Here is a 144,179-nt window from a genome sequence, read left to right on the forward strand (position 1 = left end):
GACAACCTTTTACGGGCCGTCCTTACTCGCATCTCTGATCCACCTCCTAAGCGCCCGAATCCATGCTAGAGTGACAGAAACACTTTGGTTGGGTAAAGTGGGTAATGTAGATGACACTTGCGCTTGCACAGGCTGTCCATCTTTACCCGTGACTCAGAGTATTTCGATCACTCTAATCCTAGGGTTGTTGATAAATCATAAACCGATAATCTTGCCCTTGAAACGAAAAATTATTTTTGCAAAAATGAGACTTAGTAATGTGGGCCACCTCGGTCGGTAACCGATGTCGACTTATCCCCTAAATCCTCTAGGGTCATCTATAAACCCCAAGGGAGCCGGAAGACTGGTCGATCTGCCCGAAAGTAGTCTAAGAAGAATTCCCGCATTCCGATCTGAGTCGCCTCAAATCGAGCTTGGACTCGAGTTAGGACACGTGAATCCTTCCTAGATATCCATGCTGCATGGACCACATGCCTCGGTATTTATAAAAAATGTGGGTTTAGAAAAGGACATGATTATCAGTTTGTGATTTATCGACTTGCTTACAAATTATTAGTTGGTACTTAAGAGTCGAGTGAATTAATTAACCGAGTGAGTCGTCCTAATTTATTACATGTGTGAGATAATTAAATTAAGGGATTTACCGAATACTTTGGTTTCAGGTTTCAAGCCATCGAGCCGGCCATTGATGGATCATTCGATGAGAGCTCTAATTCCCGAAAGTCCCGGAATTAAATCCGATTTTAAACAAACTTTACATTATTAATTCGGTTCGTGTAAGGTTTTAATTAAAATTATAATTAAACATCCCAAGCACATGAACAAGACATATAAAATCACAACAAGATTTAATTCGTTGGTTTGACGCCCGAATAATCAATTAAGCCAGTTTTTGGTGTATTTAATCGACTTTATTCCTTGAAACCGAGTGATCATGAGATTAATTCATGTTGATTTATTTCCATTTCATACAACCTATTTTAAGTCTGATCTTTTAAGCATTCAAGTTCGTGCTCATATCGGTTTTCCTTTTATAATACATCTCGATTTTATAACACAAAGTCATGTTAACATTGGTTCGTGCTTTGTTCTTCTTTTCAATCAAGATTCATCTTACGATATCATCATATGTATCTAATCGACCATACAATGAAGTCTTAATCATGCCGCTAAGTTTGAGGATATACCTTTCAAAGAAGACATGATAAAACAAAGATAGAACAAAAGAGAAGTTGAAAAAACGCGGCCAATTTCGAGCTCGAGTCATCTTCGATCTTCACGTTCATCCCCCGTCGCTCTTCCACGTACTCATTCTTTCCCAAGTGTTGACTCACCTCTTACATTCAACCCAGTTCTAAATAAATAGAAGAGAACTACCCAATATCCTCTTGAAGTCTAAAATTCTATTACCTAAAAATAAGAGTTCAATTTCCTAGTTTGAATCAAAAGAAATCGCAACAAAATATCTTCTTCAAATGTTGATTCTCAATCTCTTCCCATCCAAGAAAGTCTCCAGCTTGTTAAATTGCTCGAAATAAGCCAAAGAAGCTTGAAATTTGCTGAAAAGCTCATTTGCAAAGTGTGTTGTAGCACAGTTGGAGTGTGCATAGGCACATATCTATTGAGTCGAATTTATCCAATCAGGTCCTCCGTGCTGAGGGCACATTTGAAAGCTTGTTCAGGCACCATTCAGCCGAGGCTCCATTATGACTTCCTTGATGATTTCGAAGCCTCCATCACGATCATTGGACTTCTCCATGCTTCCAAGTTTGTCCCTAAAATATTATACTCGAGATCAATAGCAAGAAGTCCATGGGAAACTCAAAAAACAAAATAAAAATAAAAATAAAAAGTGAATAAACCTAGAAATCCGAACTCAAACTAAAACTAAACAAAAGCTAACTTAAAACAAGAGAAACTCTAAGTAATAGCAACCAATTCTTACCCAAATGTGATCTTCTAACTTGAGTTTCACGGAATTATCACGAACTGCTGAGGATGGGCTAGAACGATGTTGTCGCTGTTACGGGCCTGGGCGTCTGGTCCTCCATGCCAGTTATCTTCGACCCAGTTAGTAACCTCGGGCAGGGACGACACATATCTCCACGGGATAGCCCCCGTAACTAGTTGACTATGGAGCTCAAGGTCGCTTTAATGTCTCCCAACCCGACTTGACCCAATCCCTTGCAGGTCCTCTCTATGCGACTGTCCCTTCCTCTCTTCCTTGTTCGGATGTTGGCTTCAGTTGTCAGAACCTCTTACAGTAATAAAAATGGGACGGCTTTTTCATCTTCGACTTACTACTCCACCATCAGTGCCTCCCCCTCATTTGGGTTAAGGCTTTATCTCCCTTAATTTTGTTTGGACCACTGCTACATTATTCTGCTCTAGTGATCGGACTGTTTTTGTTTTCTAGTGTGTTAGCTCAACGATCCTCGAGCCTACATCGATTATTTTTGTCTATCATGTTGCAGAGTGGAGTGGCAGAGTCTGGTTTGTTTGGTAACCGGGCGTCTTCCTCGGACGATCACTGGTCTGTATCGACCGAGACTGTTAAGTTATTCTTGACTTGACTATTGACGTGATCACTGGTTTGAACCGAGTTTCTTAGTGGTTTTTGGTTTGACCCTGCCAGCTTAGTCGGCTGCCTTCCCCGACCCGCCGGATTAGTCAGTAGCCTGGTGTCTTCCTCGGTTTGCCGGATTGGTCGATAGCCCTTCCCAGCCTTGGCTCTGATTCTACACGTCGGTACCGTCCTATGAAGGGTTCCTAGCGCATGAGTACAGCTCAAAACTCCCTCCGCTTTGCTTTGATATCGAGGTCTCTAAGGAACCTCTGGAATAGATGGATGAGTTCTACATGGATATATCCCCTTCCCTAGTTTACCAGGGTCCATGTGTGATGGTAAGGGTTTTAATCGGAATCTCAGATAGCTACTACCCTTATTTTCTATCTCATTTTCTTCTATGTAGTATCTCTGGATGATCTGATTATTTCTTATCTTGTAATTTTTGTTTCTTGTGCATTTTTATGTTGTACTCTTGTCATGTAATTTTTACATGTTATGAATGAATTCTCAAAGTTGACGAGGAAAAAAAAAGTTATAGCGATTACAAATCCCATCTTTCGCTAAGTAATATAGATATAGATAATAATATTCCTAATTACCCTCTTTTGTCAAATTCTTTACTATCCTGTCTCTCAATTCCTTTCCCTGCGTTCTCATCTCTAGGCACCTTACATCACCTTTTTCCTTTTTCTTTTTCTTTTTAATCGAGATTCACCTCTTTCATGTAAAGCCTGGAGATTATTATGAAACAATTGAAAATGTAAGTGGCATATGATGAATTAATTATGTTCTTTCCCATAACCACCCTAATAATTTAACAGGATGTGTACAAGTATGAAAATGAAAAACTTTTGAATTCAAATTGGGGAAATTATCCAAAGTTGGGGAAATTTGATTTGGATCCAATATGTAATACTTGCAAAATCCTCCAAAACTCTAATTTGTTGGAGCCACATAATTCACCAAAATTTTGATTTGTTTTAGTGTCAAGATTCCATTTTCCGTTAGTTTTGATTGCTTATTTTTACACAATAATTGTTTCTATAATTTCTGATTTTTTACTTTGGTAGATCACGTGGTTTCGGTTTGGAGACCCCACTTAGGATATTAAAACTCATTTAATTTTTAAATCAAACAATCTTAATCCACATTATATTTTCTTGAATAAGAATTTATAATGTACTTAATTCTAAATATTACTTATTGTTAAAAAAAATTTCTTTCCCGCAGTACGTCGAGTTATCACCAAGTTTTAATAAGAGTATGCTACATAATGTAAGTAAAAAAATTATCTTTGAATCATCATCCCATAGTCATAACGAGGTGTTACACGTAAGTTCACCTGCTATTGAGGAATTTCAATCCAGTGTAAGACATATACCAATCGGAAAGTGTATCAACATAATTCCAAGTTTACCAACGTCTACTCCACCCTCAATGCTTTCCCAATGGAGGCTGTCAGATGGTTAGTATAATACATTGAAACATATGTATTAATGTTTCCGAGAAAAATATTAGATGAGACTAACATGCTAATGTGATCGGTGCGAATTCTGATAAGAAGTCGAGAAAAATGCAAAAGAAATAGATATGGTGGTTTCTATGGAAAAATATATATTTATGGGACACGGATGATACGATAGTGGATGTGTTCACACTACTGTAATATATATCGCAGCTGATGAGCATACGTAGCATAGGTTTACTTTTACACCACTGTGCCAGAGCTAAGTCGTGTCGCCATGGAGCTTCCCTCCACGCTGCCGCCATTAAAGTGGGCGTGCAGTCCGACATCATCATCTCCAACCATGTTCTTAACATGTATGCTAAATGCGGCAGAATCTCACACGCGCGCCAACTGTTCGACGAAATGCCAGACCGGAATCTCGTATCGTGGTCGGCACTTATGTCCGGCTGCAGCCAGTCTGGGCATCATGTAAGAGCGCTGGAGCTGTTTTCCCAGATGCCCGTTGTGCCCAATGAGTATATCTATGCTAGCGTAATTAGTTCTTGTGCTGCCCTTAGATATTTGCCTTATGGGCAGCAAGTTCATGCTCATTCGGTGAAGTCTGGTTATGCTTATGTCGTCTTTGTTGCCAACTCTCTCATCTCGATGTACATGAAGTTGGGTCTGTCGGGTGATGCGGTCCTAGTTCATGCTTGTACCTCAGAACCAAGTCTCGTGTCTTATAATGCTTTGGTGTCTGGTTTTGTAGAAAATAATTTGCCTGAGAGAGCTTTTCAGACCTTTAAGGCAGTACTCCGGCAGGGGCTCATGCCCGATAGATTCACGTTTGTTGTGTTGTCAGGAGTTTGTCCCCAATCAGATAATTTAACTAGCGGAATGGTGTTGCACTGCCTGGCAGTCAAGCTTAGCCTCGACTCCATTCCCTTTGTTGGGAATTTGGTGATGACTATGTATTCGAAGTTCAACTTGATAGCTCCAGTGGACAGAGCTTTCAGCTCAATAGAGGACAGAGACGTCATTTCCTGGAACACACTGATCGCTGCACATTCTCAGTGCGATGATCATCAAAACGGCTTGGGAGTTTTCAGGGAGATGCTCAGTGGAAGTAATGTCCGCCCAGATGACTTTACTTTTGCTAGTGTCATTGCTGCCTGTGCTGGGCTTGCCTCTATACGTCATGGTAGACAGATTCATGCCCATCTGATTCGCGGTAACTTCTCATGGGATATTGGGGTCTGCAACGCCCTTGTCAACATGTATGCCAAATGTGGTTGCCTCGAGTATGCTTGCAATTTATTCAACACGATGCAGTCTCGGAATCTTGTATCATGGAATACAGTCATTGCCGGATATGGAAATCACGGACTTGGACAAAGAGCCTTGGAGACTTTTGAACAGATGCTACTATTGGGATTAAACCCTGATCCTGTCACCTTTGCTGGGCTCCTGATAGCTTGCAATCATGCGGGGCTAGTGGATAAGGGTGTAAGTTATTTTAATAGTATGAAGGAGGTTTATGGGATTTCTCCGGGCATAGAACATTTCTCTTGCCTCATTGACATGTTGGGTCGAGCTGGGAGGTTGCAGGAAGCAAAATACTACATTAGCAAGTCTGACTTTGGAAACGATCCCATCATTTTGGGAAGTTTGCTTTCTGCTTGTCGACTTCATGGGGACGTTTCTGTCGGAGAACATCTGGCAGGAAAGCTTCTGGAACTAAAGCCTCCCACTACATCGCCTTATGTACTATTGTCCAACTTGTATGCTTCAGACGAGGCATGGGATAGTGTTGTCGAGGCGAGAAAGTTGTTAAAGAACAGCGGATTGAAGAAGGAACCTGGGCATAGCCTTATAGAGGTGAAAGGAACATACGAAAAATTTACCATGGGAGACCTGTCTCATTCCAAGATTGAGGAGATGAAGAATCTGCTCGGAATCTTGAATTGGGCTGTGGGTGAACTTTCTTCAGGTCGCGTGCCTCGCCATTCTTACTGGGGATTAGGGAGGGTTTGATTTCTTTTTTGCTGGATATAAGGGAGGGCTTGATTTTACTAATTTCAGGATTGTTTCTAACATGCTGAATATTTTTAGCTGAACTTCGTAAATAACACATCAATCATCAATTTCTTGACTAATTGTCAGCTGGAGTTGTACTTCTTGTTGAGTCTTGATTTAATTTCAATTTGGGAGAAGAAACTAATATGCTTTTCAGTTCAAGAAACAGCAAATCACAGCGCAATGCGTGGGGCTACAAGACTAGCACAATGTAAAATGCGCCAGTTTTATATAAAGAGTTTTTGTTTCACTTGCTTTCCATTTCTCGATCGTAACCAGATGATATTTTGTCTCATTCGGAGCCTCCGAGTCGGAAGAAATAGCAGTGCTCTTGATTATATTTTGTAATCGTAGAGTGCAGCAGTACGACATTATAATACAAGTCTCTATTCCAGCTAATTCCTCATATTTTAGAGTGCTCTTATTTCTCGAGTTATCTTCAACGTGTGGTAGTGCGATATTGGATTAGTGCGACATCAGTCTTACTATGGTTTATTCACAAATGGCGTGTTAGATTTGATACTAAAGTAAAGCAAATTCACATGCCTTTACAGGTAAATTTGAAACAGATACTAGATTACTGTTATTCCTTATACTCTCAATGATTTCAAGCAGATGTGCTTCAATATACACACTCAAATTACTCACTTTCTGCAGATTTGCAGAAAAAGACGGAACGGATTGAGAGAAAAGAGAAGAGAGTGAGAGAATGAAGAGGAAACTTTCATTAACTGAACTTACTCATTGATACAAAGCCTTCCTTAAATATAAATAGACACAAACAAGCAGAAAGTAACGATTACCTACGGCTAATAGTTAAAATTCAAACCAGACAGACAAATAACTTAACTGTCAAGAGACAGTTACTTGACAGACAACCAACTAAATGGACACTGGTCAAACACTCGACCTTTCCATGTCCTTGAGACACATCTAACAATTACTAACAAATGCAAAACATATACTTTTTGGTGCAATAAACCGAATTTATTTATCTTTTAGATAAGTACAAAAAATCGAACTTGCTATCCACAAAGTAGAAATTTCTTGTTGGGCTGAATGAATGAAGATATGTAGCTCTGTCGGGCCCAAAATAGGTGGAAAGAAAAACCAAAGTTGTCTTTCAGATAGAGCTCGGTCAGTTTGCAACGTTAAACGGCGTTCGCCCTCCATGTCGACATAATCGATCCGAGCCACCTACATTGTAGTTTGTGTCGCGTATAATATCAGAGTTAATTGTCTACTCTTCGGGAGATCGAATCTGAAGTGGGAAGTCGATTCGAAACAAGTTGCATCTAGGATCAATTTTGAGTTCAACAATTGGCAGCATCTCAAAACACACTCACAATTGACTCTCGAACTTAATTTTCTAAGGCTGTTGACAACAAAATAACAAATAGAAAGAAATCAAAATATCATTATATTTATATCATTACAGTATATAATATTATGTTGTAATAATAATCTAATAGCTCTCGTCGGCCGGCCTTTGATGTTTTCCAAGTCTGAACAAGATAAAAGAAAGTTTTATTCTTTCATAACAATTTACTTCAATTCCTTACCAAACTCCCACATTTGATGTTTCTTACTAGTTTTTGATCAGCACTTTCTCTCATAATACCATGACTTATCTATTGCTTCTCTTGTGGGCAGTGCTTGTTACGAGCATCGAGCAGCAGTCTTACGACCCTTCCGGTTGCTCCTCGAGCACGGTCAATCCTTGGTCGAGGTACACCTGCAACAATGGCTCCCAGATTCCTTGCCAAGCATTCTTGGTGTACCGAGCAAACTACCGCTTCCGGACGATCTTGAACATTTCAGGTTTGTTCGGGGCAGAAACTGATCGAGTACTTAAATTGAACAATCTAAGATCTGATTCAGAGACTCTTGAATTGGACATGGAGGTAATCGTCCCAATCCACTGCTCGTGCTCGGGTGAGTTCTATCACGCAACTGTGATGTATGTTGTCCATGAGCCCGTGCCATTCTCGGAGATTGCATGCGGAGTTTTTGAAGGTCTAGTGAAATCATCGGTGATAGTCGAGGAGAACGTGTCCCAGAAAAACTCCTCACATGTCGGATCTGAGCTTCGTGTGCCAGTAAAATGTGCTTGTCCTGGAAATGATTCTTTGATCAGCAGCGGAATAAACTACTTCCTCACATACCCTTTTAAATCAGGGGATGAGATGGATAAATTGGCAATGAAATTCGGGGTGCCGCTTACCGATGTTTGGAGAGCAAACCATTTAAATTATCAATCGACTGTTTTCCCTAACACGACTGCTTTAGTCCCTCTGAAGGAAGAACCTGTCATAGCTACTAGCTCATTCGATCCTTCACCTCCAGTTCCAGGTTTTGTTCCAACAGCTGCCGTGGAGAAGTCCACAGACAGAGCAAACATAACGAAATTGTATATTGCAGGATCAGTGGCTGGAATTCTGCTCATAATTTTTGGGGTGATATCATGCGGATTGTACGTCAAGGCGTTGAATCAGCTGAAAGCCAGGAAATATCAGTCTTCTAGTTACGGAATAAACTCGGGGGTCTCATACTTATCTCCCCAAACCAGCACTCCTAATTCATGCCTATCACCCGATCTTCTTGTCGGGATCAAATATTCCCCATACAAATACAGCATACAGGACCTGAAAAGAGCGACCTGCGACTTCAGCGAAGACTCCAAGATTGGCTGCTGTAGATGGCTCTACAGGGGCTGCATCGACAACACTGAGGTGATGATCCGGCAACTGACATTGGAGGAGGCCCGCTGGGTCATCGATGCATACGCAAGAATCAACCACATCAATATCTTGAACCTACTTGGGATTTGCTATGGCGAAAGGGGCAAAACCAGTGACTCCCAGTCATTCCTTGTTTTCGAGTCTCCTGGAAATGGTTGCTTGAGAGACTGCCTGACTCGTCCCCAGACTTCTCTCCACTGGGACATGCGGAAGCATATTGCCTTCGATATTGCGACGGGGCTTCATTATCTACATCACTGCATAACCCCTCCATATGCTAATGTTACCATAAGCAGTGACAATGTTTTTATCACTGCAGATTGGAGGGCGAAACTTGGGATTATTGGAGGCAATGATACTGATTGTTCGCTAAGTTGGACCAGTAAACGAAGCGAAAAGGCCGGGATTTATGCATTTGGGCTTGTACTGCTCGAGCTGATTTTAGGGAAGGCCATGAACGACGATTATACAATCAATGGGAAGAAACTTAGGGATTCACTTGAGTTTCTAGGAGGTGGAGCGAGCAGTAACGATGTCTACGAGGGAGGCTGTTTTGAGCAACTGAGGGGGTTTATCGACCCGAGCCTGAAGGACGGTTGCCCAATTACGGAGGCCCTGTGCTTCGTGGTCTTGGCCAAGGCTTGCGTGGAGGATGACCCTCCCCACAGGCCTTCCATGAATGATATCATTAAAGTCCTTGCAAGAATGGTCTAAATAATTACCGTACAATATACATATATATGTAAACTAATTATTAAGATTATTGCTGTCATGGATGAATTGCTGTCAAAATACATGCTCCAATAGTTGATAAGATTAATTTTGCCTTATGATTAGAAATATTCCGATTATGAAGTATGCGCAGCTTATATTGCGTTCAGGCAAAAGGTATACGCGTAACCTCTAAGTTAGAGCTCCCAACATAATTCATAACATTAGGAGAGTTTATTAGATCATATGTTACTTAATGCCTGTTCATGAGACCTCTATCGGGTCATTAGTTTATTCTTCAGGCTAAAATGCGGAGAAGAAACATGCAAGTGAGAACACATATATGATGTACTAGAATGAAGGTAATCCAGTGAAGTTCGGGTTTGCAGGCTACGTGCATGCAGTAAACGAATCATTAACACTCTTCAATTTTCACATGATCAGCGCTGAACTGGTAATGCGGATCCTCAATCGTCCTCCTCCGAGTCCTTTCTTCACGAGTGTAGAGTTGAATGTTGCGCCCATTTACGGGCTGCAGTGGTCGTGCATTGAGCTCTGCATCCTGCATGATATGTATGCAGTGACCCGATTCAGTATGTGTGATTTATATGGATGAAAAGGCTAAAATACACAGAAAATTGAAAATACGGGATTCGAAGCACATGAGAATTGTTGAAATTGCCCTCACATCATTAACAGAGTCTCGGAGGAGTTCCACATGTTTTCTTGCGACAGTCATCACCTGATGTCAACCAATACGAGGAACCCGCATAGCATTATGCGTAAATAATATCGTACAACAGGTTGCGCGTCGCAGGTATATATGTATCAACAGTCCAGAACGATTCTTTTCAGTCTGAAAAGTGAAGAAGATCGTAGAATTTTTACCTTTTGAAAAATGATCCATTTGACGTTTTCAGTGCAGGGAGGAGTGGTAAGCGAACCTATGTATCTGTAGTACTTCCTGCCCAAGATTTTTATGCCCTTCGGATGGACCACACCAATCGCCTTCTCGGCTTCACCGGTCTCAGCAATAGCACCCAAGTGATCCATAATCTGAAAAATTGGGGGGGGGGGGGGGGGGGGGGGGGGGGGGGGGGGGGGGGGGAATCAAAGGGGCTTTAACAGACTGTATGCCGTAAATTTTTGAGTAATCTTGAAATAACTCGAAATCATAGCATGACAGGGAGATGTACGTACGGACGACAAGAAGGTGTCACGCGGCCCGTACTTGTACATGATTCCCACCACAGCAGCCTCTCCATTTGGGGTCTCATGGACTAAGTGCAGCTCTACATCAAACCTGTAGTCGAAATTTATCGTATAGGAGACAATAGGAAACTCAATCAATTATATAATATAATATATAAAAGCTAGAGAGTGATACCAGCGCCCCGACACCATTTTTTGAAAACTTAGCTCGTGGTTGATTTTCTTTTTTTCTTTTCTTTTTATGGCTACTAAAATAATTTAATATCATTAATGAAATTATAGAAAAATAAATAAGTTTGTCAATTTGCAAATAAATACTAGATATTTTCTTGAAAAGTTAAAAAAATTCACCAATTCATGAATTATAAAAGAATCTTTTTAAAAAGTTCTCTTAAAAAATTAAGAGGTTATTTCTTCATAGATTTCAAATAAATTAAATGTTGCCAAACAGATGCAAAATTGGAGAAATAAATGCCCCATTTGGATGAACAGTCGTACAACTTGAAAATCAATTTGGTATCCCGATAGAAAGGAGACTATGTAGTAAGCTAGTAAATTATCTTCATACTTAATACATCACAAAAGTTTTTTCTAAAAAATACACATCGCAAATTTACGATAGACGAAAGTATCTTTTTTTTTCTTTTTTTTTTTAAAGAAATGTGTAACAGTCTCAAAGTCTTATGAATTAAGAAGAAATACGAGAGCTGTTTACCTCTTGCCATCGATTGAATGCTCGGATGGAGAATGCCAATGGCACTGCTGGAGCACGTACTCGGTTCCATTTATATGCATAGATCCGGCTCCACCTTCCCACCTTAACTGCACCAACAGTCGATCGAAGATCGTAAAAACGAGATAATCAGATATCTACGATTATATCATCCTATATCACCTGCTTGCATTCTTGTCTTCTTTTTAAACAAATTTTCTTGATAAAAACTTAATTCTTAATATGGCACCCGGATAAACACTTGGATAAATACTCGTTATTAATTAACACGATTGTTTGAAGGTTTATTTGCACCGACCATTATATCGTGGCCCCGGTTCTTGAGGGTGGCATTGGAGGGCCGGTAGCTCATCCTCAGGTCCCCAAGATGGCTAATAATCTCGACACTTTTGCTCATCAGATCGATTGGTGACTGCATTGACCCATTCTTGCACGTCCTCCATTCTGGTCGGATCTCTCCCCATCGGCTCGGGCCGATTTTGCTTCCCTCAACATAGTTAAACTCGCTCTCATCCTCTGCAATACAACACTAGATTATAATTAGTATATACTGCATGCGGGGTGGATCATCAACATAGTACTCTCTCAAATATTCCTGCAGAGTGACGTGCGTTCGACTAGAGGATGTGTTTAGTATAGACATGGAACGGTCAATATGGTGCACCTGATATAACGTTGTGATGATCAACTAAACATAGGGAATTACAGGCAGCTTTTGGGAGGCTGTTAACAGCTGTTTAAGATTAGTGCAGTTCAATTACCAACTTCCTCGGATGCGGTTCGTAGAGAGAAAAGCGGTAGGGTGAAGAGGAAGATGCAAAACAACAGTCGGGAACTACCGATCATTCTTCCCATCCTGTCAGCCTCGCCTTAATAGAAGATCTCTCGAATATCGAAGACTATGGAATGAGAAACGTGCTATGGCATTCCTATTATATAGAAGAGAAGGTCACATTTTTTTTCGGTGTGTATCCTGGTATCCAAAGTCCAATGGGATTTGACTAATCTAGTCGAGAGATCGAGCATTAAAGGTTATTCTCCATCCCAACAAATGCGCTTCCCGAGATTCGAACTTGTGTTCTCCTCCTTACGGGGTGAGTTGTTTACCACTCAACCAATACTTTTGTTGGTAGAGAAGGTCACATTTGTTCTTCCAAGATAATAATGAGAATGCAAAGATTAATCATGATTTAATGACGTTGAAATGACTTGAAATTTGTTTCCCCCTCGTGGTGTTTGATTCCAAGTTTGAACTTATAGATGACACGTACCTTTGAGGTTTTCTTTCAAGTCAAAATGCTTCTGTCGTCGTTTTCGAATGAAAGGATTTCTTCGGAGAAGACTTCAGGGTTTTGATGTTTACCTTTTTCCCTTTCCCTTTTCTTCTATTACCCGTCAGACTTACAGCTTATGCGGTTTTGGAGGAAAGGATGGGAAGGGAAGGGACTATTTATTCCCTCGTTTGGTTTTGAAAATTGTTGTTGTTGTTGTTTTTTTTTTTCCTTTACTTTTTCGGTTATAAAGGAGGCTTATAAGTGGTTTTGACATTTTAAAGTAAGGTAAAGAGAATGGATCGGAGATGAAACTTTTACCTCCTATCCCCTTTAGGGACTAGATTTAATTAAAAAAAAAAAGCTGATTTGGGGATGAATGGAGGTGGAAGAGTTTTAAAAAGTTCGGATTAATATAAAAGGACCAAAATTATCCGTCATTTTTTTTCCCTAGAAGCCCATATAGAATGATAAATTAGTTATTCGATATAAAATTTTCGTAAGTTCCCCTTCATGATCTCCTTTACTAACATATATACCCAAACAAGTTTAAAACTTTCCCTTCCTTTCCCCTTACTAAGCATATCCGAACGAAATTAAAATTTTCCTTTCTTTCCCCTATTGGTGTGATATCAGAAGATTACTATTGCTGAGGAGTAAGAAGTGGTCAAAGGTCATTCAACATGTATCTCGAAAAAGACACTTTTGTGCAGATTGGCTTACTCGACAAGCTGTCTTCCTCTCCATTGGTGTGCATGTTCTTTTTTCGGTTCCTAACGGTTTATATGGTTTGTTGTTTAGCGATTTTGTTGAGGCTGCCATGCCCCATTATAGTGTTCTTAGTTTTCTAGGGCTATAGCCCAATCATTTTACCCAAAAATATTTCAGTCCTTCCCCTCACTTTTCTTTTCTTTCCCTCCCTTCCCCTAAATGAGACGTACCTAAACAAAGTGTTAAGGACTTAATAGGCGTTAGATCTCTAGTTGGGCCAGCATCTAGTTGACATTCCGCCTAACGGCATGAGACTGCTTATCTTAGGCAATTCCGTTGGAGTCGCTTTATCCCGTTTCTACATTTCTTAAATCTTGTTTTTGAGCCTAGGTCCAGTTTCTCTACCAAAGAAAGTAGTAAATGAAATAAAATGGGGTACCGGAAGTATCATCAGTGAAAATCAAATCTCATTATCTCGTAAGTTCAAATACAGAATGAGTGTTATAGCACTATAACTATTTTTTATATTCTTTTCTCTATTAATATTGTAATATTTTCATTGATCCGAAAGTGATTGGGCCAATCTCTATCGAAAAATTTGAGCCAATAAGATGATGGACTCAGAATATTTTGTTATAATTTTCTGTTGGATAGCAACACCTCTCAACAGTTTTCTGCTAGCTATTCGATCTGATGTTTGTTTTAGTTTTATTATCATTCCGTATTGGCTGATCTTGTAGTGTTGTGGGATGACCTCCATCTGATGATAACGTCCCTGGTGACGATTTACGTACACATTTAAAAAATATTAATGATGCAGCTGAATTGAACAATTGGAGATTAGTTCCTTATTAAACAATTTATTAGTTTACGCTTTCACGTGATTAAGATGGAGGATTCATAAATATTGGTGCATGTTACGAAAAAAAGAAAGAAACTTACATGATCTTACGTCATATGACAGTGTATATGAAGAAGCCACTAATATCCATATAGTTAAGTAAAAATCTAACCACATTATTGCGAGTTACTAACATTAATTCCCATTTGCTGCTGTTATAGGTCTAATTTTCTCATAAGATCGATGTGGTTAGTTAAGAATTTATTTCGACTTTACGGATTAGATAGGATTGGAGTACGAATAGTAAAATAGTTATAAACTAAGAAGGAAAGTGTGGTGATACATCTCGAGCTGAACCTGCAAGGTTCAACTCATTTGCAGCTCTTTTGATTACTACAACAGGCAGCCAGTAGGTTTCATGCGCACATATGATCAATCAACGGGCTTTAGGGAACATAGACATGTCGTATAAATTGCAGATTTGATGGTTTATCGAAAGCATCACGAACATTATATTATCAATAAGTTTAATGACCGGAGATAATTAAGAATTCTAATTTTTTTTTCCAGTTTGTGCCTTGGTATCTAGAAGTCCATCGGGCCTCCACTAATTCAATTCGAGCCGGGTCAATCCACTAACGGAGTGAAGCTCCTAGCATGGATTTTCTCCATTCACAATACTCGAACCCGAGACCTTACTTAAAAGGAATAAGCGCCGAACCGCTTGAACAAATTTATGCTAATAGAATTCTAATTTCTTTAATTAAGTTTCTCATTATCATTATTAACTAGGGTGCAACACCCGCGCGATGCCGTGGGTTAAAAGTTTTTCTTTAATTTTGATTTATCATAATAATTTGTATAACAACCAATACACCGTGTAATTGAAGTAATGAAAAAAATTACTTATGAAGTTTCTATTGATAATAAATTATTCAAATTCATGAAAAAATGTACTAATTAATTTCATATTTTGTAAAAGCCAATATTCCTCCAAGATATATATAATCTTAAATTGAATTTTTAATATTGTCACAACCAAGCCAATATCCAAGCGAGAATTATTCTTAGTCAATAAGCTACCGTAACCTTGTGTGAAAAAATAAGGACATTTATAACATCACAAATAAAAAGCAATATACTTAAATTGGTGATATATTGAAGTAGACGTTTTACCAACGTTGGTTAGTATTTGGTGATTCGATATTTGTTCCCGTTAAGTAAGGTCTGGTTGTGAGTCTTATGCTATAGCTTGATCTCTTAATGGGCTAATCTTACTCGAACCGAGATTCATTGAACTGGTTTCCAAAATATTAAGCAATGCATACTGAAAAAAGTTCATATTATTCAATTAAGTAAAAATTAAAAATATTAGAAAATATTTTTTTTGGTTTCCCATGGGTAGGACCCTTATAGTGTTACTATCTTAATTCACTTTTGCAGGGATGAAATCGAAAAATCATCAAAGTTTAGAGAAACATATTGAAAAAAAGGAAAAGAAAGGGTAGAAATGAAGAAAAGGAAAGAAGGGAGACCTGTCAATTTCTCCTTCAATGAACCCATAAACAACGGTTAAATTGGTTTTAGAGTTGAGTTGAGTTTTGGTTTTAATTGGTTTGTGATGATTGTGTTGTTGAATTATGAAAAAAAAGGTGAAAAAGTAATGAATAGTTGAGAGAAAGTAATGATTGTATTGTTGAATTGTGAAAAAAAAAGTAATGAATAGTTGTGAGAATTTAATATTAAAAATTAAATTGAATGGTTAAAAAAATTAAAAAAAAAGGGAAAAGTAATAATTATGTTGAAAATTGAAGATAAACGAAATTAAATTAAGTAGAGTTGAAAATTTTTTTAACACCAAACACACTGAATCTTATTTAATTAAAGAAAGACGGAAATCTCTAGGTTGGACCGGCATAGCTAAATTTCAAAGTTTGATGCAAATTCATCGACTATGGAGGAAAAGAGCAAAGTTGTTTGTTTTCAAAGGCACAGAATAGAAATTCCTTCAAATGAGTCAAAGCACATTACATCACAATTGTACTTCTAGTTGTCCATTATTGAGAATAGAACAGATGATAAAAAGATGGCTCAACCTTCCAAATGGAAGGTTACGTGGTTCTTTTTTCTTTTATTATTATTATTATTATTATGATAAATTATATTGATAGTGCAAAAAATTTTACAAATGTATCAGATTAGTTAAATAAATTTTTTTTTGTTACTTGATAATATAAAATGTTTCAAAACTATATTAATGTAGTGCATTCCGTCAATTCATGATTGACGTCGTAGCAAATGCTGATGTGGTAAGAATATTATAATAAAAAATATTTTTTAATTTTAATTAAAATTCCAAAATTTGTAAAATTTCAAAACGACCTAAATTTTTTGAACTTTTTTCAATTTTGCCCCAACCTGCCACTGTTCATCGTCCCCCTCCTCCCCCTCCACTGTTCATCCCAGACTCGCCCTCTCCTTTGACCTGACGAGTTCCCGTGCAACGACCCCCACTTGGCGGACCAGACGTGGTCGAGGATGCCGTTGAAGGAAGCTCGTCTCCTGCTTGCAAGCTTTGGCATCGATTGGGTCTCTCTCTCTCTCTCTCTCTCTCTCTATCTGGTACGAAGTGAGGGGCCGAATTTACTACCACTCAGATCAAGAAACTCCAGCGAAAGTACTGAAATTCACTTGCAAGGCTGCTGGGTCAGAGATTGGAAGAGAACAGAATGCTAATCCCAAGAATTGAAGAGAAGAAAGCATGGACATTGACTACAACCAACCTTGGGCATTCCTAACGGTGATGCCAAACAAATCGAGGTGTTTCAAGGAAGGAAGACCTGATAACCATTCAAGCTTCCTTCAACGGCATCCTCGACCACGTCTTGTTTGCCAAGTGGGGGCCTTTGCACGAGAACTAGCCGGGTCGAAGGAGAGGGCGGGTCTGGGATGAACAGTTGAGGGGGAGGAGGAAGACGATGAATGGGCAAAATTGAAAAAGTAAAAAAAAATTAGTCGTTTTGAAATTTTACAAAGTTTAGGGTTTTAATTAAAATTAAAAAATATTTTTTATTATAATATTCTTGTCACATCGGTATTTTCTAACGGCGTCAGTCATGAATTGACGGAATGCACTATATTGATATAGTTTTGAAAAATTTTATACCATCAAGTAGCATAAAATACTTTTGAACCAACCTGATACATTTGTAAAACTTTTTGGACCATCAGTGTAATTTATGGAAAATGGTTGCAGCAACAACAAGAAATCAGTATCCCAAGTTTAGGCAAAAGTACATTCGTGATAAATGTTTTGACATAAATGCATAAAAGAAATTCAAATTTAGGACTTTGAAATTACCAAATCACATGGAAACATGTTTGGAATCATAAGACTACCACCGTCGGTGGTGGTTATGTCCCATCAGTTAAACGTTGTATTGTGTCGACATATTTGACGTCTGAAATTTAGTATGTTAATTATCGAATGTGACATCGAATGAGGGAAAATTCGAGGAGATTTGCGCAAGCAATGGGAGCGTGTCCTTTTTAATGTCTCCAATAATTTCAAATATTCATACTGCATCAAATTATGGCGAGTAAAGAAATTAGTTTAAGTTTCCAGTCATAGAGGCACATTATTGTATTAAGAGCCAAAAGTGTACCATACGCTTTCAAAGACACTGATATCATCACAATCGTAATTGTGTATGCTTCTGATTAGTCCTCACCTACCCAAAAAATGGAGTTGGTCGGCTTTGGTTCCTTGCTTCTCTCCCATCGAATGTTGACGCAACATCGCGCAGATCGTCGTCAAATTATAAGGCTCGCGTTTACGTGCATGAATGAAACAATGTGTGTGCAACTTTTCCGTCTTGAGTCGGTCAGTGCATTTATATTTTCCTTAGAAGAAAATTAACTTTAGCGTGAAAGTAAGAACTAAATTACACCGTTCACACTTATCTTATGAATATGCAGCTTAAATAGCTACTACAGGTGGCCTATTGACAAAAGGATGACTTATCAGATCTTCCTCGGTGGCGTATAAAACTCAACGCACGTGGATTTTCTCTTCGAAACTGGGTTAAAGATAGGACTAGATTGCCACTGGAACTGATTAATCAAAAGTTACGAATATATGCTTGAAATCTCATAAATTACACTACCATTGTTCCCGACTTATCGATTTTTGGAGCGCTGGCGTGTCTTTCTCTCTTGCTCTTGACTTAATCATGGTTGAAATGGATGTAGGAGTGGTTTATGATTTGAGGTAGGGAATATTTTTAATTAAATCCACATATGGCGTGGGTTACTATAAATTTTGACAGACAATTTAGGGGTGTAATCAAGCTGAGTCGACCTCGAGTATCAAAAAGCACGAGTCGGCTAGGGGAAGAAAATGTTAAGCTCCAATTCGAGCTCGAGCTCAATCGAGCTTTATTATGATAGACATGTGCTCGGTGGCGGAAAACTAGATGGACTAGGTTTTGGCCCCACTTCAGATTTGGGACCATGTACGGATATTTAAAAACGGGGAAAAAGAAGGTATATATGGGCCGACTCACTGGGAAAATGGGCCTAAGAGCCCAGTTGTCAAGTGTAGTGGCCCAATTGTGCCTCGCACAACAGATGATTCAAATCATCACGTGAGAGTATAACTATTAATAGTAAGTTGACAATTTGGAACGGACCAAAACCAACAAATATCTATAATTTGACATTGTTACAGATGTGACAGTGCATCACGTCACTAAAGATGATATAAAATAAAATAAAAAGTCCAATAAAAATACAAAAAATAATAAAAAAGGTAAAAATTTAGAAAAATAATAAAAAAATTATTTTTACAATTTTAAAAACTTTTAAAAATAAATTTAAACATTTAATTTTAGTTATTTTTAATTTTAAATTAAAAATTATTTTTAAAATAATTTAAAAATTATTTTTAAAAACTTTTAAAAATAATAAAAAAATTATTTTTAAAATTTTAAAAATTATTGTGCAACTCATTGAATGACCATGTACATATTTGGTTTATTTAAAGTTCATATGCCAATAAAAGTCAAGTCCTTGGTGAATTGTATGCTTAAACGTACAAGTACATTAGTTAAGGAGTGCGGCGGGGTACCAAACGTGTTGTTCTTACTTTTTTTTTTCTTGAAAAATGCGGTACTATTTCTTTACACATAATCACTCCTTGGTAGAAAATTTAAAAGATATGGTTTGAATTAGTTTTGACAATTGGAAACGTGAATTTTATTCAACATATATGAATAATTTATTTTAATTTGATGGCAAAATTTTAAATTAATGTCTCATGAATGTTAAACTTATTATGAAGTTAATAATTATTAATTTCATGCAATTTTGAAATTTATCATGCTATCAAGACTTGCACAGAGCAGTTTCCATCACAACTATATGAAGTCGATGACATAAAGGCACAAGGCATAGTATAATTCGACGAAAAAAGAATTGTGCAGCTCATTGAATGACCAAGTACATGTTCGGTTTATTTAAAGTTCATACGCCAGAAAAAGTTAAGTCATTGGTGAATTGTATGCTTAAATGTACAAGTACATTAGTTAAGGAGTGTGGCATGAGGTACCAAATGTGTTGTTCTTACTGTTTCTTTTTTTTTTCCCCTGAAAAATATGGTGCTATTTCTTTACTCATAATCACTCCTTGGTAGAAAATTTTAAAAAATATGTATTGAATTACTTTTAACAATTGGAAACGTGAATTTTATCCGACATATATGAATAATTTATTTTAATTTGATGGCCAATTTTTAAATTAGTGTCTCCTGAATGTTTAATTTATTATGAAATTAATAATTATTAGTTTCATGCAATTTTGAAATTTATCATGTTATCAAGACGTGCACAGAGCAATTTCCATCACAACTATATGAAGTCGATGACATAAAGGCACAAGGCATAGTATAATTCGACGAAAAAAGAATTGTGCAGCTCATTGAATGACCAAGTACATGTTCGATTTATTTAAAGTTCATATGCCAGAAAAGTCAAGTCCTTGGTGAATTGTATGCTTAAATGTACAAGTACATTAGTTAAGAAGTGCGGCATGAGGTACCAAACTTGTTGTTCTTACTTTTTTTTTCCTGAAAAAATACGGTACTATTTCTTTACACATGATCACTCCTTGGTAGAAAATTTAAAAGATATGATTTGAATTAGTTTTGACAATTGGAAACGTGAATTTTATTGAACATATATGAATAATTTATTTTAATTTGATGGTGAATTTTTAAATTAATGTCTCCTAAATGTTTAACTTATTATGAAATTTATAATTACTAGTTTCATGCAATTTTGAAATTTATCATGCTATCAAGATGTGCACAAAGCAGTTTCCATCACAACTATATGAAGTCGATGATATAAAGGCACAAGGCATGGTATAATTCGACGAAAAAAGAATTGTGCAGCTCATTGAATGATCAAGTACATGTTCAGTTTATCTAAAGTTCATATGCTAGAAAAAATCAAGTCCTTGGTGAATTGTATGCTTAAATGTACAAGTACATTAGTTAAAGAGTTTGGCGGGGGTACCAAACGTATTGTTCCTACTGTTTCTTTTTTTTTTTCCCATGAAAAATGTGGTACTATTTCTTTACACATAATCACTTCTTGGTAGAAAATTTTAAAAATATGGTTTGAATTAGTTTTGACAATTCGTGAATTTTATCCGACATATATGAATAATTTATTTTAATTTCATGGCCAATTTTTAAATTAGTGTCTCTTGAATGTTTAACTTATTATGAAATTAATAATTATTAGTTTCATGCAATTTTGAAATTTATCATGATATCAAGACGTGCACAAAGCGATTTCCATCACAACTATATGAAGTTGATGACATAAAGGCACAAGGCATAATATAATTTGACGAAAAAAGAATTGTGCAACTCATTGAATGACCAAGCACATGCTCGGTTTACTTAAAGTTCATATGCCCAAAAGACTCAAGTCCTTGGTTAGTTGTATGTTTAAATGTACAAGTACATTAGTTAAGGAGTGCGGCGGGGTACCAAACGTGTTGTTCTTACTGTTTTTTTTTCCTTGAAAAATGCGGTACTATTTCTTTATACATAATCACTCCTTCGTAGAAAATTTAAAAAGTATGGTTTGAATTAGTTTTGACAATTGGAAACGTGAATTTTATCTGACATATATGAATAATTTATTTTAATTTGATGGCCAATTTTTAAATTAATGTCTCCTGAATGTTTAACTTATTATGAAATTAATAATTATTAGTTTCATGCAATTTTGCTTTGGCATTTTCTTAAACAAAGCATAAGTTGGAAATTTATTAGCCAAAGCTATACACACCTTCCATAACTTAATACCGAATGAAGGCAAAAGTTGTACAATTTCAGCGCACAAATATATATGCTGAATTTTGAAGTTATATTTGTAAGATAATAGAGCAAAATCATATGTATATGTATGTATATATTTATATGATGATCGATTGAACAAACAATTACACACTATGCTCTTAGGTGTCTGACTTCATTACATTACATATATATTAAAGTAAAATACGCTTCACTCCCTGAGGTTTTGCCTAATAACACTCCAACCTAATTTTCATCAAAATAGACACTCCACCCTGTTCTTAATAGTAAAATTGAAAATTCACTCCATTGTCCATGTTGACCTAATTTTTTTAAAAAAAATTGTTCCTTAATCTTTAGCTTATTTTTCAAGTTTTTCCTAATTCATATTATTTTTTAATATTATTTCAAGGTGATACAGTTAGTCCACGTTCGAGTAATATTATTTAAGATATTAATAAATCTGTTGATATGCAATTTTTTTGTGGATGAAAAAAGATTGAAAATAAGAAAATACATTAAAAAGAAAAATAATGCTTGTAACTACTTTGTTCGAGATCATCAATGATCATTAAGGTCTTCGAATACCTGTGGTGGAGTACTTGCCATTAGTGAGGCTCTACTTGTAACATTGACATCTTAAATTAGGACCAGTAAAATCTCAATATTGGGCCAATATTAATCTTGAAAATAGTCGTTCGTAACTTCATGGGAGTATTGGTGGTATTTACTGCGAAACATGAGTATTCGATATGTGCATGATCTCTTAGAGTCAAATGTAATGATTCTAAATATCGATCTCGAGGAGTGAATATTTGGTCATCGGATACCCTTGCTTTATTTTTATGATGAATGAACACGTTTGCTTTAGACCATTGAGAGTTCTAATGGTTGTTAACAAGTTATTCTCTTCTCTTTTTTATTTCAAAATATATTTTTTTATTTTTATAAATATTACACATCAATAAGTTTATTGAAAATTCAAATAGTATAACCAAATTGAATAAACCGTATGGTGTTGACGATCAAAATTATTCAAAAGAACTAAGATAGGACAAAAGTGAAAAGAAAATAAAGGTCAAGGGTCAAAAGAAGCTTATCTTATTAGTCAACAAGGTCAATGGGGGTGAAGTGTCTATTTTGGTTAGTAATGGAGTGGAATGTTATCGTGCAAAACCTCAAGGGAGATGAGTGTAGTTTACCTTATATATTAAATGCATGCACATCAGAGACATGTGTACTACATTTTATTCTATTATATTATTAACTTGGGTCGAGTATTACATTTTTTTTTGTTGGTGGTAGGAGGTTAGAGTATTAGGTTGTGTATGGTTTTAGAGTTGAGTTGAGTTGAGTAGAGTTTTGTTTTTTTTTACTTGTCAAGCCACACTATATATTTCCTGTACGTAGTAATTTTACCAGCCAACCCACAAAATAAAAAAAATGTAATACTCGACCCAAATTAATAGTATAATAGAATAAAAATGTAGTACATATGTATTTGTTGTGTATGCATTTAATATATAAGGTAAAATACACTCCCTTTCCTTGAAGTTTTGCGCAATTACACTCCACCCTATTATTAACCAAGATAGACATTTCACCCCATTGACCTTGTTGACTTAATAAGATAAACCTTTTTTGACCCTTGACCTTTATTTTCTTTTCACTTTCATCCTATCTTTGTTCTTTTGAATTATTTTGATCTTCAACACCACACGGTTTATTCAATTTGGTTATATTGTTTGAATTTTCGATAAACTTATTGATGTGTAATATTTATAAAAATAAAAAATATATTTTGAAATAAAAAAGAGAAGAGAACAACTTGTTAACAACCATTAGAACTCTCAATTGTCTAAAGCAAACGTGTTCATTCATCATAAAAATAAAGCAAGGGTGTCCGATGACCAAACATCCACTCCTCGAGATCGATATTTAGAATCATTCATTTGACACTGAGAGATCATGCACATATCGAATGCTCATGTTTCGCAGTAAATATCACCAATACTCCCATGAAGTTACGAACGACTATTTTCGCGGTTAACATTGGCCTAATATTCAGATTTTAGAGTCCTAATTTAAGATGTCGATGTTACAAGTAGAGCCTCACTGGTGGAAAATACTCTAACACAGGTAATCGAAGACCTTAGTGATCATTGATGATCTCGAACAGAGTAGCTACAATCATTATTTTTCTTCTTTTTAATGTATTTTCTTATTTTCAGACTTTTTTCATCCATAAAAAAATTGCATATCAACATATTTATTGATGATTTAAATAATATGACCCGAAAGTGGACTAACTGTATCACCTTGAAACAATATTAAAAAATAATATGAATCAGAACAAACTTGAAAAATAAGCTAAAGATTAAGGAACAAAGGATTTTTTTTCAATTAGATTAACATGGACAACAGGGTGAATTATCAATTTTACTATTAAGAACTGGGTAGAGTGTCTATTTTGATTAAAATTGGGTTGGAGTGTCATTAGGCAAAATCTCGCGGGAGTGTAACGTAATGAAGTCAAACACCTAAGAGCTGGATGTGTAATTGTTTGTTCAATGGATCATAATATAAATATATACATACATATACATATGATTTTGTTCTATTATCGTACGAATATAACTTCAAAATTCAGCATATATATTTGTGTGCTGAAATTCAGCATATATATAACTTCATTCGGTATTAAGTTATGGAAGGTATGTATAGGTTTAGCTAATAAATTTCCAACTTATGCTTTGTTCAAGAAAATGCCAAAGAAAAATTGCATGAAAATCATAATTATTAAATTCAAAATAAGTTAAATATTCAGGAGACATTACTTTAAAAAGTGGCCATCCAATTAAAATGAATTATTCATATATGTCAGATAAAATTCACGTTTCCAATTGTCAAAACTAATTCAAACCATATTTTTTAAATTTTCTACCAAAGAGTGATTATGTGTAAAGAAATAGTATAGTATTATTCAGAAAAAAAAAGAAACAGTAATAACAGCACATATGGCACCTCTCGTCGCACTCCTTAACTAATGTACTTGTACATTTAAGCAAACAATTCACCAAGGACTTGACTTTTTCTGGCATATGAACTTTAAATAAACCGAACATGTGCTTGGTCATTCAATGAGCTGCACAATTCTTTTTTCGTCGAATTATACCATGCCCTGTGTCTTTATGTAATCGACTTCATATAGTTGTGATGGAAACTATTGTGTGCACGTCTTGATAGCATGATAAGGAAAAATAAATCTTGATTATGGTAAAATGTTGTTAGGTAGCCAGCGTGAGAATCTATATATCTATAATTTATTATCATAACTAATATAAATTTACTGAACTCAACATATTATTTCTTAAATTTTCATAATTTTATTGTTATCATTTTTATAAATCTCAATAAATTGATTTTGATGCTAAAGGTTCGTCTCGAACCACTATCATAATAATGGTTATTCCAAGTGGAATACTGGAGTTTGCTATGATAATAATTCTAAATAATTGATGCTATAAGTTCATCTCATACCACTGTTAACATTTGAAATTATCCCAAATTTAATTACCGAAACTTGCTCGATAATCATTCCTAATGAATTAGTTCATATTTTATATAAATAATATGTATAAATACTGCTAAATGAGAAACTAAAAATATTTATATATGTTACACAAATAAAAACATGTTGCTCAATTTCTCCTGTCCTTTTCATCTATTGTTTATTTTAACATCCTAATTTTACTAAATAAGGGAAACAATTCTCACATATATCTAATAGTTGACTTTGTTCACTGATTTTATATAGAAAATCCTTCCGTAATACTTATTAAAAGTCTACTTTCAAGAAAATTTTCTATCTATTTATTTATACACATAAATATTTTTTCATTTATAATAGTAAGTTAAAATTGAACATAAAAATTTATAGATGAAATACTTTGAATACTAAATAAAATAAACGGTACTTAGAAATATACTATTATTTGAATAATAAATTACATAATTTTTATATTTTTATAAGAAGTAATATTTATTTAAGAAGATGCAAAATTGTATATCAAATTAGATTACTTTCACGTGCAAAACACATAATTATTTGATTAGTAATACTTAAATATACTCCACAATTTCTATTATCCGCCTGATTACATATCGATTAGGCATATTTTAATTGGTCCATTGCGCCGCTATGCGATAAAACACACTATATAAACCCCAGGAGAGCCTCATTTCTCCTTACAGTTATTAAGCAACGGTCAGCCACTAACGATGGAGCGAGTTGTAGCCCGAACAATGGCCTCACTTTCGTTCTTGCTAGCCCTCGCCTCCCTTCCCCTGCCCTCAGTTGCCATCTCGTCGTGCAACGGCCCATGCACAACGCTGAATGATTGTGACGGACAGCTCATATGCATCAGCGGCAAGTGCACTGACGACTCCGATGTCGGGACCCACATTTGCAAGAAATCTTCCCCGTCCCCAACCCAGTCTAGCGGGTCCTGCAGCCCCTCCGGCACCCTGTACTGCAAGGGCAAGTCCTACCCTAAGTACCGCTGCTCACCACCGGTCACGCCCTCGACCCGAGCCACCCTGACCGAGAACGATTTTAGCCAGGGAGGGGATGGTGGGGGCCCCTCGGAGTGCGATAATAAGTACCACTCTAACTCCGAGCATGTTGTTGCTCTGTCAACCGGCTGGTATGCAGGGGGGTCACGCTGAGGGCGGATGGTCAAGATAACTTCCACGAAGACCGGGCGCAGCGTGGCCGCTAAGGTGGTCGATGAGTGTGACTCCATGAACGGGTGTGACTCGGAGCACGCAGGTCAGCCTCCATGTCGGAACAACATAGTTGATGCCTCAAGCTCCGTGTGGCACGCGCTGGGGCTCGATATCAATGTGGGAGAAGAGAATATAACCTGGTCCATGGCTTAGGCCTGTGCCATCTGCCATGCATCATTTCTTCCATGAGAGCCCGCCGCGATTCTCGGAGCTACTATCACTACATGCAGGGATAACCCCCCCTGTTGAATAAATGTGTATACATGCATAGGACATATTTGTTGTGTTGTGTATGTGTATGTGATCTACCAATCCACGATATGCAAGGCGTTTAAAAGTAATAAAATCGTATGAAAGTCTAATATATAAGTTGAACGTTCTATGGTACGAATAATTTTTTGGTACAATCACTAATCTAAACTTTGGATTGCAATCATTAATAAATAGATGGATAATTATATAAATGGTCGTCCGATGGTCCAAAAAGTTACTATAGTATACAATGATTGCATCACAGAATTGAACTATATCCATAAATAATAGCTTGATTATATAGGTCTAGCTATAAAAGGCTTGTCCACATTGCCATTGATGTTGAATTTGTCATAGCAGATAGATATCTCACATATATGATCGCATATTGGTAAAACATGTGATATTTGTTAGGCGTGCGAGTACAGACAACAGAGTGTCGTTGACATATAGATAATTTAACTGCCCATTCGGTTAATTAAATCTCATGAGGGCCTATGGGGCCATCGATAAGGCCCAACCGACTTCCACATTCATCCTCTTCATTATTTGCCTCTATAATGAAGCTTTCAAGGTAAACTCAAGACAGTCTCTCTCTTTATTACTTCCCCACACCCGCCTCTAGCTTGAGCGTTGGAGAGGGCTCTTGGGCACCAACCCAAAAGCCTTTATTGCAGGTCTTGGAGTGGCAGCCGGATTCCAAGGAGGACCCGAGAGTTCTTCATGATGGGGAGAAGACTCTCAAAGGACTTTTTTCCTGCATCAGTCGTTTTGTAGTACAGATGATAAGATTAAAGATTATCTCAAATGTAAGATTTGGACAGATCGGAGGAGGCATTCTCATTTGTATACCCTGTCAAGGCGGCCAAAAGATCCGGCCACCAAAATGGTTTGTTGAGCTTAATATGTGCCTTCTTCTTGTTGAGAATTGGTGTATGCGCTAAAGGCAATTTGTCATCAATTCTGTAGTGTAACATGTATTTCATTATAATACGAGACATTTTGTTATTGTGTGGGTTGCACTAAATATTAATTTTACACAATAAAGTCCTTAGAATAGTAGGTTCAATAGACATCAAGTGTGACTTGATTATGAGACCCTATAATTACTGAACACTATTTCTAAATGTCCCTAGTCAAAGTATTATCATTAATTAGGACGACGATAATGCGGTTAGACTAGTGTGAGCGTTAATTGATGACCAAGTCTCACAAGTCATGGATGTGGAGACATCGAGTTACACTGCATGTATACATTAGGAGCAATGTATACTGGACTGAACTGCCATGAGACTGTTACATGGATCGTTACGTGACTGTCATTAGCAGATCTCATGGTGACTATGGTGTAGTGGTCCTTTGACTTAAGGTCACCATGGATTCCTACATGTAATGTCGTATACTTTGATATCGTCAAACGCCACCGTACCAGGATGGTTATAAAGACAGTTATTGGGTATATGTCACTGAGCATAAAAAGGAATGTGAGTGACTAAGATAGAATTTGTCCTTCCTACATAACATGTGTTATATCTCACAACCGCTTGGTGGGTAGAGTCTAAAAGTGTATGCATACCCAAATGAGTCGATATAGGGATATCGAACTCATTTGTTCTAATGACTTACCCAGTAAACCAAGAAAGAGAGATTGAGCTATACGAGGATGTCATCGACCATGCGTTGAGATATAGAGAACAAATGGATTATACTACACAGTAACATAGGTCATAAGGTTTGTTAAGAAATTGACTTTCCGATTACTTGAGTAACAGTGATACATTGCTAGATGTCGCTCACTGTTTGTAATATTGAAATAGAGATTTCAATATTACTGTCAACGTAATCGAAAACCTACGGGGTCACACACGACGACTAAATCGACGAGATATTTTGAAATAATAAAGTCATTTAATAGAGATTATATGATTTATGGTGCGACCGATTAATCGGATATTTAATGAGATTAAATTTGTCGATTAATTAAACCCGATTTATTAGATTTAATGGTGTGCTAAGTGATTATTTTTTATGGAGCCACTTGGAGCCAATTTTGTGAACACACATGGGCCAATGGTTTAATGAGACTTAGCCATACACATGGCTCATGGAGACCTTATTTTCCTCATTCCCACATCGGCCAAGTAACGATATTACGCCCCCTCAAATACTTATATAAAAAATGGCTTCACGTGTATAAGTGTATGTGATATACATATGCATATACATATACATACATATATGTGTACGCGCATGAAGTGTATATTGGAAATTCAAGTTGAATTGTTCAACTTGAATTAATCCTACTAGTCTAATAATTCTGGATGTCGCACCGGTGTTTCTTTCGAGCGTTGGCCGCTAGCACCGCCGATCTCAAGAATTCGTCGACCGCTAGTATCATCGATCTCGAAGACTCATCGATGAAGTCGGTGTAGATACTTGTAGATGTGTCACACTTGGGACACTCAGTCGATGATTTGAAAAATTTCAGTTACGCATGAAGTGTATATTGGAAATTCAAGTTGAATTGTTCAACTTGAATTAATCCTACTAGTCTAATAATTCTGGATGTCGCACCGGTGTTTCTTTCGAGCGTTGGCCGCTAGCACCGCCGATCTCAAGAATTCGTCGACCGCTAGCATCGTCGATCTCGAAGACTCATCGATGAAGTCGGTGTGGATACTTGTAGATGTGTCACGCTTGGGACACTCAGTCGATGATTTGAAAAATTTCAGTTACGCATTATCTACTCCTATTCTTCTAATAGGTCTTGAGATTAGCTTCACTAGTTCCTTTTACACTTCCGCAGGCATGGTGAAACTAGCACTTCTAGTGGGCACTTCCAATCAATATTTAATCCATACGATTAATTAGTCTTAATCTTAACTGTATATTAATTTATTCTCTCAAAACTATAAGAAAAAATAATTAGAATGACAACGTGATCATATATATATATATATATATATATATAGGAGTTATTACCCATATATCATATGATTTCACCGAATTCTCAAATTTATAATATATTTTAAAAATTACAGAAAATATCTCATGGTTTACATTTGGTTCCAAATCTATTCCGCTGTTCTATCTTCCATCAACATTTAACGGTGTTGTTGATGTGGAACGTAAGTTGGCCCATTCTTGTCACTGTGGCCCTTTACCCGGAATAGATTTGAGAAAAAAAATTAAAACCATAGAATAGATTTGAGAAAAAATTAAAATCATGGGATAGGTTTGGAGCCTACTTACGTTTCGTTAACGGATAAATTGACGGATAGATTTGGAACCAAATGTAAACCATGAGATATTTTGGGTAATTTTTAAAGTATATAATAGATTTGAAAATTCAGTAAAACTATAGAATATATGAGATGATAAACTCATATATATATATATATATATATGTATGAAGACTTCAAATTTTGACTCAACGGAGCACTTTAATTTTCTCGCGAAACAAAAGAGAAAGGGAACCTTTTTCATGTCTGCACCATATGGTAATCGGAATACCAACTGATTTGATTAATTCAGGTATGCTTATTAAAGAGTAAAATTCTCCCAATCATAAAACTTTTCCATCGGTCATACTCTAACTTGAGATTTTAATGGATTTATTGTGCGAAGAGTGCATTATGACATGTGGCCGCTTGCCTAGTGGGGGCGGCCTCTCTGTTGTGGGTATATGGGAAACCCAACTCTACGAACTCGAGGAAAGGCTACGCAACAGTAGTAAGGCGCGTGTTGGTCGAAGTTGTTTGTGGTGCTAGCAGGGAATGCAAGTGAATGAATCCCATCGCCTAACGAGTGATATGTGCTTACGCCCCTTTAGAGAGAGGCGCTATAACACGCTTGTTTAATAGTTAAAAAGGTTATGGGCCTAAGAAGCTATTGCTTGCTGTCTTGCTAGCTACTTCGCGAGCCTTCACTGCCCCGATCTATAATTTCCCTTCTTTCGTCCATCCATGAGGAAAAGAGGTGCTACACCACCTGAACCAACCCAAATTAGTAAAATAGGAGCTTTCCTTCTCTTTAAAATTCTATAGAAATGTAGGAAAAGGGATTTGGTATAATATCTATTATTATCCAATTGAAATCAACAAATTTTATATTTGAAACTTCTAATGCTTTTCTTTTTCCCCCAAAGTTTAATTATGATTACTATGGACCTTCCATTAAAAACAACGGTATACTAAGAATTTTTAACTTTTAGTTGGATTGTCAAATAAAATATGGGGGCAAAATCAAATCGATACATATTTCAGGAGGGGCAACTCTATTTGTTATGAGGTAAAATTTCAAAATCCTTAGCTTTCATTTGGTTTTCGAATTCCACAATGATCCAACTCAACTTCATTTTGTGCAATGATTGTAAGTGTTGACAAATATATTGATGTGTGATAATATACATATTGTAATTAGGCAATTTCACATGTGTACATATACAAATATATTCATATTAACTCCATTCTAATTTTCATCAGATAAACTTATTATTATTCATCAAATTAATTTAGCAATTAAATTAATCGAGAAAAGAACTTGCTGATATGAATGAGCGTATTAAAAAGAATTGCTAGAAGTCTCGATAGAATTAAGAGTTTTGGAACCCGTACATAATCTATATATCTATATTAAGAGATCTGTAGGGGGCGCTGGGGAGCTAGATGCGCTACTCGATCTGGAGGCGCTGAGGGAGATAGAGGCCTGCTGAGGTTGACCGCATGCACAGGGGAGCGTTGCTGGCACGATCAACGGAGGCGGAGCTGCGCTGTGATCGCTGCAGGAAGCTGCGCAGGGGCACGAGCGCGGAGTTAGCTGCAATGTGGGGCACAAGCGGCTGCAGTGTGGGGCACGGGTGGGTGAGTGGGAGAAAGAGATCAGAGGATATATCGGTGTAGAGAGAGAGAGAAGCAGATTGAGGAGAAGAAAAGAAAAAGAAGAAGGAAGGTAGTTGGTCAAACGGTCAAAAGGTCAACTCAGTCATTTTCTTTAATTTACAGATGGAATTCCGTTGAAATATCCCGTCGGAAGATTTCCAACAGAATACCCGTTGAAAATCCGTCGAAAAAGATTTCGATGGAATTTTTCCGACGGGGCTATTCTATCGTCATTTTCCATCGGAAAATGTGGACTTTCTAGTAGTGTAATATCAGTTCTATATATGGCAATAAGAGGCTTCATGAATTAATATTTGAGTCATTTGCATTTGGTTTTCGAGTTAGATAAGTGATCCAACTCAACTTGATTTTATGCAATAATTGTAAGTGTTGATAAATATATTAATGTGTGAGAATATATATATATGTATATAGATGTGAAAGTAAATGAGAAATTTATTATTAAAAAGTTGATTTTAAAAGTAATTAGGAAAAGTATGAGTTAAAAAATATTATTAAATGGAAGTGTTAATATGGTTAAGAAAAAATATGAGTGAGAAAGTATTATTAAATGAAAGAAAAAGACAAAATAGTAATGATTATATTGTTAAATTTGAAGAAGAATATAGTTGCGTTGAATAGAGTTGAATTATTATTCAAAAACCAAACAAAGTGAGTTGTTTCAAAACTCTTAATTCTATCGAGACTTGTAGAAATTCTTTTTAATACACTCATTCATATCAATAAGTTCCTTTCTCGATTTTTTTGTCTTTTGTCTGAGCCGCACATATTTGATTATGCTAAAATTTCGAAAAAATGACACTAGTGGTCCTAAAAGTTTGTATTTTTTGACATTGAGTCCTAAAAATTTCACTTTGGAAGATCAAGTCATAAAATGTTTGGAAAAGTGTCAGTGGTGGTCCTATCCATCACTGACCTTCATGGACCTGCTAGCATGGAGTTAACAGCGCTAAGTGTGTACAAGTGGCCGTTAAGTTGGTGACGTGGCACAGCGAGAGTGGTCACGAGTGGATTCAAGACCCGATTTGAAATTTCAACCCGACCGACTTGAAATTTCAGCTCGCCTAACTTGAACCTTCAATACTGAATTATGTACAAGACTGAACTGTGTACATGAGAAAGACTGAACTCTGTACGGGAGGGAAAAATAGGAGAAAGCAACGAAGAAGGCAGGGAAGCAAGCGTAGGTTATGATTCAGGTATCGGGAGAACAAGCAGAAGAGAAGAGGAGAGAAGGTAGCATTGAAGAAGCTACTGTCCTTTTACAGAGTATAGGAGAGGAGGAGAGGAAGTGAGGTTACGAGTGAGTAAAGGAGAGGAGGAGAGGGGATGAGGTTGCAGGCGTGTATTAATAGACCCGACCCGAAGAAGAAAAAGAGGGAAGCTCAGGTAGCAGGATCCACATTGCTCCCGACCTGAAGAAGAAGAAGAGGAAAGCTCAGTATTGATCATTTACTGGGTTTCATGTTGAAGGTTGTAGTAGGTACTGTTAATTTACTGCTGAATTGTTTGGGCAAATCATATTTTAATGAAAGATTGTTAATATTATGATGCTTATTCTGTTACATTGGTCTTGTAGAATGGATGACTTTCACAACTTGAACTATCATGGCGGGTCCTTTAAGGAATAAGGAAGGGAACTATTGTACAGTGAGGGTGAGATATTGCGTTGGGATATTGACGCAAACAAAGTGTTTGTTACTCATATGGTGAAAGAATTGAAAAAGATGGGGTATAAATGCAATGTAGAGGTGGTCTTGTGTAGGGTCCATGGCAAGGGGTTAAAAGAAGGATTATTTGAACTGTACAAGGACAATTATGTTATTCAACTCATAGGGCAGTTGTTGGAGTATAAATATTGCCAACTGTATGTCAAGCACATAATCGACCCTTAAGTGTTTCAGCAACCTAAGGCGACTATTGAGGGAGGTGCTGAGGAGACTGCTGTTGTAAATCCAGCTACAGAAGAAAGTGAAGAAAACAGTAGTGGGAGTGAGAGTGATTTTGCTTATGGGGATGTACTTGTAGATCTAAGTGAAGAAGATGATCCTGAGCTCCAAGACATTAAATCCCAAGTTCAAATTGCAAAAAAGAAAAGAGCTAAAATGTTAAAGAGTTTGAGACTACGGAAGGATGTACAAACTATTATAAGGGAAGTAAGAGAAGATAAGCAGGAAAACAAGGGCAAAAAGAAAGAGGGTGCTATTGGTACTGGTGATGCAGCTTATGAAGGATACATAATTGATTATCTATCTTCTAATGAGGCATGCAGCATTAGCTCTGGTGAATTAAGTTTAGAGTTTGGGGATGATAAAGAGACATTGAGAGAAAAGCAACTCAGAAGTTACTTCAAAAAGTCAAGTACATTCCCTCAATATGAACCGACTTGTGAGTGGCCTAGTTTTACTGTAGGTCAACTATTTGAAGATGGAAACTAGTTTAAGGATGCAATTTGTTTGGCTTCTGTGAAGATCTAAGGAAACCTATACTTCAAAAAAAATTGTAAAAAGTATATAAGAGAGAGGTGTACAGAGAGGAACCGTTCTTCAAAGATAGTTGCTAAATTCATGAAGAATCTTGGTGCTTACCAGGTAAGGAAAATCTTTGACAATCACACATGCAATATAACTTACAACAATAGTAGCGTGAATAGCCAATGGTTGGCTAGACATTACATGGGCACAATCAGGTCACTTCCATCCATTAAATTAAATGAATTCAAAAAGCTAGTGAAGGAGCAGTTAGGTGTTGAGGTATCTAGATCCCAGTGTATTAGGGCAAAGGAAAAGGTCTATACTTTGTTGGTTGGTGATAGTAAAGCAGAGTATGCATTGATGTGGTTTCATTCTGATGAGTTGAAGAGAGCAAATAGGGATTTCTCTGTCTGTATGATGGTTCAAAGGCCAATACCAACTGAGCCACCTATTTTTGATAGATTTTATGTGTGCTTTGATGCTTTGAAGACAGGATTTGTAAAGGGGTGTAGGCAAATAATTGGTGTTGATGTTTGTTTCTTGAAGACAGTGGTTAAGGGTCAACTGCTAACTGACATTGGTAGGGATGGGAACAATCAAATATTTCTCATTGCTTGGGTCGTAGTTCAAGTTGAGAGTAGAGATACATGGTTATGGTTTTTGAGTCTGCGTAAGGAGGACTTAAACATAACTGATGGCTTAGATTGGTCAATCATATCTGATCAACAAAAAGTGATGTAAATAATATACATACAGATTAATTATTCCCTTCATGTTATTTTCAAAAAGTGTTAATTTTTGTTTTTTTTACATAGGGATTGGTACAAACAGTAGCTGAGTTATGCCCTCATATAGAGCATAAAATGTGTGCAAGGCACATCTATGCTAATTAGGGTGGAAGTCACAAGGGGCCAAAGATATAGAGGCAATTCTAGAACATTGCCAAATCAACCACTGAAGCCGATTTTAAGGAAAATATGGAATTACTCCGTAAAATGTCACCCCAAGCATATGAGGACTTGCTAGAAAGATCAAGATCCAAGTACTGGTGTAAGACTTTTTTTAATCCCATGGTTAAATGTTACATTATTGATAATAATCCGTGTGAAGCCTTTAATGGGAGAATACTTGAAGTAAGATGTAAATCCATTTATTTGATGTTAGAGGACATTAGGAAGTTGGTGATAGAAAGGATCCCCACTTAGAGAGCAAACCGTGAGAAGTGGACGAATGATTTTGGTCCTATGATTGAAAAAAAAATTGCAAGAATATATGAAATTGAGTAGGTATTGTCATGTTACTTGGAATAGTGAAAATGGTTATGAGATCGAGACTTGGGACACCAAGTATGTGGTTGACATCAAGAATAAATCATGTGACTGTAGAGCATGGCAGCTTTCTGGAATTCCTTGTTATCATGTTGTCTGTGCCTTGTTAGATAAGGGTTTAGACTCAAGTGATTGTGTTAATAGCTTTTACAAGAAGGAGATGTTTTTACAAGCTTATGGGAAGGTGATGGAGCCTGTGAGGGACCCCAAGTTTTGGGAGAGAACTAACATGCATGAACCACTTATATCTCCAAAGTTAAAGAAGAAGAAAGGTAGACCAAAGAAATTGAGAAGAAAGACAGTGTTGGAGACTACCGTTGGAAAAGATGGGGTTGAATAAATGTCATGTAAAGGTACAACAAATACGTGCAGTCTATGTAGGCAACCTGGTCATAATAAGAGGAGGTGTAATCTAAAAGGCGAAGATAACACTGAACCGGTAAGTTCACTTGAACTTTAACGGATGATGGATTTCATTATTTGTCTGTGTGAACTAAATTTGCATTTTGGTTAGCAGGCTGTATGTGGATCTGCAGGCCCTCTTCCTATAGTGCAACAAATGCCAACCCAACAAAATACAAAGGTATGTTCAACAATGATATGTATGGTATTACATACTAGATATCCAATATACGATTCATTATATCATTTTATTTGTCACTTTAAACATCCATGATAATTAGGGGCAAAAAAGGCCTGAGGATCTTGGAGATGGAGGAAGTAGGAAAAAATCTAGCTCATAGAAGGGAAGATCTGACCTTCAATCAAGAGCTACAGAGATCAGTGCAGCTACATATGAAGGCCACGCATCCTCAACTCAGTCGTCAGAACAAAACAGAAGCATTGTAGCAACAACTCCAACTGTTAATAGAGAATACATTGTAATGAATGTGAGTAAATTACTGTAATGCAAGTCATCCTCTAATTAATTTTACCATATTATTTGTGGACACATATATGTGTAATACATCTTTGTGTATGTGCAACTTGGAAGTATAGTAGAATTGTTCGTGGCTAGGGAGGCTGATCACTCAAGGCAGATAGTGACAGTCAACCAACTTCAAGCCCAAGCACAAGGGAGATCAAACCAGAAAAAGTCAAAGGCAATCACAAAAATGGGACTGCACTCATCTCAAGGGAGTTTAAGTGGAAAAAGAGTCTGATGGAATCGGTGTCATGGTTATGGTTTTGGTTGTGCTGAAGCATTATTGTCCGAGTTGAAGAAGATCTGTATAGTTTTTGTTGTATTTTCAACCTTTAAGATGTCAACAAGACCTGCAATATTAGTATGGTTATGTATGACATAAGTTATGGTTGTGTATTTTGTTGAATTCTCGCAATTTGCTCTTTGCCAATGCAGAACAGTGGTTATGGTTGTGTATTTTGTTGAATTCTCTCAATTTGTTCTTTGCTAATGCAGAACAGTGGTTATGATTATGTATTTTGTTGAATTCCAGCAATTTGTTCTTTGCCAATGCAGAACAGTGATTATGGTTATGTATTTTGTTGAATTCTTGCAATTTGGCCAATATTACAGAGACATATTTTGTTGAATTCCTACAATTTGTTTTGTAATGTTGGGCAAATATATGTTATACATGATTGTTAACTGTCTCTGTAATATTAGCCAAATATGTCTCTGTAATGTTGGGCAAATATCTGTTATACACTATTGTTAACTGTCTCTGTAATGTTGGTCAAATATGTCTCTATAATGTTGGGCAAATATCTATTACACACTATTGTTAATTGTCTCTGTAATATTAGCCAAATATGTCTCTATAATGTTGGGCAAATATTTGTTATACATGATTGTTAACTATCTCTGTAATATTCGCCAAATATGTTTATATAATGTTGGGCACATATCTGTTATGCACGATTGTTAACTGTCTCTGTAATATTCGCCAAACATGTCTCTCTAATGTTGGGCAAATATATGTTATGCACGATTGTTAACTATCTCTATAATATTCGCCAAATAGTTCTGCAGATTGCTCTCTCTTCTCTGTAGTGTTGGCCAAATAACATTGAACTATCATAACATATACAATTATACAAAATAGATACATAAAAAATACAGAACATAATGTTCTTTCTTCTCTTTAATATTGATTGCTCTGTCTTCTCCATATTATTGGCTAGAACGGTTAAAAGAGTTAACAGATACAGAGCAGATACAGTTAATACAAATAGTTCTGCAAATTGCTCTCTCTTCTCTATACTGTTGGCCAAATAACTTAACAAAGTAATGTTGGCCAAATAGACAACAACTTTGGCATCATTGGGCAACAATCTCCACACATTACATTGAACTATCAGAACAGATACAGAACAAAATGGCCACGCTGAATAGACAACAACAGAAGGCCATGCAGAACAGATAACAACAGAAGGCCACACATAGCTAAATAGATAACAAACTATAGAAATCAATAGAACTATGACCATATCAACAGATACAATTAACATATACTGAATGGCCACGCAAAACAGACAAGAACAGACGACAACGCAGAACTAAACACCAAACAAACTGCAAAACTCAACATAGTATGATCATATCAGAGAAGGAGCAGCTCATTTCCAACAGAACTACGCACTTGCAATATTAGCATATCAAAGAAGATATCCAAACACCAAACATTGTATTCCATTAGCAATAACAGAGTCGTCTCAGTACAAATTAGAAGCTTACGAGTCTACAGTATTACATTAGCAATAACAAAGTCGTCTCAATACAAATTACAAGCCTACAAGCCTACAGTGAATTAACGGATTTGCAGGGTCGGAAGCCTACTAGCCAATACATAATTTACATCTGAAGCAGATCCCAAATAAAATTCCAATCATAATTGCAATGCAAACTGCAGAAACAACTACCATAACATCAAAAGCATAACTCTGTCAGTGCTTTAACTCCTCCTCCAATTCGTTAATCTTTAATTTCATACACGTCATTTCCCATTCAGACAAGGAAACTTCTTCCACACCAATTTCTAAAATCGATTTCGACTGAGAAGCATCAAATTGATTGTCAATCCACCTAAAATAGCTACACCCCCCATTTTCCCGGTACCTTGGGCATCCAACGAATCTCCTACCTAGGTTGTTTGGCCTACGTGATGTCTTCTGTTGAACTCGCAATCCGTAGCTACAAGGGGCCGCATTGCTCCCAGAAAAGCTTGAACATTCCCTTGAACTAGAAGTCTCCACTCGTCGGTGCCTTCCTCTAGAAGCTTGTTGTCCACGTCTTATGACGGCTTCCATGCCAGTATTCGAAGAGCTTGCACGGGATTAGGGTTTCAATCGAAGGATGGGATTAGGGTTTCAATCGCCGAGCTCGCAGGGGGATTTCGAAGATCGATTTTGGGAATTTTAGGAGGGGATTAGGGTTTTAGGATGGGATTTCGAAGTTCGATTTTGGGGATTTCAAGAGGGATTAGGGTTTTAGGACAGGATTTCGAAGCTCGATTTTGGGATTTCAGGACAAGATTTCGGAGCTCGATTTTGGGGAGATTAGGCAGGGAATTAGAGTTTCAATCGATTTTGGGGATTTCGAGAAGGGATTACGGTTTCAAGAGGATTTCTGGATGGGATTTCAAGGGATTTCAGGGGGGGGGATTAGGGCTTCCAATTTCAAGGGGATTTCTGGATGGGATTTCAAGGGATATCAGGAATGGGGAGAGGATTATTAGGCTTTCTGATTTTGGGGAATTTGGGAAATTAGGGTTGATCGTCTGAATTGGGGAAAGCAAGGGAATCCGGAGGGGATTAGGGTTTCCGATTTGGGGGAATTTGGGAAATTAGGGTTCATTGTTTGAATTGGGGAAAGGAAGGAAATTGGGAATTCGATTTTATTGGTATGATGTTAGGTCGAGTATAAGCCCCCTGTTTCGGAGCTTCATGTTTCAAGCCGGGTCTTTCAAATCGGGTCTTGAATCCACTCATGACTATTCCCGCCATACCACGTCACCAACTTAACGGCCACCTGTATGCACTTAACGCTGCTAAGTCCATGCTGGTAGGTCCGTGAAGGTCAGTGATGGATATGACCACCATTGACATTTTTCCAAATATTTTAGAACTTGATTTCCCTAAATGAAATTTTTAGGACTCAATGTCAAAAAATAACAAACTTTTAGGACCACTAGTGTATTTTTCCCCTAAAATTTCATTCATCGACCTTTGGATCACAAAATTTCAATAAAAGAAAAAAATAAAAAGAATGAGTTTTGATTAGAATGCATCCAATGAGTGTATTTGAAATGAAATATATTTTCTAAAATAACCCATTCGTTAACTGGCATATAACAATTCCCATTAAAAATATTGAAAATAAAATAAAAAATCATATTCGATAAATAATTGACCCATTTTTATGTATTTCAACTATAAAAATTCAAATTATAAATTAAATAAAAATTTATATTTCTTAATATAATAATGAATTAGTATATCAAAGTAATCTTGAATTTGATATATGAATTGATTCTTTCAATTTTTAGGAAATAAAAAATTTACTTGATTATACATTGACTGAATGTAAAAATAAAATCGTACTTGCGATATTCTATATGTGACTAGATAGTGGTGGGATCGATCTCATTCAGTAATCCACTCTGTTGATTTGCTGCGTGCTTATACTGATAATAAAATCTAGTAGGTTCGGCATCTACACATTGTACTGTTTTATCCTATCACCTCAAATGATTAATGGATCACATCTTCTCGGTAAAACTCACGGTTGGCTCCGCAGTTTCCTCATAGTTTGACATTGTTTTGCATTTGCAACACAAATCCCTTTTTTGGCTACCATGTGGCAAATCTCTCGAAAGTACAGTGCAGTGCTTGCCAAGGCACGATCCCAAGGGTGTTGCAGCGAAACCACCAACCGACTTCATATGGCGCTAGAGCATAGCTTCATGGCACGAGAGATTCATAGGTCTAGATGGTGGGCTGGATTTAAAGGTGTAATAGGTTGAATGGGAGTTGAAGTGATGATGCGATCAGAGGATTACACTGCTCCAGAATGTAGCCGCTAAGATCCTTGCAAAGGAGAGCGTTTGACCTATTGCCCCGAGATGTTGAAACTTGAAAGCTGATTCCACGGGTAGTGAGTCCATGGCTGTAGTGGGTCCATGAATGGACTGGGTCTCAGTTGCAGATAACTGAAATAATACGCTTTGGTCTGGGACCTTTGGCTCGAGGAATGCCACCTTGATTTAGAGGTTGAAACAAGTAGAGACTTACGGATCGAATTGAATAACTCTGGAAGATAGAATGGATTCATGCATAAGATAGTAAAAGTGCGACAAATGTAATAATAAAGATAAGGTGCTATTCGATTTATGTGTCCAAGGGGTAAGTTCAGCTCGATGTATATAGGCCTTCAACGTATCGCGTAAGATAACAAGATTGGAAAATATCTAGAAAAATGGCCAACTAACTAATCATGAAAGGAATCCTGAGATTATGGATAAAATCAATTATTTGGCATCCTAACCAACCAAATCAAGAGCATTAAAAGATAACAAATCCAAACTACAAATGGTAGGCCGCCTCAGGGTCAATTAATGACAAACCTCCCCACATTTCTTCCCCGTGTTTGTTTCCTTGGCTGATCTTAAGGCCTTTGCTGTGATGCCAGGGCCTCGACAATTCCTTCATTGGCCTATGGAGAAGAGCCCGGGGCGGGGGCAATTGCGGCCCCGTGACATTTCCAAATATTAAGGCCTTCGCTTGATACCAAGGCTCCTCTTGTTTTTCGAATTATAATCTTACTCAACTCAATTTTATTTTTCTCTCAATTTATGATTACTTTTTTTTATCTTTTTTTTCTCAAATTTAATAATAAATTCTCTTACATATTTTTCTAATCATTTTTATAATCAATTTTTAATAATAAATTCCTATTTACTTTCATATATATATATATATTTATATCATTTTTTAATAATAAATTTCACATCTATATATACATACATATGTATATTATCACACATAAATATATTTGTTAACACTTGCAAAACCAAGTTAAGTTGGATCATTATGCAACTTGAAAGCCAAATGCAAGCTACGGATTTTGAAATTTTACCTCATAACAAATAGAATTGGCCCTCTTGAAATATGTATCTATTTGATTTTGCCCCCCATATTTTATTTCACAATCCAACTCGAAAATCAAACGCATGTTAAGGATTTTGAAATTTTACCTCATAACAGATAGAATTGGCCCTCCTGAAATATGTATCTATTTGATTTTGCCCCCATATTTTATTTGACATTCCAACTAAAAGTTAAAAATTCTTAATATACCGTTTCTTTTAGGGGAAAAAAAATGGAAGGTCCATAGTCATCATAATTAAAGTTTGGGGGAAAAAGAAAAGGCATTAAAAGTTTCAAATATAAAATTTCTTGATTTCAATTCAATAATAATAGGTATTATACCAGATCCCTTTATCCCTCCATTTCTATAGAATTTTAAACAGAATGAAAGAATCCTACTTTACTAACTTGGGTTGGTTTAGGTGGGGTAGTACCTCTTTTCCTCGTGGATGGACGAAAGAAGGGAAGTTATAGATAACAATGAAGGCTCGTGAAGTAAATAGCAAGACAACAAGCAACAGTTTCTCTGGCCCCTAACCTTTTTAACTATTAAACAAGCGTGTTAGCGCCCCTCTCTCTAAAGGGGCGTAAGCACGTATCACTCGTTAGGCGATGAGATTCATTCACTTGCATTCCCTGCTAGCACCACAAACAGCTCCAGCCGACACGCCCCTACTACAGTTGCACAGCCTTTCCTTGGGTTCGTAGAGTTGTACGCTGCGTCAGTTGGGTTTCCCATTTACCCACAACGTAAGAGCCGTCCCCACTAGGCAGACAGCCATAGATCATAACGCACTATTCGCACAATAAATCCACTAAAATCTCAAGTTAGAGTATGACCAATGGAAATTTTTAGGATCGAGAGAATTTTACTTTTTAATAAGCATATCTGAATTAATCGAATCTATTGGTATTCCGATTACCATATGGTGCAAACTTGAAAAAGGCTCCCTTTCTCTTTTGCTTAAAGCGTTTCCTTGAGTCAAAATTTGAAGTCTTCATAGAAGTTGTGTCTGTTAACCGTTGTTTCCAGTGGATTTGTGACTTGTTTCTTTCAGCAATTCAACTTTATGTCTATCACGATAAACCCAAACACAAACACACACATCTGATAACGTTGTCATTCTAATTATTTTTTTGTGATAGTTTTGAGAGAATAGATTAATATACAGTTAAGATTAAGACTAATTAATCGCATGGATTAAATATTGATTGGAAGTGCCCGCCAGAAGAAGGCACAGATTAAGCTCAACAAACCATTTTGGTGGCCGGATCTTTTTGCCGCCTTGACGGGGTATACAAATGAACATGCCTCCTCCGATCTGCCCAGACCTTACATTTAAGATAATCTTTTATCTTATCATTTGTATTATAGAACGACTGATGCGGAAAAAAGTCTGCTGAAAATCTTCTCCCCATCACGAAGAACTCTCGGGTCCTCCTTGGAGTCTGACCGCCGGTCTGTGACTTGCAAGAAGGGCTTTCGGGTTGGTGACCAAGAGCCCTCTCCAACACTCCAGTTAGAGAGTGGTATGGGAAAGTAATAACGAGAGTGTATGTCTTGAATTTACCTTGGAAGCTTCACTATAGAGGCAAAGAATGAAGATGATGAATGTGAAAGTCGGTTGGGCCTTATCAATGGGTCCTAGAGGCTCTCATGAGATTTAATTAACCGAATGAGCTGTAAATTATCTATATATCAACGAAACTTTGTAGTCTGTACTCGCAGTCCAAACAAATATCTCATGTTATACCAATATGCGATCATATATGTGATATATCTATCTGCTATGACAAATTCAACATAAATGGCAATGCGGACAAGCCCTTTATTGCTAGCCCTATGCAATCAAGCTATTAATTATGGATATAGTTAAATTCTGTGATGCAATCATCGTATACTACCGTCATCTTTTGGACAATCGGATGACCATTTATATAATTATCCATCTATTTATCACTGGCTGCAATCCAAAGTTTAGATTAGTGATTGTACCAAAAAATGATTCGCAGGTTCAACATATATATTAGACTTTTGTACGATTTTATTACTTTTAAACTCCTTGCATATCGTGGATCGATAGATCACATATACATACACAACAAATATGCCCTATATGTGTAGACACATTTATTCAACGGGGGGTATATGTAGTAATAGTGGCTCCGAGAATTGCGGCAGGCTCTCATGGAAGAAATGATGATGCATGGCAGATGGCACAGGCCTAAGCCATGGACCAGGTTATATTCTCTTCACCATCATCGATATTGAGCCCCAGCGCGTCCCACACGGAGCTTGAGGCATCAACTATATTGTTCCGACATGGAGGCTGATTCGCGTGCTCCGAGTCACACCCGTTCATGGAGTCACACTCGTCGACCACCTTAGCAGTCATGCTGCGCCCGGTCTTCGTGGAAGTTATCTTGACCATCTATCCGCAGTGGGAACCCCCTGCACACCAGCCGGTTGACAGTGCGACAACATGCTCGGAGTTAGAGTGATACGTATCATCGCACTTCGACGGGTCCCCACCATCCCGACCCTCGCGAAAATCGTTGTTGGTCAGGGTGGCGCTGGTTGAGGACGTGACAGGCGGCGAGCACTGGTACTTGAGGTATGAGTTGCCGTCAACCTCACAGTACATGGTGCCAGAGGGTTGACATGACCGGGCGGACAGGGATGGGAGAGAGTTCGTGCATATGTGGGTGCCGACCTCCGGGTCATCTGTGCACCTTCCGTTAATGCATATCAACTGGCCACCGCAGTCGTCCAGTGTGGTGCATGGGCCATTGCACGACGAGACGGCAATGGATGGGAGAGGAAAGGAGGTGAGGGCTAGCATGAGCATGAGAGAGGCCATCATTAGGATTACAACCCTCTCCATATTGGAATTAGCTAAAGACTGGATATAATTACTCACACAATTAAGCTCTTAATAGCTAAGTGTATTGCTTAATTGGTGAGGAGAAGTGAGGCATTGATGGGCTTTATATAGCGGGTGATCCACTTGAACCCTTCCCAATTGGCTTTTGGGTTCAAACACAATGTAGTGAATGAAATCTTGGTCGTTTATAATAATGTCGTATTGTGTTGACTTCAGAGTCTTCGTCATTTTCTCTGTGTCGTATTGTCGCCGGTATGTAAATGCTGTGCAGTTGTGCAGTCATCTACTCCAATCACGGGGGTTTTATACGGGACAATTTATATCACCTTAGTAAGTGCACTGATTCTATTGAAAAATATTGTACTTTTATTCAAATGCGTTATACTGACGATTCCATAGTTTATCCTATCAAAAATTATGTTGTCATATAAAGAGGATATATACATTTATTGTCAATGATATATATCTTGTCTTATATTTTATACCATTATCAAAGAGAAAATTTCATTTTATACCGTAATCATTCTCTGGTTTGGAATAAAAACTTAAAATCTCGCTATCAATTTTTCTAATTATATTATACATAAACTACTAAATTCTCTCCTATTTTTATGGGTGATATTAAAAAGAAAAATATTTAAAAAACCAGCTACTCTATTTTCTCAAAAATCTCCTCTACTATACTATGCCTTTTCTATGAAATTAATTAAAAGAATCTAAAAGTAATTACCCAAAAAAATCTAAAAGTGAGTAAATATTTACCGAGTGTTACTTATTTACTTTGAATAAGTAACAACCAATTAAAATATATATAATTAGGAATATGTGAGACTACTATGAGCCTAATATATCCCATGCCGCTCATGTATTCAGGTCGTCCTTTCATAAAAGATCCAATGAGGTCATCCTATCAGAATACAACGGCATGCGAATGTAACACCTCGCTTTGTTCCAATTCAGAAAGAACTGCGAAAATCGTCAAAGACAAATGAATGGCCTGGGAAAAAAATCATATTTATTGGTATATGCGATCATATATGTGATATATCTATCTGCTATGACAAATTCAACATAAATGGCAATGTGGACAAGCCCTTTATTGCTAGCCCTATACAATCAAGTTATTAATTATGGGTATAGTTAAATTCGGTGATGCAATCATCGTATACTACAGTCACTTTTTGGACCATCGGATGACCATTTATATAATTATCCATCTATTTATCAGTGGTTGCAATCCAAAGTTTAGATTAGTGATTGTACCAAAAAAATGATTTGCGGCATAGAACGTTCAACTTATATATTAGACTTTCATAGGATTTTATTACTTTTAAACCCCTTGCGTATCGTGGATCGATAGATCACATATACATACACAACAAATATCTCCTATATATGTATACACATTTATTCAACAGGGAGGTATATACCTGCATGTAGTAATAGTAGCTCCGAGAATCGCGGCAGCTTCTCATGGAAGAAATGATGATGCATGGCAGATGGCACAGGCCTAAGCCATGGACCAGGTTATACTCTCTTCACCCACATCGATATCGAGCCCCAGCGTGTCCCACACGGAGCTTGAGGCATCAACTATGTTGTTCCTACATGGAGGCTGATCCGCGTGCTCCGAGTCACACCCGTTCATGGAGTCACACTCGTCGACCACCTTAGCAGTCACGCTGCGCCCGGTCTTCGTGGAAGTTATCTTGACCATCTGCCCGCAGCGGGACCCCCCCGCGTACCAGCCGGTTGACAACGCGACAACATGCTCGGAGTTAGAGTGGTACTTATCATCGCACTCCGACGGGCCCCCACCATCCCCACCCTCGCTAAAATCGTTCTCGGTCAGGGTGGCGCTTGTCGAGGACGTGACCGGCGGCGAGCAGTGGTACTTGGGGTACGACTTGCCCTTACAGTTCAGGGTGCCGGAGGGTTGACATGACCCGCCGGACGGGGAGAGGGGAGAGTTTGTGCATATGTGGGTGCCGACCTCTGGGTCATCGGTGCACCTTCCGTTAATGCATATCAACTGGCCACCGCAGTCGTCCAGTGTGGTGCATGGGCCATTGCACGACGAGACGGCAATGGATGGGAGAGGAAAGGAGGTGAGGGCTAGCAAGAGCATGAGAGAGGCCATCATTAGGATTACAACCCTCTCCATATCGGAATTAGCTAAAGATTGAATATAATTACTCACACACAATTAAGTTCTTAATAGCTAAGCGTATTGCCTAATTGGTGAGGAGAAGTTAGGCATCGATGGGCTTTATATAGGGTGTGATACGCTTGAGTCCTTCCCAATTGGCTTTTTGTGTTCAAACACAATGTAGTGAATGAAATCTTGGTCGTTTGTAATAATGTTGTGTTGTGTTGACTTCAGAGTCTTCTTCAATTTCTCTGTACCGTAATGTCGCCGGTATTTAAATGCCGTGCAGTTGCATTCATCTACTCCAATCACGGGGGTTTTATACTTGACAATTTATATCACCTTAGTAAGCGCACTGATTCTATTGAAAAATATTGTACTTTTATTCAAATGCGTTATATTGTGATTCTAAGGGTCATTACAATAATAAATTTTTAAAACAATATGAATTTAAATAGAATTACCTCACCTTTCAATCGAGTTACCCCACCTATCACGGTGGCAAATTGTCACCACACGACTTTTGATTTGAAAAACTGAATCCATAGTTTCACCGATAAAAAATTCTGTTGTTATACAAAGAGGATATATACATTTATTGTCAATGATATATATCTTGTCTTATATTTTATACCATTATCAAAGAGAAATTTTCATTTTATACCGTCATCATTCCCTTATTTGGAATAAAAACTTAAAATCTCGCCATCAATTTTTCTAATTATGTTATACATAAACTACTAAATTCTCTCCTATTCTTATGGGTAATATTTAAAAAACCAGCTACTCTATTTTCTCAAAAATCTCCTCTACTATGCCTTTTTTTATGAAAATAATTAAAAGAATTTAAAAGGGTCTAAAAGTAATTACCCAAAAAAAGTCTAAAAGTGAGTAAATATTTAGTGAGTATTACTTATTTACTTTGAATAGGTAACAATTAATCGAAATATCTATAATTAGAATATCAACCTTACATGTATTCTGATAGGATGACCTCAATCGTAATACTCATTCAATATTTGGTGTTGAAAAGTGTCATTCAAGACAGCAATCTTGCATGCGGAAAGTGCATGCCAAAAGGCTAGCATGTATGTAGGTAGGTAGGTATGTATACATGTATGCATGCATGTATGTAAGTGTACATATATATATATATATATATATATATACATGTGTCTTTTCCGAAAGTTTTCACCAGAAAAATGGCAATGGAACAGAGAAAATATAAAAATTAGGTAATAGACCGAGAATATTTCTAAACTTAACGGGGGCCGGCCAATCAGTCAAATAATATATTCCTCGGCCTCTAAAGCATGCGAAATTTTTTACGGTACTTAAGAAAGGACGCTCCATCTTATCGGCACTGATCAATTTTAGCAGATTCCTACCATTCATTACATAAACAGTTCATCAGGTCTCGATAGTCATTGGATCAATGTGGACGGAATAGTCATACCCTCTCATAAATATTTCGATACAATTAACCACCGTAACTTCCCTCGGTTTTATGGTAATCGGGATATAGTCGAATTTAGTAGTCAATACTCAACCGAGTCGACGGGCAATCAGTGCTTTAGACTGTTGCTCTTTCATAAAGGATCCAATGAGATATCTAGACAGCGGCATGCGAAAGTAACACATTGCTTTGTTCCAATTCAGAAAGAATTGTGAAAATCGTTAAAGACAAATGAATTCGTCTAGGAAAAAAAATCATATTTATTAGTCATGCCGTGGGGGAACAAGCTTGTTACTAGTCGCTTTTCTTAAGGATTTACATTAATGTAGTGTTGCATATAACTTGTAGCATCTTTTGCCGAATTGCAAATTTTAACATTACCTAACTGATGAACAGAATCAGAAATCATGTAGTAAGTAGCACATAATCCCCAGCTAAAGAGAAACCACACTGGGCCCAATCAGCCCAACAGTGCAGGTCCATTAGACTTGGGCCCACAGTTGTCAATGGTCCAATAATCTAAGAGTCAAACCACATAATATCATCTATGGGCTTCTGGGCCTCCAGCTTTATTAGGCGATATATAGAACACAAACTCGGCCGGTCTATGGCGATGAAAGGACCCGGGAGCCTCTCGAGTCGCGAGGCTAGTAGTGCGGACCGTAGGGCTCGAACTTGATTTGCTCAACTGAAGAGCCTACTCGGTGGAATGGAAAAGAAAATTGCATCTCATTTTATATTGCCCCGTTCGCTCGAGCCGAAGTATTGGGAGTAGCTCAGCTAGTTGATCGCCCCAAGATTGCTCCTTCTACATGATATGTTCATATTATAGCCAATTACTAGTTTTCAATCTCCTATGTTGCACGAGTTTATATACATATAATAATTACTCACAATTTACAAAGATAAATTTACTTGTTATGAACAATAGTTACTATGATTTTAATGTTTTGATAATTTTTTTTATTAAAAATGACTCTTAGTAACTTATATTTTAATTTTTGTGATGCAAAGATGTGACTCATTGGTTTGTGATAAAAAAGTTTATTATGTCTTACTATGAACAGAAGTCCATATATATCTTCTCGTGATATTAAAAGTGATACATATCTTTTAAAATAATAATTGAGCGTCATAAATTTTTTAATATTTTAAATAAAAAAATGAGAAAATTTAGTGAGTTGAGTGCTAGTCTAGAAATCGAGAAAATAGAAAGGTGAGAGTTTTCAAATAGAGTTTCCAACGATTATGTGCTTTCATTGAGCGGAAGTCCATATATATCTTCTCGTGATAATAATTGAACGTTATAAAATTTTTAATATTTAAAATAAAAAAAAATTACGAAAATTTAGGGTGCTGAGGGTTAATCTAAAAAAATAGAGTTGATCTGGATTCTTAAATAGAGTAGATATTTAAAGACCAAAGACCAATTATTATGAGTTATTATGAGTAGATATTTAAGGAGTATTACTTATTAGCTTTTATATATTGATTGTGACCAATTATTATCACCAATTATTCATTATATTATATTAATTAACAAATCATGATATTTAAGGAGTATTAGTCATTAGTTTTTATTATACTGATTATGACCAATTACTCATTATATTGATTGTGACCAATTATTATGTCGAGAAAATGGGGCATTAGCTTTAATATATTGACTGTGACCAATTATTATGTCGAGAAAATGGGGCATTAGCTTTTATATATTGATTGTGACCATTTTTTTATGAGTAGTCTCGTCGGTTGACTGACCTGAGTGTCTCACTCATATCTCCATCGATTAGATAAGGGTCTGTTTGGTTTCATGATCAGATTTTAGAATCATGATCTTGATTTTAACTCTACCCACTACACAACAAAAATACACGTTTCCCAAGTCAAATTTATAATACCATCTCATTTGTCTTTTTCCACAATCAAAATCAAAATCAAAATCAAAGTTACTTTAACTCTGAAATCAAATGCTCCCAAAATCACTCACATTGAATGAGTAATAATTAATTAAAATGCATGTAAGTGAATCCATAAGATCACCGTAAATTATATTTACTACTTACATATATTTTTATTGAATATTAAACAATCACTTAACTGACCGTGCTTACTAAATATTTATGTATCCCCGTCCAATAGAGAAATTGTCCCAAATTTCCAAATTTGATCCAAGTGGGTGTGTTTGGTTTCAAAAAATTTGTCAACTCTACTCAACTCAATTCAATTTATCTTCAATTCAACAACAAAACTATTACTTTTCTTTTTTAAAATTTTTTTAATTATTCAATTCAATTTTTAATATTAAATTCTCTCAACTATTCATTATTATTTTTACAATTCAATAATACAATCATGACTTTTTCTCAACTATTCATTACTTTTTTACATTTTTTTTCATAATTCAATAATACAATCATTACAAACAAATTAAAATTAAAATTCAAATCAACTCTAAAATTAAATTAACAAAGTAAAAAAAGACCGTGGCGTGCAGCGACCCCACCCACCGATCAGCAAAGTGATCTTTATTCTCCCATGTCAGAATTGTTTCAAACTTTCACCATTTTGTTATTGTATAGTTGAGAATTGATAATGGTGGATATTATCAGAAGGACCTATACTAGAGTGACATGAGATTATTTTAATTTATTGAACCCGGAATAATTGTCTGTGGACAATTTTCGTATTACTTTTTAACGAGTCACTTCATTGATGCATCCTGTTGAATTATTATTCATGATAAAAATTAATATATTTTATTGCTTAACTTAAGAGGTTATTCCTCCATATATTTTTATGGTTTCACTGGATTACATCGCTTCAGAATTTAATTGCTAAGAGCGTGTGACCTACTGCCTTGAGAAGTTGAAACTCAAAAGCTGATTCCACAGGTAGTGAGTCCATGACCGTAGTGGGTCCATGAATGGACTCGATCTCAGTTGCAGATAACTGAAATAATGTGCTTTGATCTAGAACCTTTGGCTCGAGGAATGCCACATTGATTCAGAGATTGAAACAAGTAGAGACTTACGGATTGAACCGAATAACTTCGGAAGATAAAATGGGTTCATGCATAAGATAGTAAAAGTGCGACAAATGTAATAATAAAGATAAGGTGCTATTCGATAGATGTGTCCACGGGGTAAGCTTAGCTCGATATATATAGGCCTTCAACGTGTCGCCTAAGATATCAAGATTGGAAAATATCTAGTAAAATGACCAACTAACTAATCATGAAAGGAATCCTGAGATTATGGATAAAATCAATTATTTGGCATCCTAACCAACCAAATCAAGAGCATCCAAAGATAACAAATCCAAACTATAACTGGTTGGCCGCCTCATGGCCAATTAATGATAAACCTCCTCACATTTCTTCCCCATGTTTGTTTCCTTGGCTGATCTTAAGGCCTTTGCTGTGATACCAGGGCCTCCACTATTCCTTGATTGGCCTATGGAGAGGCGCCGGGGGAGGGGGCAATTGCCCCCCGTGACATTTCCAAATCTCAAGGACTTTTCTATCATACCATGGCTCCGGTTGTTTTCTGAATCATAATCTTATTCAACTTAACTTTATTTTTCACTCAATTCAATAATAAATTTATTACATTTTTATCTTTTTTCTCAAATTCAATAATAAATTCTCTTTCATACTTATTCCAAGCATTTTTATAATTAATTTTTTAATAATAAATTCCTATTTACTTTCATATCTATATATACATATCATTTTTTATAATAAATTTCACATTTATTTTCATATATATATATACATATATATATATATTATCACATATCAATATATTTGTCAACACTTGCAATTATTGCACAAAATCAAGTTAAGTTGGATCATTATGCAACTCGAAAACCACATGCAAGCTAAGGATTTTTGAAATTTTACCTCAAAACAAATAGAATTGGGCCTCCTGAAATATGTATCCATTTGATTTTGCCCTCATATTTTATTTGATAGTCCAACTAAAAGTTAAAAATTCTTAATACACCGTTGCTTCTTCTTTTTTTAATGGAAGGTCCATAGTAATCATAATTAAAGTTGGGGGGAAAACAAAAAGCATTAGAAGTTTCCAATATAAAATTCTTGATTTCAATTCGATAATAATAGGTATTATACTAGATCTCTTTTCCCTCCATTTCTATAGTATTTTAAAGAGAATGAAAGAATCCTACTTTACTAACTTGAGTTGGTTCAGGTGGGGAAGTACCTCTTTTCCTCGTGGATGGACGAAAGAAGGGAAATTATAGATCGGGGCAGTGAAGGGTCGCGAAGTAGATAGCAAGACAACAAGCAACAGCTTCTCAGGCCCCTAACCATTTTAACTATTAAACAAGTGTGTTAGCGCCCCTCTCTCTAAAGGGGCGTAAGCACGTATCACTCGTTAGGCGATGGGAGTCATTCACTTGCATTCCCTGCTAGCCCCACAAATAGCTCCAACCGACACACCCCTACTACTGTTGCATAGCCTTTCCTTGGGTTCGTAGAGTTGGGTTTCCCATTTACCCACAACGTAGGAGCCATCCCCACTAGGCAGACGGCCACAGATCATAACACACTCTTCGTACAATAATTCCACTAAAATCTCAAGTTAGAGTATGGCCAATGGAAAAATTTTAGGATTGGGAGAATTTTACTTTTTAATAAGCATATATGAATTAATTGAATCAATTGGTATTCCGATTACCATATGGTGCAGACTTGAAAAATGCTCCCTTTCTCTTTTGTTTAAAGTGCTTCGTTGAGTCAAAATTTGAAGTCTTCATAAAAGTTGCGTCTGTTAACCGCTGTCTCCAGTGGATTTGTGACTTGTTTCTTTCAGCAATTCAATTTTATGTCTATCACGGCAAACCCAGAGACACACACATATACATGATAACGTTGTCATTCTAATTATTTTTTGTGATAGTTTTGAGAGAATAGATTAATATACAGATAAGATTAAGACTAATTAATCGCATGGATTAAATATTGATTAGAAGTCCCCGCTAGAAGAAGGCCCAGATTAAGCTCAACAAACCATTTTGGTGGCCGGATCTTTTCGCCGCCTTGACGGGGTATACAAATGAGCATGCCTCCTCCGATCTGCCAAGACCGTACATTTAAGATAATCTTTTATCTTATCATTTGAATTATAGAACGATTGATGCGGGAAAAAAGTCTGCTGAAAGTCTTCTCCCCATCACGAAGAACTCTCGGGTCCTCCTTGGAGTCCGACCGCAGCCCCGTGACTTGCAAAAAGGGTTTTCGAGTTGGTGACCAAGAGCCTTCTCCAACGCTCAAGTTAGAGAGTGGTATGGAAAAGTAATAACGAGAGAGCATGTCTTGAATTTACCTTGGAAGCTTCATTATAGAGGCAAAGAATGAAGATGATGAATGTGAAAGTCGGTTGGGCCTTATCAATGGATCCTAGAGGCTCTCATGAGATTCAATTAACCGAATGAGCTGTAAATTATCTATATATCAATGAAACTTTGTATTCTGTACTCGCAGTCCAAACAAATATCTCATGTTTTACCAATATGCGATCATATATGTGATATATCTATCTGCTATGACAAATTCAACATAAATGGCAATGTGGACAAGCCCTTTATTGCTAGCCCTGTACAATCAAGCTATTAATTATGGATATAGTTAAATTCTGTGATGCAATCATCGTATACTACAGTCACTTTTTGGACCATCGGATGACCATTTATATAATTATTCATCTATTTATCAGTGGTTGCAATCCAAAGTTTAGATTAGTGATTGTACCAAAAAATGATTTGCGCCATAGAACGTTCAACTTATATATTAGACTTTCATAGGATTTTATTACTTTTAAACCCCTTGCGTATCGTGGATCGATAGATCACATATACATACACAACAAGTATCTCCTATATATGTATACACATTTATTCAACAGGGGGGTGTATCCCTGCATGTAGTAATAGTAGCTCCGAGAATCGCGGCAGGTTCTCATGGAAGAAATGATGATGCATGGCCGATGGCACAGGCCTAAGCCATGGACCAGGTTAGACTCTCTTCACCCACATCGATATCGAGCCCCAGCGCGTCCCACACGGAGCTTGAGGCATCAACTATGTTGTTCCGACATGGAGGCTGATACGCGTGCTCCCAGTCACACCCGTTCATGGAGTCACACTCGTCAACCACCTTAGCAGTCATGCTGCGCCTGGTCTTCGTGGAAGTTATCTTGACCATCTGTCCGCAGCGGGAACCCCCTGCGTACTAGCCGGTTGACAGCGCGACAATATGCTCGGAGTTAGAGTGGTAATTATCATCGCACTCTGACGGGCCCCCACCCTCGCTAAAATCGTTCTTGGTCAGGGTGGCGCGGGTCCAGGATGTGACCGGCGGCGAGCACTGGTACTTGGGGTATGACTTGCCCTCACAGTACATGGTGCCAGAGGGTTGACATGACCTGCCGGACAGGGATGGGGGAGAGTTCGTGCATATGTGGGTGCCGACCTCCGGGTCATCTGTGCACCTTCCATTAATGCATATCATCTGACCACCGCAGTCGTCCATTGTGGTGCACGGGCCATTGCACGACGAGACGGCAATGGATGGGAGAGGAAAGGAGGTGAGGACTAGCATAAGCATGAGAGAGGCCATCATTAGGATTACAACCCTCTCCATATTGGAATTAGCTATAGATTGAATATAATTACTCACACACAATTAAGTTCTTAATAGCTAAGTGTATTGCTTAATTGGTGAGGAGAAGTGAGGCATCGATGGGCTTTATATAGGGTGTGATGCATTTGAACCCTTCCCAATTGACTTTTGGGTTCAAACACAATGTAGTGAATGAAACCTTGGTCGTTTATAATAATGGTGTATTGTGTTGACTTCATAGTCTTCGCCAATGCCTCAATGTCGCCGGTATGTAAATGCTGTGCAGTCATCTACTCCAATCACGGGGGTTTTATACGGGACAATTTGTATCACCTTAGCAAGTGCACTGATTCTATTGAAAAATATTGTACTTTTATTCAAATGAATTATATTGTACTTTCATTACAATAATAATTTTTTAAAACTAATAGAGAAGGTTATCCAAAATCTTAACATATCTTATGTCTTTATGGCTCATTATAACTTACCTTGTATATGTTACGTATTTTAGTCGTGTATATATAGTTTCCTTACATAAAACATTGTACACTACTATATATTACAATGAAAGCCACCTCACCTAATAAAGTGAGGATTCAGTCATTACTCTCCTCTTTACATCTCTTTATTGTATCAGAGCAGTAAATCAGGCTAACACTCGTATTGCTCCCTATCTCTCTTGATCCTCACCTGTGGCTTTTCTTGGCCCTTCTCACAGTCTTCTCAATCTCTCCCGTTCTCACCTCAACATTCATGGCTGATATTAATAATACCTCACTCAGTCCTTCTTCTTCATCAACTGTTATTCAAACTCCTTCAAGTATGCTGACGATTCCTGTCAAATTTAATGGCAGAAATTATTTCTATTGGAATGGTGTTATGACACCTCTACTTGCTACCTATAGGTTGCTGGACCATGTTGAAGGTTGAGCCGTTGCACCAAACAAAACCATCACAGGAGCAGATGGAGTTACAACACCTAATCCCGACTATCTGAGGTGGGAATCCATAGATAATTTCACACTAACCTGTGTGATGCTTGCAGTAACAGAGGAAATTAGTGTCACCAATTCACCATCCTTGCTGCTAAAACTTCTCAGGAGGCGTGGACATCCCTTGCGACATCGTTTCTCACTCAGACCACTGCATAGGAGGATCTTCTTGATCAGCAATGGAGTGACTTGAAGAAAGGGAATCAGTCAATGGCGAAATTTATCAAAACGGTGAAAGAACTGGCTTTACGATATGCCCAAATCGGAAAATCCAAAACACCAACAGACATTAATCGCCGAATTTACACAGGGCTTGGTCCCAATTGGGAATCGATTGTCCTAGCCCAGTTAAAGAGGATGCTTACCATGAGTACCGATGAGCTTCAATCTCTGCTTGTCAGTTATGAAGAGCTTGTTATTAGTCGCTTTTCTTAAGGATTTACATTAATGTAGTGTTGCATATAACTTGTAGCATCTTTTGCCGAATTGCAAATTTTAACATTAACTAACTGATGAACAGAATCAGAAACCATGTAGTAAGTAGCACATAATCCCCAGCTAAAGAGAAACCACACTGGGCCCAATCAGCCCAACAGTGCAGGTCCATGAGACTTGGGCCCACAGTTGTCAATGGTCCAATAATCTGAGAGTCAAACCACATAATATCATCTATGGGCTTCTGGGCCTCCAGCTTTATTAGACGATATATAGAACACAAACTCGGCCAGTCTATGGCGATGAAAGGACCCGGGAGCCTCTCGATTCGCGAGGCTAGTAGTGTGGACCATAGGGCTCGAACTCGGCTCGCTCAACTGAAGAGCCTGCTCGGTGGAATGCAAAAGAAAATTGCATCTCATTTATTGCCGGTTCGCTAGAGCCGAAGTATTGGGAGTAGCACAGCTATTGTTTGCCCCAAGATTGCTCCGTCTACATGATGTGTTCATATTATAGCCATCTACTAGTTTTCAATCTCCTGTGTTGCACAAGTTTATATACATATAATAATTACTCACAATTTACAAAGATAAATTTACTTGTTATGAACAATAGTTACTGATGATTTTAATGTTTTGATAATTTTTTTTATTAAAATTGACTTTTAGTAACTTATATTTTAATTTTTGTGATGCAAAGATGTGACTCATTGATTTGTGATAAAAAGTTTATTATGTCTTACTATGAACAGAAGTACATATATATCTTCTCGTGATATTAAAAGTGATACACATTTTTTAAGATAACAATTGAGTGTCATAAATTTTTTAAGATTTAAAATAAAAAAATGAGAAAATTTAATGAGTTGAGTACTAGTTTAGAAATCGAGAAAATTTAGAAAGTTGGGAATTTTCAAATAGAACTCCCAATGATTCTGTGTTTTCATTGAACGAAAGTTCATTTATATCTTCTCGTGATAATAAAAGTTACATACATTTTTCAAGATAATAACTGAATGTCGTAAATATTTTAAGATTTAAAATAAGCAAAAAAAATCGAGAAAATTTAGAAAACTCAGTCTAGAAATCAAGAAAATAGAGCTGATCAGGGCTCTTAAATAGACTTCTTATGAGCGTGTGCATTAGCTTTTATGTATGATTGTTACCGATTATTATGAGAAGTCCTATCCGTTGACCGACATTAGTGCGTCACTCGCATCTCCATCGACTACATATATAATGAGTATTATTCATTGAGTAACAATAAATTAAAATATATATAAGTGAATTTGTAAAATCACTGTGAATCATATTTACCATTTACATATATTTTTATTGAATATTACACAGTCACTTAGCTGAGCATGCTCACTAAATATTTACTTATCCCCATCCAACAGAGAAGCTGTCCCAAATTCTCAAATTTGATCTAAGAGTTTTTGGTGTATTTGATTTTAGAGTTAAGTAGAGTTAAGTTTTGATTTTAATTGGGTTGTAATGATTGTGTTGTTAAATTATGAAAAAAAAAGTATGAAAAAGTAATGAATAGTTAAGAGAAAGTGGTGATTGTGTTTTGTTGAAAAAGTAATAAATAATTGAGAGAATTTAGTATTAAAAATTAAATTGAGTATAATGAAGTTGTATGTTAGTTTATCTATGAAGCCCACCTTTTTGAATTGGAAGAGTTGATTTTTGATGTGTAGTGAGTACAGTTAAAGCTAGAGTTAAAATCTTAAAATCATATTACAAAATCAAACGAGGTTTGTTTCTTTTAATCATTAACAAATTTGAGCATTGACAATAACTGAGTCAAAAAACGACCATTATTCTCCCATGTCATATTTGTTTCAAACTTATCCCGATCATCATTTTGTTATTGGATAGTTGAGAATAAATAATGGTGGATATTATCAGAAGAAAAGATATCAAGGAACTATACTAGAGTGACATGAGATGATTTTAATTTATTAAACCAGGAATAATTGTCTGTCGACAATCATCCTATTACTTTTTAACTAGTCACTTCACCAGTTGGATTATTATTCATGATAAAAATTAATATATTTTATTGCTTAATTTAATTTTAACTTAAATATATGTAATTCGTTTATCATTATTAAATTCATGAATTTTCCACTTGATCACATATAAAGAAAAACTTAGATTACGCATATACATTATTGCTAATATAATTTATTTTTACATATTGTTTATGTGCCATCATGGAATAGCTTTATCTTTTCATGAGAGTTGAATGAATCAGTACGTAAATCAAATTTAAGATCATTTGTATATATTTAGTCATTATTATATTAACACATAACTTTTATTTAATATATATATATATATATTCAATTTTAACTATTGAAGTACATTCAAATTGGTTAATTATTTATCAAAATCGAATTTTCTTTTTCTTTTAATATTGTTAACAGTATGTGTTAAACAATGAATTATTGCATTAGTAATATTTTCATTTTGAATATACATATGTTTCCTCATATAAATCAAAATTCATTCTTTTTTAACTATTCATTCTTGTTTTAAGTTTACATTGTTATTCTATCTAAATTATTTTTAAGCAAGTAATTGAAATTTTGCTATGTTTCATAGCACTTATCTTAATTTTAACTAAAATTAATTATTTCAAATTTTATAACAGAAAGGTTGATGAATGAAAAGCCAATGTTTAATATTTAAGTAAATTGGTAGATTTTAGTGAATACTTTGACTATTTTATACTAACTCATATATAAATTTGTAGATATAGATGTACTGGATTACTCGTGGGTTAAATTAATATCATAGGTTAAATAGTATTAATTATTTTTTTGGGATTTTCATCAATTAATTAATATTAATCATGTAATAAATAAAAATGCTTCAGTTTAAAATATGTGAAAGGTCTGGCAACATTTTTTAAAAGACGGTGTTAATCCTTCATTTGCAATTTATCATTATATATTTTAGGGTAAAATACACTCCCTTTTCCTTCCGAGAGGTTTTGCATAATGACACTTTACCTCATTCTTAACTAAAATAAACACTCCGCCTGTTAGCCTTATTGATATAATAAGATAAATTTCATATAACCATCGACATTTATTTTCTTTTCACTTTCATCCTAATTCTTGGTTTTTTTGAACTATTCTCATCTTCAACGTTACACGACTTATTCACTTTGGTCTTACCCTTTGAAGTTTCCATAAACTTACTAATGTGCAATATTTTAAGAATAAAAAACAATTTGAAATATATAGGAGAAAGGGACAACTCATCAACAATCATTGAACACTCGTCACCATTGAACAATGGTCTACAACGAGGATGTTCGATGGTGACACATCCACTCCTCAAGATCGATATTTGGAACCACTACATTTGACACAAAGAGATCATGCCCACTACCGAGCATTTGTGTTTCAAACTAAATACCGCCAACACTCCTGCGAAGTATGAAATACCATTTTGATGGTTTATAATCTCGCGTTGTGGTTTGATTACTAATAAAGCCTTCATTCCTAATACTGAGATTTTAGAGGTCATAATTTAAGATATCAAAGTTTCAAGAGCCTCACTGATTGCAAATACCCCATCATACTTAACCGAAAACCTTAATAGTCACCGATGATCTCAGAAGGGATAGCTACAAGTATTATTTTTCTTTTCTTTTTTTATTATATATTTTCAAATTTTTTTCGTACACAAAAAATTTATATGTCAACAAATTTAATGATGATTTAAACAGTAAGATCAAACGTGGACAAATTATTTACCTTCGAACAATACTAAAAAAATATGAACTAGGACAAGATTGAAAAATAAGCTCAAAATTAAGGATCAAAAGAATTTTTTTTTTTAATTTGGACATTATGGTTAATGGGATGGAATATCAATTTTACTATTAAAAATGGAGTGGAGTGTCTATTTTAATGAAGATTGGGGTGGAGTGTCATTAAACAAAACTACAAGGGATTGGAGTGTATTTTACCCTATATTATAAATAGACTGGTTCAATTGCTTAGCCAAAAGTGAAGGGAGACGTGATTCTTGTTAAGGAACATCAACAAATGTTTGATCTTACACAGTTACATGCGATAGAGAGTCATTATTATTTTTTTTTTCCTTTGCCACCCAATAAAGAAACGTTTAGATAATACACACGGTTACATGCCATGGAAAATTCGATGGTTACTTCAAGTGATCAAATGCGAGAATTCTCGAGTGGTTGATTAGTTAATGATTAGAACAAGATCATGGTAATATTCAATTCAATTAGCGACTAGGGACCCGTTTGGTTATATAATCACATTTTAATTTCATAATATTATGCTAAAGCACACGGTACCTATTGCATGTTACCACCTATTGGTTATACAATCACATTTTTAAAAATGATTAAAAAAATCATAGGTTCTTCATCAACATTAATTGGATGAGAAGAATTACTGTACGGTGCAATTATTTTTCAAAATAGTAAACTTTTTGCATAACAACGTCTTTAATACAAATGCAATTTAATAAACTAAAATTTCACGAGTCGCATGAGTCATACTCTGGTATATATTAAAAATAAGATAACAATAATATAATCATATAAATTGTGGTAATAATGTTGATCCCTTAATTTTTTTTCTCAGTTTTAGTACTATGAAATTTTTTCCTTACTTCTCATAATCACAATGGACATTTTATCAAATTTCAAACAATTGTTGAAAAATGTATCCCGCACACTTTGGGAATATCAAATCATTAAACTTTGTGACAAAAACCACCAAGGCGTAGCAGCTTGATGTTAAGGCTTATCTTGAAAGACTCCGAGTCTTCTCTCGAGCAAGTGCAAGTGCAATCAGAGATGGATTTAAAAAAAACTCGAGGTGGCAATCGTTCACTTAAAATTTTGGCATTATATAAAAATCATAAAATTTCATTCTATTTTTAATGAAATTACAAATATTCATCATTCTAACTCGGCAAAGTTACTTTTTCTTTTACTCTCTCGACCAAAATCCTAAATTTGTCCATGCGTGTAACTACGGTTCTCCTAATGCAAGAGTTCTGTGCGTAATTAGGAATGTATAAATAGGTGTATACAAACTGAAGGAGCTCATGTAAGTTGTTCCATGGTGATATACGAACCAAAGGAGCTCACTAAGCCTTTCGGTAGGCCGCGCCCTGTGAGGATTGTTATGTTGCATAAAACTCTAGAGTATGGGAAGCAGTGTTATCAGAACCGGACCGGATGATGAACCGGAAGGGGTACGGGGTCATGGGTTTATGGGTCCAACCGGGGGTTCGATGGGTCGGACCGCTCGTTTATTTAAAATAAAATAAATATTCATATTATTAAAAAAATTATGATAATTAAGATAAAAGTATGATGATTTTAAAGAAATATAACAATAGTATAAGAAAGTATCTATATTTAATATTTCTTACTTCAAAATAAATATTTTATTTTAATAAGTACTTAAAAGTAGAGTTAAAAGAACAAAAAAGTGGTGGTGGCTTGGTTGGTAGTATGCTAATATGAAAAGCAAGAGGTCATGAGTTCAAATCCTTACACAACCAACCAATTTTTACATTAAATAGGAAACCCATAAAAACCCATAGAACCGGCCGGTTTAATGAAATTTTGCTTAAAACCGGCCGGTTCAATGGGTCTGGCGGTTCAAAGCTGCTATTTCGGTTTTTAGGCGAACCGGACCGGACTTGGTGCCGGTTCCCGGTCCGACCGGTCGAACCGGCCGGTCCGGTCCGGTTCTGATAACAATGATGGGAAGTGTCATTGCTCACTACTTTGAAAAAAAAAAAAACCTATTTTTTCAAATAAAAACTTTGTGACAAAATGTACGGTTTTTTCTTTCGTTTTCAACTTATTTAAAAGGTGATTTTGGAAATAAAAGGAAGGAAAAAGAGCGAACATTAAAAAAGGCGACATAATAATTTCCCGACAATATAAGATTTTCTTTTTCCTTCCCTAACAGGGGATTGCTGGCACCACTTGACTTCCTCCCCTGCACCGGGAAAGACACTTCCAGAGCCGCCGCGAGGCCTCTCCACCGCCGGCGCAACTCGGCCTCGCCGCCGCTTTTCACTTCACTCCTCGTCTCTCCTCATATGACTACTCCCTTATCCCCAATTTCCCCCCAATCAAATCAGAACGCCCCCATATAATCAGAGCACCCGATTCAATCAATTCCGCTCCGCCGCTTATGTGCAAATCGAAAATGTCGGTCGGCGCCACCCAACCCGTCAGATCCCCGAGGCCTCCCAGAACCCCCAATCAGTACCCCTCCGATCGCTCTTCCTTCGACCCCGCGTCGAGCTCCGGCGAAGCAGGCGGCGCCTATTACACCTCCACCTCCACCTCCACCTCCACCTCCGGCGGCGGCTACAAGCTCTCCCTCTCTGGGTCGTCCTCCTCCGCCGCTGCCTCGTCCAGCCGCGCCTCGCTCTCCAGCCTCCGCCAAACCCTCCCCGAGAATGTCGCCATCTACGACCTCTCCGAGCTCCGATCCGCCACCAACAACTTCCTCTCCGCCCGCCGCTCCTCCTCCTCATCCTCTTCCTGGCGGTGCTCCCTCCGCGGCAAGGACGTGATCGTCTTCCAGCGCAAATTCAGGCGGCGCCGCCTCGCCCCAGACCAGCTGCGGGACCTGCTGGGCGCCCTCTCCAAGAGCCACCTCGCCAATATCGCGAAGCTCCTCGGCGCGTGCGCCTCGGGGGAGGACATCTATCTCGTCTACGAATTCGTCGCCGGCGCGTCCCTCTCGGAATGCCTGAGGAACCCGAAGAACCCGAGCTTCACCGTGCTGAAGACGTGGATCTCACGTATGCAGGTCGCCACTGACGTTGCCCACGCGCTCGACTACATCCACAACAACACGGGACTCAGCATCAATCTCGTCCACAACCACGTCAAGAGCAGCAGCATTGTGGTCACTGAGCCCAACTTCCAAGCCAAGCTCTGCCAATTCGGGGCCGCCCAGCTGTGCGGCGAGATCGATGAAAACGGCGTCGTCCGCCCGGGCGAGATCAGCGAGGAGGGGGAGCCATCCCCTTCAACTTCCAGTGAGCTGGCCCGGTCCAATAGTCGGGTCATGCAGTTCCAGGGCGTCCGCGGTTACATGTCTCCCGAGTTCCGAGCCAACGGGATCGCGACCCAGAAGGCCGATGTGTATGCCTTGGGGGTTGTGATGCTGGAATTACTGTCCGGGGAAGAGCCGTTCAAGTACAGGTATTTCTCAGTCAGTCAGCAATTGTCTGAAAGTTGTGGTAAAAACTCATGGGGTTATATGTGTGGACTAATCGAGATATCGTAGGTACGACAAGGCGAAGGGGGATTTCATCAGGACGTCGATAATCGAGACCGCAATGACGGCGGTCGAGAATGGGAAGGCAGAGGGGAGGCTGAGGCAGTGGATAGACCGGAGGCTCGGGGACTCGTTCCCGGTGGAAGCAGCGGAGAAGCTGATCCGCCTGGCGTTAGATTGCGTCCAAGTGGACCCGAACAGGAGGCCCGACATGAGCCGGGTCGCAGGCAAGGTTTCCAAGCTGTATGTACAGTCGAAGACTTGGTCGGACAACCTTAAAGTTCCGACTGGCATTTCAGTGTCATTGGGCCCAAGGTGAGTTTGCTTTCTTACAATTATTCGGCCGCTAATTAATTCTTATATTACTTCATTAATTTTTCACACTCCCGAAAATTCTGCGGTGCCAAACGGTACCTTAAGCAACCGAACATGTAGATTGGGTGGCTGCGACCCGTGGAACAAGTTTTTTTTGTATCCGAATTGATCGATGTGACGTAACTGGGGAAGGAATCTAATTTATTTTACTATAAGATAAGATGTTTGTTATTAGGGAAGGAATCAAGAAATGTGGAATATTTTGACGGTTTGGACAGGGTTTTATTTCTTTTTCCAATTGAGGAAAGAATTGACGGGACTCCATTTGTTTAACGTAATCCATACAGTCTCATTGTTGAACTTTGATCGACCATAGCAAAGGAAAATTTAGTAATAGACACGGTCGTTGAATAAGTTATTCGTCATTTTCATTTTTATTTAATTACCTTATATTATTATCGATCAGTTTTGGCACGCCGGGCCCGGATCTCATTCATGTTACCAATGAGATCTGGTCGATGGCCTATAGCTAAGGAGAAATCTTAAGGAGGCCGGCGAGCCACCTTAGGGTGGGTCGAAGCGATGGAGACTGAGGGCAAGTTGAGTGAACAAGAAATTTGCATTCTACGTCCATCGGAAATGAGAAAATCTGATCGGGGAACCTGTTGAGCCAAAATCAAGTCGGGTCTGCAATCACTAATTCGATCTCGAGAAGAAAAGCACCGGAGTGACCAAACCGAAGAATTGCTAATCCTCGAGTATGAGACCAACCTCACGTGCTGTAACTCAAATAAGATAATGAGAAATAGTAATTATTATTATTATATATAAAGAAAGAATTTGGGAAGATATATGATAGGATAAATCACACAAATGTATCACAACCTTTATATATTATCTTAGTTATATCCCGACGTCGATTTTTTTTTCTTGTGGTATCATAATGTTAATGGTTTGGTGTCAAATCTATCCTGCTGTAAACATTCCGTCCATTTTTAACAGAAATGCTGACGTGGTGTCAAATCTATCTCAACCTTTTAATATTTTCTCAATTTTATCTCAATCTTTTTTATTTTTTCTCAATATTAAGAAAACAGTAAAAGATTTGGATAAAATTGAGAAAATATCAAAAAATTATGATAAAATTGAAAATAACAAAATGATTGTGATATATGGTGTAATTTTTTACTTATATCGGGAATTCCGTCACCAATTCCTTCAAAAAATGGATGGAACTTTTACAGTGAGATGGATTTGAAATCAAATCGTTAACGTTAAGATACCTCAGAAAAAATCAACGATGTAATAAAATTAAGATAATACCTAAAAGTCAGAATACTAGACTATTTTTTTCCATATCATAAGATGCCAGCGGAGAAAATATCCTGGAGGCTGGCGGGAGAAAAAGTCAAAGTCAAAAGAAAATTGTAGACTCGGGTTGGGGCTATTGCTGAGTTGGTAAGGTCAACTCTTGGATCCAACCCGTGACTCCCTCTAAATCTAATCCTGACGATTGCAGTGACGATGAAATTTCAAATTTGACCAAAAGCCTAACCACATGCCCCAACTCCATGACTGAATATTGAGTGTTACTACTTACTCTTCTACCTGGTACGAGTAACAATTGAATGAATTACTTGGGATGCTCGTGCCCATAAGAAATCGCGAGCCAACCATTAATAGTGATTGAAGTTGAAACTCGGCGCAAAGTTTTTGTGACGAGCGTGGTGAATATATATAAGCCTAAGTAATATCTAAATAGAAAATTTCTTCAGTCTTTCCGAGATAACAACATTTCCTTTCCTATCCACGAGAGAATACGGGGCAAACTACGTGTTGTATGACTTATGAGCTGCATTTGATGCACAGAGCCAATAACAGTTTATACAAAACTAACAAATCTGAAGTACGTCTGAGATTCTTTACATTGCCAGGAGATACTGAAATTCATAATCATATGGGATCTTCTCCACGCTGACCAGCTGGGCCTGTCCACTGTTGCTGTTGTGCCCTCTGAAGCATTCCACCAGCGATTTCCTCAGTGTCCCTGAGGTAGGCAGCTGCTGGCACACCCACTCGACCAGTGATCCCGACCCAGCTTCCGCCAGGAAGTCGGACCCGTTCCTGAGCAGAGGCTCGGGAAATGCAATCTTCTTTGAGCTGGTGACGACGATTGAGGCCTGCAGGTATTCGAGCTTCGACCTTTCTAGCTCATTTGTGACTCCTTCAGCTGTGTATATCTTCACCTGCCAGTTCGGTTTCATCTTTTCAGTCATATAATGAAGTAAGAAATGAAGACTCCAGGAAATCTTTTACAGAAATGGTCTCAGTTTTCCGTTTTCTCTCGAGGAAAAGGGGCACTCTTGCAGGTCTATTTGCGCCAGAATTTAAGATATCATATTGTCGGAAGTAAGTATGGGCAAAAGTGATCGGTTGGTGGCCTATACACGACAGCTGTGAAGAGTTCTGGTCGGTTAACTTACAGCAGGGGAGGAACGAGTCCCGCAACACAGAGCGAACGTGATATTAGGATCCACAGATTCGAGCCCGTACAGTTCACGAACCATGGCTTCTTTACTACCACTGTCCTTCTCGCCTTTCCAGTGAATCTGCCAAGGAAATGAAAATAAAGTCGATTTCAATTTTATACACAAAACAGAGAACTCTGCCGCATCTACTAACAGATGAGTAGGAAAATGATGTTATTTTTATGTCATGTTACCTCCTTATTGTTGGAAGATGATGGCTTCCTCAGAATGAAGTGCTCGATCGCTTGAGCATTTATCGTGTTGCCTCCAACATTCAGTGTTGCCTGAATCCAACGACCAATCGAATTATATTCACACTTCATTTTTATATAACATATCAAAAATTTGATTCTAGAAATTTGGGTGATAGAAATGGGGAGATAATGGATTCATCGGAAGGTACCTTATTCAGCAAGGCAAGCAGCTTTTCCGCTGTAGAAGGCACGCCATACTGAAGATAACCCTGTGAGTTAGAGCCAACAACAGTAAAAAAGAAAGAATAAGGAATGAACCATTAATTGAACGGTCCAGATTGATCCGATAATTTTTAGCATTTTGTTGAGATTATACATGCATAATACAAGCATTGTACATGTTGACCCAAAAAGCCAGCTTCTGTTGGTTCGACAAGAATCTCAAATCGATTCGCTGCAGCTGGGTCATTAATTCCCTGAAATCCACGATACAGGATGTAAAGAAAAGGTTGGGTCTCCGAAAAATTTGAACACTCATAGAAAGTTGTGTACCTTAGTTTCTTAAGCAGGGGAACAGAACTGGAAGAAGAGATGCACTTAGGGTCCAGAGAGCTCGTGGTGAATCTGACCAAGTTCTTGTAGGGCCCGATGTCCCTTGGGATCGAATCCTCTGACTCGAACACGCCATATGGATCGGCCTGCCTCGATTCCCGCTGAGACATTCCGTTAGATTTTGAGGTTAAACTGGTCTCAGCTCTGAAGCTTCTTGAGTTCAGGGTCGAGTTAAGCTGCAAAGATCTGGAGATCGTTGCGCCTGACTTCTCAATCTCCATTGCTCTAGATGTTCTGAGCAGCCTAATGTATATGAAGTTCAAGCACTTCATAATGCTTTCGGACAACTTGTTGGGTTCCCATTTTTGGGGCTTCTCCTCTTCTGCTTTCGAAGAGGTCTTCAATGGAGTCTCATATCTCCGTTCCTTCGGCTAAAAATTCAACTAGTTCAGGTTCAGCATGTCATTGACAAATAAAATTTGGAGTTGTGCAATGCAGTGAATTTTTTTCCATTCAAGCTCGAGGTCAAAGGAAAAGCTACTGCTTAGCGTGTTTTCAATTGTGAACCACTGTGTCACTACCCCTTTGCAATGGCGATACTGACGCGTGAACGGGCTCAGCTGAACTCATGAACAGGAGAATTTTACTGGTGTGTAATCCGAGTTGTTCCTATATCAGGAATAAAGCTGTTGAAACCTTACTGACTGTTCCTTTTTATTTTTCGTTCGGTGTATCCTCTGCTTAAGATGTTAGGAAATTCAGTTTAACTTTATAACTTTAGCCTGCAGAGTGAATACTAAGAATTTGTGTTCCAATCTATCAAGAATAATGAATAATATTTGTTATGCAGTTTGGGTAGAAGTTTTGTTAGACTACCTTTGGTGTAGGATGTCTCAGGTCTCTTAATGGCGAGGAATACGAGGCCCTCAGAGTGGAGCCACTGCGTGTCGAGAATTTTTCCGGCGTGATCTTAGCCTCCTCGATGAGTTGGTTCTCTTTCTGATCGGAAAATAACCATCTTGGATTACCTGACTTGTCCATCAATCTGAAGTCCTTGAGGTTGTAGTCTCCCTTTATCGCCTTGCTGATAAAATGAAGCGCTTTGGTCTCAAAGCCCATCCTCTCCGGGACATGTCTGTTCAATGGGCTCGGCCTTGCTGAGTAGACTACGTCTTCGGGAATTCTCTTCAGAATGCGTGGTTTCTGGACCAGTCTTGAGTTGTCCTTCCTAGATTCCTGTTCGTGTTCGAGGGTCGTCTGGAGTTGGCTGATTTGAGATTCTAGTCGGGCAATCTCCTCTTCGACCATCGCCAACTCGGCTAGAAGTTCCTTCATCTGATCAACCGAACAAAATTTGATCATTATCATTCCACTAGATCTGAGAAAATGTTAAATGATCCTACCTCATATTGACGTGGCAATGAAGAACCAATAATAATTCTTTAATTAAGAATAGTTATGGCAATTATTCGAGTGATTAGCACCAATTCTCTTGTTTTATGTAATTTAATTGGTGCTTCTTCGCGTCACATGAGGTCCAAGAACTTCTCACCGGATCTTATCAAAACAAAAATGACCCTTCTAAGCAATCAATGTTTCTTACCTTAGGAGGGAGGAAATTGGGGATAGATATGGAAGAGCCAACGTCCCGATCATGGACGCTTTGCAGGATCTCATGCACCTTCTCTTCTTGGCTAAGCAACTTCTGCAGCATCTTCACCTGTTCGAGATTAATCATCACAGCTATCAAACAGAGGGAAAAAGGAAAAGAAAAGAGTAAATTGTGGGTTTCATTTAGATCATGATTGGTCAATTAAATACGAATTTTTCGATAGGCTACGGCAGCCATAAAGTGGTGGGAACAGAGAGGTATGGATCATCATTGATTCCATTTAACTGGGGCTGCTTTCAGTGGAAAGAATTGGAATTGGTGAACCCCGAAATCTTTTGCCATAACAAGATGAATTATGGGTTGGTGTTAACTTCCTCTGATGTGGAGCGTTAAAGAGTCTGTACTCTCTCTGTTCTTGATTTGTCATGGTTTTTTGGAGAAAACTATGTTCTCTTTTCCAGCCTATGAGGTTACATGATCAATAGCATAGACAGACATGTAAGATCTTTGGTCCCATACCTCTCTCTCTAGCTCTTCCTTCTTCTGCTGCCCACTGAGTTGCTTCTTTTTCTGCAACAACCGGTTGGATTATTACGTGAGTCGACCTTCCCGTACTAAGAAAATTATACCGTGCAGATATGGTCTAGCACAAATGCGGTACAAGGTCTTATATTTCATAATCAAATACAAATTAGCATGAAGATCTGCAAATAAGATTTTCTGCACACTTGCAGCGGAGTCCAGTGTCAATCATATGACTCATCCCGTACCCTCCCACTTTATGCGTGTTTGCCTACCGCTCACCCCAATGATTCTCTACCAACAAGACGTGACCGGCTTGGAGGGACGGCAAGAATCAAATCAGATTTTATCGGGTGACCCGTGTTCCGGGTAATAGTAAGCCGAGCTGGGCACGTGGTATGCATGCAACAAAATGCAGTTCTGCAACACTATGATCCATGCGAGGTTCCATTCCAATCGGACTGGACGACCCACAACTCTCACTCTAAGCACCCCGTTAAGTATCCGAAAATAGAAAAGATTGTAACAATACAGGAACAGGAACAGAAACAGAGCAGGTTGTTTGCCGGAGACAACATCAACTCATTATTCATAGGCAGGAAACAACAAAAGAACCATTAACTTCCATCCAAAACGCCAATTCCTACTTTGTACAAGTAGACGATACTTACATTCCCCAGCAGAACATTGACGGTCAAGTCCTCTGATGCCGCCTCCGCCGCCGCCATGAAAGAGACTGAGTGGGAGTCTGTTTCGGGATTGCCTTGACGCTGCTGCTGCTTCTTCTTCGTGATCCAGCGCCACGAGGGGGCATTAAAGCAGAGAAGGGTGGCAGCAGAAGCAGAGGCAGCAGGGGATGTGTCGTTGTAAGTGTTGGTGTTCTGGTGGGAGCTGAGAAAAGAGAACGTGGAGTTGAAGGAAGAGCAGCGGCCGGTGGCGGCTGCTGCTGCTGATGGAGGGTCATGACTGTAATTTCGCCATGAGGTATTAGACAAGGCTTTGCTTTTGCCACCACCATCATCATCATCAACAGCAACGACGTTAACATCAGGTGGAGATGGGATATGGCTTTCAAGTTCATACGGTGGGTGCCTCATCATCATCATCATCATGCAAAAAAGTGATTCAGTGAAAGAGATAAAGAAAAAAAAAATATTTTGGTTGGGGGGGTGGTTTGGCGTGGCTTGCAATTCTGGGGTTTGCTTTTATGGGGTTAAGTGGTTACTTACGTACATATGTAGCTTTCATGAAGATTTAAGGTTTAAGGTTGCATTGTCTTGTGGGTACACGTCAACGAGTTGGAGAGAGTACTATGATTTCATCTACTGTTACAGTTAATTGGTGGTTCTTTCTTTTCCTGCTAGCCATGCCATAGGCTCATTAATGGCCCGGCGATTGATCGATAATCTATAGTCGGTTTAAAAGGGTCGGCAACCCGACCTAGCTAAGTCAGGGACAGGGGATTCTGCGTTGTGCTTCACGCATTCACAGAAGGCAATTGCAAAAGAATCGTCCCATAGCGAGAGCTCCTGTGTGATCTAACAAGTGACATCAATAGACCTCGTGGTAGAAATGTTCTTCGAGTTTGTATTATTTGATTTTGTTCATTTGTCATGGAATCCCAAATGTTTCAGAGAACACTATCTTTATGCACCATGTATCCTCAACTAAATTTAATGACCTAGAAATAACGTTGCCCCACACGGGTTCATGGAGAGCACGGGCGAGTCGATAAACCGACTAGATTTTCCAGATCAACCAGATCTTACATGAATGAGAGCTGCATCAATTCATTCAATCAAAAGCGAACTTTCAACCCGGAAAAAACTAGCAAAATCAGTGGTTGTAAATCAGTTATTGAATTCTTGAAGGCCTGCAAATATGTATTGCATTCTCTGTCAAACTATGTGCATATAACTTATATCGTAATTCTCGGGAGCACTCTAACCCATAGAGACCGGCCTTTCTCGCAGTCCAATAGATTGCCATTATCCGTGAAATGGCAAGCTTTCCAAGTTGAATTCCCTCATCTTCATGGAAATTGATGCAGTCGATTTAGTATTTTTTTTTCGATTACAAGAAAGGTCCGTGAACTTAGTACAATATAATAGCAATCATAATAGCTAATAAATGGGTACGAGTACTTCCAATAAATATCGAACTTGAAACCTCTTACTTATCAGGTGAGGGCGTGTGCCAATGCACTACACCTTGATTGAGTATATTACTTCTTCTAGGTGATGGCCACACTGATGGAAGCAATTGTGCGGGGCGCTATATCCTTAAGGTTAAGGAAGATTAAACCCAGTTTTCGAGATCATAACCATTAGTCACGAAGGACCTGCATCAAGTTATGGACCACATTTCCACATATCTGGAAATCGAATAATCAATGCCGTGATTATTTCCTCGACTCTATCAAACAGTCTAAGCTATAATCAGATCATTTCGTTTCATTAACTGTTGCATTCTTAGGATCTTCAACTTTTCCTGGCCATAACTGGATAAACTGTTCGCCCACATTAGATCCTGTGAAAATGACATTTTGCATATTAGGATAGTCTTGAGTATCAATTGTTCTCCGTAAGACAAAATAGCAGGTGAACTTTCTTTCTTGAACTGCCATAACTTCATACAATATCACGGGCAACGACTCGAGCCTGCTTTTGGTTTCATCCTCAAAATGGTTTCAACATTGCCTAGGCTTTGCAGTAAGAACTTCAGTAAATTCTTTACGGACTAGAACCGGATCCTTGGCACCAGAGGATAATAATCAAATCCTTGACTAATGGCATAGTTACAACCTGGAAAATTAGTCAAATCAATGCATTCATCAAAATTTCAAATTCTCGAAGGCTCTTTGCCTGCAAAAAAAGAGGTGTGCTAAAATCTTCTCTGTAGATTTCCTATTTTTGTACAGAATCCTGCCGATGCATATCACATTAGCCGACAGATGATACGTGTATAACTAAGATCATTCGGACAAAGCTTAGAAGAAAAGAAGCTCCATAGGGCCTTAACGTTTGCTTATCAAGAAATGGCCCGATGTATTGGGATTCTTGGGAGCCCTTTTATCATCTCAGTGACCGGCATCAGCTGCTTTCAGAGTTCTTTGAAGTGCCACGAGGGCTCGAGTTTGATCCCCAAGTCTTTTACCGGAATCTGACATCATCAACAGAATCTATTTCTTCTGGGAGAGGATCATGCAGATGAAGGCAATGCAGCGGCTCACCATTCCGGTGAGGACAAGGAAGATTAAACAGAGAGCCCAGTTGTTGAGATCGTAACCACTAGCCATCAGGGACCCGCATCGAGTAATCAACCACACTCCAGAGTATCTGAAAATCAAAATTAGAATATATTCATTGATGACTAAACCTGTCTAATAAATTTTAAGCATGTAATTGGAGATGAATAATCCACCTCTTAGCATTTGCGATTACGAACGCTTCGAGTGCCCACTTTGGGTAGCATATGTTGCCGATCACCTCCACGAAATCATTATGGCTATTGCGCGTTGCTATGAGAGTCAAAACGACTGGTAGAAGGACCGACCACTGCAATGTATAAAAGTGAATGGTTAGAGGTGTTGACATGGCTATCCATCAATCTATTTAGCCCATTCGAGTACTCACCAGTTGTGCAGGACCGGGCTCAAAAAATATTGCGAACGCATAGGCAATCCCGGTCACGCAGTACACGAGACAGAGCAAAACTACGTAGTTGTCCCCAAAGGATGATCGGGGATTATTGAAGAAGTAAAACATGGAGAGATAGACCAGAGGTTTTATGATTGTGTTGAAATGGTCGATTGTGTCCTTGGCCAGGAAGTAAGCGAGGCTGCTCATCCCTGAAGCGCTCTCTCTCCAGTGCTGTAACTTGTCAAGTGAAAACGATCTCAAAGCTGCAATCTTGCAAAGCAAGGCTGAAATGTAGAACAAGCATTAGGTGCGCATACAAACTAATCACAAGGAAGAACTCATGTCTCAGTGCAAGAACTTACAAACTGCGATAACTGTGTAAGTGTAACCGAGGGCCCCAAAGGTCTCGTCGCTCACTTTAGCGAGCGTTCCTAAACAGACTCCTGCCAACAACAGAATCAAGTAATCTACTGCTTGGATCCTTGCCTCTCGTAACCTCTGCTTACCGACTCTGCAAATTAGAAAATCGTTTTCCCGTGTAAACAAACCACAAAAATTAGTAGAATCGTGTAACCTGTTTGGTTAGGAGAATAAGCCCAGTTTTCTGTTTTCTTGCACAAAATCATGTTTGAGAAGCGGAAAATGAGTTCCCATGCTTTCATCCGAAAGCTAGTCTCCTGAAACCGTCTCTTTTGACCCCTTCTTCAACAATTTTCGAGCTGCTGATGCAGTTCCTAAAACTACCTTAGCATTAAGGCTTTTGAAATGTTACCTTCCGAGGAAGTACTTGTATTGTTGAAGCACACTGGGAGTTAACCGATCGGATAAGTCTTTTGACCTCAAGAAGTTATGATGTAAATTATCCTTCTTCAACTCGACTTTACACTTCACATCTCGCCACAGGTCTCCTGCAAAGGAGGGTTCTTCAGCAGCCCCTTCAGCGTTATTGCCTCCATGAGCAGAACCTTCTCCTGCTTGAGATGAAGCCCCATCTATGAGCTTGAGCATGTCGGGTGGGACGGGATAACCATTATGGAGCATCCACCGGACGGGAAGTTGTCTGTAGTTCAACCCCGTGCTCGTGTTTAGCTTGAGTATGCCCTCTAGTATATCAATGTAGTGGTCTGGAGGGTTGATTCTCTCAGGTACAACAATTCCAAGGCCTGAGAAGTACTCCTCAACTTTCTTCACGGGACCATGGTAAACCGTGAGGCCTCCTTTCGCTAAAAGTATTAGATCATCAAACATTTTGTATAGGGTGTAACTGTAACAGAGAAACGAGATCCATTAGTTAGTGTATGTAACAAATATTCACATGATGGATCTAGGACTTGGAATGGAGGCTGGATTCCTTGTTGGGGTTGAAATCGGTAAGCCAGGGGGGAAATTTGAAGTCGTGTTAAAAAGTTAAAAGCATATGCAAAAAAATGAATACCACTGGTTCAAGACTGCCATATCATTTCATTCAGCTCAAAATGTAAATCAGGAACTCGCCTCGGTTGATGCACGACCATACAGATGTTAACCCCTTCGAGGGCTTCACGTCGGAGTGCTCTGAGCAACAACTGGGAAGACGAACTGTCCAAACCCGAAGTCGGTTCATCTAATATCAGAAGCGAAGGCTCCATGACCATTTCCAAACCAACATTCACACGTTTCCTTTGCCCTCCTGAAATCCCTCGCCTCTCGACTGTCCCGACTAGAGAATCACGAACCGCCTGGAGGCCTAGGGATTCGATAACCCTCTCAACAACTAGAACCTTCTCGGGCTTAGGTAGATCAGCAGACAATCTACAATTATAACCAGAAATAAAAGCACACTTATACAATGTAAACATAAACTGTTAAAAAGCTGAATTAAAGTGTTTGTAAGCGAATTAAGGAGAGTGACATACCTGCATCTGGCACTGAACCAAAGATTTTCCTCCACAGTTAAGTTTCCGTGCACGATATCATCTTGTGGCACGAAACCTATAATTTTCTTGTATGAATGGATTGATTCCACCTTTCCATTTATAAGGATTGTACCCTCCATCGTGCATCCCGTTGCTTTCCCAGCCAAGGCAGAGAGGAACGTTGTCTTCCCTGCCCCGGATGGGCCCATAACAGCTGAAACTCGACCAGGCGATATCTTCCCAGTCACACATCGTAAAAGACGCTTATGCTTCCCCCTCAGGGTAAGGGTCAAGTCCTTGAATGCAACCTCTATAGTAGGCCTCTTCTGAATTTCGACATCAGTTGCCATTGAGATCACACCTGAGAAGGTTAGGTTCTTATTTTGCTCCTGCATAGCCTTCTCCCTCTCGATCTGGTTATAGGCATACTTGAATATCTGACTTTGTGTGTGAAGTTGCTTTCCCTTCGGCGCATTCTTCTTTAAATTCTTATCTCCAATCTCCAAGTTAAACCCCTGGTGGCTCTCTGGATCGTCCTCGATCTCTTGCAGCATCTTGGTGAGGTTGCTCTTCTCCTTATCCTTCTTCTTCCCCTTGGAAGTTTCGGCCCCACCTGGCATTGGTGGTAAGGCAGCGTCACTACCAGGCTTTGCCTGACTGAGGCCTCTCAAAAACTCAGGGCCCCTTGTGGATTTCCTCTTGGAGAATGTCCGGGACAACTGTGTCTGGAGCCCAATTGCATGCTTCTTCGCTATATCTCTAGCAGACTTCCATTTCTCCCGAGCCTGGGCAGTCTCTCTCACACTTCTCACGGCCTTTTCTCGGGATTTCGCCTGCCTTCTTTCTCTGGTGGCAAGAACTTGATCGGAACAGTTATATATCACAACAAGAAGAACGCCTAATCCCAGCTGCAATATGAACAAGTGAAGTTACAAAAGTCAACTCTTCGTACTTGTCGGGAATCTTGAAAGGAACTTTGCTGGCTGATCTGAGAGTTTAGATATGTATATGAAGGCATATGCCAGCATTTGATATTCACTTACGAAAAGCATGAGGCCATAAGCTGTAATATTTTGATTCGCCGATATTGGTTCGCACTTTGCAAACTGGAAACAAGCTGCAAATTGACATAAGGGTTACGAAGGTCATGCCAAGTTGCTGAATCTTCAGATATGCGATAAAGGGTACACGGAAAAAAATATATATACATACATACATATATAATATATATATATATGTACTCACTCTGTTCATTAGTGGAACCAGTCCTGCAATAGTGCCTGAAGAAAGTACCAGGAAACGCAAACTTTAGAATTAAGGAGGCAAAGCGAGACATTTGGACTTCGATAGGAAGAGAAAATTGATCGATGGCATAATAGAGCAATTACGGAGGAGGGTTATGGGATAAATTCATTAATACCCCTTACTGCAAGAAATTTTTTGGACAGTAGAGGGACAGTATGATCCTGCCGAGCAGAATACCTCACTGCTACTACCCACATCCGCCCACACGTCTGCTCCCCCGCACGTGTGGTTCGGCTGCCCAGGCGGTAATTGGTACTTGTACCTATGATTTAAACCCGAATGTTATTTGTGCGGAAGTTACAGTTCTGCACTGTAGTAAATAAGATGACCGACATAACCTACTTTTCCTGATGTTTTCTTTGAGTGCATAGGAACTTACGGTTCGCAAATACCAGTAGCCTTGTTGAGTTTCGCCATGGGGCAGTAAGAACCTAAGGGGCAAGCTGCAATTAACAATGTCAAACGTTTTATGTTTCCGTCACTTATCTCGGTACATCATCCATACTAGCTGAAAAGTGGAAAACCCGAGAAACTCTACAAGAAGACTGATTTCTATCTTCCAAACTCGGAACATACTTACGGATCATGCAAGTGATCCCGTGGGGGCAGAAGAAGCCTTCACAACAGGTGGTACAGTCCTCGGTCCGGGTGGGGACGTCCTTGGAGTTCCTGATGTCGGCCTTCTGCCCATCGCCCACGCTGCAGGCCCAACCCGGCTCGCATCCCTGGACCCATGAGGTGAGGTTGCAGTTCTTGTTGGGCTTTAGATAATTACTGGACCTCTTGGCTGAACCAAAGAAGCTGTTGAAGTAGAATTTTATTTCTGCCGCTGTGCATACTCGACGCATCACGTCCCCTGCACTCAACATGCACCCCCAAGTAAACACACAGCAAGGACATTTTCTTTAGGAATTATAAGACATAACAATCCCCGCATGACAATGTAACTTGGCATCCGCATAGTTCAACCGGTCTTGGAGATTAATCGGTTTCTCCATGCCCCAGAAAGATATACCAACATGTTTAAGGTAGACCGAAATTCAGAAATTTAATGTTTAATCCAACATTGGCGGGAAGAACTCCTATAACTAATAACGGTCACATGAAATTCCTTCTCAATCCTTTTCTTCCCTTTCATATCTAGTTCTCTGAATTATGAATATTTCTCGTGATGATTTGCGCATGTTCGCCAATCTAGACCATCATGCTCCTAAGCCAACATAAATTTCCATGTTACCTTTCATTCTCTGAGCGCAAGCAGTCAAGAAACCTGTGTTCGAAGAGAAATTGAACGCTCCATTCCAATCTGCATCGCTGAAAAAATTGGACCGCTCCTCAAATCAGTACGATCGAATTGTACATAATTAAACAGAAAAAGAACAATTTGAATACAGGCGCCGTGGCCTCAGTCTCGGAAAATACTTTCCAAATTTTTACGGGCCTTTTTTCTTTGCAAACTTTTAGCTATAAAACGGGAAAATTACGGCTCTTGTGTTGTTACCGTCTTGTTCGTAACCTTTACATTTTGCAGGAACAATCAGAATTCCTTCCTTTATCTCTGATATTTTAAAAGAATATAAAGATCGAAAGAGAGAGAGATATGGAAAAAGCCCTTGACGACGAGCTTACATGTCTTGGATGCAGAATCCAAAGTTTTTCTGGATATCGGCTCGGAAAATGGAGGTGAAGTTGTAGAGGCTGTCGTAGACAAGCTGCGTGAAGAGCTGGTTCGTGGCGGGGTTGGAGGAGGTGCCGCCACCTTCCTCGTCGGCGCAGGTTGCGCATCGGGATAGACAAAGGACAAGGATGGCAGGGAGCAGGATGGAAATGGAGCGAGAGCAGAACGAGTTATCAACAACCTTGAGCTTCTCTCGGCTCATGTCGATAAGGGAGAAGCCGGGAGACGAGCGACGAGATACTAATGCAGCTGCTTCTTCTCCCTGCAGCTCATGTGGAGATTATTTGCAGGACATGAAGGATCAAAGAACACCGGATATGGAAGATGTTAGGGTTTCCAGAGAGAGAGAGAGGGGAGGGGGGGGGGGGGGGGGGGGGGGGGGGGAAGGGGAAGGAGAGAGAAGGAGGAGTGGGGGGCTTCCGTTGCCTTGTTTGCGAGGAAGAAATGGCGAGGAGGAAGATGAGGCGTTTGTTTTGGGAAAAAACAGAGAGAGAGAGAGAGAGAGAGAGACAGGGGACCGTTTGTGCTATGTTTAGGATGTCTCATTTTGTAGTTAGTTCTTTGCATGGAAACATGTCGACAACAACGTCATTGATTGGTTAGTTATGCACAAGTTAACCATTATAATCAACTGTTTCTAAACTGAAAATTACAATCTTTCCCCTTCACCAAGGTCCTGAGAAAATCTACATTTGAGATAAAATCTACCCCTTCATGAGTTAATTCCGTTCGAACTTGATTAGTTTGGCTCATTGAACTTCTGAATATACCAGGTGATATACATAGGAAAATTACAATCGATGCTGGGAGTGGAATAGAAGATGATGTTCATCGTGTGACTATAGTATCACACATGTCGAAAGCCTCAAATCAAGTATGACAAGATAAACCTGATGGATGATATTAATATTAGTTGTAAGGTGTCACATGTACTCAAAACGCGCTTCAAGTGCCAATGTGGAGAGTGCCACTTGACATGCGTTGATTCAGTCGTGGTCCAATGTGGAGGCATGAACAATTACTTCATTAATTGTGTTTTACCACAGCTTCATCTTTAAAATTCTATTTTTAAATGAAGTTCATAACGTTCATGCGCAATGCAGCTTCGGACTTTAGATTATTTTGTTCCGCAACTCTGATATACGTGTTGCAAAATAATTTATATATTTGTTAATCATACATTGAACCGAGTAGTAGAAAATAAGCCTAAAACCGTAAGAAATGAGCTATTTGACTGGAAAAGGAGAATAGTAAGTATCATGACAATGAAAACCAAAGAAAAACAATGAGGCTATTTTGAGTTTCCGTTGTTAATCCTTTGAAGATTGCTTGCTTCTACCTAAACCTCATTGGTAGCCCGAACGTCTCTCATTGTGTAGAAATATATCGCAAACACGACGCTAGTGAAGCTCCTGCCGAGCAAAATCTTCAGCTTGGGAGCAAGAGTGGCGAACCTAGTCATCTCTTATGCTATACACTGCATATCAATGAAAATAATATGATTATCTCGTAAATAAGTGGCGCCTTTACATGAATGAAAAGTTTGGTTCAATCTTAAGAAATTTGGTATCCTTTCGTGCCTGTTACGTCTCTCGTCCTCTCTCTCACTCTCTAGAAGAGATGGCTTCCAGTATTAGGAAGAAAAATCTTTAGGAATACTTGCCACTTTCACTAACCCTATTGAAATCCAAAAATACCTTGCATCTAAAATTTCCCAATATTAACGACCCTTACCACTAGCAACTTTTCATACATTACACCAAAATTATCCAAACAAGAATTAGATTTAACTTCTCTTCTAAATATAAATGAAAAGCTTTCCATAACCAAGCCAACATAATCAAATCAACAATACCATCTCCTCTACCTTAATAGACCTGAGCAATTCAACCACTTTTATGAGAAAACTATAATCTCAAACAGATCAATTTAGGAGTGGGCGTACTACGGCGGATTTCTTGGTAAGATGCTTCTCATGAGATTGCCTCAACTTGACACAACAACTCTACGACATCATTCCCCAGTGTCTTTTCACTCAAAAAATAAACTCCTAAAATAATTATTCATTTTAGTTCTAAATTTGTTAGCAAATTATCAAGGCATGTGGTTGTTTCAACATAATCAAATAAGTGCTTAAAAGTTAGTTGGAAAGTTAGTTACGGGGGAAAATGAATGGGATAAAGAGGAAAATATGAGATATAAAGGTCTAAATTACTTAATCATTAAGATAAAAATTACTTGATGAGAGGATGTGTTTGTTTCAACTTAATCAAAATAAGTGCTTAAAAGTTAGTTATAAAGAAAAATGAATATGAGAAAGATAGAAAGATGAGAAATGAGATTATATACTACTTAATCATTAATGCTGCGTTTGGTTTCAAAGTAGGATTTTAAAATCAGATTTTGATTTTGAAAAGAAGTGGTATAAATGAGGCCCACCCTTTGACTTTGTATGAGTTATTTTATTTTATTGTGGGTAGAATTAGGTTAAAGTTGTGATTTTAAAATCACATTTGCAAACCAAATAAGTTAAGTAAAAAACTACTCAATGAGGGAAGTGAAAATATTTGACTTAAAGAAATAAGTCATTTTTCAATTATTAGTGTCATTTCTCCTTCCGAAACATATCCCCATAATTATCATTTATCAACTCTTTCTATACATTTCTTTTCCTTAACTAATTAAGTGCTTAATTTTAACCACTTAATTTATCAAAACTTAACTTAATGAAATAAGTCATTTTTTACTTATCGGTACTCTTTACCCCTGACAAAATATCTTATGATCCTTGTCATTCCTCTTCTCTTCCTATACATTTCTTTTCTTAACTAATTTAATGTTTAATTTTTAACCATTTAATTTATCAAATACCACTAAAGTTAAAAATGATAAAAACAGTAAGTAAAATCTAGAAGAACCTAGTCAATAATTTGAGCAATCGCTCATTGGTTCTCGCTTCAAATCTCTATATTTGTATAACATAATTTGATACTGGGGGAAAAATTATGAACGGATTCCATTTTCCAATTAAATGTAAAAATGTAAAAATCGGTAGCTTAATTTTACAAATAAAATAAAGGCAATCAGAGGTTGCACTGTTCGGCATAGTATAACTCAAAACCATGTGAATCAGTAGTACACACAAATCGAATAGACAATGAATAGAAAACCGTAGAGAGCATGAAATCGATCTTATATTGGTTGGAATGGCATGAAACCCTAATTCCTGCAATACATTCATATTTGTCTTGTGTTTTCTTCTTTCAATGACATAGCTGCTCAATAAAAGAATAAAAATCACGAAGTCATATTCAATAAAACTTGTAGAATCTTTTAGAATGTTTTTGAAGTTAATGATAAATAAATCGAATGGATGCAATAGAACTTGTACCTGGTGGCCAACAGAAGGTTGTCTCGAATAAGGAGGGAAGCAAAGAAAGATCGTGAAACAAACCTTGAAAGAGGTAAAGTGAGAGGACGACCACCCGGTAAAAGTTGAATCGGGCAATGCAGAGGGAGTCAGAGAGATGGATAGGGAAGGAAGGCACGAGATGATAAAATGAAGATGGAGGAATAACTCTGGAAAGAGAAGATAGAGAGACTATCGTGTATGAGAGAATAGAGAAAGTAACAAAAATAAAATGCAAACATTATAAACTCATTTCTATAATTAATTTTTTTCTTTTAAAATTTTTAGATGGGATTTTCATAGAGTTTGATGTATCTATATCTATCTCTACTATTATAAAACTTGATATCACTTTTCGTCTCACTTTCACTATCCTAAATTTTCTATGCTCGATATGCTTCAATGAATGTGGTTCATTGATTTAGGGTTAAACTAGTGACATATCACTCTGAAAAACTACTCATTAACATTGTTTCTGAAATAATTTCACCATGCTTTATATTTTTAAAAAAATTTCACGACACATCACGAAATTTTTTTAAATTTTTACCACACATCATATCGTTACTTTTCCGTCCAAAATTAGATTGAATGATAACATTACGACATCTTCAAGGACAATTTTGCACCAAAAAAAACTTGAGGAATTTAAAAAAGAATAAAATGAAATATATATATATATATATAAAAGAGGAAGGGGCTCGGGAGGGGAGGTTAGGGGGAGGCTCGCGACTTCCCTTCCCAAGCCCCTTCCTCTCTCTTTTCTTCTTCTTTTTTTTTTATACAGTTTTCATTTTATTCTGTTTTTTTTTACAGTTTTCATTTTATTCTATTTTTTGTATGGGATACAACTTTATATATATATTTAGACATTTACATCTGTGACCAAATATGATCTTAACATTTGTTTTTCTAACCCTATTTATTTCACGAAATTCAACTTTATATATATTAGATAAGGACAATATGGGAGAAGAAAAGTTACCCCATCTAACTTCTTTCTCCCATTTGTAATATTGATTGATATATAGATAGATAGATAGATAAAAATAAAAATAAAAAACCATTAATTAAAGACCTTTACTTTGAGCCTGGTGGAGCGGTTGTCGTGACCTCACCGGAGCTGTGATGGACGTCGATATGTCCCCACCACCTCCTCCCCCCACTCAATTTGTTTTCTTTTAAATCTTTTGCAAATCGAAATGATGGGGCTTGTCAGCTGCCACCACCGTCCCACCGAGGTTTTTGGTGACCATCCCCACCGACCCCTTTCCTCTCTCGTTCCTGCCTTTTAATTCTTGTAAAACAAATTAATTATTTTTTTTATTTTTGAAAATAGTTTCTTATTAAGAACCATTACTTTTGGAGGACAAAATAGCGATAGTTCCAAGCAAAACAAAAAGTCTAACGTTTATAAGGAAGTTGAAAAAAGAAAAGGACCAAAGTAAAAAAAATAACTAAAAATTGAGGACTAAAAGTGACGAATTTCCCATTATATTTCTTACATTCCCATATCACAATGTTATGAATTTGGATAAATTCTGACGACGTCCCTACAATTTCATAAATGGACAATCACATCACCATTTTAAAATAAGTTACTCACCACGCTGACTAGACTTCTAGCTTACACTATGCTTTTATGCGCTTCCTTTTTGGCAAAAGATTATTTTTTTTAGTTTTAAAAATTAAAAAAAATCTAAAACTAAAGAAAAAACAAAAAATACAAAAAACAAAATGAGGGAACATAGGAGGAGAATGATGAGGGGGCTCCCTCAATGGCACCCCAACCCCTCTATCTCCCTGCTAGAGGGGGTGGTTCATCGGGGGAGCCCTCACTGTCGGATCCAGGCTATACCTCTATTGTCTCTTTTTTGGTGTCACGTCAGTTTGCATGATAGATGCTAGTCAGTCACCATGTCATCAAAAATAAAAGTGGTAAGTGACATATTTTGAAAGGAGGGAGTGTTACTACATTTATGAACTGCATGAAACATCATTGCAATTTACTCTATAAATTTTGTACAATAGTTGTAGGATCTTTCTTGCCAAATCTAACTACGACGATGTTGACATCATTAGTATGTTTGGTTGCGGTGATGGCCTGAGACCCATGGGTCCATTCCTAGACAATGTGCAAAGTCACAAAGTGATGATGTGGCTTCATTTGAAAATGCGACGGTGATTCGATAAATACCTTTTTTATTGATATTAAATAACATCTATGTTTACTAAATTATTTTTAAATTATGTTTGATTTTTTTAGAGATTAGACACGTGATTTTCTTTAGGTAATAGGTGTTTATAAAAACTGTTTAGGTTAATTTACTGTTTCAACCAAAAATATTAATTTCAGCAGTTTTTTTTTTTTTATAAATAAGTATTGAGACTTCTCATTAATAAAAAAGCACGTATAAAGTACACTTATCCAAAAACAACCATTATTACTTACATCAAATTCGAAACCCAAATGCACTAGCAGAATAGGAAACTGAGCTTTCCTCTCGATATTGGGAATAGAAAGTATCCTCATCTTCAACATTTGCTTAATCTGTTGACTCAACTCTGGCATCGAGCAGGTCTTCTTTTTCGAAAATCCTTCCTCTCCTCTCATGCCAAACTTGGTAAATATAACAAGACCACAACAATCTAAGGACAACAGAATCAAATTTCCTTCCTTCGAACAATCATACCCAGTTGAGTTCCGATTGCCAGTCCCGAACGCGCTTATTCACACCCACTTTGCTCAGCAAACTGAGCCAAACTGCACGAGTAACTTGGCATGTGAAGAACAGATGATCCCGCTGTCTCTATTTTGAGGCCGCAAAACTCACATTCTAGAGTATTAACAGGAACACCCCAGCTAATCAGTAATTTCAAATTGTTGACTCCCAAATGTTTTAATTTATTTTGAAATTAATATTTATTTATCAACAATTATTTACGACTACTTATATTTATCTCATTTTGGGTTTTAAAACATAAATTCAATAATTGGAACTCGGTTCTCAAACTAGATCCGTCAGAAGGATATATGCTTGAGCATTGAAGATGGAGCAATCATAACCTGATGCCAAATATCTAGTAAAAAACAAAGGTTATCAAATTAATGGAGGGTGCTACATGTAGCAAATTCCATGACTCTCCCATGGAGTGTGATAACACTAAGATCCATCGCATATTCTGATGAGTGTAGCATTGAAAAGGTTCGAGACATGACCACTTACACTCAACCAAATCGAGTCATGTGTAGGTCTCGAGAGGCAACTAAATTGTGCCTCATCTTAGTCCGGCCCAAATATAGACTCATTATCAATTATTATTCCCCTCCTCTCGCCTGAGATACAAGAAGAAGTCCACATCGTGGTTAAGTTCCGCGCACGGAAGTCTAGTCCTGGTTCCTAGTCAGTTTTTAAAGGCGGGTGTTTAAGTTCACATGGCACATGTAGGTGAAATATCAAAGCTGCATGTTGCCACGTGAGGGCATGTGTTGAGACATATTGTTCCACATGAAAAAATTAAACATAAATCAACGGGTTTATAAGTGATTGGGGATCAAAACCTATCTGCACGAGTTTTTAGATTGGAGATGAGCCCAATCGTTTATAGACCCTGTGAAATTTTACAATAATCATAAAGTCTATAAAGTTGTAATGTTAAGTAGTCATAGCTATATTACACTCCCTCATATTTTATATATTAAAATTTATAGACATGAATAATTTAAGATAAAATGACCAATCATTTCGTTGAGAGATTGTGCTAATAATGATTGTTAAAATTAATAAAGAAAAGTTTAATATAATTTTAAATAATTCTTAATCCTCAAAATTATGCATATATTTATTTACTAGTAAAATAACAAAAATGATTGACATCTTTTTTTATTTTTTTGGACATATTTTCTTTAATTACAGTAATAATTATTGTTATTATTTAATTTCTATACAACGTACTAAATTATAAAGAAATTTACTATTTTATCTCTATTTATTAGAGGGAAATCAAGTTTATATATTATACAGATGCATCTATATGTATGTACGAACTACTCCTTTTATCTTCTTTTTTTCTCACTTTTTCTAATGAACTGAATATTATATATAAATATATATTTTTTATGATCTACAGAGCTTGCCGTATGGGCGTATTATACTCAAATTTAAATGACATGACTCCTAAAAAATATGACCAAAATTTAAATGAATGTAATAATCATTCTAATTTTAAATACAATCTATACTTTTTAACTTTACAAATATCGAATTTCTAATATGTATATGAATAAACTTTTAAAAAAAGCAAACGTGCGAATATATGAAGAATAATGATGAAATTGAGTAATTTGTTTTGATATAATAATGTTATATCATATTAATCAGTGGAAACTAAAATAACATAAAACGACAAGTTGCGAGTCTTTGCATTATATATCATTTTTTTCAATTAACTTAAATTGATTTTGCACTTATAGTAATACGGTCACGTATATGTTTTTCAAAGAAAGTATTGCATATAAATCAATAGTTCTACTTAATTTCCATAGTTACGCGAGTTGAATGCCATTGAACTCGACTCAATTCATTTAACTAGTGAGTTTGAGCCGCGCTAGGCACAAGTTTAATAAGAACAAACCAAATTCAAGTTTTCATGGTCCAACTGCTTAAGAATAGTTTCATCCAGTGTTATCATAACTGGTCAAACCGGCCAGTCGAACCGGTTTGTTTGAGAACCGACATCTTCTCCGGTTTGATTTGTTTGTGGACTCAATCTACATATTTGGACCGATCAACTCATAAAACCGATCGGTTTAATGTGAACCCACTAAATCAAACAAATCGGACCGGCTCTATGGATTCCTTTTTATTAAGAGAAATGAAATGTGTGGGAAGAGACTCAAATACAACACATTAGATTCCTCTCTCCTTGCGCTATAACCATTTATGGTAGAGCCACTTTTTGTCTTTTTTTTTTTGCCCTTTTTAACACTCAACGAGAACAGTAACAAAGAATATAATGGCTTTGGTAAAAGTTTTATTTTGTTATTTAAGAAAGCATTTATTTTATTTATCATACTTTTTTTTAATAATCATGTATTATATAATTTTTAATTAATGTGCGATCCGACCCATCAAATTTCGATTGGACTCATCCAACTTATGAATCTATACCTCCGTTCTACATCCAGTCCGGTTCTTATAACTGGTTTCATCTCATTTAAAGCCCTACCTTAAACCAGAAGACGACGCGACACGAGACTCTACGGTCCTTCTGGGGAGAGATGGAATCTTCTGGAACCTCTCAAACTCTCTTCTATAAGCCCTAATTCATCTCCTTCCTTATCCACGCGCAGTCTCCCCCGAAAACCCTCGGCCTCTCCGTCATCTCTCTCTCGCTAGCCGGCTCCGAAGCTCGCACAGCTCTCATTTCGGTTCCTCTCTTCTTCTGCCATGGCGTCGGCTAACGCTATCTCCACTGCCTCCATTCTCTGCTCCCCGAAACAGGTACTGCTTCTGAAGCTGATTGAGCGGACTCGCTTTTCCTGTGTAATGGGCGGAATGAATTGGAAATGAGAATCTGCGTTTGTTTTTCCTCTGAAACTGCAATACAAAGAGGAACTTCCGAAGCATTTGCAGGCATGAGCGGTAGAACTGAATCGGTTCTCCATAAGTGAACACTTTGTATACATTTCTCCTGCAATTTGGAAGTATACGTCACAGAAGTGGATAGTCTGCATTATCGTAATCCGAGCGGGTAATGGATGAGTTCTGGTCTGCCCATTTGATAGTATGCTGAGCTGCTAGATGTGTTGTGGTAATGCAGGGTCGGAGGGGGAGCCAACAGCAGGGTCAGAAGGTGAACTGGAGGCAACCGAACAGGAGGTTTTCCGTGAGAGCTACGGCGAAGGAAATAGCTTTCGACCAGAGCTCGAGGGCTGCTCTTCAGTCTGGCATTGATAAACTTGCTGATGCTGTTGGGCTCACCCTTGGTCCCAGGGGTAATTCCTCAGTTCTCTTGTTCATTTTGTTGGTCGGTTTTCTTGGACCATTAATTTATGGAATTAATGACCTAATTGTGATTGTTGCAATGCAACTCAGGTGGCTGGTTAAAAGAAAGGTTTATCGTACGTTCTACATTGTTGTTCAATGTTTCATATTAGTTTCCGTTTTGGAGCTGTACAGTAGGGGAAAGCTAATGGGGCTGAATGGCATTTGACTCGAAGTCTTAATGAATGTCTGAACTTCAATTTAGTATTGTTAGGGAGAGAGTGAAGGAGCAACTTTCTTGCCTCTCGAAATTTTTTTTAGTATTTTGCTCAGTTATTTTTCTGAATTTTATTTACTCATTGATAATATAATTGAGAATGAACGACAGCTACACGCAATGAGCAGTTTTTGTTTGAAAAACAGTTTATTGAGGCGGTAATAACTGACTCTCGTTTCATGTTCAGGAAGGAATGTTGTCTTGGATGAGTTTGGAAGTCCTAAAGTAGTCAATGATGGGGTGACCATTGCCCGAGCCATTGAACTCCCTGATGCAATGGAGAATGCTGGTGCTGCTCTGATTAGAGAGGTGAGGACTTCAGATTTTATTTAAGGTTCTGGAGTACGTTCTTATCTGGTCTGACAGTTGGGAAACTCAGGAATTTGATTTGTTATTCTGTATTATATAAGGTTGCCAGCAAAACAAATGACTCTGCTGGTGATGGAACAACAACTGCCTCAGTTCTTGCACGGGAGATCATCAAACTCGGTTTGCTGAGTGTTACATCTGGTGCAAACCCGGTTTCTGTGAAAAGAGGAATTGATAAGACTGTGCAGGGTTTGGTAGAGGAGCTAGAGAAGAGGTCAAGGCCTGTTAAAGGTCGTGATGATATCAAAGGTAATATTTTTGCGTCCTTGACCTGAAATTTTCTCAATTAAGTAGAGCTCTTTCATCAAATTGATGAATTTACCCAACCATTATTGCCAGCTGTTGCTACTATTTCTGCTGGAAATGATGAGCTGATTGGGACAATGATTGCCGATGCGATTGATAAGGTCGGGCCTGATGGTGTCTTGTCCATTGAATCATCTTCCTCATTTGAGACAACAGTTGATGTTGAAGAAGGAATGGAGGTTGGTGGTTTACTATCCTCTGTCCTGTTGTAATTCCTGTTCTGTAGGGAAGGCAGGTTCTGACTAAATGCTGGGATTCCCACGAATCATGCAGATTGACAGAGGATACATCTCCCCCCAATTTGTTACGAACCTGGAGAAGTTGATTGTTGAATTTGAGAATGCAAGAGTCCTTGTCACCGATCAGAAGATCTCAGCCATAAAGGATATCATCCCTCTGCTGGAGAAGACTACTCAGTTGAGAGCCCCTCTGCTTATCATTGCAGAGGATGTCACAGGCGAGGCCCTGGCTACCCTTGTTGTCAACAAGCTTCGGGGAATCCTCAATGTTGCTGCCATTAAAGCCCCGGGATTTGGTGAGAGGAGAAAGGCTCTCCTCCAAGATATTGCCATCCTGACCGGTACGTGGTGATCTATTCTGAGGTTCAAGGCTGTGATCCTTAAATCCCTCTAAGCTGTTGTGCTCTGATGATGTACAAATGGTTGATTTCCTTTCATAATGTTGCAGGAGCTGAGTACCAGGCCAGTGACTTGGGCTTGCTTGTGGAGAACACATCACTGGAGCAGCTTGGTATTGCGAGGAAAGTGACCATAAGCAAGGATTCCACAACCATCATCGCCGATGCTGCTTCAAAAGATGAGCTGCAAGCAAGGGTTGCACAGCTTAAGAAGGAGCTTGCCGAGACGGATTCTGTGTACGACTCCGAGAAACTAGCTGAGAGGATTGCCAAGTTATCGGGTGGAGTTGCAGTCATCAAAGTTGGAGCAGCAACTGAGACTGAGCTCGAGGACAGGAAGCTCCGTATAGAAGATGCGAAGAATGCCACCTTTGCTGCCATTGAAGAAGGTATTGTACCAGGTGGTGGGGCTGCATTTGTCCACCTTTCTACCTGCGTACCTGCAATTAAGGATAAGCTGGAGGATGCAGATGAAAGACTGGGCGCTGACATTGTCCAGAAGGTAATAAATAAGTACATTGTGCTTTCATGGTCTTGATGATTGAGTTCTCTTACAGTGCTGGATGTGTTAGAATTGTTTTGTTTCCGGATTGACTGAGTCTGGTGAACTCATGAAACACAGGCACTCGTTGCACCAGCCGCATTGATTGCCCAAAATGCGGGAATAGAAGGTGAGGTGGTGGTTGAGAAGGTGAAGGCCAGAGAGTGGGAGATTGGTTACAACGCGATGACAGACAAATATGAGAATCTCGTCGCAGCCGGAGTCATCGACCCTGCAAAGGTGACGAGGTGTGCCCTCCAGAACTCGGCATCGGTGGCAGGGATGGTGTTGACCACGCAGGCCATTGTGGTGGAGAAGGCCAAGCCCAAGGCCCCTGCTGCTGCTGCTCCTCAAGGCCTCACCGTTTGATGATTTACAAGCCATTTTTACTTAGCGGTGAGAGTTAGGTCTTGTTTTGGGAGTTAAAAAGGGTAAAAACTTTGCCGCCTTCCTCTTCATTAGGCAAATTTTGAGGAATGTATCTTTATCCCGGATGCGTGCTATCGATAGAAATCATGAGGACCCTCTCTCTCGATATCCGAATGTAAACTTTGATTAACATGGAAAACCATATTCAAGGTAATCTCCGAAGTGATTGTAAACCTAAAATGATTTTATTCTACAACAATGGAGCGAGAAAAACGTAGAAAATCGCTGCAATGTGCAGTAACAGAAAGAGGCTTTAGTACAGGGTATGCTCGTTTTGTTATGTTCTTATTGGTACTGTTTTCGGCGCGATAACATTTTCTGCGTTATAGCGACATAAGATTCGATGTAGGATTTGAAAATTTGATGAGGAAGCCTAATCAAACCGAATAGGGGGGAACATCAACAATCCTTCATACGTCGGACTCGGTCTGCAGTGAAACTGGAATAATGTGATTTCCAATTGAAGGGCGTGATTGAATTAAAAGATGCCCCAGGGTAATTGGGCTGGATCTTGGCTGGGCCATACATGTATATCTGCAATGTATCTTGAACTTGACTCGACTCGTTAGGGCAATCGGAAGACGACATGGTAATGATCTTCTCCGCGTGTTTGTTGATATCGGATTTAGCGGAAGATATCGTTGCTCCCGGAATCAAGAATTCAAAAGGTCCGGTGGAGGAAGAGAAGATGGTAAAGACCTGAAAAAAGATCGTCATACTGAGCACGCAATCTAAGAACAGCGAAAGGGCCTGACAATGTGGGATGTGGTCCAACTCTGTGCCCCATTTCTTTTTGAAATGGACCAAAATACATGAATAAAGAAAAAGTAGGAACTTTCGGGAGATAAAATCGAAGAGTCCAATCACTCAATGTGATGCAGTCATCAAATTGCGATATCGCTGGATGAATTTTATTTGTAGCGTAAAAAGTTTGTGACTCATTTTAGTCACTTCATATGACTATAATAAAGTTTTGAATAAGAATTAGTTCGGATAGTAAGTTGAAAGATATTTTGTATTTTCATGGAAAATTAGATTGCCTCTACCTAATTAACGGCTGAGGGGCCCCGATTTCGGAGTAAGATTCTCGACTTTAAATAAATGGTTGGAATCAATATGGGTTGATTCAAGTAGTTTGATACTTGTTCCTCTTAAATAAAGTCTTGAGTTCAAGTCTTGTGAGTTAAAAAAATTATCGCCGGAAGGGATTTATCCCTTAGTAGACCGACCTGACTCAACTGGATTAGTTCCGGCCCTATTAAGCTTTTGGATATGAGGTGTACGCTGAAAATTAAATGGATGGAATAATTACACATTTGATTCCGAATAAAATCTGCTTTCTTGAATTTGAGCTAAAATCGGCTCTTGTCTATTTTTCTCTCTATTAAAGTTCTTTTTACTTTGGCTTTGCTTTTTCAATCCCAACTAAACACAGCAAATACAATCTCCCTCCCCTTCTTCCTTTCTTTTCATCTCTTTTCCTTCTCTATTGGCCAATTTTACAATGGCCATATCTCAAACGTTCTTCAGATTTCCTCTGCCATAAGAATCAATTCTCCAAAAATAATACGCAATACAAGAAATCTGGCATATAAGAAACGGGATGATAAGACGGAAAAATGTTCCTTCTAGTTTTAAAATACAACCGGAAATTGGCCTCGATAAAATTATAACTCATACCAAGGGCAAATTATATGTAATCGAGCTGAAAATCCTCTATTTTTTTTTTCTTTTTGGTAATTGAATGCGAACGTGATGCTACTAAGACCCAACTAGAGATCTCATTGTGAACATTAATTGGCCTTTTTTTCCCTCTTTCTTTTTCATATTCTTTCTAATTTAACCTTCCCAATTCATTTAGGGGGATTTTATCGACATATATTGGCGGGCAAGGAATCTTCTTAATAGCCCATGCTATATATAACTTATAAGTACTTATTCTAATTATTGTTTTTACATTGTCTCAAAATTGTGTTCTCATGAAATCGGTCGCATCGTGTCCGTTCAAATCGAAAAATATTCCAAGTCCTGTATTACATAATTCAGAAGAAAAATTCTTAATAATGTGTGCTTGTCAAACGCCATCGCTTTGTGATTCATCGGCCATTATTGTCGTATAAAATGGTCCATATGTTATTTATGCGCTTCCCTCTCTCCACCTTCCCTCTTTTCTGCATATACTTTCCTTTCCACATTGTGACAAGAGACAAGAGAGTGTCTGTCGAGCAATTTAATGGAAAGGAAAGTGACCCTTTTGCTCTATTTCTTGTTCGTCTAGAAATTAAGACATCACCTATTTGGCTCGACATCGACCGTTTCCGTTTACCTCACTCTTCAGTTGCTTTCTCATAATAAGCATCTTTCATTTCTCTCTGGAACTGGACGTAGGAAAGGAATTGGATTCACGGAAAAGTGGCAACTTGGACTCCAAATGTCAACATATATGCATTAGTTGACTTGCTTATCAACGAGTATAATGCAGTGATATATGCTTTCGTCTGACAACTAAGAGATTTTAAATTTGGTTCCCGTTTTGGAACTGCTCATGTTTCTTATTAACGTTTCTATTTCATTGTATCAAACTCATAAGCCTCTTTTGTAATCGGAAAAAAATGATTTCCTTTTTTTTTGGGGGATTAACTACATAACCTGACCTTGTACGTTCTTGTTTTATGGTAATTTTCTTTAGTAGAGAAATGATCTTAGGGGTGCCATGGGCATGCCCATGCAGTGGTTGAGATTGAGAGACACCGGTCAGCACCGGAAGACAACTGACGATACTGTACAACAATTTTGTCGATTGATGGCACCGACAACCTAAGAGGTTGTACATACGTAATGGTAATTCTCTCTGTTTTTTTTTTTTGGGTCACATGATAATGAAACAAGTCATTGGAATGGTAGGCTTGGTAGCATTGAATGCACTAAAATTGATAATGAAACAGGTCATTTTCAGGAAACACTTATCCCCGTAAACATGTTTTTTTTCATGGAATTTATTCATGGAATATATATTTTTAGTTCATATTATTTACACTCTTGAGTAGTTTAAGATATCGTGAATTTGAATCCATTCTTGTACGCGTAGACATTAGTAAGGCATCCCAATGTGTATTTGCAAATGGACTTACTTAAATACATGGGCTTATTGGGCGTTCATAGATTCAATGAGAAGAAACTCCTTGTTATCAAAAACTAAATAATTTATCATTTATCATTTTCTTTTATATAGGAATTTATGTATTTTTTTAAAAAAATATCAATTATATGAATGAAACTATGTATTTATATATACTTATTTTTATGTAATATTACTATTACAATCTTATTACGATGCTCATTTCATTAAAATATATTTGTTGGAAATGCACCATATGCATCAACAAGTATGTCGTTTAAATTTAGGTATTTGTATAATTGCTTCTTGAATTATTATATCACGTTCTTCTTGCTAAGCAGCTATTATGTTATATTAAGTACGCAATTATTCTCTCTAAAAAATCTAATTCAACACTTTAATTAGTTTTAAATATGACACCATTAGTTTATTGAACAAAAATAACTCAATTGATTAACTTTTTTTAATAAAACTTTTGAATGATTGGATAATATATGAAATATCAAAGATATGTATATTTTGTACCTTGAAAGTATTGGGTTGTAGATATCTATCTAAATAACCTTAATTTAGTAATTATACTTTAATTATAGGACATGTTTAAAAGGATAAAACAAAGAGTTAGAAGGATTTAAATAAAGAAAATAAGCTAAAAACGAAAAGAACATAAGAAAGGAAACTGTATACCTATATCTTTTTTAACAATATCATGTGGTAGTGTTATTACAATCTTACAATCCTTATTCTAGTTGCAATATACTGTTTATAAGCACATAATATGTTGTTCTGTATAAACCAAATACGAACCCTCTAATTCAACACTACAAATTTAAAATATATGGATATTTAAGTTTATAATTGAATGTAATGATCAATTCAATTTATTAGTTTGTACTTTTTCAGGATTGATTAACTGACATCTTATAAATGTATAGTTTGTTTTTATAAAATACATATACAGAAGTGCTCAATAATAATAATAATAATAATATTTTGGCTCAAAAAAGGAAAAACAGAAGAAAGGATTAAGGAATAGTATAGAATCCGATACACCACAAATGAATAAACATTTTGACACGATTATCATCCATTTTATCGTTTCATTTCATTCTCCACTAATTTTACATATAACAAAATTATGTGTAGTGTCATTTTGAAAGAAAAATTGCGTGTGAGTATTATAATGATACCAACCTTCATTTTTGTAGGATTTGACCTATTTTGGTTGATTATTCAGGTGGGTAAGACGGGCTAATTTGGAAACTTGTTGAAGAAGTAAAAAAGAAATCAAAAGAAGAGATCCATACAAAAATAACTAAAAGTTTGTAAGAAAGAAATAAAGAGAAACAAAGAAAATAAAGAGAAATGACATCTTTATGTTTCGATGGACCAATTTTAGTTTATTTTATAGAAAATAGATAGATAGAAGATTTATAGGGGCATGGCTAAATTTATAGATTATAAGATTATATAGATAATAGAGTTTTTTTTGCCCTTTTTCACAAATAACCTTCGATTTGGTAATTGGCTTTTCTTTTTCCCCGTATTTTCCGAAGAGTTAGCCAATTAAGCCCTTGATTAGCACCACTAGAAGTCTAGAAGGCCCATGACTTCTACTTTTCCTTCTTCCAATCATAAATTAATTGTTGTCCTCTAGTTGTCCAAGATTTGATGTTGATGGGTCCATTCGTGCTGGTTGGTCAATGAATTCATACCCACGTTCTGGCCACATATTACATTGATATTGGCAAATAAAAATTAATAGTAATAACTAAATTAAATATTAACATAATCCAATACGTAAACCACGCAATGGACATTAAATGGGGTCTTAATTACGACAATTTAACCATCACTGGACATCATTCTTAAATTTAATCATTTTCAAGGTGTTATATGATTTTGAAGTTAGAATTTTACTCAATTCCACTCCACTCTATTCTTCAAATTCAACAATATAATCATTTTTTTTATCTTTTTCTTTCATTCAATAATAAATTCTCACGAGTTAATAGGCAATTTGATCCCTTAGATTGGGGAGTTACGTCAATTGGGTCCCTGACTTTTTTTAACATCAATTTAGTCCATTAAATTTGAAGGTTACATTAATTGGATTTTGACACATCAATTAGGTCCATCAATTTGCATAGACAAATCAATTAGTGCTTGAGTTTATAAATTTGCATCAATTTGGTTCTCGATCACATCGGATAGGTCCTTTTTTTTTTTACTGAAAATACATAACGAAATTCTTTTTGATACATCAATTAACTCCTTCCATTATGACGATTTTAAGTGAGGACCATATTACATCATTTAGGTCCTTTATTTTTTCCAATTTTATTTGTCGTTTTTAATGGAATTTTTTTTTGAAAAAGTAGGGGAGCTCTGATCGAGGGCTCCTCCAGACGAGGTCGCCGAAGGGTCTTGGACCCACTGATCGACCTCTCCTAGGGTGGAAATCACTGGGGGGAGCCCCCAGTTGGAGCTCCCCTTTCGCTCCCTCTATTTTTTTTTTTAAATAGAGAGAGCGGAAGGGGAGCTCCAATGGGGGCTCCCCTTGAATTTTTTTTTGTCACACAAAGAGCAACGTCGTTTTGACTATTCATATCAGAACGACGTCTTTTCTTGCTCTGATTTTAAGTCTTTAAACGACGTTGTTTTGATTTAGATAGTCAAAACAACGTCGTTCATCATTTGACGGATAAAAAAAATAAAAGGAAAAGAATCGACGGGAAGCCCCCACCGAAGCTCCCCCTTCGCTCCCTCTGTTTTTGAAAAAACGATCCACTAGTCAACCTCTCCTAGGGCAGAGGTTGATGTGCAAGAGCCCTCACCGGAGCTCCCCCCTTCGCTCCCTCTCTTTCGAAAAAGAGAGGGAGCAGAGGGGGGAGCTTCGATTGGGGGCTCCCCCCGATAACATTCGCCATAGGCGAGGTCGACCGGTGGGTCCAAGACCATTCGACAACCTCGTCTGGAGGAGCTTGATGAGGGAGCCCTAGATTGGAGCTCCCTTTTTTTTTAAAAAAAAAATCTATTAAAAAAGAAAATGGAATAAAGAAAATGAAATGTAACATGGTGTTCATTTAACACCGTCATAACGAAATGATCTAATAGATATATCAAAATGAATTTCTTTATGTATTTTCAATAAACAAAGGATCTATCTGATGTGATATAGGACCAAATTGATGTAAATTTATAAACTCAAGCACTAAGGGACACAATTGATATGTCAACGATCCAATTGATGTAACTTTCTAATTTAAGGGACTAAATTGATGTAAAAAAAAGGTCAGGAATCCAATTGATGTAACACCCAAATCTCAGGGACCAACTTGCCTTTTAACTAAATTCTCACACATATTTTTTCCTAATATTATTATACCCAATTTTTTAATAATAAAATTTTGAGAAAACTATCAAAATAGTCAGTGAAAAATTTTAAAACTAACAAATTATTACTTGAAAGATATTTTGAAACAAAATGATCATTGAAAGACCAAAATCCATAACATTTTGGTATTTCCGTCAAAATTCCATTAGTGCCGTTACGGGAAAATGACATGGATGGTTATGTGGCATTTAGTAGCCAAACGGCGCCGATTGACAATACACATCAGCATGTACAACGTTGTTTATGGCGTGAAGTTAAAAAAAAAAAAACTGGGCGAAACGACGCCGTCTTGCTGCCTCTCTTTCCCCTAACCGCCCTAACCGAACGACATCGTTGCTACCTATCCCCTCCCTCCCACCATATGCAATCAAAATTAGGTCAATCCGACGAACCTCCATCGAACTCGACGTCCTTCCTATCTCCTCCTCCCATCGAACCCGACGTGCCGCCTCCCCCCCCCCCCCCCCCCCCCCCCCCCCCCCCCCGTCGTCCTTCCTATCTCCGACGCAGCCCCCTATCATAAGAGTCATCGTCGAGCTTGAGTTCAAGCAGTCGTCATCATCAGCCAGTTTAACCCAGACCAGTTGGACACACGGACTCGTTGACACACGACCGCACGGGCACCGCAGTAGCAACTCTAAGTGTGACAGCGGATTAAAATAGAGATGAAGGACAACGCCGGGGGGGGCGGGGGGGGGGGGGGCACGTCGGGTTCGATGGGGGGAGGAGATAGGAAAGACGTCGAGTTCGATGGAGGTTCATCGAGTTGCCCTAATTTTGATTGCAGATGGGGGGAGGGGAGGGGTTAGGTAGCAACGATGTCGTTCGGTTGGGGGAGGGAGAAGCAGCAAGACGGCGTCATTTCGCCCAAGTTTCTTCTTCTTCTTCTTCTTCTTCTTCTTTTTAACTTCAGGCCATAAACGACGTCGTATGTGCTAATGTGCACTGTCAATCGGCGCTGTTTGGCTACTAGATGCCACATAAGCATCATGTCATTTTCCCGTAACGGCACTAACGGAATTTTGACGGAAGTACCAAAATGTTATGGATTCTGGTCTTTCAATGATCATTTTGTTTCAAAATATCTTTCAAGTAGTACTTTGTTAGTTTTGAAATCTTTCAATGACCATTTTGATAGTTTTCTCTAATTTTTCATATACTTTTACATCCATATATATATTTACTTTATATATATTTTTTCAATTTAATAGTAAATTTTCATATATACTTTTTCATAACTATTGTTACAACTATTTTTTTAATAATAAATTATACATATATTACATATATAATATCTATTTTTGTCGCATGAGGCTGAAGTGAAGTGGAGGAAAATTCCAACGGGGAACCAAACGGAGGCAATCTGTAGAATAGTATAATCTGCTTAAAAAATTAGTTGTACTTAACCAAACACGCTATATATATTGAACTAGATGCGCTTTGACATTATCGATATATGAGTACTATATAACAAGATTTTCATACCGGATCTTAAAAGATAATCGATGAAATTCTAAACTCAAATATTTTATTCCAACATGCAAGATATTGATTTTTTTTAGAAATAATAATAGTTGTGGTTGCGTTTGTTAGGTTTTTGTTTCGTTTTTAGGCTAAGATATTAATGAAGATTTGGAATTATTATTACAAAACAAACGTACCCGATCTATGCAGGGGCCAAAATAAAAAAGAAATGAATAGGAAAAACAAAGAAAGTAAGAAGGGGGACGGGAGAAAAATAGAGAGAGAGTGAGAAGTGGAGAGAAAAGTCGATGAGTGAATTTGGAAGTTACTTGATAAAATTATTAAATTGTTCAAAATATAATGATTGTAATTAATGAACACGAATATATTATGAATATTTTGGGAAATAAAAAATATACGAAAAGGGAAAATTTTGGGTTTATATAATAGTATAAATTATTTTTTTCAGTGTAAACTCTAGTATTCGAAAATCCAATTAAACCTTAATTAATCTAGTCGAGCCGGATCGGTTCACTAAGGGTTAAAGCTCTCTCAGCGTGAATTTTCTGCATTCATACGGACTCGCTTGAGACATTGCTTAAGCGGAATAAGCGTCGAACCACTTGAATCAATCCATGTTGATTAATATATATTATTTTAATATTCTTTTCTAAAATAAACAAATATACTTCCTTTATATATATGCTTAGTGTCTGTTTAATTATGCCACCGAGCCACTAAAACACGGATCTACAACTAATCATCATTTGACCGACATGACTTTTTTTTTTTTTTTTGAAAATGGGGCCTAAGCCCAATAACCAACACGACTTTTATCATTATTAACTCCCCACCGACCAACACGACTTTGGCACAAGTTTAATCAATCCTTAAATCTGTGCTCGAGATCAACACAGGATGAATCGTTTAAGAAGCACGAACTCTTGTATGTCACGACCCTCTCAATATATAGCTCGCTTATGTAAAGACTAAAGACCCGAATAATATATAGCTAACAATTACGTGCCTACGACCGTGTCATCGAATTCTTGAGGTCCTCAGGACGAAAGAACATGTCCAATCAAGCAACGGATTTAGACGGGCATTAAGTAAAACACAACGAACGCGGGGCCGGTCAACGCGGGGGGCGCCGGTCAACGCGGGGAGCGCATGTAAGTTAAATTAGTTAAAAGTCGTTAGGACAGGGAAGCGGGAAATTAGCATTGAGATTCCCTCCAAAATTTCTATTATTTTAATCAATCTTTAATTTTACAAATTAGCGCGTGATTTGCTGTAATATTTGACCCGTTCAAAAGCCTTTTTCTTCTTTAATTTCATAAAAACATAGAAAACCAAACTTGGTCCCCGTCCAATTTATATGATGAAAAAAGTCTCTCGAAGACTTGAACATGATTAGAAGGAAGGGTGGAGAGAAGAGTTCAATAAAGTGGACCCTACCACAGGCATTTACAGTATTCCTAATATCTTCGTACGTCTAGAGAGCCAAGAGATGCAAACATGAGAAAGAGAATATAGTACAATAACATGCTCTTTTATAAGAATTGAGAAGTTCTAAATCGATTGCGGGATTAACTATGCTCATTTATTTTGATTTACATTCCTTATACTAAATCTATTTACTGGTTGAATGCCTTCATAATTAATTTGACAGAGAAGTCATAAATATGGTGCTTTCATAAAGTGTCTCATGTAATGTAATATTTTTTGTACTATGATGTTACGGCGTGGAAGTAAAACTGCCGAAGCTTCTCATAGAAGGGGCAAACGAAAATAAGAAGCAAAGCTCAATGGGATTTGTCGTATAATATGATATCGATGAATGCATACTCTTCGTGACAAGATTTGCACTAAAGTAAACTTCATCGTCCGTTAACTTTAATAGATATAATCTGAAGAGGTGAAATTATCTTTTTTATTCCGAGATGCATCGAGTTTATAAAATCTTTGGCCTATCATTCACATATATGATATAGTAATACGATACAAGAGTGTGGCTGGAACCAAAAGCCGCACACAACTTCGATGTTAAAATGAAAAGTGAAAGAGAAAAAGAAAGAGAGATAATTTAGGGGATGGAAAGAAATGATCTTTTGAATGCGTAAAGGAAGAGGTAGGAATATGCTTCAAGTAAAATTCCTTGCTTTTAATTTACTCGGGAAACTAAAAAGAATTTCTTGCTCTAGCCAAAAAGGTTTGAAGGTTATGACAAAAGGAAATTAAAAAAAGAAAGACCTCACTTTGGGATCTTTTGGGTTTGTAAATTGGTAGGAAGAGTTAATCATGGAGTTTAAAGGTTACAATCATGAAAAGAGAGGAAAATATATATATATATATATATATATATAATATAAATGTATATACCAACGTCTGCCTTTGCTCAGCGTCGTCAAATACTCTTCGGGTACTTCCGTTCAGTTTTTCTTCGCTCGGTGTCTCTCTTCGGTCCAATTACTGTTACAATATCTGGTGATATATAGACTGATAGTGGTTGGTGATAACCGATAAATGCTGCTAATTTAATAACTCTTTTTTATATGGTGACGCGAGAATGAAGTAACGTTGCCCCAATAGACGGGCCCGTCGATTTTATGAAATTAAGCAACGTGCGTGTATTCGCCGACCGGTTCAATAACTTTCGGGGCGAAACCTGCTGATCAAGTATCAAACCAATGGAGCAAGAAAAGTATCAAACCAATGGAGGAAACTATACGAATTATAATGCATTTAAATAGGTGGGTCCAACTCTGGTTGGGGCGGGAATATCATTTTTTCCAAAGATTCACCATGCACCTGTCTAGGAAGCAATTTCACCTCATAGGACGTCTCTGCATGAATTTAATTGCGCGGTACGACTTGTCTCTTTTTTTTTTTTCCACTTTTCCTTTCCCTATTATTTATTTTCTTTTAAATTATTTATATCTCCTATAGTTATTTGGGCGAAATATTCCTTATAGTTTTTGAAAGTTGAACGAGTTTCAGCAATTATTATTACTATAATTGGAAATGAAAAGTTGATTTAGTCAGTTTCGATTAATAGAATGAGAATGACCGTATTATTAACGAATGATTTCAATAATTTGCCAAAAAGATAATTTTGTGCAAATTTTTTTTTCTAAACTTTTGAAATTAGAAATTAAATCAATTCTTTTTCGCCAAATAAAAAATTAAATCCGATCAAGTCTTTTTTGTGCGTCCTTATTTTTCTCCTTAATCGTAACGGAAACGAGGCGGTTGTAGAAAGGGAACCCGGTATCATTCTAAAATTACCCCTTTGCCCTTCCGTAGACCTCGAGCAGTGGGTCAAACTTTCCTCACAGACCGGGTCAGACCCCTCTAAAATAATGTCGCGTCGCCCGTAAACCGGAGGGCGACCCCGGGAGAAGAGCGTCAATTCGTCCCCCCGGGAGATGGAGACAGGGAAAGAAAACCTTATTAGAGAGAGAGAGAAACGAGCTTTCAGAGAGAGAGAGAGATCCTGCAGAGGAAAAGTTTAGTTTGTTTTACACATAGAGAGAGAGAGAGAGAGAGAGAGAGAGAGAGAGGGAGACTCGTGGAGGCTGCGGCGGTGTGATGCGTGGAAGACAGGTGACAGATAATGGCGAGATGGTGGCGCTACGGCGGTGATGCGCTCTCCCTTCCCCTCCCGATCGATCCATTCGGAGTGCTCTTATAGCTCCCTGCAAAGCCCTAGCGATCTCTTGCTCTGTTCCGTGATCGTGTATTCCTTTCCCAGCGTTCAGGTTGGTCCCTCCCTCGCGCGCTGCTCTCCTCCGATCGCATCCGTCACCTGCATTGCTCTCGCGGACCGTTTTCTGCCCGAATTCCGTCTCGATTCATGCTTTTTCGGCGTGATCGTTCTTGTTTGTTTCATTGTCGTGTTAGCCGCTTTCCAATCGGTTGGATTGATGTGGTCGTTGTTGTTTCGGTGTGTTTGAGTGGTTCAGGTGTCGACGGTGCCGGTGGGGGAGACATGGCTGAGGTGGCGAAGCTGCTGTACATAGTGGTGGTTGATGAAGGAGAGAAGAGGGAGAAAGGCAAGGCGTCGTTCCGGTACACGCGCTCTGTCCTCCAGAGCACTCTCCAGCTCATGGGATGCAAACCTCGGCATGCCTTCAAGGTCTGAATTCCATTGAAAGTTTTAGTTCCGAGAGAATCAGAATCTTTTCTCTGCATGATCCAGTCTTGCATCAACCTCTGCGCTGGTTTCTCGTTGTTAATGGATTGCAATCTATTTCCACTGGCTCGAGTTTATGCATGTAGTGGAATTGGATTGTTTCATCAGGAGCTGCACATGTCTGTTCACGTGGACCGAGTAACTGTTGTATACTGGTTTCTCCTGCCAGCGTATTCCAGTGGCAGATCTGGGCTGCATGCTAGGTGTTCGGTGGATGTTTGAATTTTTATTTCTATTAAATTGGACCATAACTGATGTTCCTCGTAATGACGTAGTATTTACGACTGGAACATGTACAAACTCGACACTATTTCCATATTTGGGCTTCCGTATGTGCACCCCAGTTTTTAATTCGGGCTCAGCCCCTCAAAATGATTAATGAATTTTGAAATTTAGTTGAGCATCGAGTTCCTGCTTCAGTTATGATCTTCTCACCTACTATATGCATGTGAAATCTTTGTGTAGATACTTTTCCTTATGTAGGCATTCTACGTCGAAAGTATCTATGGGAATTGCGAATTTCGATAGGAAGCTATAGGGAGTTTATTTCTTACACCTTGTGCTACTTATTCAGAAATAATTTCATATTGTCAGTCCAATTTTCAGATTTGTCCCGAGACAAAAACGATGAGCTCATGATCTCTTATTATTTCGATTGTGGGATGTCGCTGCACTGCATCAAGACGATTCCAACCTGTCCATATTCTTACTATAAAGTACTGTTGGAAAATGGTTATTACGTAGAATTAGTCAACTATAACTCAGAATTTACTGATTGTGTTTGGTAATGTTCCTGATTCCATTGTCTTATATACCTTTCTTGTTTTTTAATGTATCCTCTTATGTGCCTCATTTATGCTGCGTATTTTCTGGTATTCTGACAGATAAGCCGGAGGGTCTTTGAATTGAGGAATGAATTGTCTGCTGATGCTTTGCTCGCTGAAGGGACGGAGGTTTCATCTGGTGCAGATACTAGGGAACATTTTGACAAAGGAGGTGGTGCTTTTAGTAGGAGCTCTGTGGTTAATAATGAGGTGGACAACCATGTAAATAAGGAGAAGTGTGATAGAAGTAAAAAAATACCGTTCGAACTGTACAAAAGGCGGACGACCGTGGTTGTTCGAAGGGAGACATTCCTGGACGTTGTATGTAGTGCTCTGTCCGAATATAAGTACGTGGGCCCGAATCAAAGAGCTGATCTGGTTTTAGCATGCAGGTATATGCATCGACTATTTGCAGCTTTAGCAATGTCCTTAGCAACTTATGATTGCTGAATTAAATTGACTTTGGTCTTCCCCGTAACTGCAAAAAAATATATTGATATTTTGGGAATTCGGATGTTTTGAGGATCGGATAATAATTTGTTGAAAGTTGGAGTTTTTATTCTTTTTGCAACCCTTTATGGAAATATAATTTATTGTTTGAAAGTACAGTGTATATATATTGCTTCCAAAACTGGAAGTCGATCAAACATTATTATGGATTTGAAATCATTTATTGATTCTATAATGCTGCTCCATGTTAGGACTATGGTGTCGATCATGGATGAGGATATGAATAACTTTCATATTTTATCGTAAGAAAGGTAAAGATTCATGTTTTCTGACCGTCATATATCCCTGTGCTTTGTGAAGCAGAATTCGAGAAAGGAAAGAGTCTGTAACTGTTCTGCTATGTGGCACTAGCGGCTGTGGAAAATCTACTTTGTCTGCACTGCTGGTATTCCTTCAGTCAAGAACTTGGGTGGTCTTTACTGCCTATTTTGTTTGAGTTGTGGATATCACTGCTTTCGTTCAATATTTAATCTTCATACGAAGTTGATTTTTCTTTTTTTGATTTGGTTTTTTTGGGTTTAGATATCTGATTTTGGCACGTATACTTATCTCTAGTATGAAAGGTCTTAGAGCTCTTGATTCTGCAGGGGAGCAGGCTGGGTATAACGACAGTAGTATCAACTGATTCAATTAGACACATGATGAGGAGTTTCGCGGATGAGAAGCAAAATCCTCTGCTTTGGGCTTCCACCTACCATGCAGGTGAATGCCTGGATCCTGTGGCAGTTGCTGAAGCAAAGGCCAAAAGAAAGGCAAAAAAGCGAGCTGGCATTACTTCAATTCCTAAGGATGAGGTATTGGAGGGTTCTAAAATTGAGAAATCAGACACCCAATCATCTGAGGTCGTTTCAGCTTCTACTGAAATGATCAGTCCAAAACAGATGGCAATTGAAGGATTTAAAGCGCAAAGTGAGATGGTGATTGACAGTCTCGATCGACTGATCACTGCATGGGAAGAGCGAAAGGAATCAGTAGTTGTAGAGGGCGTTCATTTGAGCCTTAATTTTGTGGTGAGTTGATTTGTTATCTTTCTTGAGTCTTTTTCTGCTTCAATCGTGAGTTACATTCATTATGCATTGATCCTTATATATGTTTCTCTTGGGTTTATATTAGTTGTTTCTTGAATGCAGATGGGGCTAATGAAGAAACATCCCTCGATAATACCATTTATGATATATATTACCAGTGAAGACAAACACATGGAAAGATTCGCTGTCCGTGCAAAATATATGACGCTAGATCCAGCTAAAAATAAATATGTAAAGTACATAAGAAACATCAGAACAATTCAAGACTACCTAACCAAAAGAGCTGACAAACATCTTGTCCCCAAAGTTAATAACACCAATGTTGATCGAAGTGTAGCAGCAATCCATGCAACAGTTTTCAGCTGTCTTCGGAGGCGAGAGGCTGGTGAACCACTTTATGACTATGCAACAAATACAGTGAGTGTGGTTGATGAGGAGTATAGGAACCAGTGTGCTGCCAATTCGTCAAGCTCCAAAGGAATGTTCCAACTGATACAGAGGAAAGGTTCCTCTAGGCATCTGATGGCCCTTTTAAACACTGATGGGTCTGTTGCAAAGGCTTGGCCTGTTAACTCAGTGGATGGTAATGGGACTGAGAGTGGAATAGGAACCCCGTGGTATGGGCCATTGCAGATTGGTAAAGCTGAGCCTGTAAATATTCCATTCGGTCACTTTGGAATCAGTGCTTGGCCTAGCGATGGTGGGACTAGTCATGCTGGAAGTGTGGACGAGTCGAGGGCTGATGGGACTGATACTGGCAGTAGATATTATTCGTCCTGCTGTAGCTCTCCGAGAATTTCTGATGGACCAGCCAAGGAGGTAATAATTTATAGTTTACATTTTGGCTATTTCTTTCCTTTAAGGTTGTCATGTGGACACAACTATGAATTTATGAGTTATTTAAGAATAAGGATATTGCATAATGAGAAAATTGTCGCTGTTCGATGACTTCTGATATTTCTCGTGTTTTCAGCTCAAGGAAGAGCAGTCTGTCCATGGAAGTGATGAGGAGGTTGATGATCCACTGGAGCCGGACACGGATGATGATATAAGTGATGATGAACGTAAACAACTCCATGAAGAGGTATTAGTTTTGATAATTTATATCTTATCAATTATGGTCCATTTGCTCTGATGGAGTGACAAAGTAATGAAATATATAGTTGCAAATAAGTCACAATTTTGTGGGATTACGTTCCATATCCATTCCAACTCACTGATGGCCATTAGTTTCTTGCCTCCGCTCCATTGTCATTTTTGCTTTTGTAGGCTTGCAGATGGCATATTCTATTGAATTTACGTAGATGCATAATGATACGTTTTACAGGTGGGTTCAGTTGATGAGGAATCGACAAAGTCGGATGAGGAATACGATGATCTCGCAATGCTGGATGTCCAGGAGAGTGGTTACTGGTCAGACGACGATGAGGAAATGATGGAGAGGCAAGTGCCCAATCCCATGTCTCGCTCGGACACCAAGTACAGCGAAAACCTAGAGAGGTTCCTCAGGACCAGGAATTCTGAGCAACTGTCTGAGCCCTTGTGCTCATACTCCTCTCTCCTGATGGAGAAGAATGGTGACCGGACATTGCTTCCACCTCCAGGGAAGATGAAGAAGCGGTCCCTAAGTATCCCAGCCTTCAGGAAGCAAGGGTCGGTAATTGGTGACCCGATTCTCTCTGGGGCTCCACAGAGCTAGTTGAGGAAAATAATGAACAGAGTAGTTTTGGTTTTTAGCCTTTTTCTCATCCAATTTTCTTCCCTTTCTTCGGAGGCGTAATCGGGTAGTTAGGAGTTCATTCCATTGTACTTGTTCGTGTACTCGTATCATATTGGTGTTTAGAACTGGATCTTGATCTCTAATCCTTTTCATTTGCCTTCATTAATCATTCGCATTCTCATCTATTCTTTCAACTGCATATGCCAAAAGTGGGTAAACATAGCGGGAAACGCTTCTACATTGGATCAAATCTGGAAGCTTTGCATACAAAGTGCAATCTGTGTACGGGCAAGCTGTCTATCAGTATCTGACCATCATTCTCCATTAGTAGTTACAACGACATTAATGTCTACATAACTTAAGAATTTTTGTGATTTTATTAAGAGAAGAAATACATGAGACTACCAATCTCGATAAATTTCGAACCCTACGAGATCCCCAACCATCCAGTTGACGAGCCTCGGCAAATTGGCCGTGTGCTCTTCAGATCAACAAGCAGGAGAGCAGCTCCATTATTCTTCGGTTGCACCTGTACTGGTCATCCCACAGCGGACTCTTTTCGCCTCACCTTTCTTACTCGATTTCCGCAATTGCCTCGCCTTCCTTTGAGGACTGAGCTTGGCAGAACGACCGAACCCTTTCTCTGCCATCGAAACTCGGAATCGACCATCCCTACCCTGCAGAAACCCTCCATGACTGTCTCCAGCATGACCTTCTCCAACTCGAACCCTTTCCTCTGCATTTCCCTCATGTATCCCCGGACTGCGCCCATCTTTCCAGCCCTGCAGAGGCCACTTATCAACGCCCAGTACGTATCGGGATTCTTCACTACACCTCTCTTGGTCATTTCATCGAACAGTGACACCGTGCTCTCAGCGGCCCCCGATATGCTATAAGCATTGATTATTAGGTTGTAAAGATGGGCGTCCACTCTGAGGCCCTTATCGTGCATCTCGGCGAGCAGCCTCTTGGCATCCCCGACCTTCCCGGAGCTTGTGAACCCGTCGATCAAGAACTTATACGTCTTGAGATTGAATCCGACCGCCACCTCCTCCATCAGCCGCAGCACCGACTCTAGTTCATCGAAATTCCACCTCTTAGAACAGGCAGCAATGAGGACATTGAAAGTCACGACATTTGGTCTGACAGTTCCTCTGCTCAGCATTTCCTCCACCAGTTCTCTGCCCATCTTGATCTCCCCACTTCTGCAGAGCCCATCGACCACGGCAGTCAACGAATACACCGAGATTGGAACGCCCGACTCGATCATCCGGTCGAAGAAATCAACCGACATTCTCACCTCACCGCATCTCTTGAGGGCTAACAAATGCATTGTACAGGTCCTCTCATTGATCTCAATCCCATTACCCTTCATGTAATCAAAAGCCATTAAAGCTTCACCGAACAGCCGGTTTTCGGAGTAAACTTGGAGCATCAGGTTGAAGAACTTGGCGACGGTTCTCGGCTTAGCAGGGCAGCTCCAGAGTTCATCGGCGATCAGGGGAAAAGGGTGTGCGAGGATCTGATCCACCAAGACGGATTTCATCAGCTTCACCGCCTCGGAGAAGTTGGTGGCCTTGAGGAGCCGGCAGATGAGGATCAGGTGGGACCGGAGATCGGGCTGGAAGGAGAGCGAGGGCGGCGGGCTCCGGAGGAGGAAGTTGAAGAGGTTTAAGCAGGTGGAGGAGGGGATGTAGTGGTCGGAAAGGAGCCGGCGGAGGGAAGGAAGGTCGAGCTCGGATAAGAAAGCGGTCAAGGAGGAGGAGGAGGAGAAGGAGGAGATGGAAGGTGGGGAGCCGGAGATGAGTTCTAGGGTTTCTTGGCAGAGGAGGGGGGAGAGGTTGTGGGGGCGGAGACCCTTCTTGGCGGTTCTGAGGGTCCTGAGGAAGCTCTGCAGACAGACTTGTTTGGACATTGCCACTGAAGAAGAAGCAGCAGCAGCTGCCACCCCAATGTTGTCGGGCTTGAGAGATTTCCACAGCTTGTCTCTCTTCCATAGTTATATAAAATTCTAATACTTGGGGCTTTTGGTTCTTTGGATAAGAATCAACGGGGATTAGAATTTACAAGAGAACGAAACTGAATGGAATTGGAATTGAGATTCTGATTTAATTATAATGTTTGGCTGGATATCGGAATGATAGAAGTTAAAAAGCAGAAGACTGGACGTATACACTCTTGCACGTACTAGATCAATATAGGACGATAGATTCCGACAGGACTCGGAATGGAGGAGTCGGATTTGGCCTCACCACTCAAATCTCACATCGTTGGCAATGCCTGACAAAAGCCTAGGTTTGCAAGCCAGCTAAGGGTGACAGGGTGCTTCCTCTTGAGGTTGCCGACCTAAGGCGGGAGATCTCCGAGCGTTGGCGACCTCTGCCAGGGCTCTGGCTCGCCAAGTAGAGTCCGATCGGGAAAGGTTATTCAAAATCTCCTAGGCCATGGGTGGGGGTCAGTGGTGGCCGTTGCTAAGGGAAAATCGATTAAATATGATTAATGGTGGGGAGCATCTATGTACATACAATATATAAAGTGAAGAGAAACATTTAAAAAGGTGTTGCAGAGGACGAAATTATGTTAATTGAGTGATTTTTTGAATTATTACCAATAAAAATACGATAATGACACAATATAATGGCACCACCTTATTCATAAAAGTCCAAAAATCCTCAAATCTTGGAAGTCCAAAACTCTCTAGATTATGAAAATCCAAAATATTTAACTTACAAAAGTACAAAAGAAGATTCAAAGAGGCGAAAGTCCAATAATCCTAACTCATGAAAGTCTAGAAATTATAACAAGAACAAATAGTCCTAACTAGATTCTATTTCTCATATCAATTATGAATTATTTTCATTATTTTGCAAGTAGTTATTCATTCGTTTGTTATGTGCACATGCACATACATGCAAGGTTATAATTTATATATTTATAATGTGAATATTTATGATATGGTTAATTTGATTATTGACACTTAAGAAAATTTCAGTTTCATAGAGAAATAACACATTTTTCGAATTTGTGCTCTATGACAAGGAAGGGAACTTGAGCAGCAAAGTTCTTGAACTAAGAACCTATGCTCTTGGAGCCATGAAATTGCAGTGTCTTATGCCAAGTGAATTATATTATATACATGATATCAATTTTAACCTGTACATACGCACGGGTCTTCCGTCTAATTATACTACGTACATATAGAAACATCAAGTATTTTCTTGAAGCACTAATTAAATAAAGTCAGTTGGACTGAATCCACTGTAGAATCTAATCATATGAAAATGGAATTTGGATGGCACCAAAATCCACCTTGCTTCTTCCTAAGGCTGCGTTTAGTAGTACGAACAAGACAAGATTTTCAATCTGGGTAAGATGGGATTGATTTCTTATGAATTTTTAGTAGCTTTGTTTTGGGAGTTAAAATCACTTTGATTTTAACTTTAATTTTAACTCAACACACTACACAATAAAAATACACATTTTCCAAGTAAAAATTTTTAATTTTAACTTTAAGTCAACACACTACATAACAAAAACACACGTTTCCAACTCATTTGTCCTTTTCCATAATCAAAATCAAAATTAGTTTAACTCTGAATCTAAACGCACCATTACAATCCTAATTTTGTACATGACAAAATAAATGATTGGGATATGAGATTGAAATAACAATTTTGTCCTCAAAATATACCCTCTCACTCTCAACCCCTTAAGACCCATAAATCCCTCGTCAGCCTCTTGTCCCTACGAGTCCGGCAACACCGCTCCCACCGTCAGGAAGCCGAGCGCCCCCCCATCATAATTAGGATCGCAATGCTAGCCGATCTGATCTTCTTCCCACCGATTTAATTTAACTATTTTGTGGCTACCTTTTGTTGTTGATTTTTAACTAGTTTGGCTGCCATGTTGATGATCGTTGGTTTGAAATGATCGAGGGAGCTCTAGCAGCTTAGCTGCACTAATTCCTTAAGATTGAGTTTCTTGAGATTGGGCTGCTAAGGTTAGGTTGATTAAGATTGGATAATGGTTGCTAGTTTGAACCGATCGAGGGAGCTCTAGCTGCATAGCATCTTTAGTTCCTTTGGTTTGACCACTTGAGAATTATGATGTGTGGTGCGAGCATGTGCTCAGATACCAATCCAAGGCATCCTTCTCACTCTTAACTCTGGCAACAGAGAAAGAAATTCGCCATAAATTAACGGACTGAATTGATGATCATCTTCCCGATTTTTACTGGCGGTCCATGGAGAATTTTTGTAGGATGGTAGTCGACGGGTTATTGGTTTCATGAAGGCTTCTACAATTGTAACCTTCTTACTAGATGTGGTTTCAAGTCTATTTTCTTTTGTGACCTGCTTGGCAAGTCAACTAATGTATCTCGCTCTTGTAATTTCTACTTTGGTATTTTTCTTTGTATCTCCTTTTGTAGTGTATTGATGTATTCATTTAGATATTGATAAAGGATTTTCATTACTGTTTGAGAAAAAAAAACAATTATGTCCTCAATTATCAAAGAAGACATTGTGTCCTCAAATATCAGTAAAAAGACAATATTGTCCTCAACTATTAGAAAAAAGACAATCTATGTCCCATTTTAAGGTTTTCCCCTATAAAAGTACAAATAATCTTAGAAAAAAATAAGATGAGAACAACGTCGGGAGGCAGTGGTGCCTTATGCCGGCAACCACCGCCGAAACAATGATCATTAATGGAGGGGGATATATCAGGTGAAGGACCCTTTCCGAGCCCACGGGCACTACTGTTTGGGTTGTGGTTACCGGTGTAGAGCAACACCACCTGGGAATCTCCTAGTCTCTCTCTTCACGGAGAGAGAGAAAATGGATAGATGTAGGTCGTGGTGGCCCGACGCTGAACACTAGACACAAGCGAGGTGGCCGACACTTGCAAATGGCGTCGGTGACCTCGATTAGGGTGGCTGCTTTTGGTGTAAGGCACCACCACTCCGCTCGAAAGTTTTTGTATAGTGGCACAAATTTGAAAATTAGATGCCAAATTAAGAGTACTTCTTTAGCTAAATGTCTTCAACCAACCTGTTCGGGCTTCCAGGAATCTCGGTGAGGAATATTTGAATGATGCAAGCTGGAAGGCTGCACAATAAGCCGTGCTGATAGATTGCCTTGAAGTTAAGCCCTTCCCTGAGTAAGAATATTTAAAGAATTATTTGCGCCACATTGATTGCGTTTAACATTTGGTGATCATGGCTAATCACTAGCATGTTAGTATTGAAAATGCAATTACTTCGTTAATAGTATGAATGTTGCTTTGAATCAAATGTCTTCCCCGAGTGGTTCAAAAAATTTGTAAGTACAACTTACTATAATCCCAATGTTGTATGCATGGTTATGGGCATCACGACTTACGATATGCCTGTACTCGTAGGTACATAATTTAAATAATACAATTAAGGATTAAGTGTTATTGGATCTCGCTTGGGGCCCTACTATATGCATAAGAAAATATAACATGTAATACAAGTTCTAGCTAGAAGATTACTATTAGGGAAAATCGACGTGCAACAGTGGTATATGGATTACATGAGATTGTGGTGATGGAGTTAAGATTGATTATTACGGCATCCTAAAGGAGATCGTAGAATTAGACTATGCTGGACTACCAAGCAAGACAATCACCCATTTCCGAGGCCAATGGTTCAACCCGACATCATCTTGTAAAGATGACGACATTGGCATTGTTGAGGTAAAGCGTGGTGCCAGGATGGGGATGACGATCCATTCGTTATCGCTAAGCAAGTAAGACAAGTTTATTATGTGCCATACCATAGTCGAAATAGAAATAGATCCCAATGGCGGGTTGTTATTAAAACAAAACTAGTGGCAAAGTATAAGTTTCCAAGGCGTTAGAGGTCGCTTATCAAAATGGAGATCATCCCCACATTCGTCTAGTAACTGAAGATGATCGTAAACCTGCATTGGTTGATAGAAATAAATATGTCGAGTATCTTTGGACTGATTAGAAGGATGAAGATAGGATGCGCGGTCACGATGATGATGGTGATGGTCACGATGATGATGATGATGATGATGGAGGTGGCCTTGATGACCAATGAACGCGTTTTCGGATAAAGAGAAATATCGTTATTCATTTACCTTTTGCTCAGATTTATTTGGTATTATAAAAAATTGGTTTATCATTTTTAATTTTATGCAATATAATATTGTATGCAGTTTGTTACCGCTTGCGATTAATATATTATGTCAATTTGTTACAATGCAAATGTCTGAACAATCAGGCAAGGGGAGAAGAAGAAGGGCACAGGTAGAGCTCCGTCGGGTCCTCATAGGAAGGAAACCCCGATGCAAGTACTGGAGCGAGATCATCTATTCTATAAGCCAGACATGTTCGACATCTAGCAGGAATTGCAATCACAGCCAGAGCATTATAGACACGTAGATACACCACCGAGCAGCCCGATTCAACACATTGAGGCGAACACGTGGTTACCGGGATTGTACACCAGCTACACGGTGCCCTTTGCTTGCATCCCACTTTGGGGAGGTCTCCATTCTCAGATGTCGTATGATGACCCGCTACATCATTACACGTTTTCCTCATCGGAACAATTTGCTCAACACCCAGAGGCACCCATGCAAGAATATTCACTGCAAGGCATACGCGTATGGAGCGGGGGGAAGTTTGTGGTACCTGGGGTCAGATAGTATTTGCGTCACCAGCCCAAAAATGGCCTGATGAGCCTAGGCTGTATAATGGGAGATATTATCTCATATCCCATGGCGATGATGGGTACGTGTTTCTTATTATATTTATGTGTTTGTTAAATTTACTAGCTTATTATACATGTTGGCTATTGTAAAGGAGATTAACTAATATCTGATTTCATTTGTGGTACGTTTATCCCTTGTCACAAGGGAATGACCAGAGTTGTGACTGTTATTAAACTTTTTTTTAACAATGCTTGCGTCGATCCCAATGTGATCCTTCATATATGGCATCTTGTTCCTCACCAAGCAAAGGAGTTGATGTTTCAAGAGTGGAAGGTGATAGTGATGACTTTAAATACATGTATTTTATTGAGAAGTACCTAAACTAATTTGCGACCATTAAAAATGCAAAAATTGTGTTATTGAAATCCAATTTACGAGAAACATATGTTGACCACCTTCAATTAAAAGGCGTGTAAGCGATTATCGAATATGTTGCACAAGCATCAAACGGGATCGCAACGGATTTATTGGATTGGGGAGGTTCATATGGCGGCGCTAGAGCAACATTGGCTAGAAAAATCTTATAAGGAAATTTCAAAGGCAGCTAAAGTGAATCGAAATTCCAATGCTAGAGCATCCAACCACTGCGAGGTTTGCAGTTTTTTGCTAAAAGCATAGACATGTAAGCCACAATGTGTGTCTTATATCAGTGAAATGTGTTTATTATGTTAATACCCTATTGGTCGTTGTTTTTCTTTAATTTGCAATCGAAGATAACAGGCTAACCTGTCGCTCGCGTAAAAATGTACGAGGAAAACCGTTAAAAAAAAACAGATGCTGCTTGGGTTAGCCGTATACACGAGAAAATATGGTAAGTTGTAATTAAGATTAATTGAAATGACTTGTTTATTTTTAATTAATGCTTGATTAACTAGATTTTTATTTTCGAATGTTATCAACTTATGTACATTTTTTTTTCCATTCTTTAACAGGAGAAGTACACTCAGGCTTCCCAATCTCATGGCTCCGCAACCTTTTGCCGGAGGTCCAGGACAAGATTTGGGCGGATGCGATCAGTAGAAGTAAGAAGGGTCGTATACATGGGATGAATTTCTTGAGCACCAGTAGCTCTTCACCAATTCTTTTGGAACCAATTATTTTGGATCTAGACCATTCGGCACTGCAGGACGGCCGATCAATGCAATGATGACGTTAGGGGGTCGCTAGGCATCATGCACTCCCGATTGGATATTCATGATTCGTTGATGCAATATATCAGAGCGGCCTTGCATAAGCTGACGGGAGTACCGATTTCGTCGAACCTCGCTCGGGGGAAGCAACATTGCACTGACTGTAGCCAGGGCACGGGGCACAAGAAGGATGATGATGGTGATGATGATGATGACTAAGTCGGGTCCGAACTATGTCGACTTATTATCCTTGTTTGATATGTACTTAGTCCTTTGACATTACGTGGACTCATTAATTAATTACAACATCTTATGGATTATTTTGTTTATGCAAACTCCGGTGGACTAATGGACTTATCATCCTTGTTTGATATGTTGAGCAATTGTTATCTCAATTTGTATGTTATGGGTTATGGGTAGTTTGGTTTGTATTTTATATGTTATGACTAGTTTGGTTTATATATACATATATATATATATATATATTATGGTATGCTTAGTCCTGGATTTTGGTGTATTTGATTTGAATCAATCTATGAGTAGACTTGGTTTGCATTAAAGTGTAACAGTAAAATATTTCGGTGTATTACAAAATTAGAATAAATAATATTAAAAAATATAAACGTATAAGTAGTATAAATATATTTAAGTGCGAAGAAAAGACAACCAAAACATCTATAGCTCAACGGTTAAGAAGATGGCGGTTTCAAGGGGTGAAGGGGGGTGTTGGTGGTCTTAGGTTTGAAACTCGAAAAATGCAAAACAAAAAAATGTGGAAGGGGCAGAGGTGAGAGAGAGTGGTAATATGAATTAGGATGTAATAGAATTATGATCACAAAAAATCCGGGCGATATCAACGAACTAAATAGATAGTTGGATAACTAAATAAATCTTTTTTTCTTGTTAGGATGGTCCAATTTGCACCTACAAATTGAAGTCCAAATTAGCTATTCACCTTCCCCCCACCCCCTCGGTAGGAAAGCTATGAACTCCTTTCGATAAGAGAAGTTATTGGGTGATACTTCCCGCCACATGGCATGAGGAAGCACCAATAAAAATGCATGAAACTAAAGACTTTGTGCTAATCACTCGGATAATTGTCATAATTATTCTTGGGTTCGAAACTCGAAAAATGCAAAACAAAAAAATGTGGAGGGGGCAGAGGTGAGAGAGAGCGGTAATATGAATTAAGATGTAATAGAATTATGATCACACATAACCTTATTTGTTTACAGAAAATCCGTGCGATATCAATGAACTAAATAGATAGTTGGATAACTAAATAATCTTTTTTGCTTGTTAGGATGGTCCAATTTGCACCTACAAATTGAAGTCCAAATTAGCTGTTCACCTCCCCCCCCCCTTCGGTAGGAAAGATATGAACCCCTTTCGATAAGAGAAGTTATTGGGTGATACTTCCCGCCACATATCATGAGGAAGCATCAATAAAAATGCATGAAACTAAGGACTTTATGCTAATCACTCGGATAATTATCATAATTATTCTTGGGTTTTGTCAGCACCCCATTTTGGTCCATCGACTTTAGGATATGACATCAATAAGGCTCCCGACTAGGGTTCCACAACTCTAACAAAAATGACGAGGGCAACATATGGAATTTTACAGCACACACAATTGATCTCGAAAAGTAAGGCACGAATTATCAATATTCGAACCGAAGGCAATGGACAAAGGGGAAATCACGTCTCTGTATCATTTTCTTCGATGAGAACGACTATCTTCGTGGATCCTAGAACTAAGTTCGATATTTTTAGATCAAGGTTTGGTGAGTTAGGGACATTTCAATGCAAAAATCACGTTGAGAGCCCTTTCGAGCAAAAAGATAAAATTCGTGGGATCTGGGGTGCCCAAACAGTGAATACAACAGCTCGAGCATGGGATTCGACGCATCATATCACGGTCAATCCTGAACCTAAAAGGGTGAATTCCATATGCTTGACCTAGGAAATCGAGTTAGGTTCAATTTGACGAGTCGCTCATTCCAAGATTCAATACGGAGAGAGAGTTATGAATTTTTGAGCGCACCATGCCCGAAACTGTTGAACCGGGACAGACTCTGTCAGTCGAGGGGGAAAATCCATAAAAAATTCAATTCTTCGTATTTTCAAGTATGGCCAACGTCATTGGATTCATAATTCACTGAAGATTCAGAAAATAAAAAGAAATAGGAGATATTTTTTGCTAGATTAGTACAGAATCGAATATATTCTCACAGATTATAACCAAATCTCCCGGTTCGGGCCAGCTGTCAAAGAAAAATTGTTTCGGGAACTTGCCGAGGTCAAAAAATCTTCAAATTATACGAGGATGTGCCCAACTCATGGAGAGATCAAGGAAAAATATCAGATAGACCGAAAGGTTGATGAGAAATTCAGGAAAATTCGGGAGGTTGAGGTCAGCTCATGGACTGTTGATGACAGCACCCTAACTTCTCTCCTCCAGCTGCCTCCTTTCCTCTAGACCCTCACCTCATTCCCAAAAAAAAAATGAAAACCCTAGGGACACTCTCGGAAAAACCTAGCCACCACTCCCATAGCTGGACACCTCACGGGGCCTCCTCTTGGCTCATGCTGGACGTTTTTCCAGCTCGGGCTTCCATGGCAGCAGCCCCTCTCGAGCTCTCATCAGCTAAGTCCCCGTTTCCTTTCTTGCGTTCATTCTTTTCATCTGCATTTGATTGCCTTTGACTTTTCCCATTGTGTTCCCTTTTGTTTCCATTCTCAGGTCCAGTCCATGGCGACAAGCCACCAAGGAAGCCTCTCGCATTATCTGTTCAGCCGCTCCACCATTTCAATCTCGAGCTCATCATCGCGACTCCGCCCAAATGCCATCTTGCCTAACCCGATCTCCTCCCAGCTTAGATCCTCTTCGATTAACAGCATCTATTTCGGCTTGAACTCCTTCACCCGTGGTAAAACTCATTTCTGATCAGCAGCTAGAAATAATTAGTCGGTTGTGTCCCTTCGTAATTTTAGTGAGCTTATACGATCTGAGCGCAAATGACTTTAGGTAGCTGTGATACATGATAATTCTTGTTCAGCTTGAGCTTATTTCATTGGACTTAATTTGCTTGAAATGCATTTAAAGTGCCTAGTTGAGCTGAATGATCACTTTTGGATTAGTTTGGTGGATTTGGTGCCACGTTCATGTTAGTAGCTGAGGTGACTAACCCTCCCTTTAATTCCTTTGATTATAAGCACTAGCCAAAATTAATGTCGAATACTTCTACAGTTTCGGTACCTTGAGCCTTGTTATATCATGCATGGTTTAAGACGTTCCTATGTGCTGTCCACCGATAGTTAATGGCCATAAACACTAGTCTCGACCTCCATTGCTTCATGAAATTGGTCACCTTCGAATTTAGACTTCTTAGGGTCGCTCTCCCTTTGCATCTCGTGTCTAGTGGGCTTCATTAAGGTCCATTTTGAGAAGTTTTAAATTCTGACCTGAATTGATTTACTGATTTTGGGACCTATTTCGATCATGAAAATGCAGTAAGAAAAATCTTTTGATGCTCGGGTCGTCTTTGCTTACTCTCATTGGAGTCTCGTGACAATCGTGAAATGAGAATGATAAATGCATAACAAGCCATGAGAAGATTTAATTGATTCGTAAATGACAAGTGAAACGAGTGTTGATCTAGTACTTGATTCGCCTCCATGTTGGTATTAGTCATTTAGAGTCATAGTGTCCTACCTCGTCCCTTCTCCTCGTTTCCTTGTTTTTGCTTCTTGCATGTCTCATGGGAGGAGGAGAAAGGTGGAGAAACGAGAAGATAGCAGGCCAATGACGGCGGGGTCCGAAGACGACGTGGAGACTTACCTAGGCTTAGGTTGAGTCCCGACTTGAAGGCCGCCACGGTCCGCGGTAGTCGAGGATCTTCCGAGCTAGCTCATCCTGAGAATCTCTTGGGATCAGGTATCAATCTCCATCTTAGTATCATGCGATAGGTCTTCCGATGTTCGATGAGTGAATTCGATGAGCTTGACGAGATTGTGTGTCCCTGATTCGCGTGTTTGGATGTTTTACTTGATAATTTCTCACATAAGCCCAACTTAAAATCAATTTAAAATGGTCGAGAGTTAGGGCTCTATCGAACGGTCCATCAATGGCTGGCTCAATGACATGAAACCCACAAATTCAAAGCATTCAGCAAAATTTTAATTAATTCAAAAATTCCACACACGAAAAAAAGAGATGCTTAACTTGGCTAAGCTAAATCACTCAACTTTAAGCAAAATACATAAATTGATAAATTACCGGTAATTGCGTTGATAATTTAGAACGGGTTCTTCTGTCATAAAATGCAGAATTCGACTAACTATGCACTCAGTGTAATCAAACACGGGCAAATGGGCAAAAAGGGATAGATTTTGGGTTTTCTAGGTGCAAAATATGTTCTTGGCACAATTAGTAAAAAACGTACTGTCACCATGCAGAACAATCTAAAACAGACCCACACATCTTTAGTCAGATTAGCACCGTACACAAACATGTTCTTTCGTCCGTTTAGGCTAGGAAATTGTTTGTCAAATAATTCCGGTTCATAATTGGATTAATCACGTAAACTTGACGCTTAATGCACAACTTGTCTGTAATCATCTGTTTTCATATGTTTTTATCTGTTTTTGTCTATCTTCATATGTTTTTTAGTCAGTTTTATTGTGGTTCAAGCCCGAATTCATAGGATACGTCATGCACGGGGTCCAACGCCCCATAACCATCGATCACGGGGTCTAATGCCCCCACATACCGAACGTGCATCTTAATTTCATTTTCAGTCTTTTCCCAAATCTCACGGTGAACAGGAGTGAAATAATGACCGGATGCAAACCGATTGAGATTCAGTTGTTGTAATTTTTATTTTATTTACTTGAGAGAACAATGTAAGGGTTTATGTTGTACATTTATTCATGTAAGAATCCCGGTCGGCGAGTGGACGGTCGGAGTGTTTTTTCGAATTTACAGTGTCAAAACGCATAAGATGAGCGGAACTTAATTAAGCGGTAATTAAATTAAAATGGCAAGCCTAGACAAGCTAGAGTACCGAAAGGGCGTGTGGGACATAGGCCCACACGTAATAGAACCCCCGAATTCGGAATTTTCGGTTCCGTATAGACCATTGCCTTAACATTTTAGGTGTACCCCATACCCCTAGACCGGGGTGACTTGCCGGCCCTCGACCTTTGGGTCGTAAAATGGCAAGTGGCGACTCCTTCTCACGTGCGTCCGTCGCGCATCCCTGGGAAGGTGGACACTCCCAAGTCGCGTTGCATTTAGGGGCGCGCATGCGTGCCTCGACGAGACGAAATTCGGGTGCGCACAGGTTCGAAACTCGAGAAATGCAAAACAAAAAAATGTGGAGGGGACAGAGGTGAGAGAGAGCAGTAATATGAATTAGGATGTAATAGAATTATGATCACACATAACCTTATTTGTTTATAGAAAATCCGGGCGATATCAACGAACTAATTAGATAGTTGGTTAACTAAATAAATCTTTTTTTCTTGTTAGGATGGTCTAATTGAAGTCCAAATTAGTTGTTCACCTTTTCTTTTTTTTCCCCTTCGGTAGGAAAGCTATGAACCCCTTTCGATAAGAGAAGTTATTGGGTGATACTTCCCGCCGCATGGCATGAGGAAGCACCAATCAAAATGTATGAAACTAAGGACTTTGTGTTAATCACTCGGATAATTGTCATAATTATTCTTCTTTAAAATATTCTTATTGGTTGTTTCTCACCACGTCATTTGAGATAGGATCATCTAAAGTTTCTCCTTTGCATAGATTTTACCTAAAAGAGAAAATGTCTGGTTATCAACTCCCCTTCCGGCCTTTACAAAGAGTGCTCTCTTTTGCATAGGTTGATGTGAGAGGCAAATCTTATATGCAACTTCCTATAATAAAGTTGATAACATCACATACTAATCCTAGAGCCCGCTATGATCACAATTCGTACATGTTATCCGTGATATGTATAATGTCGATTATTAGTTATTAGTTAAGACTTTCACTATTGCGCTGAAAATTGATGCCAAACTTAAAACATCAAATTTCCAAAAAAGAGAAGAAAAATCGTTGAAAAATAAATATGTTTGGCAGGGTTCATTTATTAGTTAAGAAATTTTGGGCTGCTAAACCTTATACTATAATCATAGATTTAGCTAAGGTAGAGTACGCGCCTTTGAGCATGACCTAGGGAGTACTCTAGCATAAGTTGACTATAAAATCTCATCCATATTTGCACTCTAACCTCACACCAATCAACAAAGTTTCTGATCAATACCATATCACAGCAAATCCTCATGGAAGGAACACACAAGATTGCCGGGTTCATGCTCAATGCAGCACTTCTGCTCATGTTCCTCGGGCTTGTGACGAGGACTGAGGCTGGTTTAGTAGTTGGTGGTGATTGCGGTAGCGTGAGAACCAACATCAGTGCGTGCACTAATTTGGTGGGCGTCAACCTCCAGATCAGCTCCCCGTCCCGCGAGTGCTGCGTTGGCCTCCAGAACATAGCCCAAGCCGCGGCCAATATCGGGAACGCCACCACTTGCCGTTGCATCAGGAGCATCCCGCAGGTACTTGTCCCACTAAGGTACAATGGCCAGATCCTAAACTTGGCTTATGACCTATGCCGTTACATTCTCGGGATCAACGGCACTGCTACTGCCGGACTTCCTCTGCAGTGCTTTACTCAACTAATTTGATGAATTCAGGTAATAAAATAAATGAAACACGAATAACAATGTCGTACGTAGTGTGATTACGCACTGACTAAATCGTACGAGTGATAAAGTACCCACGAGGAGTCACTCATCCGTGGGTATGTATGCTATGTGCAAGCATTTTGTATTGGATGTAGCAGTTATTATACAGAAAAGTGTGTAGCTGCGAATATACATTACCATGCATCAATATGACTCGAAAGCCAAGCTTTTTCTCTTTACGTATACAAAATATTTACTTTTTATTTTGATTGGGATAAGGTCAGTATTTTTAGATGAAGTTTTTCCAATTACAAATAAGATTTATGAGTCTAGTACAATAAAATAAAAATTCTAATAACTAAAAAAGAGACATGATAATCTCACCACAAGAATCAAATTATTAATTTATAAGAGAGAGCGTGCACCGCTGTGTACACCTTCGTTTCTCTGAGGTGAAGTTACTCCTCCGTAAGAGATAAATGACACATCTAATTAAATTTCATCTATTGTATACTGACTTTCATAAGCTAGATGCCAACACGACGTCAAAATGAAAATGTATATCAGATAGGAAAAGGGACCTTCAGCGATACCCACATGGACATGGGCTCTGCTGGCTGTTTGAAAATTAATCAGCAAACATAATTTCCCTTAATTAGAAAACTAGATGTTGATAGAGAGGCCATTCCGACCAACACAAGCCTATGAGTCGCTCTCCTTGGCAATGGCATGGCATCTCCTGTCAAAAAGGCCTCTCACTGGTAACATGGAGAGACCACCCAAAGCTGACACCATGGGGTTGCTTCGGCCCATCTTAGCCTATAAGTGGCAAAGAGGACAGGACAGATTCGGCCAGATTCGCGGCCAAGAATAGGTCGCATCTGACGAATCTAGCCTTACGAGATGGGAGATAGGAGGACCTCAGACGATTTATTGGAGTAACTCTTCGATCCCCCAAAAAAAAAAAAAAAAAGAAAAGGCCCTCAATAACTATATTCACCTTCACAAGAAAAATAGATGTTTAAGTTAGAATTAATAGCGCACAAGAAAGGATAAAATATCAATAATTAAAAGTTATCATCTTTACTCTTAGTGGCCGATCCGGCTTGACAGGATTAGTTGGGTCCCAATTAGGTTTCCGGAAACAATGATTCACACTGAAAAAAATTTCTGATTTGAATATTGTAAATGGAGAAAATTGGTGCTGGAATCAGGATACAAGGATCAGGAAATCGCGCCATCATTCTGTTCAAGTGGGTCCACTAATCAAGGAGATTTTTTTTCGGTTACTAATAAGGTATATTAATTTATCTTTCCGTTGTTGAAGAACTATAGAAAGATAAACAACAATCTACACTTAGCTACCCTGTCACCGCGGCCTTCTTCCATCGAAGAAGAATCATTGCTCTTAATATTTGCCTTTCTTTTATCTTTTTTTTTTCAGATTAATTATGCGAGTTAACGTGCTTTTTGCTTTTTCCGCAATTTTTTATTTACGTATCAATTTGTAATTTTTGTTTTTCAGGATGTCATATAATGTATTGAGAGAACTAACTCCTGAAAAGGATTTGTGAAATATAAAAACTAGAGTAATTAAATTATGGGACACTGCGAACACAAAGAATAACGAATTAATCAGCATGGATATGATGCTTTTAGATGAAGAGGTAAAAGATTTCTTATTTGTTTTTATATCTATAATGAATAAAGAAAAATAAAAATGTATTCTTAAATTTTATTTTTCACAAAATAACTCAGTTCATATAACTGTACGAAAAAATCAATAAGTCCATGCGTGTATAAATTTTATTTTCCATTCTTATGAAAAATTCTTTCCCACATGTGATTAAATTTATACAGGCAACATCTTTCATTATAAATATATACATTCATGATCTATCTTGTACGATGTATGGATTACACGACTAGTATATATATAAGTAAAATTAACTTGGGTGAATGATGAATTAGTATGGATGCATAATAAATGCAATAAAATGTATCTAAATCTCTTACTAGCTACAACTAAAAGAAAATAACTTGGGTGCATAATAAATGTAATAAAATGTACCTAAATCTCTTACTAACGATAGTTAAAAGAAAATAACTTGGGTGCATAATAAATTAGCTCGGGGCGCATAATAACTGCAAAAAAGAAAGTACCAAAATCTCTTACTTACTAAAATTAAAAGATAATTAAAAATCAAAGATAATAAAAAAATATATATAACTTAAAAAATTAAATGAGAGTCGATTTCTAATTTACAATTGCAACAAAAAAAAACTATCTTTAGTATATAGCAAAATAAACCATGCTAATTCTCCAAAAAATTGTCATAGCCACTAATTATATTGACTCATACTACTAAATAAAAGTTTTGTACACATGACAGTCAGTATTTTAAACGTATGATCATGACGGTATTAAAGACATTTGTTGGTACACACGACGGTCGATACTCCATACGAGCATTCACATTGTCCTTCGTCTTACCCTTTATGTTTATGACGGTATCAAAGATATTGTTGAAAATGTTCTTTTCAATAGACACATCATCTTTACAACACGGCTGTGCGCATCCGAATTTCATCTCGTCGGGGCATGCATGCGCGTGCCTAATGCAACGCGGCTTGGGAGTGTCCACCTTCCCGAGGACGCGCGACGGACGCATGTGAGAAGGAGTCGCCACTTGCCATTTTATGACCCAAAGGTCGAGGGCCGGCAAGTTACCCGGGTCTAGGGGTACGGGGTACACCTAATTGCTAAGGCTTATGGTCTGCAAAACCCGAGGTTCCGAATTCGGGCATTCTGTCAGGAGCTTTCGACAGGAGCCGGTCCAGCAGAGGTCGCGTGTGCAGAGGTAGCATGTGCAGAGGACGGTGCAGGGGTCACGGGCTCGGTTCCGTCTGGGCAGGGGGAAGAAGAAAAGGAAAAAGAAAAAGAAAGAAGAGAGGAAGAAGAACAGGAACGTGGGGGGAAGGGGGAAGTCAGAGAACGGTCAGAAGTTATCTGACTTTTGACCGTGTTTGATTCTTTTTTTTTTAATTCGAATTCGACGCGCGCACAAATTGAAAATTTCTCTCTTTTTGATCGGATGTCGAGAAAATAATTCGAGATCGCCATCGTGCTCAGAAAAATTCGTTGATCGATATTATGCAATAAAATCGTTTTCAATCTCGAATTTTGTCCCGGATTTTGAAAATTGACGTCGATGTACGCGAAATTCGAAAACTACCCAAATAGTATTATTTATTGAAAAATCATAAAAGTGGTGTTAAATGTGTTATTTCCGAAAGTCGTGAATACTCGAGTAATTAATTGGAAATACTTCATTCACGGGTGACAAAATGATGATTTTGCCCCTCCGGAGCCGGTGGACCAAAATTGGGTACTGACAGCTGCAACTTCCAAAAAATGCTCCACTTAGTGAAATTGTGATTTCTCCTTTAACCATCACACTTTATGGCATGTCCTTCCTCGGTGACTTTCTTTACATTTTAGGAAACCCAGTTATAGATCTTCCTATCATTCACTAAAGGAGGTGTTTCGTCGAGCGCCATCTTCCCATCTTTGAAGTTGAGGACGTCAAGCTTATATGGATGATTATGGTCCATGAATATTCTGTGGCAATCGAACCAACTATTCTTATGACCATATCAGAGAGTTTCGGCCTTGCCATAACTCATGAAATAAGGGCAAGCCAACTTCCCCGCGGTTTGTCAACTTGACAACATCCCATAGGCCAGAAAGTCGTTCATGATCCACATCAAAGCAGGCAGAATGACAAAGTTTATCTTTGTCGAAGCATCATAAGTTATAACTCCATATCTCCAAAGCACCTTTAACTCATCAATAAGTGACTGTAAGTACAAATCTATCATTGATTTGGATTTTTTGGACCTCGAATGATACATGTGAATAACATATGTTCTGTCATCATGCACAATTGTGGGGCAAGTTGTAGGGATTGATGATAACAGGTCAACACGAATATGGCTTCTTACCTTTATTAAATGGAGTGAACCCGTCGGTACATAATCGAAGCCAAACATTTCGAGAGTCACTGGAAAAATCCTGGTGGATGTTGCCGAAGCGCTTCCATGCTTTCCCATGCGAAGGATGACACATAACATTCTCCGCTCGACCATTCTCGTAGTGCCATCACATATTAGTTGTTGAAGTCTTTGATTCATAAATCATTTTTAATCTTGGTATGGGAGGCAAGTAGTGCACATATTGCCTTCCCATCACTTTAATGTTGTTGTAGGCCCCATAACGTATGTTGGGTCTAAACTCACCGCAGAATTTGCACTGTAAGATTAGCATCATCATTATAGTACAATATGCAACCCCTTGGACAACAATCAATTTTTTTGTGTGCTCAAGCCCAACCTGGACACTAACTTCTTCGCCTCATGAAAATTCTTTGGAACGCTATTCATTTTTTAAACGAGTTCCTGAATTTATTTTAGGACGTCATCGATGGCACCTTGCCAGACATTGTAATCAAATTTGACGCTCATTATTCTAGTCGCAATGGATAAAGCAGAATGCTTCTTTTGTCCATGCCATCCAGGTTTGTTATAATACTCCAGCAGTTTGTAAAATCTACGATCCTTCGAATTTGGTTTTTCTCCTTCATACATAAAATATCCTCGACGCATATTATGTCCATAATCCTGAAGCACCCCATCGTAGACCATGTCATTGTACTTATTCAATGTATGCTCAAGTTTTTCGGTGTCATCATAATCTTTGAAAAACCCATTAGGATTGACCTCTCCATAATCAGTCTAATACCAATAATTAGGCTTGAAACTTGACTTGTACAAATGAATGCGAGTTGATCGAGTCATAACAAATGGCTATCATGCTCGCACTTCAAGCGTGGACACATAATTGTCCTTTCTGAAATGAAACTCTCTAGTGTCTTCACATGTTTCATGAAGTTGTCTATCCCGGCAATAAACTCTTCCATAATATCTCCACGACTTGGATGGTGCCTATCGCTCATTCATTCGCGATTTGGAGAGATATTCATCTAAAGTATTTAAAGAAATGAATACAAATGACTAATAAGAAGACGAGCAATCAGAGGGATTTTGATCATCATAATCACATATAATAATTTTACCTCTACTTAGGCTTTCCAATAAATGAGGTGGACTCCGGGGGATGTAAGAACTTGTAAGGCATGCAAACATAGTATCATTAAAAAGCATGAATTTTTCATTATATATAAATAAGATTCCATTAAATTGATATATAATATCATTAAATAATATCTCCGACACTCTGCCGCCGAGGGAAGAGGCCCCTCGGTACAGCCGATTCATTTTTTTTTTCCAAGTACCGAGGGAACACCGACGCCGGCTTCCCTCGGTATCTTACTGACAGATGGGTTCGTCGATATTCCATCAGTACGGCCGCGCATGACAATACCGACGGCATACCGACAGAATTTAACGACGGACCGGTTCCCTCGGTAAGATCCGTTGGTACCAGCCGTAATTCTGGTAGTGCACGGATATGCCAGATAAGTCCCTCTACCAGGAGACCTCTTTCCATTGAGACTATGAAGAAATTTGAAGCAATTGGTGCAATCGGGCAGCGTGAGGACGAGGGACAATGCCATGTTTTCTCAACATTTCATAAGCAATAATCCGCGTAGACGTCCTTATGGGCGAATTACGACAACATGCTCGAGGACGAGATCTGGGGACGGGTGATTGGCATCGACCTAGACACGACGTATGCATGTGTCCAAGAGTGGCAGCGTGGCCGCGTCGAAATCATTGCCAACAACCAAAGCAACCAGTTGACCCTGCCCTACGCTGCACTCGTTGAGAACAGATTGAGCAGCGATGAGCAGAGAAGAAATAAAATCATAACTCCCCCTCCAATTGTCAAAAACCACCATGGATTCATATAAGTAACTCCTTGTTTCATTCATATAAGCAATTTTTCGTTCCTTTCTCCTCATTGACTAATCTTCTTTTCGAACATTAACGACTAAAGAATCTCTGTTTAACTTAATTTAGGGTATTGTTTTCCGAGGCAAAGAACCTGATCTTGGGATGCCTTTTAACCAGACTAGCTTTCTGTTCAATGCCCAATGATATTTATTTGGACCTGTTGTTTTTCTACCAACAAATAAAAGATGTCCATGAAATTTGAGTTTCAGGGAGTATCATTTACAACTAAGCATTCATGGACACATAAAAATAACAATAATGAGGTTCGCCAGCACACGCTATTGGAGGTGGACTCACGACCTGGATACTTAGCCAACCAGCCCAAACAAACCTGGTGCTGTAAAAATAAATAAGAACTACAAAGCCAGGCAAAACAGACTACACATTCAGCGCAAAACGAAGCTGGTGATGCGAAAATAGAAGATAATGCGGAATGCAGTAAAGCCAGGGGAAGAAAAGCCAACTATCCACGCGACGCAGAACGAAGCGAGCGAATACTATAATCTACGCCAAGTGTGGGAATTAAGTGAAGCAAGTATACTAAGCGAAAGATGCAAGTCAAGCGAAGCGAAAAACAGATAATCGAGTATCTAAAAATTTTAACAATTCAATATCTTTACAAAAAATACATGATGTATTCTTCGATCGATATTTATTGTGTCTTTATATTGATGCACCTTATCCATAATATTGTTGGTTTATTCAAATTTTATAAGGAACAATCCCTATTTAAATACTTTATAAATCGCCTTAAAGTTGAATTAAGAACAATTGCATTATATTATATTAGATGATATTATGTTATATTATATTGTATTGATTGTATTATATTATATTATTTTATTATTTTATAAGGTTAATAAAAAAAATTACTTTTTATTTTTTCACATTTTAACAATCCTATCTCGAATTTTTTTTAATTTAAAAATATACAAACTTTCGATTTGATAACAATTCTAGCGCGAAATCAAATTTTTCATTAATTTAGACGGAATTGAGGCCAAAGAGGGCGTCGATGACCACAATCGGGAGGGGGGAGTGCGCCGGCGACCCCAATCGGAGGGTGGTGGCCGGTATCGAGGTCTCCACCTTCGGAATCGAGAGAACCCTCAGACTGGGGATTCTCCCGATTTCAACGAGTGGAGCCACGACTCCTTTCATCATCCTCTGATTGGGGTCATCGGCGCCTTCCCCCCTATCAAAGTAGCCAACGCCCTCTGTAGCTTCGATTCCGTCCAAATTAACTTAAAATTTGACGCAATACTAGAATTGGTATCAAATCAAAAGTTTGTACATTTTTAAGTTGAGGAAAAAAGTTGGTACTAAAATTGTTTTTTTTTTGGATGAATTACTAAAATTGTTAAAATGTAAAAAATTTGTACTTTTTTTGTTATTAATTAACGCTTTTAAAAAATAGAAAAGGAACTCAAGAGTATGAAAAATGAAGGTATTCTCCGAACGAATTCAAAATACTTTCGGTTTATATAGGATATAGATGTAGATACAGATATAGATAGATACGTATATGTAAAGGACAGGGAAAATCAGAAACCCATTAATTATATTGGGGATTAAGCACCCCTCTTCCATACTCGAGTTTAGGCACCCCGGTTTCTGGAACCACGTCAACGAGAATCTTTTTTTTTTTTTTGAAAGCGCTAAATAGATATCCAACTATTCCCTAACACATCATTAACCTCTACGAGAATCAAAAGAATTTTAACCGAAATAGGATTAATAAGGAATAAACCTTAGCTAAATATGTGGCCACAAATTAAAAGTAAACTAAAACAACTAATTTCCTTATAGAACCTTCGTTAATTAGTGCAAACATTTTATATCATCTATAAACTTATTTCATAAATAATTAGCCGTCTTTTCACTATATCCAGCAACTACTAGCATGCGCATACCCGCGGCCCTTCCTCTAGAAAACGGATAAAGGAAAAGAATATACACATATATACACTCCGTTAAATATCGTATGTTGTGACACAATATGCATATACATTTACTAACTTATATGTATATATATATTTTTAATATTGTGACGCAATGAACGTTGTAACTAACATTATATAATGCAATAATTATATTTGATCAAATATATAAGTTTGTCAATATAAATTATAAGATATTGTGACCATACGTTCTATTGTCACAATAAACTTATTAAGACGAGCTTGTCTTGACAAAATTCATAATAAATTATCGCTACTTTCATGGCATAAAATCTTATATGTTGTTGGGATAGGTTTCAATTCAATAATTTCCACGTATAAGATTAAACCGAGTCAATGTAAAGAACTTTACCCCCTTCACCTAAAAATTATTACATGAAGAAGATACGCCAAGGTTGTGAGTAACATCAATTGACCAATTTAACTCAACTCAATTATAAATGTTGAAAAATATATGGATGTGTGAGAATATACATATGTATGTATATATAGATCTAAAGTATATAGGAAATTTATTATTAAAAAATTGATTATAAAAATGGTTAGAAAAAAATATGAGTGAGATATTATTATTAAAAGAAAGAAAAAGACAAAACAGTAATTATTATAATGTTAAATTTGTAAAAGAATAGAATTGAGTTAAGTAGAGTAAAATTTTAATTCTAAATCCAAACAAGTTGTTAGTATTTTTAGAAACAATTCTTATGAACAGGGCAACTTACAAATAATTAAATCCGACAAATATTGATAATTTATGTGTTATACCATTTGCACTCTTAAGGATTTTTAGATTTCACGGTTTAGAGGTTTAGGAATTTGACCCGTTTGGTTTTATGGTCGATTTTTAAAATTTGAACTCTAACTTTAACTCTATTCACTATACAACAAAAGTTAATAGTACAATTATTACTTTTTAATTTTTCTTCAATTTTTTTAATCATTCAATTCAATTTTTAATACTAAATTCTCTCAACTATTCATTACTTTTTCACATTTTTTCTCATAATTCAACAACACAATCATTACAATCCAATTAAAATCAAAACTCAACTCTACTCAACTCTAAAACCAAACACATTTAGGGTTTTAAGATTTAGGGTTTTGGGTTTTAGGGTTTAGGATTTTTAGAGGTTTTTATAATTTTAGGTTTTTAATTTATAGAGTATTAACAAACTTTCCATACAACTCACTAGAGCCATGTACTCAAATTGAGCCTCTCAATTCGTTCCCTTTTTATAGCCGTGGTCGCAACCACACCAATTAAAATTAAGAGTCAACCTTGCCTAATATAAGTATCATTACCTAAAACAGAGCGAGCGGTTCCAGAAAAAACGTCATTTCGGGATGACTTTGACTCACCCTGTTCTTCTCTATCAGTTTCTCTTTCACTTTCACCCGTTTCTTTTCTTTCTCTTCCCATTGCTTTTCCAGCAAATGACTCATTTTAGACTCACCCGGATTACTTGGGAACATTGGGCTCCGGTACACCGAAAAAATACTCCATTTAGACTTTACCTTTCTTTTGAATAAAGCTTTCGATCATTATTTAAATCCAGTCCCCACATCTTACTTTCTCTTTTCAAAATTATCACTTACATGATATGTTAAAGAGATATAGATATTTCTTTTTTTATCTCAGCTTTCAATTCCCATGTGGCTTCCCTCTCTGAATGGTTCTCCCCTTGTACTCTGGCATAGAGATATTGCGGTTCTTTATGCTACATTTCGTTCAACGTAATGGAATTACTTATGAATGAGATGAGTAGGTAACATGAATTAGTATGAAATCGAATTATGATTACATATGAACTTATTTGTTTGGTTGGATGTAGGATTTTCACAAATCACATAACGGAGTAGATTATTTGGACTGACTCAATGACATACATGTTAACTCACCTATTTATAGGCTCAATAAAATAACTAAACTAGAAATAAATAATATCAAATATTAGTATAATATCAACAGGAAATTGGAAATCCGGGCGATATGAACTAATTAAATAGATCGATACGATCTCATCTATTTCCTGTTTAATCACATTAATACCCGCTAACTACCCGCACTCGAGACCTTACTTTTCCTTTTTCGGTAGACTCAAGACCTTACTTTTAAGGGAACAAGCAATCACATAAAACGAAGCGTCATTAGCAAAAAACTTATTTTAATGGATCACCAATTTAAGTAGTCTTTATTTATTTATTTATTTGTAAAGTAAGAAATGACCTTTTTTTTTTTGTAAGGCGCAAGATTACACCAACTTGTTGACAAATACTAATTTTTACTTGGACATTGACTTAGGTATGACCAGGACATGCTTTTAATAAAATTTGAACCCTAGTGCAAGTAAAATTTGTCCCCTTAAAATTAGTGAGCTTTAAGGCCTATTACATTGCAAATGGTTTTCTAATTAGACAAATTGAGCATTCAATTTAAGATTGCTATGAAAAAAATTTGACTTTTAGACTATGTGCAATGGTGTCTCCAAACTTAAATCTCTAAACTAGGGCCCACATTTGAAAAAGATAGACACCCACTCCAATGCGGGTTTCTTATCCTAAGTCTTTTATCCGAGCCCACATGCATATTATATTAATGAAATGAATATAACTATTATTATATATTATTAATATATATTAATAATAGTTTTAATTAATTAAATGAATTAAACATAATTAGTTAATTATTAATATTATTTAAATCAGTAATAAAAAATTAATTTAAATTCATTACAATAAATAAAATAACATCCCAAGTTTCTCCTCTGTTGGAAATATGGATTATGATTTGAGAGGCCCTTTACAATGTAAAGGAACAAGGACGTCCCATTCAGAATCTTTGGTGGAAACTCTCAAGAGGGTACACCGACTCATCAGCGAAGAAACGCCTACAAGGCGTTCATGTCCTACAATACGGCCTTTGTTTATTCTCCTCCTTTTGGGTCAGGAGGAAGAGCTTTCCCCACACATGCCCCGCTGCATCTGCTTCAAGAGTTCAAGGACTTGCTCTTTTGTATCATCGAAGAACTCGTCTTCCATCCAATCCGAGGGATCCAAAGAGAAGTTATGCTCCCATCATCAGAATATCCAGCCATGTTTAGAGGATGGATGTTCGATAAGTAGTTTGAGAGGATGTAAATGAGTAGAGACGAGAGGATATAAGTGAGTGCATATGAAATTGAAATCATTTTATAGAGAGGAAGTGATTGAAACAACTAACATCTACTTTTCAACGTCTGCTTTGCAACCGCTAGTTTTTCAAATTTAGATTAATTAGTAATTTCTAATAAGACATGTTATTAGCGAAGTTTAAATTTCATTAAATAGATGAGATTACAATTAAGATTGAAATAGAAATTACAAGTACGACTGAAACATAAATTACTAGTATTGAAACATAAATTACAACTACATAGCTAAATAGATGGAAACAACTTTACCACAGCATCTTGTGCAAACTGCTCATGAATGGCACGTGCGGCCTTAACCATGGCAGACGTGTCTGCACTAAGGAGTTGCATCAACAATATCCTATCATCCGTTTTGGCCAACCTTCTATTTACCGCAATTAACTCCTTCTTGGCCTTCAACTCCCCCTTCCTCATCTCGAACTCCCCTGCCTTCATACTCCTCATTTCCTCATACCTAGACACTCTCGAATCACATCAGGTTGTGAGATTTGCCACCGCCTCATCGAGCTCAGAACCTTTTTACATTTTGATGAGGATTTCTTCTTTCTCTTAGCTGCATCTCTACCTTCTGGACGAGGTAGAGAGTCCTGTGTATCCTCGTCGGGGTTCGATGATGTCGAGTGCCCCCTAGAAGCATTTGGGTTCGTGCGCTTCGATGAACTTTCTTCTGGATAATGAAGTTTTCTTCATTTCGGTTCCTTTCGCAGTATATTTCATGCCAACTTCATAGTGAATTTTGAAGTGTGCTTACCTTTTTATGGCGTATATGCCATCTCCTTTACGGTGTCCTGATTTGCTCAACTTTGATAATGACGTTCAGCAGTCTCGTAAAAGCCATTGAAGCTGGCGACGTCTTTGTTGATCTTATATAAGCGTTGCTTCAAGGAGTTTTCAGTTTTCCTCGTGAAGGCTGCAGTGTTATGTTCGCAGTAAAACTCGTGGATTTTGTCCCTGAATTAATTAGCGGTTTGATTGTCGCTGACAACCGAATCTTTCCCATGCAGTAGCCACCCACTAATAAGCATATTATCCTCTGCCACTACCATTTAGTGCAACCAATCGGGTCTTGAGCTTGAACATGATCTTTGTTGAGGTCGATACCCCCTAGGCCGCCGGTTGAAATTGGAGTGAGTCATGAATCTCCCGGTGCCGAAAGTGGGGACTAATTGAATCCACCAGCACGTCTAGATGCCGAACCCGTACCACCCATAATTTGGGATGGTGAACCCGCAAATCTGTAATGAGAGTTGGGATGATAATAATTTGGATAGGGAAAATTAAGATTTGGGGAGAAATTATATGGATGATGATAATTTGCATGGGGAAAATTAGGATTTGGATGAGAGTTGGGATTTTGGGAATTTAGATTTTGCGGGAAGTTCGGATTTTGTGAGTAAAACCCGAGAACATTCGGATTTTATGGAAACTGATTTGGATCCGCCTTTTTTCCTTTTTGCTCGTAGAAGAAGAAGGTGGAGGTAGGAGTAATTCAGAGTGAAATTGACATGGATTATTAGGAAAACTTAGGAAAAATTTATAGTAAATTAAAAAAAAAAGAAAAGAAAGAAATTTGACCTTTGAATGGCCAAATTTTCGCCCGTTCAACGGCTAAATTACTGAATGCTGTTGGCAACAACACCATTTAAAATAAAATTTAATGGGTTTTTGGGCTGTCGTATGGGCCCCAGGGAACTATTCGATAGATTTTACCTAAAAAAAAATATATATCGTTATCAACTTGCCTTCCGCTTACCGGCCTTTACAAAGAGTGCGCTCTTTTGCATTGGTTGATGTGAGAGGCAAATCTTATATGCAACTTCCTATAATAAAAGTTGATTACATCACATACAAATCCTAGAGCTCGCTATGATCACAATTCGTACATGTTATCCGGGATATGTATCATGTTGATTATTAGTTATTAGTTAAGACTTTGGCTATTGCGCTGAAAATTGATGCCAAACTGAAAACATCAATTTTCCAAAAAAGAGAAGAAAAATCGTTGAAAAATAAATATGTTTGGCAGGTTTCACTTATTAGTTAAGAAATTGTGGGCTGCTAAACCTTAAAACTATAATCATAGATTTAGCTAAGGCAAAGTACGCGCCTTTGAGCATGACCTAGGGAGTACTCTAGCATAAGTTAACTATAAAATCCCATCCATATTTGCACTCTAACCTCACACCAATCAACAAAGTTTCTGATAAATATCATATCACAGCAAATCCTCATGGAAGGAACACACAAGATAGCCGGATTTGTGCTCAATGCAGCACTTCTGCTTTTGTTCATTGGGCTCGTGACGAGGACTGAGGCTGCTGCGGTAATACTTGGTGGTAATTGCGGTAGTGTGAGAACCAACATCAGTGCGTGCAGTAACTTGCTGGGCATCAATCTTCAGATCGGCTCCCCCTCCCGTGAGTGCTGTGTTGGCCTCCAGAACATAGCCCAAGCCGCGGTCAACCTCGAGAACGCCACCACTTGCCTTTGCATCAGGACCATCCCGCAGTTACTTCTCGTGTTGCCCGGACTTTCACTAAGGTATAATGGCCAGATCCTAAACTTGGCTTATGACCTATGCCGTTACATTCTCGGGATCAACGGCACTGCTACTGCCGGACTTCCTCTGCAGTGCTTTACTTGACTTTGATGAATTAAGATCATAAAAGAAATTAAACACAAATTATAATGTCGTACGTAGTGCGATTACGCACTCACTATATCCTACAAGTAATAGAGTACCCAGGAAGAACAACTCGTACGTGGGTATGTATGCTATGTGCAAGCATCTTGTACTGGATGTAGCAGTTATTATATAGAAAAGTATGTAGCTGCGAAAGTACATTATTACCATGCATCAATAAGACTCGAAAGCCAAGCTTTTTCTCTTTATGTATACAAAATATTTCCTTTTTATTTTGATTGGGATAAGGTTGGTATTTTTAGATAAGTTTTTCCGGTTGCAAATGAGATCGATGAATCCAGTACAATAAAATAAAATTTCTAATAGCTAAAAAAGAGGCACGGTAATCCCACAACGAGAATCAAACTTCATCAAAACTCTGAATATTTTGCAGTTTTTCGATAGTAAGGGAATTAATTTAGAGGGAATAGGGTGGCGAAGAGTATAAGGGCAGGAGAAGAGGATAATAGCAAGAGCACAGAATATCTAACTATAAAAATTCAAGCGCAATGTCTCTTAATTTTGAGTTAAATGTGAGTATCATTGCATTGAACTCTCTTTATGTATCAACTTTATGAACGTGAAGAATATGTTTCTTCTTCTTCTTCCCGATTATGAAGGTTCCATCTGTGATTTGATCCTGATTCCGAAGGTTCCATGTGTGATTTGATCCGTCATGCACGTATAGTTGCAAGGACTTAAGCTGACTCTTGTGGAGGAAAAAATAGCAACGTTCACTTGAGATTCTTGTGTTTTCATTATTTCCTTAAACAATGTGACATAGTGATGCGGCAAAAAACGTGGCAAATCGGTATCTCGAGAAAAACAGGTTCTGACGACCCTGTTTCGAGAAAAACGGCCTCCGAAGCACAACTCACAACGTGAAAAGACGAGATTTAGGCCGAATTCTATCATTTAAGGCCTCAAACGGGCATTTTATGTTATGTGAGCGTTTTTACAATTTTAAGAAAAGTTTATGTCTTTCGTGTAATTTAGGCGTTTTAATTCTTATTTAAGTGATGTAAACCCTAAGGTTAAACAGTTGTTGTTTTTTTAATAAAGTTTAGAGTTACCGTGCTCTTTCGCCCATTATCGGATTCGATTCGAGTTGGATATCGATTTCCTAAGTATTCGAAGAATCAATAGGAGATTAAAGGTCGTAATTTCGGTATTCTACGGAATCAACGGATCTGTGATAGGTTTTTCGCGTGGACGCTGTGTCACATAGTCATCCCAGAGGGTTATGTTGACCTTATTGCCACTGTAGTAAAAGTTATATTGAGCAACTATTGCTACAAAGTAAAGTAGAACATATAATATAAATTACGCATAAGTCACCTCAAATTTTGCAGCTCAATGATCATTGAGTTAACCTTCCCTTCATCGGTGGTTCTTTGTTCAATAGGACTCACAGCTACAATTTCTCCAATAATATCTTAGATGGAATACAAAAACAACAAGATGGATCCTATCAATATGATAGTGAATTAACTAAAAGACATACGTAGATATATTATTCAAGTCATTTCCCTGTCAAGACTTCTACACCGCAACGGTTGTGCAACTCCTCAAAGCTTACAAACTCAAACCCTGGTGAGGAATGACTTTGTCGTCATTTTTTAATTATTTTATCAAAATTGTCGAATAAAGATGCAACAACGACAATAGCATACTTATCTTTATTAGGGTTAACCGAGAAATTTTCTCCCGAATGCACTTTGCCCTCACTAAGAACATCCTTAAATATGTGGGCAGTTTTTCTTTCTATAGAGGCATGGATGCAGTTGCTCTGTTTAAATTTGGAAAAAAAACAAAGAATCATGATCAGAATAATGACTCCGGAATCAGCTATCATATAATTTAAGGGAAAGGGTTCAAGACCTTTCTCATCAATGAGAACCGTAGATGTGCTGATTAATTATTTGTTTCTATTATTATATCGGTAGGCTTACACGCTTCCTTACATCACCAAGGCTGACGCAACTAGATGTTCGTCTATTGATTTTTAAGATATAGCTAATTAACGTTCTAAACCTGCACATGTTCTGCCCCTTAGGCCTTCCCCCTTTCTGAAAAATCATCAATTTATTTAATGACTAGATTAAGTTAGTCCAGTGCAGTTAGTGATCGGTTCATTTATAATCTAATGAGATAACTACTAAATAAGGCCAAAATATTTGGCACTTTGGTCCGATGAGATAATAACATTTAATTTTGAGTATATAAGGTCGTAATGTTTTTTAAAGTGTTTGAATAAGCCCTTTTGCACGTTTAATTTTTTATTTTATTTCAAAAAATAAAACTTATAATCTGAAATTTACAAAAAGCAAACAACTTTAGAAAAAGAAAGGCAAAAAAAATAAAAACAAAAGGAAACTAGAGTTAAGAGATTGAGTGGCTGAATGTTGTCGCGGGCGACCGCCTCAACACTCGGCCAGGATCGCTAGGACCCATAAAGGGAGTGGTGGCCATTCTGATGATAGCCCACAACCCCAAATCGAGATCCCAGAGATCGACCTATGGATCTCTATTTTGAGTATTGTGTGTTGAACCCCTATCTATGGTCGACGGTGACCTTTCAGTCCATCGGCGACCCTAAACAAGCGGCAGTGGCAGCTAGCAGCAACACCCAGCTCGAATCTCTGGTATCTCAACTTGGGTGGGTGGAGGTCATGGTGGGCGCGCTACCCCTAACAGGAATGCGCCCACCCCCAGTACCCAAATAAAATTTGATATGTTTTAATTTTTTTTATAATTTTTAGAATGTAGGTTTTAATTTGTGAAATTTTTAAAAAGTCAAAAGGCCTTATAAACATTTTAACAAACATTTTGGCCTCAAGAGAAAAAAATATCGAATATTTTGCAAACTTAGAAGTATGATTATTCCTAATACATATATAATGTCATAAATCATATTATATTTTTTAAAAAAAATCAATCGATGAATTGGTTTTCAGTTATTACATACAAATTTTAAGTGGCTAAAGGTGACAACTACATTTTAATAACTTCTCATCTTTCTAAATTTTTTGAGTTTTTTTTATATTAATCTAAGTCAAATTATGACATCCGTTGTTATATTATAAATTTAAATAATATTTAAAAAAAAAATTGTTAATGATCTTACTTACAGCGCAGTGCACGAGTATGTGCCTACTTTTCCATTAGCAGTGGCATTTTAGTTACTCTTTCGTCTTCAATCAGATCATTTAAGCTAATTTCTTTTCCATGTTCTTTGAACTTTGTCCGACGTTAATTACTATTATTCTCTTCTGGCACCTTTACCCCATGTTCGGGAGGAAGAGAAGTGAATAGAGAGGGACGACGATCGATGAAGGTAATGTTGGAAATTATAGATTGCAAATTCATTGGATTTTATTAATGGGTCACTTAGTGTGATTCATGAGTACTTGGACGAATTCAGGTTACGAAGTAAAGGTTCATTCATTCAATGGATACATTCGAGTGCAAGACAAGTAATGTCTATGGAAGTGTCTACATTAACTAAGTGTTCATGTAAGATCATTAATTGCTTATCCATGGGTGATGTTCCATCTAAGAGTTACGTCCAATACGAAGGGTTCTGACTCTTTGATAGTGTCCATTGAGTGCATATAAATAGAGACGTTATAGTGCTTAAATTATATTAAGAAAATTCCAGAAATCAGAGTGAGAGTTGAGGAATTTCTCGATTTTGCTAGTTGAAGGAATTCATAAGGCTTCCTTGTATCCCGGGAGGACCTTTGCCTTAATCCTCTAGCAACTCTGTGTGGGGGCAAATAGTTCTCTTTGGAAAGCGTCATTCGCGCCTCGAATTCTATCGTGTTAACCCCACATCGCCTCCAGATCGATCGTCTCCACCCATTTCCCCAACAATCAAAGAGAACTATTTTGAGATGGCGACGGAGGCTACCACCGCGTTCAAAGTGATGAACCAAGAGTTCGTGAAACTCGATCAATTTGACGGCACAAACTTCAACCGCTAGAAGGACAAGATATTGATCCTCCTTACCGTCTTAAATGTGGCGTACATTCTGGACCCGAACCTGCAATCCTTGGAGGATCCCGCCCCCGATGCAACCCTCGAGGAAATCGCAAAGATGGCCGAACTCAAGAAGAAGCGCGAGGAAGACAAATTCACATGTCGTGGACACATCCTCAACACTTTGTCCGATCGACTGTACGATCTCTACATGTTGATGCAGTCCCCAATGGAGATATGGAAAGCTCTTAAGGAGAAATACAACACCGAGCGGCAAGGTACCGATAAATTTTTAATGATGAAGTATTTCGAATTCAAAATGCTCGATAGTGTCCCTATCATGGATCAAGTCCATGAACTACAAATCCTTGTAAGCAGGCTTCGTGACCTAAAAGTTATTATTCCGGAATCGCTATAAGTCGGGGCTATCATCTCAAAGTTACCCTCGTCTTGGAACGATTACCGGAAGAAACTCCTGCATATGGCGGAGGACTTCACTATGGAAAAAATACTTAGGCATTTGTGTATTGAAGATGAAACTCGGAAGCGCGATGCGGTGTATCTTCCCCAAGGTTCTAAAGTGAACCATGTGAGTGAGTCCAAGAACTCTCGAAAAGGCAAGCAAAAGGCTACGTCCGAGACCGAAGACACGCAAGACAAGAAGAGAAAGTCTCGCGATTGCTATCATTGCAATAAGAAAGGACACTACATTAAGGATTGTAAACTTCTCAGAAAGGATAAAGATGCCACAACTTCCAAAGCCAATATAGTTGAGGACATGGACTTAGTGGTCATGGTTACGGAAGGAATCGAGAGCTTGGAGATTGGTATGATTATCGAACTCAACATAGCCATGACCAATAAGGCCTATAATTGGTGGCTCGACTCCGAAGCTACTCTCCATGTGTGTAACGACCGACAACAATTCAAGAGCTATGAACCAGTGGCAAACCGTGAGGTGCTTATGGGCAACCATCAATCGGTTAAGGTACTCGGTCAAGGGACGGTAGAACTCAACTTTACATCCGGGAAGAAATTGACCTTAATCAATGTGTTACATGTTCCCGATGTAAGAAAGAATTTATTGTCCGCGAGTCTTTTGTTCAACAAGGGTTTCAAGGTTATATAAGATTCCGATAAGTTAGTCTTGCTTAAGGATGATATGTATTTGGGAAATTGATATTGTAGCGAGGGCATGTTCAAGTTGAGCATTGATATGAATAAAGCTAATTCTTCTACTTATATTGTTAAATCTTATCCTTTGTAGCATGCGCGTTTAGCACATTTTAATTTTAAAACTTTACAATATATGCAAAATAATGGTTACATCAATCTAAGTGATGATAAACTTGTGGATAAATGTGAAATTTGTGTTCAATAAAAAATTACTAAGAAACCGTTTCTTAAAAAGTGTGAAAGAAATGCACAAGTGTTAGATTTGATCCATTCGGATGTTTATGAATTAAATGGAATTCTAACAAGAGGTGGAAAATGATATTTTATCACTTTTATTTATGACTTCTCAAGATTTACTTATGTGTATGTCATGAGGAGTAAAGACGAGGCTTTTGACATGTTTAAACGTTTTAAGAATGAGGTTGAGAATTTGTTTAAGAAGAAAATCAAAGTGTTTCATAGTGATAGAGGTGGTGAATACTTTTCCAATAAATTTGATGTATTTTGTGAGGAACAAGGCGTGGTACATGAGTGTTCCGCGCCGTATACTCCGTAACAAAATGGTTTGGCGGAAAGAAAGAACCGTACCTTAGTGGATATGGTTAACTTGATGTTGTTAAATGCTAAACTTCCATATAACCTATGGGGTGAAGTATTATTGACTGCGTGTCATATCCTTAATAGGATACCATCGAAAAAATTCAAGGTATCTCCATATGAGTTATGGAAGGGTCGGAAGCCAAACTTAGATTATTTCAAAGTGTGGGGGTGTTTGGCTTATTATAGAGTTCCCGACCAACAGAGAACAAAATTAGGACCAAGAGCCATTAAGGTGTATTCATTGGATATGCCCAACATTCTAAGGCTTATCGTGTTATTGACTTGGTGTCAAATACGATAATTGAAACGAGAGATGTTGTATTCATTGAAAGCAAGTTTTCCGACGATTCAGTGGATTCGGAACAAGAATATGAACTAATGATCTCAAGTGATCAAAACAAGAGACGTCTTTGTGACAATAAGGATACGGAGCCGAGGAAAAGTCAAAGTGTGAGAAAAGAAAAGGACTTTGGTCCCGATTTCATTTCCTCGCAATATCTAGCGTATCTCGTTGAGAGAGATAGAGAATCCGTAATTAGGAAGATCCCCATAATGCTTAATGTGGAAGGTGATCCACAAATCTATGGTGAAGTCATGGCTTCTAGGGATGCAGCATTTTGGAAAGAGGCGATCAATGATGAAATGGATTCAATATTGTTCAACAATACTTGGGTCCTAGTTGATCTTCCTCAAGGATCGAAGCATATCGGGTGTAAATGGGTGTTTAAAAGGAAGAATAACCCAACCAGGGGTTCTCCGACTTTTAAGGCTAGATTGGTGGCAAAAGGATTTAGGCAAAATAAAGGCCTAGATTATTTTGACACATATGCACCAGTGGCTAGGATGACTTTCATTCGAGTCCTTATGGCACTTGCATCTATCTATAAGTTACATGTGCATCAAATGGATGTTAAGACTGCCTTTTTGAATGGTGATCTCAAAGATGAAGTCTACATGGAGAAATCGGAAGGCTTTGTGCTTCCCGGGAATGAACAAAAGGTGTGTAAATTGATCAAGTCATTATATGGCTTGAAACAAGCGCCTAAACAGTGGCATGAGAAATTTGACTCGGTTATTTTGTCATATGGTTTTTCGCATAATTGTGCGGATAAGTGTATTTACACTAAATTCACCGATAGGTACGGTGTAATTATTTGTCTCTATGTGGACGATTTGTTGATCTTTGGGACGGATTTGGAAGTGTTCGTGAGACCAAAGAGTATTTAGCTTCGAATTTTAAAATGAAAGATCTCAACGAGGTAGATATAATCCTAAGTATAAATGTGCAAAAGCATGAAAGGGGCTTTGCACTAAGCCAATCTCACTGCATCGAAAAAGTATTAGAGAAGTTCAAACATTGGAATATCAAGAATTCAAACACTCCATTCGATTCGAACTTCAAGTTAAGTGAGAATAATGGCAGGGCTATAGCGCAATTAGAGTATGCTAGCGCGATTGGAAGTATGATGTATGCAATGCATTGCACCAGACTCGATATCGCATTTGTTGTGTGCAAATTGGCGAGATTTACAAGTTGTCCTAGTACCAATCATTGGAAAGGAATTTGTAGGATTCTTGGTTATCTTAGGAAGACCAAAAATTTGAGATTATTCTATGGTGATTATCCCGCGGTACTAGAAGGTTACTCAGATGCAAGTTGGATTACGAGTCTAAGTGACAATAAGTCCACATCGGGATGGATTTTACGATTGGAGGTGGAGCCATTAGTTGGGCCTCCAAGAAACAAACTTGTATCTCACATTCAACCATGGAGGCTGAATTTATAGCATTGGCGGCTGCCGGCAAAGAAGCGGAATGGCTAAGAGATCTCTTGCTAGATATAAAGTTGTGGCCACAACGTAGGTTCGCCATTTCCGTATATTGTGATAGTGAATCCACCATGTCTCGAACGTACAATAAAGTGTATAATGGAAAGTCTAAACATATAAGTTTGAGACATGAGTATGTGAGACAATTGATTAGGGACGGCGTGATAACTGTTACCTATGTTAGGTCAATTGACAATTTAGCGGACCCATTGACGAAAGGTTTGTCAAGGGATTTGGTTAAGAGTACCACCGCTAAGATGGGTTTAAAACCATTCTAATCGCGTGATTGATAATGGGAACCCTACCTCATTCTATCCAAAAGTTAATTTTGAGGTTCAAAGGGTAATAACAAGTTATCGAATGACACTGTGCACTAAGATTAGGATTTAGTGCTTGAGTTTTAGGAGGATGAGTTTTACTCTTAATGGATGGACATTAGTTGTCATGAAATCCACCTATATGGACATGAAGTGGTGCCGCTTCAACGAGAGTTTTCTTTATAGTTTTTTCTCTTGTACATGTTCATGAATTGGGATGAGCACATGGCCATAACGGTGCTAAAGCAAATAAACTCTTACTCGAATACTTTACGATTATGTGTGCGACTTTTCCGGTATTGACTTTAAGAATAATGGTTCAAGCGACTAGCCACCAATCACTTTGTTGATACTTTGAGAGTTTGCACTAAGGAAGGGTTCAATCTGCGGACACCACTTCTTTATGCATGATCGTTGTGTACTTGTATTCTGGAATTAGCAATCTAGTGGGGGATTGTTAGAAATTATAGATTGCAAATTCATTGGATTTTATTAATGGGTCACTTAGTGTGATTCATGAGTACTTGGACGAATTCGGGTTACGAAGTGAAGGTTCATTCATTCAATGGATACATTTGAGTGCAAGACAAGTAATGTATATGGAAGTGTCTACATTAACTAAGTGTTCATGTAAGATCATTAATTGTTTATCCATGGGTGATGTTCCATCTAAGAGTTACGTCAAATACGAAGGATTCTGACTCTTCGATAATGTCCATTGAGTGCATATAAATAGAGACACTATAGTGCTCAAATTATATTAAGAAAATTCCAGAAATCAGAGTGAGAATTAGGGAATTCCTCGATTTTGCTAGTTAAAGGAATTCATAAGGCTTCGTTGTATCCCGAGAGGACTTTTGCCTTAACCCTCTAACAACTTTGTGTGGGGGCAAATAGTTCTATTTGAAAAGCGTCATTCGCACCTCAAATCCTATCGTGTTAACCCCACATCGCTTCCGAATCGATCTTCTCCACCCATTTCCCCAACAGGTAAATGGAGGGATTTATATAGCAACTCTCATATAAATATCCTTCAATCTCCCTTCTCTCCCAAAGACACCCTCAATGTCAACGACGAAAGAGCCATTCGAGACATTGCAAGTATGACTTTGACAACCTGGACTGGAGAAGTCCTTGTGTGGTTCTCGTGTTCCCTAGCTTCATTGGTTGACTTTAGTTGTAGTTATGAACACTATTCCGGGGCTAGCCACAGCCAGGATTGGCAAACAGACAGTGGAAAGGAAACCTGAAGAACTAAGTAAATGAATAAATTTATTAAACTCAAAAAAGAGAAACGGGACGAAACTAATGAGCACTAGTAAATTGTTGATAGCAACATATTTGGTAAATTGTTGATAGCAAAATATTAGGTGAAGTTGTGTTCTCATTTTATCAATTTGACTGAAACTCATTTTAATTATCATGTATGGCTTACACCCTTCCTTACATCACCAATGCTGACGCAACTATATGTTCGTAATAAATGTATAGGATATATATATATATATATATATATAGGACTAATTAAATTAGTAAACCTGCACATGTTCCGCCTCTTAGTCCTTCTCCTTTCTGGCAAATTGTTGAGATTTAGAATCTCACTTGGAAAACTTAATGAGAAATTGAATGAATTTATATGAGATTGGATAGTACAACTTATCAGTTCAAGTTTTTGAGTAGAAATGCGCTTGAATCGCTTATAAGTCCATTGACAATTTTATAGAAATGAACATTTTTTCTAATAACTAGTTTAATTAGCCCTCCTGTTATCAGTTAGCTCATTTTTAATCTAATACAAGTGTCTACATTATATATATATATATATATATATATTTAATGTAATACAAGTATATATAATACCTAATTGCACATGCTTGACCAAAAATTACCTAAAGCTTGGGAACGTAGTGTTCCAGCACTGGGTATACATAAAGTATAGAAGTTTATATAAAATATAATTGCAACAATTACTAAC

General features: G+C 38.0%; 11 protein-coding genes and 2 pseudogenes across 14 annotated transcripts; 6 read left to right on the plus strand and 7 right to left on the minus strand.

Moving 5' to 3' along the window:
- Positions 1–4,000: 4,000 nt before the first annotated feature.
- On the plus strand, positions 4,001–6,347 carry LOC116198558 (putative pentatricopeptide repeat-containing protein At5g09950). Its single transcript, XM_031528727.1, has one exon. The coding sequence runs from the start codon at positions 4,251–4,253 to the stop codon at positions 6,048–6,050; it is 1,800 nt and encodes a 599-aa protein (XP_031384587.1). The 5' UTR covers positions 4,001–4,250; the 3' UTR covers positions 6,051–6,347.
- Positions 6,348–7,714: 1,367 nt separating this feature from the next.
- On the plus strand, positions 7,715–9,547 carry LOC116200522 (lysM domain receptor-like kinase 4). The gene has a single exon (XM_031531369.1). The coding sequence runs from the start codon at positions 7,715–7,717 to the stop codon at positions 9,545–9,547; it is 1,833 nt and encodes a 610-aa protein (XP_031387229.1).
- A 212-nt stretch (positions 9,548–9,759) lies between these two features.
- On the minus strand, positions 9,760–12,384 carry LOC116201305 (alpha carbonic anhydrase 7). The gene is made up of 7 exons (XM_031532490.1): positions 12,251–12,384; positions 11,788–12,005; positions 11,472–11,578; positions 10,745–10,847; positions 10,433–10,600; positions 10,233–10,286; positions 9,760–10,106 (listed from the first exon to the last, which is right to left on the minus strand). The coding sequence occupies exons 1-7, from the start codon at positions 12,342–12,344 to the stop codon at positions 9,960–9,962; spliced, it is 891 nt and encodes a 296-aa protein (XP_031388350.1). The 5' UTR covers positions 12,345–12,384; the 3' UTR covers positions 9,760–9,959.
- A 13,570-nt stretch (positions 12,385–25,954) lies between these two features.
- On the plus strand, positions 25,955–26,800 carry LOC116201491 (kiwellin-like). Its single transcript, XM_031532741.1, has one exon. The coding sequence runs from the start codon at positions 25,963–25,965 to the stop codon at positions 26,407–26,409; it is 447 nt and encodes a 148-aa protein (XP_031388601.1). The 5' UTR covers positions 25,955–25,962; the 3' UTR covers positions 26,410–26,800.
- Positions 26,801–43,733: 16,933 nt separating this feature from the next.
- Positions 43,734–44,854, minus strand: LOC116199078 (annotated as a pseudogene).
- On the minus strand, positions 44,236–46,688 carry LOC116199079 (kiwellin-like). 2 transcript variants are annotated; one of them, XM_031529373.1, is made up of 2 exons: positions 45,848–46,688; positions 44,236–44,368 (listed from the first exon to the last, which is right to left on the minus strand). In XM_031529373.1, exon 1 carries the CDS (start codon positions 46,579–46,581, stop codon positions 45,928–45,930), a length of 654 nt encoding a protein of 217 aa, XP_031385233.1. In that variant the 5' UTR covers positions 46,582–46,688; the 3' UTR covers positions 44,236–44,368; positions 45,848–45,927. The 2 variants fall into 2 exon arrangements, with proteins under 2 accessions (XP_031385233.1, XP_031385232.1); XM_031529372.1 differs by lacking the exon at positions 44,236–44,368 and adding an exon at positions 45,017–45,383.
- A 7,137-nt stretch (positions 46,689–53,825) lies between these two features.
- On the minus strand, positions 53,826–54,832 carry LOC116201418 (annotated as a pseudogene).
- A 7,185-nt stretch (positions 54,833–62,017) lies between these two features.
- On the plus strand, positions 62,018–66,381 carry LOC116200712 (protein LYK5). Of its 3 annotated transcripts, XR_004155727.1 has the most exons (4): positions 62,019–63,334; positions 63,420–63,725; positions 65,660–65,911; positions 65,998–66,381. XR_004155727.1 is itself a non-coding variant. In XM_031531569.1 (3 exons), the coding sequence occupies exons 1-3, from the start codon at positions 62,310–62,312 to the stop codon at positions 64,256–64,258; spliced, it is 1,398 nt and encodes a 465-aa protein (XP_031387429.1). In that variant the 5' UTR covers positions 62,018–62,309; the 3' UTR covers positions 64,259–64,663. The 3 variants fall into 3 exon arrangements, 2 of the variants coding, with proteins under 2 accessions (XP_031387429.1, XP_031387430.1); XM_031531569.1 differs by lacking the exons at positions 65,660–65,911; positions 65,998–66,381 and adding an exon at positions 64,192–64,663 and having other exon boundaries at positions 62,018–63,334; XM_031531570.1 differs by lacking the exons at positions 65,660–65,911; positions 65,998–66,381 and having other exon boundaries at positions 63,420–64,121.
- LOC116200711 lies at positions 65,464–70,257 on the minus strand. The gene is made up of 10 exons (XM_031531568.1): positions 69,805–70,257; positions 69,131–69,181; positions 68,603–68,719; positions 67,876–68,334; positions 67,000–67,430; positions 66,824–66,923; positions 66,657–66,716; positions 66,448–66,537; positions 66,209–66,334; positions 65,464–65,971 (listed from the first exon to the last, which is right to left on the minus strand). Exons 1-10 carry the CDS (start codon positions 70,243–70,245, stop codon positions 65,648–65,650), a joined length of 2,199 nt encoding a protein of 732 aa, XP_031387428.1. The 5' UTR covers positions 70,246–70,257; the 3' UTR covers positions 65,464–65,647.
- A 1,643-nt stretch (positions 70,258–71,900) lies between these two features.
- On the minus strand, positions 71,901–77,994 carry LOC116199044 (ABC transporter G family member 28-like). The gene is made up of 14 exons (XM_031529334.1): positions 77,604–77,994; positions 77,212–77,288; positions 76,555–76,830; positions 76,354–76,417; positions 76,090–76,236; positions 75,915–75,949; positions 75,713–75,786; positions 74,670–75,577; positions 74,269–74,565; positions 73,547–74,038; positions 73,137–73,285; positions 72,769–73,058; positions 72,557–72,690; positions 71,901–72,471 (listed from the first exon to the last, which is right to left on the minus strand). Exons 1-14 carry the CDS (start codon positions 77,852–77,854, stop codon positions 72,315–72,317), a joined length of 3,351 nt encoding a protein of 1,116 aa, XP_031385194.1. The 5' UTR covers positions 77,855–77,994; the 3' UTR covers positions 71,901–72,314.
- An 8,319-nt stretch (positions 77,995–86,313) lies between these two features.
- LOC116200754 (ruBisCO large subunit-binding protein subunit alpha) lies at positions 86,314–89,787 on the plus strand. The gene is made up of 8 exons (XM_031531640.1): positions 86,314–86,565; positions 86,885–87,059; positions 87,513–87,634; positions 87,736–87,943; positions 88,034–88,179; positions 88,274–88,580; positions 88,688–89,139; positions 89,260–89,787. Exons 1-8 carry the CDS (start codon positions 86,512–86,514, stop codon positions 89,545–89,547), a joined length of 1,752 nt encoding a protein of 583 aa, XP_031387500.1. The 5' UTR covers positions 86,314–86,511; the 3' UTR covers positions 89,548–89,787.
- An 11,264-nt stretch (positions 89,788–101,051) lies between these two features.
- LOC116200046 (P-loop NTPase domain-containing protein LPA1 homolog 1-like) lies at positions 101,052–106,025 on the plus strand. The gene is made up of 8 exons (XM_031530711.1): positions 101,052–101,347; positions 101,552–101,724; positions 102,666–102,997; positions 103,419–103,500; positions 103,703–104,125; positions 104,246–104,962; positions 105,117–105,227; positions 105,471–106,025. Exons 2-8 carry the CDS (start codon positions 101,578–101,580, stop codon positions 105,840–105,842), a joined length of 2,184 nt encoding a protein of 727 aa, XP_031386571.1. The 5' UTR covers positions 101,052–101,347; positions 101,552–101,577; the 3' UTR covers positions 105,843–106,025.
- A 376-nt stretch (positions 106,026–106,401) lies between these two features.
- On the minus strand, positions 106,402–107,778 carry LOC116200523 (pentatricopeptide repeat-containing protein At2g28050). Its single transcript, XM_031531370.1, has one exon. The coding sequence runs from the start codon at positions 107,776–107,778 to the stop codon at positions 106,402–106,404; it is 1,377 nt and encodes a 458-aa protein (XP_031387230.1).
- Positions 107,779–144,179: the final 36,401 nt, after the last annotated feature.

Source organism: Punica granatum, chromosome 3 (genome assembly GCF_007655135.1).
Source record: "Punica granatum isolate Tunisia-2019 chromosome 3, ASM765513v2, whole genome shotgun sequence".
Lineage (NCBI taxonomy): Eukaryota > Viridiplantae > Streptophyta > Magnoliopsida > Myrtales > Lythraceae > Punica > Punica granatum.

Coding starts and splice junctions, on each gene's coding strand:
- LOC116199044 (XM_031529334.1), bottom strand. CDS start 77,854: ATGAGCCGAGAGAAGCTCAAGGTTGTTGATAACTCGTTCTGCTCTCGC. Junction 77,289..77,603: donor GGATTCTGCATCCAAGACAT/GTAAGCTCGTCG, acceptor CAATTTTTTCAG/CGATGCAGATTGGAATGGAG. Junction 75,787..75,914: donor TGGTTCCACTAATGAACAGA/GTGAGTACATAT, acceptor GTCAATTTGCAG/CTTGTTTCCAGTTTGCAAAG.
- LOC116200754 (XM_031531640.1), top strand. CDS start 86,512: ATGGCGTCGGCTAACGCTATCTCCACTGCCTCCATTCTCTGCTCCCCG. Junction 86,566..86,884: donor TTCTCTGCTCCCCGAAACAG/GTACTGCTTCTG, acceptor GTGGTAATGCAG/GGTCGGAGGGGGAGCCAACA. Junction 88,581..88,687: donor AGATATTGCCATCCTGACCG/GTACGTGGTGAT, acceptor ATAATGTTGCAG/GAGCTGAGTACCAGGCCAGT.
- LOC116200522 (XM_031531369.1), top strand. CDS start 7,715: ATGACTTATCTATTGCTTCTCTTGTGGGCAGTGCTTGTTACGAGCATC.
- LOC116200046 (XM_031530711.1), top strand. CDS start 101,578: ATGGCTGAGGTGGCGAAGCTGCTGTACATAGTGGTGGTTGATGAAGGA. Junction 104,126..104,245: donor ATTTGAGCCTTAATTTTGTG/GTGAGTTGATTT, acceptor TCTTGAATGCAG/ATGGGGCTAATGAAGAAACA. Junction 104,963..105,116: donor CTGATGGACCAGCCAAGGAG/GTAATAATTTAT, acceptor TCGTGTTTTCAG/CTCAAGGAAGAGCAGTCTGT.
- LOC116201491 (XM_031532741.1), top strand. CDS start 25,963: ATGGAGCGAGTTGTAGCCCGAACAATGGCCTCACTTTCGTTCTTGCTA.
- LOC116199079 (XM_031529373.1), bottom strand. CDS start 46,581: ATGGAGAGGGTTGTAATCCTAATGATGGCCTCTCTCATGCTCTTGCTA.
- LOC116200523 (XM_031531370.1), bottom strand. CDS start 107,778: ATGTCCAAACAAGTCTGTCTGCAGAGCTTCCTCAGGACCCTCAGAACC.
- LOC116198558 (XM_031528727.1), top strand. CDS start 4,251: ATGAGCATACGTAGCATAGGTTTACTTTTACACCACTGTGCCAGAGCT.
- LOC116200712 (XM_031531569.1), top strand. CDS start 62,310: ATGTGCAAATCGAAAATGTCGGTCGGCGCCACCCAACCCGTCAGATCC. Junction 63,335..63,419: donor GAAGAGCCGTTCAAGTACAG/GTATTTCTCAGT, acceptor GAGATATCGTAG/GTACGACAAGGCGAAGGGGG. Junction 63,726..64,191: donor TCAGTGTCATTGGGCCCAAG/GTGAGTTTGCTT, acceptor ATTATCGATCAG/TTTTGGCACGCCGGGCCCGG.
- LOC116201305 (XM_031532490.1), bottom strand. CDS start 12,344: ATGGGAAGAATGATCGGTAGTTCCCGACTGTTGTTTTGCATCTTCCTC. Junction 10,287..10,432: donor AATGGATCATTTTTCAAAAG/GTAAAAATTCTA, acceptor GGTTGACATCAG/GTGATGACTGTCGCAAGAAA. Junction 10,107..10,232: donor TCCGAGACTCTGTTAATGAT/GTGAGGGCAATT, acceptor CATATCATGCAG/GATGCAGAGCTCAATGCACG.
- LOC116200711 (XM_031531568.1), bottom strand. CDS start 70,245: ATGATGATGATGATGATGAGGCACCCACCGTATGAACTTGAAAGCCAT. Junction 66,538..66,656: donor TGCTTGCCTTGCTGAATAAG/GTACCTTCCGAT, acceptor CGTTGGATTCAG/GCAACACTGAATGTTGGAGG. Junction 65,972..66,208: donor GGACTCGTTCCTCCCCTGCT/GTAAGTTAACCG, acceptor CCGAACTGGCAG/GTGAAGATATACACAGCTGA.